Source organism: Prionailurus viverrinus, chromosome B2 (genome assembly GCF_022837055.1).
Source record: "Prionailurus viverrinus isolate Anna chromosome B2, UM_Priviv_1.0, whole genome shotgun sequence".
Classification (NCBI taxonomy): Eukaryota; Metazoa; Chordata; class Mammalia; order Carnivora; family Felidae; genus Prionailurus; species Prionailurus viverrinus.
In genome coordinates this window covers 110,992,693-111,136,871 of record NC_062565.1, presented here as the reverse complement: position 1 = coordinate 111,136,871, position 144,179 = coordinate 110,992,693, and the positions used below count along the sequence as shown (strand labels likewise).

Sequence of the window (144,179 nt, the reverse complement as noted above, 5' to 3'; positions counted from 1 at the left end):
ATTTTTTTTTTTTTGATATATATACCCAGAAATGGGATTTCTGGATAATATGGTAGTGTTTTTAATTTTTTTGAGGAACTTTTACATTGTTTTCCATAATTTACATTTTATGTTCCTACCAAACAGTGCACAAAAGTTCCAATTTCTTCACATAATGACTCATTATTTTATCTTTGTTTATAATGGCCATCCTCATAGATGTGAGGGTTTTGACTTGCATTTCCCTGATGATTAGTGTTAGTGAGCATCTTTTCATATACATTTTGATCATATGTATGTCTTCTGGATAAATGTCTATCCAGGTCCTTAGCACATTTTTTAATTGGTGTCTTTGTTTTTTGGATATTGAGTGTTAGGAGTTCCTTATTTTTTATTGGATATAAACCTTTTATCAGATATGTAGTTTGCAAATATTTTCTCCAGGCTGTCTTGTCTTTCCACTCTGTTGATTGCTTCTGTTGCTGTGCAGAACTTTTGTCCGAAGTAGCCTTACTTGGGTTTTTTAAGGTTTGTTTGTTTTGCTTTTGCTACCTATATTTTTGATGTAATGTCCAAGAAATCATTGCCAAGACTAATATTATGAAGCACAGCCTATATATTTTCTTCTAGGAGTTTTATAATGTCGGGCTGTGTCTTTAAGTTTTTAATTCATTTTGAGTTGCCTTTTATATATGATATAAGGGTCCAATTTCATTCTTTTGCATGTGGATATCACACAAAAGATATGTGGATATCCCAATACCATTTGTTTGAGAGACTGCCTTTTCCCCATTGTGTAGTCTTGGCACCCTTATGTGGACACTTTAACAATATTACTTCTTCCAATCCTTGAAAACAGGATGTCTTTCCATTTGTTTGTCTAACTTCTGTTGCAATTGTTTGAGGTACAAGTATTTCCACCTCCTTGGTTAAGTTTATTTCTCAATTATTTTATTCTTTTAGATGATATTGTAAATGGAATTGTTTTCTTAATTTCCCTTTGGGATTATTCGTTTTATTGTATGGAAACAAATAACTTTTGTGTATTGATTTTGTATCTTTAAGTTTTCCTGAATTTATTTGTTAGGTTTAACAGGTATTTCTTTTTAATTAGTCTTTAGTATTTCCTTTATGTAAGGTAATGTCATCTGTGAGCAGAAGAAATAATATTACTTCTCACTTTCTAACTTTGATAACTTTTATTTATTTTTCTTGGCTAATTGTTCTAACTAGGATTTTTATTTACTATGTTGAATAGAAGTGGTAACAGTGAGCCTCACTGCCTTATTCCTGATGCTAGAAGACAAGTTTCCAGGTTTTGTCATTGATAATGTCAGGTATGAGCTCTTCATATATTATAGCCTTTATTATGTTGACATAAATCCTTCTATTCCTAGTTTTTTGAGGTTTTTTATCACAAAAAATGTGTTGAATTTTGTCAAATGCTTTTCCTGTGTCTATTGATCATGTGATTTTTGTCCTTTGTTCTGTTAATATAGTGTATCACACTGATTCATTTTCATATGTTTATGCTTACTTCACAGGGATAAACATACTTCATATGTTTATGCCTACTTCAGCCACAGGGACCTTCAAAAGGTCATGGTTTATGATCCTTTTAATATGCAGTTGAATTTTATCTCCTACTATTTTGCTAAGGATTTTTGCATCTGTACTCACTGGGGTTACTAGCTTGTAGTTTTATTTTCTTGAGGGTTTTTTTGTCTGGCTTTGATATCAGGGTAATGCTGATCTCATAGAATGAGGAGTGTTGCCTCCTCTTTCATCTTTTGGCAGAGTTTGAGAAGACTTGGTGTTAACTTTTCCTTAAATTTTTGGTAGAATTTGCCAATGAAGCCATCTGCTCTTAGGCTTTTTTTTATTTAAAGTTTCTTCCTTCCTTCCTTCCTCCCTCCCTCCCTCTCTCTCTATTTCTTTTTCTTTCTTTCTTTCTTTCTTTCTTTCTTTCTTTCTTTCCTCTCTCCCTCCCTCTCTTTCTTTCTTTCTTTCTTTCTTTCTTTGAAATTTTGTGATTACTGATTCAATCTCTTTAGTAGTTAAAGATCTGTTCAAGTTTTCTATTTCTTCATGATTCAGCATTGGTATGTCATATTTATCCATTTCTTCTTGGCTATCCAATATGTGGGCACATAATTGTTCATAGAAATTTGTAGAATGCTTTTTATTTCTGTGACATCCACTGTAATGTCTCCTTTTTTATACCTGATTTCATTTATTTGGGTTTTCTCTCAGTCTCTCTCTCTCTCTCTCCCTCTCTCTCTCTCTCTCTCTTTAGCCTAAAAGTTTGTCCATTTTGTTACTCTTTTCAAAATACAAGTCAGTGTCATTGATTTTTTCAATTGATTTTCTATTCTGTATTTCATTTATTTGTTATGATCTTTATTATGTCTTCTGTTCTGCTAACTCCTGGCTTTGATTGTTTCTTGACATATAAATTTAGTTTATTTGAAATCTTTCCTCTTCTTGAACATAAGCATTTACTGCTATAAGCTTTCCTGTTCGTACTGCTTTTGCCACATCCCATAAGTTTTGCTATGTTTTCATTTTCATTTGTCTCAAAATATTTTTTTAATCTCCTTTTAGATTTCTTATTTCATCCATTTGTTGTTCTAGGATATATTATCTAAATTCCACACATTTGTGTGTCTTCCATTTTTTCTTTGGCTATTAATTTCTGGTTACATTCCAGTGTAAGGCAGAAAGTTATTTGGTGTAAGTCTCATCTTCATAAATTTGTCAAGACTCATTTTGTGACCTAATATGTGATCTACCCTGGAGAATATCCATGTGTACTTGAGAAAAATATATTTTCTTCTGCTCTTAGGTGGAACGTTTTGTATATATCTGATTCATTTAGTCTCTAGTGTTTTTCAAGTCCTTTGTTTCCTTATTGATCTGTCTGGATGTTTATCCATTACTGAAAGTGGGGTACTAAAAATCTTCTATTTCTATGTTACTGTTTATTTCTCCCTGTAGTTCTGTCAATGACAGCTTCATATTTTGGTGCTCTGGGGTTGGGTGCATATATGTTTATCACTGTTATATTTCCTGTTGAAGTGACCCATTTATCATTACATAATATTTTACTTCATTTCACGTTGTGATAGATTTTTACTTAATTTTTTTTTTCTAATGAAAATATGGCAGTCCTTACTCTCTTTTGGTGACTATTTACATGGAATGTTTTCCATCCCTTCACTTTCAGCCTATGCATCTCCTTAAATCTAGAGTGTTTTCTAGACAACAACATATGGTGAGATCTGTTTTTTAATCCATTCAGCCACTCTATGTCTTTTGATTGGAGAGTTTAATCTTTTTATGTTCTAAATACTTACAGATAGGGAAGGATTTACTATTGATGTTTTATTGTCTTTCTGTCCTATAGATTTGCTCCTCTTTTTTCCTATTTCCTTCTTTTGTGTTTTGTGATATTTTGTAGTGACATTCTCTGAATTCTTCCTCATTTTTTTTCATGCATCTTCTATAGTCATTTTTTTTTGCATTGTTATGGACCTTACATAAAACATCTTATAGTTATAATAATCCATTTTGAATCACATTCAAAAACTACTCTTTTACTTCACACCCCCTCACACACATTTTATGTTATTGACGTCACAAATTTTATTTTTTATATTTGTATCCATTGACATATTTTATTAATCTATCTATTTATTATTTATGTATTTATTTATTTTTGAGAGAGAGAGAGAGCACATGTATCTGCAGGTGGGGAAGGGGCAGAGGGAGAGGGAGACAGACAATCTTAAGCAGACCCTATGCCCAGCAGAGTCTGATATGGGACATGATCTCATGACTGAGATCAGGACCTGAGCCCCAATCAAGAGTTGTCACTTAACCAACTGAGCCACCTAGGTGCCCCTAATATATTTTTAGAGTTATAGTTATTTTTCATACATTTGTACCTTAAATTCCATACCATGTTTTTAACTCAATGATATAACACTGTGTTTAATGTATCTTAATGAATCTGTCAAGTAGCAGCTTAGATACATTTTGTAAGAAGTGTTCTTCAAGAGTTATGTATAAGCTTTGGAGAATGGCCAGGTGTTGAGTCACATGCTTATACATAACTCTTGAAGAACACTTCTTACAAGATATATTAAGTGAAATGTGTCTTGAAAAACACATTACATGATTTATGTGCCACCATCACAGTATTACTGTATTCTTTTTCTGTATATTTATATTTATCAGCAAGCTTTATACTTTCTTGTTTTTGTTTTTGTTTTGCTTTCTAGATTCCTTTCATTTCAACTTGAAGGACTCTCCTTAGAATTTCTCGTAAGGCAGGTCTAATGGTAATAAACCTCCCCTACTTTTGTGTATCTGGGAAAAACTTAATGTCTCCACTTTTGAAGGACAATTTTAGTGGATATAATATTCTTAGTTGGCAGCTTTTTTCTCTCAGCACTTTCAATATATCATTCTATTCCTTTCTGGCCTATAAGGTTTCTTCTGAGAAATCTCCTGATAAGTCTTATGGGGGCTTACTTGCCCTTGACAAATCCCTTTTATCTTGCTGCCTTTAAAATTACACCTTTGTTTTTGGCATTTGAAAACTTGATTATAAAATGCTTCATTGTAGACATCTTTGAATCGTTCTAATTAGAGTCTGTTCATCTTATTTAATCTAGATGTCCATTTCCTTCTGCAGATTTGGATTTTCAACATTATTTCCTCAAATAAGCTTTCTGCCCTTTCTCTCTCTCTCCTTCTGGGATGCCCATAAAGCATATATTGGTTCATTGGATGATGTCTCATACACTCATAGTCTCATACACTGTCTTCACTCTTTTTTATTTTTTTTGCTTCTCCAACTTGATCATTTTAAATGTTGTCCTCTAATGAATTTTTCAATGCAGTTATTGTATTCTTCAGCTGCAAAATTTCTGTTTTGGTCCTTTGTATATTTTCTTTCTCTTTGTTGATATTCTCATTTGGTGTGGACATCATTATCCTGAGCTTATTTAACAAATTTATGACAGTTATTTTGAATTCTCTGTCAGGTAACTCATATGCCTCCATGCCTTCAGCATGAGTTTTCTTTCTTTTTTTTTTTTAATATGAAATTTATTGTCAAATTGGTTTCCATACAACACGCAGTGCTCATCCCAAAAGGTGCCCTCCTCAATACCCATCACCCACCCCCCCACCCCCCATCAACCCTCAGTTTGTTCTCAGTTTTTAAGAGTCCAGCATGAGTTTTCAAATATTTTTTTTTCCTTTGTATTGGGATCCATACATTTGAAAGAACAGCCAAATCTTTTAGTCTTTACAAACTGACTTCATACAGGAAAAGACTTCCACCAGTCAGCCAGCTGTAGATTATGGGAGCTTCTCAAACCTTTTCTGTTGATGCATTTTCTCTGGACTTGTGTATGTGCATTCCCAATTATAGGGATTTTCCATTTATTTTTTTCAGCAGTTTGTAAACTCTTGTTTCCTATGTTGTCTGTCTGTAGTGCTATAGGTCTTCTGGAGCTGTCACAAGCCATCGTCTTCTGTTCTCAGTGGCTCCTAGGCTTCTAGAGTATGCCAGATCCTATCAGCACTCCCATTCAGGTGAGATAGAAACTAATGCCTTTAACAGCCCCCTGAAAAGCTGGCAGTTTGGATGCATGCTCTATTCTTGTCTTCTTACCCCACCCCAAAGGAGAGTCCACCAGGCTACACCTGCCCTTATTCTCTGGAGGAGCAACAAGCCATACAAATCTCTTTTATTCTCAGCAGCTCTCAGGCGTTGAGTATGCTGGTCCTGTAAGCACTCCAAGACAAGCAAGACAGAAATCTGTCCCTTGGTCAGCCCCCTGAAACATTGGAACATTGCATGTATGCTCTAACTCTTCTCCTCCTCAAGGAAAAGCCAAGAGGTGGGGATTTTCTCCTGCTTATTCACACTGACCTGGGAGTAGGGACTATGGCAAGTGTCTGTGTGCTAGTCCAAACTGTCATGTTTATTCTTAGAAGCCCCCAACCTGATGCCCTTTCCTATCAGTGCTTAGATTCAGGGAAGACAGAAACTAGTCCCTTGGGCAAGCCCCTGAAATATCTGAGTGTTGGAAATATGTCAGTCTTTTTCTTCCTTCCAAGATTTTATTTAAATTCAAAGTAATTAACATATAGTGTAGTATTAGTTTCAAGAGTAGAATTTAGCAATTCATCACTTACATATGACACCCAGTGTTCATCTCAACAAGTGCCCTCCTTAATGCCCATCACTTTAGCCCATCCCCCGACCCCCTCACCTCCATCAACCCTCAGTTCGTTCTCTGTATTTAAGAATATCTTATGGTTTGCTTCTCTCTCTGTTTTTATCTTGTTTTATTTTTCCTTCCCTTCCCCTATATTCATCTGTTTTGTTTCTTAAATTCCACATATGAGTGAAATCATATGGTATTTGTCTTTCTCTGACTTATTTTGCTTAGCAAAATATACTCAAGTTCCATCCACGTCATTGCAAATATATCTTTCTCTCCTTAAGTTGAAGCCAGGAGCTTGCAGTTTTCTCCCAGTCATGCTGCACTGTGCCAGCGGGTTGGGACTATGGTGAGGGAGCACCACAACTTTTCCTCCCAGCTTCCAAGCAGTTGTTCCCACACTTGCTTGGGGCATAAAAGCTTCTTAGTTTCTGGATTTCTCACAAAGGCAATTGGTCCATGTATTGTTATTCAGTGTCTCTGTGGGAGAAGCAAGGTTTGGGGCCTCCTGTTCTACCATCTTGTTCTAACAGAACCCAATTTTATTCATTTATCAATTCTACCCATTCAGTCCCTGACTTTCAAGGGAACTGACTCCACTCCCCATCTTTAGGGGTGGACCTAAGTGCTCTAAGTGTCATCTCGTCTCTTTTGCTAATGATAAGATTAGTTGGGTTTAAGCCAATGAAATTCAAAGAAAGGGCTGCTGCTGTTGGAAGGTTATAGGAAAATCCGCCTTCTTCTGAGAGAGCCTCCTGAAGTGATGTTCTCTCTCACTCTGTCTGCATGTGAATGAGGAAGCATGAACCTCAGGCATATCTTAGGCATATCTTAGCAGGCTTATCTTAGGACCATGAAAAAGTAGGTCTTAGGTTGAAACCCAAACCGTGTATAGCTGCACAGACAGACCAAAGAACCAGAGTCCTTGGCAACATATTTTGTTCATTGAATCCATCAACTCTAAAGCCCATTCTTAGCTTTAGGTTTCATGTGGTGTGGATCCTTATTATGTAAGTTTGAACTATATACGCTGATAGTTGCAGAACAAAGCAAATGGGATGAATTAGAGAATATCAATATCTCTAAAGTTCAGTTCTCTGATCTGTAAGGTTCTTGTCATGACTAAATATGATAATGTTTGTAAAGATTCTATCAGTGTAACACATTCAGTTCTCAGTAAGTATTAGTTCCGTCTGCTTCCTTGTAAAATGAAACCTAGGATTTCTTTCTCCACATACCTTTAGATTTGTCAAGGAAAGTGCTTTCTGTTTCTTGTTTACTAAGATAAAAATGAATCTCATATGGTTCCTAGAAAGAAAGAGTACAATTTCTCCCCCCAGAAAAAAAATGTTTTTTTTTTCTCTTTTGTTCCCAGGAATAAGCTTAGTACAAATCCCTTGTCAATTCTCACCCTTATACCTTAGCCTTATTTTTTTTTTTTTTACAAAATTTTAAATTTGCATGCCGAGAGAACTGTTGTTCATGATGTTATAGACATTGAGGCATAGGAACGTAGGATCCAGGAGTGACAGTTTGTGTTCCAAGTCTAAGACAAGAAAGAATATTCCCCCAGCAAACCCTACAGACCACAGTTAGGCAGCAGTGTTTACATAAGAGCAAAAGAGAAAATGTACTAACATGGTAGGCAATGGACTAGATTCCAGGTTTTACCCAAATATACATAATATACAAAAATGCAAAAGTAAGGGGAGACTTGAGTCCCTGCAGAGTATCATTTGTAGTTTGAGGAATCCATTGGTTCAGTAACTTCCACTCTGTAAGTTGTTATTGAAACTCCCACCTTTTTTCATAAAAACCTTGGAGCATCAATCAGATGGACATTATGCCAGATAATAAGCTAGAACAGATTTACACTGATACAATAAAAGTTTAATATTTCATGTCCCCTCGTGAAAGATTTGTGCATTTATGAACTATATTGTTTATATGGTTTCTGGAGTCATTGGATAAATGGCACTGATACAAACAGTGCCCGTTGTGTAACATAGAGAAGATTCTTAATTTTGTGTGTTGTCAGGCAGTGTTTATGATACTTTAAAACTTCCACACAGCTAGTGACAAATTGTAATGGAAGAGACAGCTAGCTCCAATATAACTCTACTATAGATTTTTGCTCTCAGAACACATTATCAAAGATATTTTTTTTCCAACGTAGCACACATCACTGCCCTGCACTTATGGATGTAGCTTCCTGCAAGTTGTTTTTATTTCTCCTACCTACATTTTCTTTTCAAACAAGAGCTGTGCTACTTTAAGCAGCTTCAGCGTAGCACGCAGTTTGGGACTGCATGGTTTCAAATATTGGTCGTATTACTTTTTAATCCATCTATGTCTATAGCTTTTAAAATGGACTATGGGGCGCCTGGGTGGCGCAGTCGGTTAAGCATCCGACTTCAGCCAGGTCATGATCTCGCGGTCCGTGAGTTCAAGCCCCGCGTCAGGCTCTGGGCTGATGGCTCAGAGCCTGGAGCCTGTTTCCCATTCTGTGTCTCCCTCTCTCTCTGCCCCTCCCCCGTTCATGCTCTGTCTCTCTCTGTCCCAAAAATAAATAAACGTTGAAAAAAAATTAAAAAAAAAAAAATAAAATGGACTAAAAGCTCTGTAGAAAAGAAGCATACAAATCTAACACAGAAAGTTCTGGTATAGCATATCAAACTGTATATTCCCTGTGTATAACTGTTTGTTGCTAATAAGGCGCTTTAAGAAGTTCATTAACTATGAGACTACTTCATCACAATTCACAAAGGACCTTGTACTTTTCATGTACACAAATAGCTGTTTATACCTTTCTTCTAGATCTCTGATATAAGCTTCCAATTTGGAAGCAAAAGATTATAATAAGCCAGTGGGTTACAAATTAATAGAACTTAAACAATTTCATGTCAATTCAAGTATTTATTAAATACTGTAGCATCAGACTAACTTGGGAGTAATAAAGAAATGATAAGACATAGTTCTTACTTTAGAATTTAGTTGAGAGGCACCTGGGTGACTTAGTCGGTTAATGTCTGACTTCGGCTCAGGTCATGATCTCATGGTTCCTGAGTTCGAGCCCTGCGTCAGGCTCTGTGCTAACAGCTCAGAACCTAGAGCCTGCTTCAGGTTCTGTGTCTCCCTCTCTCTCTGCCCCTCCCTGCTCACACTCTGTCTCTCTCTCCCTCAAAAATAAATAAATGTTAAAAAAAAATTTAGTTGAGAAAGGACAATAAATGTGGATATATATGTGTATGTGTATATATTATATAGGGAGAGTTTCATACAACTATAGCTATATATCATCATATAGTTATATATAATTATGTAGTATAGTTACATAATTATATATTGTTTATATATTATATAACATACTTTTAAATGTACCTAATAATATGTAATAAATATCATATTTACATATATGCTTACATGTATATATATACATTGCACATTTACATTTAATGTATAATGTTTATTATGTCATATACATATATTATCCATAATAATATAATTATAAGATAAAGCACCAAAATCTAGTTGTTTTATTCATTCACTCAACAACCATTTGTGGAGTAGAACAGAGATTGGCAAACTTTTTCTGTAGAGGGCCAGATAGTATGTATTTTAAGCTTTGAAGGGGCCATATAGTCTCTGCTGTGCAGTTCTACAATACACAAATGAATGGATGTGGCTGTGTTCCAATAAAACAGCTTTTCCTGTAACCGGCAGGGCTCTATGAACTAGCCTTTTGCTTGCCCACTGTCGTCATTGAATCCTTGTCTGCTCATAGGCACGAGGACTCCTTGTCTGTGGCTACCACCATGTGGCTTAGTATTTGTTTCTACCCAGAATTCTATTTCCCCAGATATCTGTATGACTTGTTTCCATGCCTCCTTCAAATCTCTGCTCATATATCACCTTCTGAATCAGGTGTTTTTTACCATGTTATTTACTACCACAGTATGTGATATTGAGACCTTCCCACAACCTTGTCCAAAACCCTGTATTTTCTCCACGGCACTGATTTAGCCCAGTGGTTAGTGAGAGCATAGATAGACTGAGGCAAAAATATCTGGGTTGAATTCCGGTTCCTTTACTGCTGATGGTATGACTTTAGGCTAATCATTTAATCTCTTTAAAATTCAGTTTCCTTTATACATAAAATGAGCATACTAACAGTATATGACTCATGGAGCTATTTGAAATAATTAGTGGGTATACAGTTAGTATAATATATATATAATGTCAAATGACTATTGAACTGAATTAAATTTCTAAAATAATAGAGGAATAAAAAGAAATAAGCAACAGAAGGCAGGAATGCAGGAAAAAAAAGAAAAAAATATGAAAAGCAGAAAACACAAAATAAGTTGCAAAAAGAAATCGACATAGTTAACCATTAATTATTATCATTAGCTCCAATATCTGTAAATGGTTTAAATTCACCTATTTTTTTTTTTAAGACTGTTGGGTTAGATTTTTGAAAGAAATCCACCTCGGGGCATTCGCGTGGTTCAGCCAGATAAGCGTCTGACCGGCTCAAGTCATGATCTTGCAGTCTGTGAGTCTGAACCCCACATCGCGCTCTGTGCTGACAACTCAGAGACTGGAGCCTACTTCAGATTCTGTGTCTCCCTCTCTCTCAGCGCCTCCCCCACTTGCACCTTGCCTCTGTCTCTCAATAATAAATAAACGTTAAAAAAAACTTAAAAAATTAAAAAAAGAAAAAAATCCACCTCTATGCTACTGACAAGAGAAACATCCATCATACACATACATACATGTATATACATACATGTACACATACAGATTGAACATAAAATTATGGGAGAAGGTATATTTTGCACAAACGAACCAAAAGAAAGACAAAGTAGCATGCAAATTTTTGACAAAACATAAGTTAAGGCAAAAATATCTTAAAAGAGGTAAAAAGATACATAAAAATAGAAGTACAACTCCATCAAAAAATATAACAATGATGAAATTGTATATACCTGTCTCAGTCCGTTCAGCCTGCTAAAACAAAATACTACAGACTAGGCGGCTTATAAACAACAAACATTTATTTCTTACAGTTCTGGAGGATGGAAAGCTGAAATTAGGGGCCCAGCCTGGCTGTATGAGGGCCCTCCTCCAGGCTGTGGGCTTCTTGAGTATTTTCTGATTGCAGATTGAGCTGGGAAGCTCTGTAGGATATTTTTTATACGAATACTCGTCCTATTCATGTGGATCCATGACTAAGCACCTCTCAAAGGTGCCACCTCCTAGTACTCTCACATTGGATGTATTGGATTTCAACGTATAAATTGAGGAGAGGGACACAAACATTCAGACCACAGCAGGACCTAAGGTACACATGTAAGAATTTTTATTATAGCACTATTTATAAAAGGAAAAAAAGCATAGTAACTCATTTTAAAAATCACAAGATAAAAAAATTTTTAATTAAAAATATATTTTATATGCCACATTTGTGGCAAACATCTAATTCAAATATTTACCAGTAGGGGCGCCTGGGTGGCTCAATCAGTTGAAGGTCCGACCTCGGCTCAAGTCATGATCTCACAGTTTGTGGGTTTGAACCCTGCATCAGGCTCTGTGCTGACAGCTCAGAGCCTGGAGCCTGTTTCAGATTCTGTGTTTCATTGTCTCTCTACCCCTCCCCAACTTGTCCTCTGTGTCTCAAAAATAAATAAACTTAAAAAAAATTACTAGTAAACCACAAAAATGTAGATAAGTATGAATCATGACATCAACATTAATTTTTATTTTCTGGAAGGAATTGCTCATTAGATGCTTATAAAATTGCTATTATCAATTGAATATTGTTCACATGCAGATGTTTCTATTTTTTGTTGCTTCTACCCTTAGTTCAGTACAGCAATTTTAGCCATATACCCATAATAGAAATTCTTCACATTTTTATTGAGAACATAAATATTTATTAGCTTGTCTTATTTCCCTCCAGGGTAACCTCAATCTATATCACCACCCACCATTCAAGCTCTCATTTTCCACACTTCAATTTTGCAAGGATGAGGTTATATTATTTATGTTTTTTTCACATATACATTCTACACATTTGGGATGCTATGAAAACCTTCTATTCTCATTATCACTCATTTAAATCATTTTGCTCAATACCACAGGAGAAATGGTTTGAGAAGGAATAAAACAGATTTCAGTTGTTACATTTTAAAGATCTAAGCAAAAATGTGTGGATAACATTTTTTTCAAACTATGTTATAAATGACACTCTATTGTCATACAAAAGGGGAATTTTCTGCATCCATAGGTGGTTCTTTCTTAAACAGTCCCCTCACTTCAGGGGACTTGTGTTTGCCTACGTAGTCTCTCTATCTCTCTCTCATCCTCTTTCCCTTTCTTCTTCTTAAGCCTTGAGTTAAGTTTGAGCTAAGGAAAAGAGACAGCATTAAATTCTAGGTAACATTAAAATTTTGATTTACACTTGATTTTACTTTTTAATATCTGAAAATGACTGAAAAGCTATAGAATCTTTTTAAAACACTGAGAAGGGGTAGGAAAGATTGATCCTGGAGAATGTGTTTGAGTGCATATACTAGAGAAAACCTCTGCTTTCTAGTAGTACCCTACTGAGTTCCATCCATTTACAGAACCAATTAAAATTCATTTCTAAGGTCTGGATTTTCATACCATCCCTATCCAGATTGTGTTCACTGGGCTCCATACAGGTCTTTGTTTCACAAGTGCTTCCAAGTTGACATAATCTCCAAAGGTCTTTCCTGCAGTCTTAAAATATCTAACCTTCACTTTGTCTCCATCAAATGAGCTGAACCACTGTCTTCAAAATATCAAAGTTCCATAGTAATCTAATGTTACTTGGATAAGAATTCACTCTTACTTTAAGCTTTCTTATTAAGCCAATTCTTTCGTGCACCATTTCTTCTTAAGATGAATTACAATTCGTAAGAGAGGACTTCCATATGATTGTCCCACCAGTTCTCCAGAAATGTCCATATACGTTTGATTCTCAGATATGAATACAATTTGAGCTCAAGCTGGAATTCCCACTGTATCAGTCAAAATTGGTACTTCATCAAGTTGTGTCAACTGCTGTTGTTTTGTTTTGTTTTTTTTTAGCAAAGGAGTTACCAGAAAATAGTTCAATGCACACAAAACAGCTAAAATTGGGGCGCCTGGGTGGCACAGTCGGTTAAGCGTCCGACTTCAGCCAGGTCACGATCTCGCGGTCCGTGAGTTCGAGCCCCGCGTCGGGCTCTGGGCTGATGGCTCAGAGCCTGGAGCCTGTTTCCGATTCTGTGTCTCCCTCTCTCTCTGCCCCTCCCCCGTTCATGCTCTGTGCCTCTCTGTTCCAAAAATAAATAAACGTTGAAAAAAAAAATTAAAAAAAAAAAAACAGCTAAAATTATCACTGAAAATAACTGAGCATTAAATATATGTGTCCATGTAAAAGTGTAAATATCCTATACCACTAGACTATATGCCACATATAATTATTACTGTTGGGCTTACATCCTTCTGGAAGTGATGTCAAGACAACCCTTCAAAAAATGAAATCTTCCCATTTGCAATGATGTGGATGGAGCTAGAAAGTATTATGCTAAGTGAAACTAGTCAGAGAAAGACAAATACCATATGATTTTGCTCATATGTAGAATTTAAGAAACAAAACAAATGAACATGGGGGGGCGGGTGGAAAGAGAGGCAAACCAAGGCACAGACTCCTAACTATTGCAAACAAACTGAAGGTTGCTGGAGGGCAGTTGAGCAGAGGGCTGGGTTAAATAGGTGATGGGTACTAAGGAGGCACTTGTGATGAGCATTGGGTATTGTATGTAAGTGATGAGTCACTAAATCCTACACCTGAAACTAATATTACACTGTATGTTAACTAACTGGAATTTAAATAAAAATTTGTAGGAAAAAAAGACAACTATTTCAAAAAGCATCAATAACACTAATACTTTTTCAATAACAACAACATATACTCTATATCTCTTGCTGACACTTCCTAATTATTGAGACTAGCAACCAACAGATTTCTTCACTTTAAAACCTTCCAAGCCATAGTTGTTTTGTTGTTTTGGTACATAGTTGTTTTGGTACAACAGGTACCAAAAAGGCCATTCTAGGGAATGGGTTGTCCTGGTTATGCAGAGATAAACAGAGGCATGATATCAGCATACTAACTACAAATGGGTTAGGTATGGAAATAGATAGAGTGCATGGTTAAAAATAATTCCAAAATGAAAACCTAGATCTATCTTTTCAAAGTACATACCTGGCAACATCTGCTTGTAATGGAAAAGTTTGATTCTTCATTGAATACTCTGACACTTGATTTTACTGATCCTCGCATTTTAAAGAAACTTTTCTTTTTCTCTTTCTACCTATTTGGTTATCATTATTTACAGTCATCAAATCCCTCCAAGAAATCTAAGTGCATATATTTATGTCAGAATGTGCATAATTGGGTATATTTATGTATACAGATGTGTGCAACAGCATAACAGCAATACCAGAAAAGACTGGTTTCCAAGTGTAACCTGTGAGGAATAAAGAGAAAGAGAAAATTTGGCATTTTAGGCATCTACTCTCTGATGAGACTAAAGTACCATCAATAAATTATCTCATTTAATTGCCTTAAGATTTCTAGTACATCCTCTTCTTGCTAATGAAACTGACATTCAGAAAGGTAAGTAGCTTGCTAAAATGTATACACAAGTTAATTACAAAAATGACATTCCAGCCTAAGTCCAATTACAAAGTTCTTATTCTTTAAATTGTATAATAATTCCTCTCTTTTGTGCTTATATTCGAATACAGTAGGGGAGGCATATGTTTTCCTGAATACATTTTTTTTAAGACACCATAAATAGCATATATCTGCACATACACAGCCTGTGTATCAAAAGGACTGAGGACATCATATAGACTGTCCCCAAACATAATTGGGGCACCTAGGTGGCTCAGTAGGTTGAGCATCCAACTCTTGATTTTGGCTTAGGTCATGATGATGAACTCTTGGGGTAATGGGGGAGTTTGTGGGGTCAGAGCCATCGGCCAAGAAAGAATTCTTGAAGATGTCTTTGGTGCAACAAAAAAAAAAGTGATTTTATTAAAGCATGGGGACAGGACCCATGGGCAGGAAATGCTGCACTGGGGTTTTGACAGGTAACTCATTATATACCCTCAGGTTGGGCAGGGGTCAGGGATACAGTAAGCCTCTAAGGTATTTTGGAAGCAAGGTTTCCAGAACCTTGAGGGGCTAGCTGTTGCTAGCCACTTACCACTGTTTAATAAAACCTTGGTCATTAGACCCTTCAGATGTATATCGGGGGCCATAAGCTTGGAGTGTGATTGCCAGCATATATCTTGAAGCAGTTGGGATAAAGGAAGTAGACTTACAGGATCCCCAAGGTTGGGATAATGTTAAGGCTCTTGTGCCCCTCGTAAAGTGTCATCATCGAGGCAGCTGAGCTTCTAGAGGGAGGTCACTCTGCCGGTTTCAAGGACTTGTCAATGGGCTGTAGGCAGTAAGGGAATTTAATTTTTCATTTACCTTAGTTTTCCACATTACCATGGCAAGCAATTAAACCCCTTTTCTTTGTTCTTGGGTAGTCAGGAGTGTCCGAGGAATATCACACATATTCCACCTGTGGGGGGGGGGGGGGGGGAGGGGGAGGGGAGAGGCGTTGTGCCAGCCTGTATTTTGCCCTCAGCTGGCCCCAATGTCCCTCATCAATGATGCCAGAATCGTGGGGTTGAGCCCCTTGTCGGCGTCCTGCTTAAGAATCTCTCTCTGCCCCTCCCCCCAGCTCATGCTCTCACTCTCTCTTACTCTCTCTAAAATAAAATTTTAGAGGCACCTGGGTGGCTCAGTCAGTTAAGCGTCCGACTTTGGCTCAGGTCATGATCTCGCGGTCCATGAGTTAAAGCCTGGCATCAGGCTCTGTGCTGACAGCTCAGAGCCTGGAGCTTGTTTCGGATTCTGTGTCTCCCTCTCTGACCCTCCCCTGTTCATGCTCTGTCTCTCCCTGTCTCAAAAAAATAAATAAATAAATAAATAAAACGTTAAAAAAATAAATAAAATAAAATAAAAATTTAAAAAGACAACAACAACAACAAAAACATAAGTCTTATCCAGGAACCCAGACTTTACTGATGATTAGCAAAAGGCATGACAAGTGAAGTTAGCACCATGTCCAGCATCAATATAATAGAGGCCTCCAACTGTCAGATACAGATTCCTGAGTCTATTTTACCGCACTGGGAAAAGTCGAAGTTTCATGATAATGGGTTAATTGAGGACAAGTTCAACTAAAGAAAATCCTTAGTTTTGGAGTCTGTGCACTTATGTATCATGTTACTCACCTAGCTTTGTTTTGGCTATATAACTATCTTTTATTCTTTGGTGCAGCTGTGGTCCATATATTGCAAGTTGTTTACAATAAACAGACTGAATAAGGTATATGCTTCTAAATGCACTCTTAAGTCAGTAATCAGTACATAACAATTTATCATCTAGCTAATATATTCCTTTAGTCAATATTAGAGAGGACTTGAAGTTGTAGTCAAAATGATGTTAGATGTTTTTGAGAAGGAAAGAAGATGTCAGGTATAACAATTTCTTGTTAACTCATTCTCTCTGCCTACTTTATTGTGTAGAAATTAGCTATAATTTGTTCCTGGGTCTTGAAAAATATGATAAGAGAAATATACTCTTCTGCCTTAAAACAAAGGATGGTTATGATTGTGTATAGATGTATGCATAGATCAACTGAATGCATTTACAAACCATTTGTGATAATATAAGGCTCTTTCAGGATTAAGACATTAAGTTGCTGAGCACTGTTTTAATGTGTCTGGGACAGAGCTTCTGAGAATCTCCCTAGAGAAAACAAGAGGCCCTGGAAAGGCTCTCAAAAATGTTCTTCCTTCTCAGTTATGCCAATTAAAGATTATTAAGTTTTCAAGACCTCTCTTTGGACCATCAATCATTCACATCTAAGCATGAATTAATCAGTTAATTTTGATATGTTTCTTGCTACAGATTGGCAGATTTAATAAAAGAAGATTTATTTTTTTTAACATTTATTTATTTTTGAGACAGAGAGAGACAGAGCATGAATGGGGGAGGGTCAGAGAGAGGGAGACACAGAATCCAAAACAGGCTCCAGGCTCTGAGCTGTCAGCACAGAGCCTGACGCGGGGCTCAAACTCATGCACTGTGAGATCATGACCTGAGCCAAAGTCGGTCGCTTGACCAACTGAGCCACCCAGGCACCCCAAAAGAACATTAGAATAAGTAAACCAGGTGTACTTTGGGGAAAGGAAGGCCTGAGTAGGATATTAGCATAAGCAGTTTGAGAGCAGTAACCAATTTGAGGATGGAGAAAATTGGGGAAATGCCAATACAAAATAAGAAAGAGAAAGAGAACCAGAACACCCAACACAATTCCAGCATCCTAGCAATTTTGACAATGGCAAATCTTGATGATGTCCCCAAGACCACACCATTAAAATCAATATCCTGATCATCATATATTGTTGATCCTTATATACAACACTGTCCACTCTGCCTGAATTAGTCTTGTCAGCTAAGGAGTAATAGCTTTATAAAGTCAATATCTCTGTACGGAAATAGAGCTACTAAAGTTTCCTTTCAATTCTTTTGTCAATTCAGAAATACAGGAAATATATTATCTGTCTATTAGCAGTTAACAATGAGAGAAGTTGACTTTAGTTTAAATGCAGTTTAGGTGGAGGAGATTTTGTGTGTGTAACTAAAACGGAACATTCTGCCATGAGAAAGGAAAAACAATAAATTTAAAAAGATCATGAAACTTAAAAATATGATTACTGAAATAAAAAGTCAATGAGGAATTACCTCATAAGTTGGAGATTATCTCCCAGAAATCAGAACAATTAAAAAGAGGTGAAAATGTATGAGAAAAGGCAAAAAATAAACAAGACCAATTCATAACATCAAACATGTAATTACTAGAAATTCTAGAAAGAAACAATAAAAAAAAAGGGGGGGGGGGGACAAGGTTGTTATTTAAGCAATAAAAAACAAATATCCCAAAGTGGAAGTAAGATAAAAGACTCTAGATTCAAAGGTGGACAGTATTGAAAGAAAAAAACAAAACATAATACCTCATTATGAAACAGTAGTGTAAGAATGAAAAGCACTTCCTAAAAGCTGACAGAGGATTACATTGATGGCTTGCAAAGTTCTCATCACTGGAACATGATAGACACATCAATCCCTTCAAAGTTTTGAGGAAACACTTTCTTGTTCTAGGAGTCCAAAATTAGACAATTGTCAGTCCCTTTGGAGATAAAATTGAGACATTTTCACAATTCAGAAATCCAAAAAATTAACCTCCATACACTTTTCTTTGGAACACTGTTTAAATTTTTTTTTTCAACGTTTATTTATTTTTGGGACAGAGAGAGACAGAGCATGAACGGGGGAGGGGCAGAGAGAGAGGGAGACACAGAATCGGAAACAGGCTCCAGGCTCTGAGCCATCAGCCCAGAGCCCGACGCGGGGCTCCAACTCACAGACCGCAAGATCGTGACCTGGCTGAAGTCGGACGCTTAACCGACTGCGCCACCCAGGCGCCCCTGGAACACTGTTTAAGGCAATATGGTCCAATCAACAAAGATTTCAGCCAAGAAAAAGTGCAGCAGACATGTTTCAAAAGCCAATCTTCTATTCTTCCTGCCTTTTTTGGTTTTTTTTTGGCCGGGGTTGGGGGGGTGGTGGTGGGTGGTGCTAGGGGTGGAAGGGCTCTCTGTTTATCTCTCTTCCAGATGGTCTTGGAATGGTGATCCTAGCTCCTCCCTAGGTAAATTTTGATTATTCAAACCAGCATACCAATTCTGTTTTCCTTGACAGTAATTGGTTTAGGAGTGAGATGAGAGCAGAAGTCTGCACAATGGCTTCTAGGGAAAGTTTTGTTAATCCTGAAATAGAGAAATAAGGAAAATGCCTTGGATATGTCCAAGCCTCATGTGATGCTTAGCATTGTGGCAGCCATGTTGCCACACTGACAGCAGCAAGAGAGTTGGGCAAAGATGACGTGCTGTGGATGGCAGAGCTGAAAGGTGGAAAGTAAATTATGATCTTGTTTTCATTTAGCTGCTGAAGTAAACAACCCTGGAATTACCAAATCTCAGGCTTTCTTCTGTGTGAGGTGATTATTTCTGTAATCACTGAAGTCATCTGTGTGTGGTTTGCTTACTTGTTGAAATGATCATAGTGATACGAGATAAAAGGTATAGGATTCAGGCAATTGTGGAATCAAGGATGGAAAATTAAGAAAGTCTGAAAATAATAGTTAAGCAAAAGGCCTAGGTAGCAAACAAGGACAGCAAGCTTTCAGAAGAGGCCTCTAAGGGAAAAAAAAAGGAAGTTAATAGAATTCTTGATTGGTAGGGAGGTTAAAAAATGAAAATACTAGAAACTGACTCTTAACTATAGAGAACAAACTGATGATTACCAGAGTGGGGGAGGGAGGGAGGATGGGTGAAATGGGTGATGGGGATTAAGAAGTGCACTTGTGATGAGCCCCAGGTATTTTATGGAAGTGTTGAATCACTATATTGTACACCTGAAACTGATACTACACTGCTATATGTTAGTTGACTAGAATTTAAATTTAAAAAAAAAAACCTGAAAACCCTAAAATAGAAGGGGAAAAGATTTGGTAATGAAATAAAAAATTTAAAAATATATATATAAATGAAATAGTACAAGGGGAAAAAAGCAAAAGAAATTTCTGGAAACAAACAAAAAGAAAACTGTACACACAAGAGAAAAAAACTCACAGAAAATCCCTGGTTCAGTAGAGAACAAAATTTTACTATTCACAATAATTTGAGCACTGTTTTTGAATTTTTAGAATTAATTCTTGGAAGAACTGAATGGCTTAATCTTGTCACAGGGCATAATATAGATATTAACATTAACAGTTTAAAAGTTTAGATGACAAACCCTAAAATGTAAAATATGGAAAAGAAATTTGTAAACACTGAAATCCTTACCTTAAATATTGAGAAATGAAGACATGCTATCTAATGTAAATGGTACAAAACCTTTTGTGTAAGTATAGAAATATACTAAAATTTATGTAGTAGGTAATTATATCCTGAGGGTCTATGCCTTTGCTGTCTCTAGAGTCTGTAATGTGCTGCCCAGATTTCTATAAGGGGAATCCTTTTCCACTCAGCTAGTAGCCCAAGACCTCTCTTCCCAAGACAGCCTTCCATGACACGCCTACATAAAGCTATACTGTGGTTTTGACTACTTTTTTTTCCTTAACGTTACCAAACTTAATTGTCTTCATTTCACTCACTAACATTTGAATTTTCTCATTAATTCAGTTATATACTAATCTCTGTCCTCACTGGACCATATGTTTTTTGAGAGTAAGGACCTTATGTGTCTCATTAATTGTTATATCCTGATGACCCGGATCAAAGTATGCCTCAGTGAGTATTTCTGGAATGAATAAATGAGGAAGGGGGATGAGATGGTGTAAATACGCCAGCATAGCAAGAAATCAAAATATGAGACATAAGATTGATAACATAAAATATATCAATATGAGGGTATTCCTTGGAGATATAAAAACAACCAGGGAGAAAACAGTTACAAGATTTACAAATCATTAAGTTGCCTTTGACAAGGCATTTTGGGAGGCATTATTCACAGTCAAATATGGATTTTTTATACATTGTGTTTGAGACTATATTTAGAATTTTCTGTTTTCTTTGTGATGACATTTAATATCCTCAATCCACTGTTTTAACAACTTAAACTTGTCTTCTTAGTCTTCCCATGCTAAGATTAAAGGTCATAAATTGAGGATGACAGTGCAATCGCTTCACTTCTTACACAAATAAATACAATATTTGGATGAATCCTCATCCTGCAGCCAATGCAGGATGGTAATTTTATGCCTTTAAAACTTTTTCCAAGAGCTTAGGAATGCAAGTCTGAAACAGATTCATCTACTGGAATGTTTCACATTGCAAAAGACCTACCCGTTCACAGCCATCTAAGAACTTGATCTTGACTTTAAATTTATTACAGAAAACAGGAAATTTAAAGAAAAAGACATGTATTTGCAAGCATGCCAGTGTCTCTTACCTATCCATAAAGAGTTTGTTTTAGAGATTTCATAATGAATACGATTTTTTTGGATGTTTATTTATTTTGAGAGAGAGAGAGAGCACAAGCTGGGGAGAGGCAGAGAGAGAGAGGGAGAGAATCTCAAGCAGGCACCACACTGTCAGCACAGAGCCATCTGTTGCGGGGCTCAGTCTTAACAAACTGTGAAATCATAAACTGAGCTGAAACCAAGAGTCAGACACTTTAACCGACCGAGCCACCCAGGCACCCCTAGATTTCATAATGAGAAGATGTTTTCATTTGAGCCTAATATTTCTGGGAGAAGTAACAAGGATTCACTTAGTGTTTAAAGATAAGGCCTGAAGGAAATATGTACTTTCAATTAAAAAATACTAATTTTTGAAGGATACTGCAACCAAATTGAAACGCCTGGGGTTCTAATTTAATCATAGGCCTAAAAAATATTTCAGAAAGAATTTCCTTCTAATCCCATAACATAAGCATTTCTCAATATGCCATTGACTGTCTATTTATTCCTGATGTCTTGTATGTTGTATTCCCTGCTGTCATGAGGTCAATTGAATTTTCTGTTGAATTAAACAATAGATTATTCCTAACATTGAAGCGTTTGGCATAAAGTTTTTGGTTTGACTCTGATAAAGTAAATGACTTGTGGAACAAAAATCCTTGATGAACTGTGTATACTCAGATTTGATATGCCTAATAATATATGAGTCAACTTCTTCAGTATAAGACTAAATCAGCTCGGATAGAGAGCAGTGTAAAACATGACAATAAATGAAGGAGAAACAAATGAGATAGTTTCAAGCTGTTAAAAATGACAGCAAAATCTACACACAGACGTTAATTTCTTCTAAAACCTTGTTTCAGGAATTTTCATTTCCAGCCACATGATGGAATACATGCCTATTTCACCCTTATAAGAAACATCTTCTCAAATATATCTATGAGTTGGCATAATTGATGTATGTCAATTGACATATGAATTGGGACAATTTATACATTGATTTCTTCTTCTTCATGAGGACTAGAGAACAGGAGACAAAACTAAGGGCATATGTAGGATGGAGAGACATAAAATTTAAGCCTTAACAGACGCACTCATTTGGTCCATAGTGTTCAAGTCCTCTGTTTGCCAATTGATCTCTCTGGAAGTTCTGCCCATTACTGAAACCTGGGTATTGAAATCTACTAAGATTGTATTGCTGTCTATTTTTTCCCTTCAGCTCTGTCAATGTTTGCTTCATATATTTGGGTGCTTTGGTATTGGGTGCATATATATTTATGTTATATCTTCCTGGTGAATTGACCCTTAATCATTATATGATGACCATCTTTATTCCCTTTGACAGTTTTGAGTCATTTTGTCTGTATATGTATACATATATGTATATATTCCCTTCCTTAACAGACTATATGTGTTCTTAAATCCAATGTGAGTCTCTTATAGGCAGCGTTTAGTTGGATCTTCTTTTTTTCTTTTCTTTTCTTTGCTTTGCTTTTTGCTTTGCTTTTCTTTGCTTTGCTTTGCTTTGCTTTTCTTTGCTTTTCTTTTCTTTTCTTATCTAGTCACCTACTCTATGGCCCTTATTAGGGAGTTTAATCTGTTTACCTTTGACATGATTCAAGACTTACTATTGCATTTTTTTCATTTTTTTTGGTCTGTTTTGTAGTTCTTTTGTTACTCTTTACCTTTTTTGCTGTCTTTGTGATTCATTGATTTTTTTTTTCTTTTTAGTTACATTCTTTGATTCCTTTCTCTTGTTTTTTGTCTGTGTATCTTTGATAGTTTTTTTTTTTTTTTTGGTCATTACCATGAGGTTTACATAATACATCTTGTAGTTATAACAGTCCATTCTAAGCTGATAGCAATTTAACTTCAATTGCAAACAATAACTACACTTTTAATCCTCTCACCCAATACTTTGTTATTGATGTTACAATTTACATCTTTTTATATTGTGTATTTATTCACAAATTTGTGTAGCTATGGTTATTTTTTTCTTTATGTTTATTTATTTTTGATAGAGAGAGACAGGGCACAAGTGGGGGAGGGGCAGAGACAGAAGGAGACACAGAATCCGAAGCAGGCTCCAGGCTCTGAGCTGTCAGCACAGAGCCCGACGCCGGGCTCGAACCCACAAACCACGAGATCATGACCTGAGCTGAAGTCAGATGCCTAACCGATTGAGCCACCCAGGCGCCCTACTATGGTTACTCTTATAATACTTCTGTCTTTTAACTTTTATACCAGGTTAGAAGTAATTTACATACCATCTTTATAGTATTCCAGAATTCTAGTATTTTGTATTTGTCTCTATATTTACCTTTATCACTGAATTTTATACTTCCATATGCATTTATGTTGCTGTTAAGCATCCACTGCTTCAACTTAAAAAGCTCCCTTTAGCATTTCTTATATGACAGGTCTGGTAGTAAAGAACTCTGTCAGCTTTTTTCGTCTGGATAAAACTTATCTTTCTTTTATTTTTGAAGGACAGTTTGTCCAGATATAGTATTCGTGCTTGCCAGGTTTTTGTTTTTCTTATAGTACTTTGAATATAGTATCCCACTCCCTTCTAGTCTGTAAGGTTTCTTCTGAGATTCCACTGACAGTTTTATGGGGGTTCTCTTTAATGTAATAAATCATTTTTCTTTTGCTACTTTCAAAATTCTCTCTTTGTCTTTGATTTTTGACAATTTGATTATAATGTGTATCAAAGGTATATTTATTTAAAGGTATATTTATTTAAAATTATCCTATTCAGGGTTCTTTGGGGCTTCACAAATCTGGATGCCCATTTGCCTCCCAAGATTTGGGAAGTTTTCTGCCATTATTTCTTCAAATGAGTTTTCTGCTCCTTTCTCTCTCTCTCTTCTTTCTGAGACCTCTATGATACATACATTGGTTCTTTGGATGGAATCTCAAAGTCCTGTATGCTCTCTTCACCATTTTTCTTTCTTTTTCTTTTTGCTTCTCTGACTGGATAATTTCAAGTAACTTTTGAGTTTACTAATTCTTTCTTATAATGATCCAGTTTAATACTGAAGCCCTCTAGTTTATTTTTTAGTTCAACTATTATATTTTCTAGTTCCAGAATTTCTGTATGGTTCCTTTCTTACAGTTTTAATATTTGTTGGTATTCTTATTTTGTTCATGTATCATTTTCCTGGTTTCGTTTAGTTGCCTACTTGTTTTCTCTTATAACTCACTGAGCTTCTTTAAGACAATTATTTGTAACTCTTCAGGCAATGAATGGATCTCGATTTTTTTCAGGGTCGCTTACTGGAGATTTATTTTATTCTTTTGATTGTGTTATGTTTTTCTGACTTTCTTCTGTTCCCTGTAGCTTGGCGTTGGTGTCTGCACATTTGAAGAAACAGTCATCTCTCCCAGTTTTTATTAACTAGTTTCTACAGAAAATTACTTTCACCAGTCAGCCTAGCCAGACACTCTGGGATCCTCATAGCTTTTCTATAGATCTGTCTTTTCTACTCTTATGCAGGTAGATTCCTAATCAAAGGGGATATACTGATTTCCTTTCCCCCTCCCCTCAAGCCCATGATCTCTTGCTCCCTCTAGTATCTGACTACTAGGCTGAGCTGGAATGTTGGAAGTGCACTCATTCCATTCCTCTCCCTCCTTCCCTGTGGAGAGAAGTTCTATGCCTTCTCCAAATCTCACAGAGCTCTGCTGGGTGCAAGTCCCTTGGACCTTTTCCCTTGTTCTTGGCTGCCTTCACCAAACTGTGCAGGTTCTGTCCAAGTTCTGAGAGGCAAGACAGAAACCAGCCTTTCAGGCAAAAGCACTGAAAGGTTAGGATAGTAGAGGCATGTTCCATGACCCTTCATCATAGGAAAGAAGCCCCAGGTTCTGTGTCTCCTCTTAATCTCACAGATCTATGCCAGTCACAATAAGCTACCTCCTCTTTTTCCTTTGTTCTTAACTGAACTGAGGCATCTCAACTATGTTAATTCCATCAGTTTTCTGCATGTGAAGTGAGACAGAAACTGGCCCCAGGGCAGTGCACCAAAAGACTTGGTCATTGGAATCATGTTCCATTCTCTCTCCCTGAAATACTGAGATGTGCCATCTTGGGGAGGGGCTGATGGAGGAAAAGTGAGATTGGTCTTCTTACCCATTTTGATGTAGCTGTTCTCAGTTTCATATTCATCTGCACTATGGAAATTTTTTTTAACTGGACTCCAGACTTCTCGTAAAATTATTTGGTCCATACATCATTGTTAATTGGTATTTCTGTCAGGGATGAAGCCTGGATCTTTGTATTCTGCCATCTTTGTGGGACCTTTTATGTCATGAACTCCTTCTATAAGTTTACATTATATACATATATTTTATAATTTTGTTAAGATCTCTAGCTAACAAGATCTCCAGCTAACTTCTTCAACTGTAAAGACAATAGAATTGTTTTAATATACTGTTAAATGTCTAATAACTGTAGTCAAATGCCCTATGATTTGTAGGGCACTCTCCTTTAGCTTCATTTAACTTAAATTTTGAGGCAAAATTTTAAATATTAATATTGCTTAAATGACAGTTTTAATGTTACAATAAAAGCTACTTAAAATTGGGAGGGGACAGTATTAAATTTGTGTTACTTAAATACCTAGCTTTATTTAAGTTTATCAAATATAGTTACTATGACAGTATTTGCTTCTATGAGTTGTGACAATAAAATAGAAAGATTTACTGTTTTAAAGCTTAATTTTCTGAACAGTAAACATCCAGTGAGTGCCACCATCCAAGCAACTTGCTTTGAAGGGCTAAACACATATGCCAATTATGCTGCAATCATTTTCGGAAAACCTCCTTTGAACTGTTCTTCCAAGGAAACTTAGGAGTGCATTCACCATTTTATAGTTTCATATTTTATTTGTAAACCAAAATTCTACATTTCAGTGAACATAAAATGAGACACAGAAAACTACTGTCAGTGTCTTAAAGTGTAGAACAGACAGCACAGATGACATGGACAAATGTACAACTGACAGATGGAGAGCAATAGGTGGCCCCTGTACCTGGACCAGTTCAAGGAACAGATGGTATTTGTCTGTGTTTCTGAACAAGAATGCAGGGACACTTATTGTATTTGAAAGCATGATCCAGAAAGATATGAAAAAACAGAAGATCACCTTAAGAACGACATGGTGAGCAAACAATGAGGGCAAATAAATTCTATGTGATGCAAAAAGAAAGAGGACATTTTCTTTCAATTAAAAATAATGCAGTCTAAAGAAGTTTGAATCAAAGCCCAAGTCAAAAATATAGAAAAAACGTATTTTGAGATGCTATAGGTCCTAATCTTCTTACCACTCAATTACACAACCACACATTTATGTCAAACTTATGGTAGAAGCTATTATATTTCAGAATGTCTTTTGCTTACTATCTGAAAACTCTCTGCCCTCTCATTCTCCTTGGGTTGCCTAAGTAACAGAAATTGATATGATGAATAATATGATGAAATAATTGGCCTAAGTTGGTAATGATGGATAATAGAGTTAAGTTATTTCTTCCTAAAACCCTTCCTGGACTAATGGCAGGATAATACAATACCTTTTTAGAAGCCAAAGAATTTGCACATATAATTGAAAGTTAGCCTTCTGAGTAAACTTCACCTTAGAGAACAACAATATAAATACTCATTCTAGAGAGGCTGTCGGTAGTTGAAATATTTTTGAAATTTCTTTTGCAATTATCAGTAGTCAAGATCTGAGACAACAAAAAAAATTCACTTTACATTCATATTGTGATTATCATGCCTACTGATCTAATGAAATATCTTTCTTGTCACTTTTAGAGCCAAACATGTTTTGGAAGCCTCCATTGAGCGTAATTCTCCACCAGACAGAAAAGTTGGACATCTGACACCATTGAAGATTTCCATAAAAATCTGATGCAGATTCTGAGGATTCAGACCTGAATTTGAATCTTGCCTCTATATTTATAACCATGGGAACTTGGGTAAATATTACTTAAACTCTCCAAGTCTAAATTTCTCATGCATGAAATTATTGTGATAATATTGCTAATGTTTGAGCCAAAAATTGTGATGCTAGAAGATGGAGAATAAAAAGTAAAATTTATGCATTTAGTTTATCCAGAGCCTAACAGCATGCAATACATGGTATATATTCAATAGATGTCTACTGACTATATAAATGATAGATTTATTTTTAAGCTATGGTTATTTGGATAGAAGAGTTTGTACATTTATTAAGAAGATTATAGGAAGGTTTGGGAAAATACAATTTAAGACTCTTAAAAATGGGAGATGCCATTTTAAATAGGGAGTCAAGAAAGAATCTCACTGGAAAGATGGAATGTGAGCAAAGACCCAAAAGAGTTTGGGAGGTGGATCATGAGGCTACGTTAGGGACAAGCATTCCAGTACTAAAGCCCTAAACTAGGAGCACTTAGGACCTGTTCATGGAACAGCAGAGAGGCCAACATGGCAGGAGCAATACAAAGGAAAGCGTAGCAAGAAATGAAGTCAAAGAAATATGTTGAATAGGCTCTCCTAGACCATTGTAAGTACTTTGGAATTTACCCTGCATGAGATGGAACTGTTGGAGTGTTTTCAACTGATTTCAAGGATTTGAAATTCTTTCTAATGAGAACTTCTGGCTGTACTGTGTTGTGTAAAGAAGGGATGGGAAAGAATGAGGCCAGTTAGGAAGTAATTCCACCAATCCAGAGCCAAGATGATGCTGGTTTGTTCCAAGGTTGTAGAAGCAGAAATGATGAGAAATGGATAGATGCTTAGTATATTTTACTGGTGGACTTAGTGTGTATGCATAGACTAAATGTTTGTGTCCTGCCAAATGTATATGTTAAAATCTTAACCCTCAGTGTGATGGCATTTGAAGATGCACTTTGGGAGATGATTAGGTCATAAGGGTAGAACCATTTAATAATGATATTGTTCATGTATGCTGTATTTTCCAATTAAAACTTTAAAAAAATAAAAAAGAAATTTCAAGGATATCTCCTCCCCAATTCAACCATCCCCCCAGTACACACACACACACACACCCATGCACATACACAGGCACACACACACACACACAGGCTTGAGTCCTCAAGGTCTGAGGAATTTTCAGAGATGGGCTGGGAAGTTAGAAGTTGAAGAAATAAGAGAACCAGCCTAGTCTGGTTTTTGTGATAAAGAATATAGGAGAAAGAAGGAAGGGCAAAGAATGAACCCTACCCTACCCTAGTATAAATATTCTTAGGTACTATATTCTTCAATGGTAATTGAATTCATTAGACTTGAGTCACAGAATTCACTAGGCCACCCTGAAGCACCCCTCTCCACCCCCAAAAAAGTGCAAGAGTTATTTACTTTCACTGTATCATTGTCATTGGCTCATTACCTGAGCTAAAATTTTACAAAAACACTATCCAAAGGCCAAGTGTGTAAGATGGGGCTTAGAATGAAAATGAATAAAATAAAAGCCTAACAGAACCCTTCCACATCAGAAATACTAAAATTTTAGGTCCTGGCTGATGCCTGGCTTCCTTGTTCTTATTGTTTCTCAAATCCTACAGTCAATAATGTTCCCAATATCCTCTCAGTAAATTCATTTTCTGCTTAAATCTGTCAGAGTTGCTTTTTGATCCTTGCAACTAATGGACCTTGACCGATACAATTTAGTTTCATGTACTATCGTGTGATTGAATGCATACTCCTCCAACCTATTTCCTCTCACAGCACCTTGGGAATATTTGATGTAGAAACAAATGCTCTTATACTAGAATCATAGGAAGAAGTTACATTAATAGAAAATATACAAAATACTGTGTTAGTATTTATTTCTAGTTCTTCTATAACAAACTACCATTCACTTAGGGATTTAAAACCATTTTAATTTATCTTCTCATAGTTCTGGAGGTCTGAAATCCAAAATAAGTCTTACAAGGCTAGAACCAATGTATTTCAAGGGCTTGTTTCTTCTGGAGGCTCCATGGGAGGATTCATTCCTTGCCTCTTCTGACTTCTAGAGGCTGCCTACATTCCTTGTCTCATGGCCACAACACTTGCATCTCTTTGCTTCCTTCCTCACATTTCCTAGTACTGACTCTGATCTTTTTCATTCCTCTTCTAAGGAATAATTACATTTAGGGTCAACCAGAATGATCCAGAATAATCTCCCAACCTCAAAATTCTTAATCACATTAGCAAAGTCCTTTTTGCCATATTAGGTAACATTTACATGTTCCAGGGATTAGGATATAGATATTTCTCAGGGACTAGTGTTCATTCTGTCATAAACACCTAGACCACCTATTACTAAGTATAGCCTAAATTTAGTAATCCCAGGTCCTCCAGCGACTTCTGATCTTTTTTTAGATTAGAAGTCTTCAGTCTCCTCCAGCCCCCATCCTACTTCTGGGGATTAAGAAGACTTGAGTGGTATAAAGCTACAGGCTGCCAAATTCAAGGAAATGGAAGGTATTCTTGAGACCTTAAGGAGAAAAAAAGTCACACATATTGATGTATAGAGTGGTGTGATGTATGTCATTGCCTGTTTAGCTTGGTTATGACTCAAAGATTGTACATCACCAGAATATGCTTACCTACATGTTCCAGGCAAAGAAGGAAATTCTGCTCAATCTGGTGTCAGGCAGTGTGTGTGTGTGTGTGTGTGTGTGTGTGTGCATTTGACAATCATGAACATCAATATAGGACAATATAATCCTAATACAAATTCATTATCTTTATTTATATAAGGATGCTTTCATATCCCATATACCTTCTTTAAGAAGAAGAAGAAGCACTTCCTGATGGTCTCACTAGACAATCATACAGTTGCCTCTACATGTTGGGAACCATTACGAACACAGAACATCTCTTTCCCTTGGACAAATCTACCTTGCATTGTCAAAGCATCAGCTGGCCCTTTCTATGCTCACTCTACTCTCGTCACTAATCACTTGGTTAATTCTGCTTTCCCTTAGACATCACAGTTAGCTCTGCAGAACTCCACTCAGCTTCATTTACTGAAGGTCAAGTGTCATTCCGTGAATTTAAGGACTCCCACATATTCTTTGGTTCCAGTGCATCAGGTTATCTCATGCTTTTGGTCTTGCTCTGAGTCTCATTCCTTTCCTTTCTTTGGTTCTGTCAATTCATGCCTTTGTTTCCTTCCACCCATTAATACAAGCTACCTCCTTTGCTTTATCTAGAAATGTGAGTTATCTTCAAATATTTGAAGAAAGATCACATATTGATAAATTCAAATTACTAGAAGTGGCTCTAAGGGAAGAATTTGTAGGAATTAATCACTAGAAACTATGATGAAATATATTTAGATTTATGTTAAGAAAGACTTTCAAACAGTGCTCTTTAGAGGTAGAATGAAGTGACTTACAAAATATAATTCATTAGAGATATTCATTTGGGGTAAGGTGGTCATCCATCAGGAAAAATATTATAAGTAGAGTAAATTCTATCATTAAGTAAATGGTTGGGTCAAATAATCCCTCAAGACTTTTTCATGTTTAAGTTCTATTATTCCAAGTCATATGGCATATGTATTAAAATGTATATTTGCCTGTATCTGAAACTTATTCCATATTTATTTATTTATTTGTTCCATACCTCTTTTAAGTTTGTAGTGGCCTTTATCTTGTGTAAAAGTAAAAATAAGTATGAAATAAAAGTATATGTTCAATATGAAAGTAAAACAGTAAGCAGGAAAAAAAGTACTGTTATTTTTACTCAGTGTGAGATTTTTCTGAGGATGCCTATGAAAGTAGAGTTGTGATAGTGAAAAGGATCATGATAAATGTCTAAAGTGTGCTAAGATTTTTAAATTATCAATTATCTTGAGACAATACATGTACTACCAGGACCTGAATAACACACATGTGATACTTTGGTGTTAGCAAGTTTGCCCCTAAGAAAATACAAAGTATAGCAGGTGGAAAAATTACCAGGAAAAAAAAAAGGCAAATGCAACTAGAGAATTGGAGGTTGAAGAAGCTGAAAGAACAAATGGGCAGAAGAGGCAGTGACGTTAGCAACAATTTCTGTAATGGTGAAGTTTCTGCCAGTGATGCCGCCATTAAAGTTTGCCACCCAGAAAGGCACGCCATTAACTTATATTAAGGCTAATTCTTGAGGTTATATCACTTCATCATAATAGACCTAGTTCTACTATCATTCATTTTGCTTGGAATGCTATTCTAGGAAATATGCCTGAATTTAATATAAGAAAATTAAGATTAGGGAACTTTCTAAACTATGTACAAAACTCAGAGAAGTGCTTTATTGAGTGAATTACTCACTTGCCCAGAGTATATACATGTTCCATCTGGGCCTGGTATGAGGCATAAAATTAGATCTTTGCAGGAGGCATTAGAGTTCAAAGTTTCTAGAAGGTAATCTCAATTGGAAAATCTTATTTTAAGAACAGAGCAAAGTTGATGTTAGGTCTGGAGAATGGAATGATCTCCCTAATCATTCTTAAAGAAAGCAGAGAGCTTTCTCTGAGCTGGTGAGGCATCCAGACAGTAACCTGCATTCATTGAAAAATCTCTCTAGTATATTTAAGAGCACCTATATTATTCAGGAATTATTATATTATACAGAACTGCAGTTATGTATTTTTTAATTTTTTTTCTAATTTTTCTGTATTTCCTTGGTAATTTTTAAAAATTAGGGTAGTCATTGAAATATCTACTTTTTACTTAATTCTGACCATCAATAATGTATAACCAAAGGCAATGCAGTTTTACACTTTCGTACCCATAATCCACTTAGTCCACGAAAAGGACAAATGTGTATGTGCTCTGAATATGAGGTGGCATACCTCAAGGACCTCAAGTTTATAATTCAAAGAAATCTCCCTAACAGCTCAAGTCACTGAAGGTAATTTAAAGACAATATATCTTAATTCATGGCAACATTTATTAAAACATTTTGGCCTGTCTTTCCTGGTTTGTAACCCTGAGTCATTCTCCAAAACCTTTGTGCTTAATCTCTATCTGCTACTATCATGAAGCTTGTCACATTCAGGTAGCAAGTGGTTTTTGTCTGTTCTCCTATCTTCCTTTGTTTCCCTAGTCTTCTTTCTGCCCATGTGCCTAATCCTGAATCATAAGATCTCAAAGATAACACTGGGAAAGAGAAAATTCTTATATTTGGGGGAAGGTAAAAAGTGAGTAAATAAAAAAATTATCTTTAGCAATTGGGTAACACTAGATGTGCTAATAAACTTTGTCCATTACCTTTACTAATTTGTTAGACAAATAGTCATTGAGTATCTACATGTTCCAAGTACTAATCTATTGCAATACATCAGTGAAAAAAAAAAAAAAACAGATAATGGTCCATGATTTTGTGCGGTGTATAGTATAGCAGAAGACTGACAATAAAATTCTACAGTGAAAAAGGAAAGATAAAAGCCTTTAAGGAAAATTGGGATTTGGGGTCAGAAGGATAATGCATGGAAGAGGGTGAGCAAATCATGAATGGCCTCATAGATACCTGTAAGTACTTGACAGTTACTGAGTAAAATAGGAATCCCTATCAAAGATTTGAACAGATTTTCCCTCCTGGTCAAGTAGAAAAGGTTGATGAGAGAACTGAGTCACTGCATGAAACATAGTGGGATAGAATTGTCAAACTAAAAGAACTTTCCTCATAGCAGCCCTTTCCCCATTCCCAATAAGAGTAGATATACCATGCAGATTATGTTGTTATAAGTACTAAGTTCTAATAGCCCATTAATATGCCAACTAATAACAGCTCATTGCCACTAAAACAAAATATTTTTCATAGTTTTATTTTGAGATACACTATTAAATTGATTGGCTCTTCAGAAGAATGATTGATGGTAAAAATAAAATAAAATAAAAAATAAAAACAAAAAAACATTAGTTCCTTTTTCAAAAGGAAAACTAATAAAATTATAAGTGACACAATTAATGGTCTCTAATCTTCAAAAATCTAAAGGATTGAGCTAACAACAAGTGAAATTAAAAAATACAACAATAACATCTTTCTACTATTAAACCCAACATCAATTATTTAGTTTTAGCCAAAGATCCTTCATTACATAATACTAATGGTATTTGAATTTTCTGGCTTTGTTTGTATTTGATTTGTAAATGTTTTATGGCTGTAACTTATAGTTGCATTAAAACCAATAAGTATAAAAAATTTATACCTGGTTGTACGTTTATAGATTTTTAAAAATAATACTGTGATAATAATTACCAAGTCGACATGGGGAAAATCCACTTAAAACACTTGTGTACTCCTTATGTGTGAGAAATCTGGATTTCTGCTTGTTATTAATCATATACATTGGCTTGCTTTTGACTGAAAGTAAAAAGAATTGAGAGAATGACACATAGGTCTTTTAGGGAACAGTATTTGTGAGAACTTAGGGCTCCTGTCAGTGTGGCCCCCTAGAGGGATTTCACCCCCTGAGCAGGGGATCCCAGAGGCCCAGCTGAATAAGGAGGAGGCAGAAGGAAGTATAAGGAAACTTGAAATTTCCCATAGGCCCAGCCCCAATATTTCTGCCTTTTTCTACTCCCTCTTCTTAGAACAATAACAAGACTCCTGACTCTAGAAACCAGAAAAAAAAAAAATCACAACATACTTTAAGGGCAGGTAATGCTAAATATGTTCTCATAGAATGGAAATCAGCCAGACAGTTATTTTCTACAGAAAAATGCTCTATTTGTTCCTAAACAACTAATTCATACATAAGCTTTGGGTAAGTAATATATTTACAAGTTGCAGACTATCTATAATGTTTCATTTTTATCCTTACATGTTTCAGTTGGCTTAATACCTACATATATTATGAAATATATAAAAATATAAAATGAATATACACTAAATAATATGTACAATATTCTAGGTGTCATTAGGAGGAAAAAATTCTCAAAAATTTCTGCACAAGTTCATTTTTACATAAAATCGCAGTACTGCCTACCTCTTGCTAATTCACATGTCCCATGAAGGACTAGCAGCCTGTTATTCAGACAGTGGGAAATGATTAAAAATTATTATTCAGACAGATAATTCCTGGGATTAGGAGGAGGCCACCTTTGCTTTACACTGTGAGAACTATCTAGATTATTGCTCCAATTTCGTATTATGCCTTAGTAGTAACGGCTTGGACTCAGAAGCCTCTAAGGCTACAGCACTCTACCTTCAGACCCAGAAACCATGGTAACCGACAGCCACAGTGAAGGCAACTTCCTGTGCTGCTGTGTATTTTCTAGATCTTTACAGCGGAGATTCAAAACACAGCTGTACAATCAGCCAATCCCACAGATTCTGCGGTGAGCTTATTGCCCTTTATTGATAGGACTGGCATCATTAGTTTCTGGATGGATGTGCACATAAGGCAACATTGTGGAAAAAAGAGATTAACTTTGTGCTGTTCTATTCTGCTGTCATCATTACATGACAAACTATGGTAGCTCTCTCTATTTTTATTATTTTAATTAAATTCCCAGGAGGCAAAGAAAAGTGAGGAGATGTAATGTCCTTAACATAAAAACACAGCATAAATATGACATTTATATTTTTCTCATAAAGGAATATCCCAGCGATTATCCGTCTCCTGGGCTATAAAAAGCCTAAGGATACAAAAGCTTCAGGGTACAGTGTGTGTCTATGTGTATGTTAGGAAAGCTGGAAATTTATTAAATCAAATACCATTGAAATGTAGAAAGCAGTCTTATTATTTTGGGATTCTGCAGCGTTATAATGTGTCATTAAATAAAATCCACTAATTATCATGTAAGTCCTCCACTCACAGCACCTAAAAGATATTGAAAGATAGTATGTGACAGTTTGAAGAACAAATTCAGGGGTCAAATTACCTCGCTTAGTCTTCGGGCACATACTGGCTGTGGCATCTTGAACAGGCTACTTACCATCCCCACCATGTTTCACCTTCAACATCTCCAAAATGGGCGTAGTAATAGTTCCTATTTATTTAGACATTTATGAGGATGAAATAATTTAATATAGATAATTAATACATATTCCTAGAATTTAGTGTTTCATAAATGTTATCATCATAATTATTATCATTAAATTTTACTATTATTGAACTATTAGGTATAAAATTAGACTTCAAAACAACATGAGTAACTGAAGACCAAAAAGTTAAATAAATAAATACTAGAGAAAAGGAAATAGATGTACACTTGCTTCAAGTAATAAAAATAAATAAATAAAACCATTGCCTTTTCGACTGGAAAGGGTCTTAGCAATCATTGGATGCCAATGTCACATTGTATACCTGGGGACACCAGAGACAACATAAGCAGTCACTAGCCCAGGGTCCTGGAGCTGGTCTGCACTGTGGGAACAGGTTGGGGGAAATCACTTGAGTTCCTAATTTCTAGTCCGTTTCTACCTCATTACACTAAATCCCTTTTTAATTCTTATTCTACCAGTTGAAGTTGACTATGCTACTCTGAATTTAGGAGTTACTAAGCTAAATTGCAATATTAATAAATCTAGTAATTATGGTCTTCCTATTACCAGGTCTGTTTATGTGTGTATGCATGCCTAAGTGTTGTAAGTGTGCACAAGTGTGTATGTTGTGTTCTTTAATAGCTGGTAATGACAAAATAAACTTCACTTGCTAATGGTGTATTATGTTTCAAAGTTATTGTAGCTGTAATTCGGTGGCTAAGAGCATGAGCTTTATTTTTTTTTAAGTTTATTTACCTATTTTGAGAGAGGGAGTGCAAACAGGAGAAGGGCAGAAAGAAGGAGAGAGAGAGAACCCCAAGCAGGCTCCACACTGTTAGTGCAGAGCCCGATGCGGGGCTTGAACCCATGAACTGTGACACCATGACCTGAGCCGAAATCAAGAGTCAGACACTTACCCAAATGAGCCACCCAGGTGCCCCTAAGAGCATCGCCTTTAAAATCAGACAGACCAGGGGCGCCTGGGTGGCGCAGTCGGTTAAGGGTCCGACTTCAGCCAGGTCACGATCTCTCGGTCCGTGAGTTCGAGCCCCGCGTTGGGCTCTGGGCTGATGGCTCAGAGCCTGGAGCCTGTTTCCGATTCTGTGTCTCCCTCTCTCTCTGCCTCTCCCCCGTTCATGCTCTGTCTCTCTCTGTCCCAAAAAATAAATAAACGTTGAATAAAATCAGACAGACCAGTATTCAACTCTCAAATCCTGACTCTCTGTTTGAATAGGTGTGCCTCAGTTTCCTTATTTGTAAAATCAGGGTAATAATAACTCCTTCGTGGCTTCACTTCCCTGCCAACCTCATAACACTGTGATGAGGGTCAAATAAATCAGCACTTGGATAAGGGCTTGGTAATCATTAATGTTCTAAAGGTAAGTAATCAATTTTTATTAGTTATTAATAATCAAGTAACCAATTATTATTCCTCTTGACCCAAGATATGAGGTGGCTGAGGTGTACAGATGACTGAAAGCAGAGAAAAGGGAGAAAAAAGCTGGTGACTAAAGGTAAACGAAGCCCTCCAACCAAGCCTGATGCCAGAGCCAGCTGCCTGTCTGTTGTGGCGTACCTGGGCAGTGAAGAGCTCTCTCCAGTATTGTGGAGAAGCAAGCCCGTGTTCTTCCCTCAAAGTGGTTGCACTGGTTCGTTTTTCCCTTCCCATTTTCCCTGTACTTCCTTAACCCCAAAACATAGCAACCAAGACCTCCGACTGTCCTTTATAACCCTTCTGGAGACAGCCAACTGAAAACTGAAAACTGACACAAAACAGGAGTTCTGACCTTCCCCTCTTTCTCTCTCACTTTCGATCGATCAGTAAATCCTGTCTATTTCTTCTCCTTAATATTATCCCCTCCCTCTCTACCACAGCCCTCCTCACTTCCCATTTGGAAACGTTCTAATGAATCTTCCAGTCTGCAAACTTCCCCCCAAACCAGCCCATCCCCTCACCTTAGGTGGATATTTTTAAAATATAAATTTGCCAAGTCACTCTACAACTTAAAATCCTTACTTCAAGTTTGTGGAAACAACTTGGTTCCATCCTCTATGCCTTTTTATGCATTTTTCCTCTGTCTCCAGAATGTTCTTCCTATCCCTATCCATGGGACATTTTTGGTAAAGGGAAAACAATTCCTCACTTTAACATTTGTCAGGAATGAAGGCCGATTACTTCTTATGTTTTGAGAATGAAATTGATGGACTGGTTAGTTTATTTCATTCAACAGATTTGCTCTTTATTCAGCATATCATGAAAGCCTTTCAAAAATACTGTAATGTTGCTCTCAGAATTGAGGATGGATTATGGAATAAAAAGCTTCTCAACCAAATATGAATCTTGAATAGGATGTGGTAGACAGAATTTTAAGATGGCCCTAAGATCCCCAGGCCCTGGTGTACACACACTTTCTTCCAATTTTTCAATCAAACATTAATTTAGGTATTGATGTGAAGGGATTTTATAGATAATTAAGATCCCAAGTCAGTCAACCTTAAGATAAGGAGATTATCAAATGGGCCTTATCTAATCACATGAGCCCTTTAAAAACAAAGCATTTTCTTTGACAAGTAGCAAAGGCAGAAATCAAAAATTCAAAGCTCAAGAAATAATTGACCAGCATGGACGCACTGGCTTGAAGATCGAAGGGACCCTGTAGCACGGAATGTAGGTGATATTTTGGAGCTTATTTCAGCCAGCATGAAAATGAGGCTTTCAGTCTTAGAGCTAAAAGGAACTGAGTTTTACCAATGTTTTAGAGCGGCCTTGGAAGATTTTTCCCCAGAACCTTCAGATGAGAACTTTAGTCAACATCTTGCTTTTAGCCTTGCGATACTCTGAGTGGGGAATCCAGCCTGCCTTGCCAGACTTCTGACCTACTAAACTGTGAGCTAATAAATTGGTGAGGTTTTAAGCTACTGAGTTTGGTGATTCATTACACAGCAATAGAAAACTATTCTAAGAAGCTTTTCAATATATTGAAAACAACTGTTCTCTATTAACCCTTCCTTAACTTCTTTCTCTTCCCTTTGTGCACCTGGCTGAAGGAATCCTTGTTTGTATCATAGTAATTAAATAATTTTGTTTATCAGAATTTTTTTTCTAGTAATCTCTACTGCCAATGTGGGGCTCGAACTAATGACCCTGAGACCAAGAGTCGCATGCTCTTCAAAACGAACCAGCCAGGCACCCCAGAAAATTTATTTTAAGGATGCCAGGAGTGACCACTGAGAAAACAATAAGACTTCATGTCCATGCACATATCTCCTTGGCGTCTACCATGCCAGCTCCCACCACTTTGAACTCCAAACCAAGAGTCCAAGTGGTGTGCAGAGTAAATCAGAGAACCATTAAGAAACTTACCCAAGATGACAACACTAAATAATAGAATTTGGTCTTAAATATCAAGCTGAATTTAAATGCAGCTCTGTCCCTAGCTAATAATTTGACCTTGTGTAGATTTCTTTTTCTGGATCTGTAACACTGATTCTCAACTTGACTGCACATTAGAATCACCTGGGAACTTATAAAAAAAATTCTAATAGCCAAAAACACCCAAACTAATTTAATCTGAATATCTGGGTGATATGCCCAGGCATTAGTAATTGTTAAAATTCCCAGGTGATTCCAATGTGCAACCAAGTTGAGAACTACTGGTCTATAAAAGAGAACTCAGACTACATGATATCAAAAGCCTCTACCAGTTGTAACACTTATGAGTTTTGTTTAGTAAACAGAAATGTAATTTAACAAGTAATATTTTAATGATGAGGGGGAAAAGGTGGCCAATTACTATTTAAGGTGACAATTCGTTACAGATGTTTCTGTCCCTATGCTAGCTGGCATAATTTCAGTTCAGAGGACATGGCCACTTTACTATTTTGGCAACACCTATGTGTGTGAATTTGAGGGGATAGAATACAGAACAAAAGAGAGAAGAGGTGTGTGTATTGGTATGGTGGGTATAGAATAAGGGAACAGGAAAAAGCAAAGCAAAGAGAGAGACAATGAAAAGAGGCAAGAGACTAGAAACTGGAGAAATAGACAATGACATATACGAGAATGAACTAAAGGATATTTCAATGTGGATATGTAATAATAGCTGCCCATTTTGCAAAGCCTTCTGTCAATTTGACTGTTACATAAAAAGCATTGTGAGAGGGGCACCTGGGTGGCTCAGTCGGTTAAGCGGCCGACTTCGGCTCAGGTCATGATCTCGCGGTCCGTGAGTTCGAGCCCCACGTCGGGCTCTGTGCTGACAGCTCAGAGCCTGGAGCCTGTTTCAGATTCTGTGTCTCCCTCTCTCTGACCCTCCCCCGTTCATGCTTTGTCTCTCTCTGTCTCAAAAATAAATAAACGTTAAAAAAAAAGAAATTAAAAAAAATTAACATATTATGGAATTCACTTTAAAAAAAAAACCTTGTGAGAATAAGAGTGTTTTACGGACATCAAGAAAAAATAATAGGTGTTTTTCTTAGCTTGGGAGGAACAAGACAGAGAGCAGAAAACAGCTCTGTTAAAGGAAACACTATTGAAATTAAGAGTTTGCAAGAAACATAAAATTGGACCAAAAACTTACCATGAGAATTTGAACTCTTTGGAATTCCTGAAAATCTTGCAGGGACACTGCCATTTCCACTGAATATGGGCTGAAGGATCTAGAATTTATGTCACTCCTCTTGATTCTGCAGTTTCATAATGTATAAAATGGACTCAATAATGGGACCCACTTCATAGGATTATTTGACAAGATGATTTAATAGTTATAAATCACTAAAAAGGTAATTTTGGCACATGGTATTATATGTGTTTATTAATAAGAAATAAACATGCTCAAATGAGTAACAAGGGATAGTTTAAACAGTGTAGTGGTGGCAGGGTACTAGGCAGATAAATCACTGGAACAAATTCAAATCTACACACAGACCTGAATATGTAATCAGTCAGTATGTGATTAAGATCACATTTCACTTCAGTGAGAAAAGAATGGAGTGTTTAGAAAGAGGTGTTGATACAACAGCTCCCTTCTGGGTTTTCTTCCTATTTCTTTCTTGGTGAGCCAAAGCTGTGAAAAAAGGCACTGAGCTCAGATTGACCTCACTTTTTCCTTCTCTCAAGCATTGATCTAGCTAAACAATTAATGCTTACAACTCAATGTATAGACTGTGATCTCTAAGCCCCCAAACTGCATATTGCAACATGATTGAAGTCCTCAGTGCTTTCCACTGTATTTTATGATTGTCTTTCGCTCTGGCTTTAGAATTAGAAAGCTGCTTTAGACATAATTAACATGTGGCTGCATCAAGACACGCAGTTCTATATGATATATTCCTGGTTTAGATGTTGTTAGTATGTTTAATGTTTGGATGTCTTCGTGTGAGCAGTAAACATTCTTCTTTATACAACTTTGCTTTTTCTAGTGTGGGACAGACGAAGCTGGTAATTGAGCAGTTTAAACTGGCCGTACCTTCCTGCAGGGGCCGTACCCCTGCAGGCATTCAGTTAAAGCAGGGGTAGTAGTCCCCTGAGAGCATCTGCCCCAAGCCAAGAGGAACCAACAGGTTTCTCAGCTGTGACAGTTAGTAGTTACATGGGGTGCAGGGGACAGATGGTGGGAGGGAGGTCCAGTTAACATGTTGGTATGTCTATTAGTAATTCTTGAGGCTGCTGCATTGCATTTAGAAAATGACTACACACATTCATTGCCAGAGACACTGTTATAGCCCCCTTTGTTCATAACCAGAGACAACAAGAAAGACAGATTGTGTCAGTTTTGAAATACTATCCTCATCCTTTCCTGAAATGATGAAATAAAGTAAAAATGTGGCCATTTCCAATAGCTCTGGAAAACATCTTACCTAGTATGCAGCAGGTTCATATTATAAAGAATAAAATTACTGTAACTTATTTTAGGAACAAAACCAGTGAGTCTTTGGAGGGTATTTTTCAGTCTACGTACAAAGATTAAATGTTTAAATGGTATCATTTAATAATATTACAGAAATTCCTGAATCTGTGACATTTACCTGGTCGCTCACTCTCACCATTTCCTATCCCAATATTCTCCTGTCCTCATCTGGGTAATTCTGCATTGACTGTCACAATAAACTCAGTTAAATGTACCTTTTACGAATGTACCTTTCACTCAGTGATGGGAGGTTGCGGTTTGTGGTGCAGTCCCTTCCCTGGCCTCCTAGTGCGCCCTACTGGACACGCCTGGAAATGCCACCTGCTCTTAGACAAGTTTCTTACATACACTCACAGATGAAATGTAGTCTCTACGTAAATATTTTCCTCCTTTTCCTTTTACATTCACAGATAAACCCAGCTAATAAAGATTTAGATAACAAGAGTTTTTGCAAAAGACTCTTCTTTCTCAGTTCAATGGACTGAATGTGTGCCCATCCACCCCCCTCACCCCCACCGCCATTCACATGTTGAAGCCCAATCCCTATTGTGATTGTGTTTGGACGTGAGGCCTTTGGGGAATAATTAGGCTATGGGGGTGGAGCCCTCACGAAGGCAGGTTGTGCACTTGTAAGGAAAAAAAAGAGAGAAAGATGATCTCTTTCTTGGCCACATGACACTCAGCGAGAAGGTGCCTGTCTACAAGGTAGGACGTGGGCCCTTCCCAGACCAGATCTGCTGGCACTTTGATCTTGGACTTCTAGCCTCCAGAAGTGTGAGAAATAACAGTTTGTTCTTGAAGCCACCCCTTCTATGATATTTTTGCAACAGCAGCCCAAGCTAAGACACTAGTTAACTTGAATGGGTATCAAGGGACTCAAAGTGATGTTCTGAATGTGAAAGTCATTCTTGTTAATCTTGTAGTGCATAACAGGCATGCTTAATATTGTGTCTGTGAGGTAGCCTCAGAGCTTCAAGACTGCATTAACAAGAATGGCAACCCCACCAGGGAACTCCGTAGTGACCGGTGGTGGTGAGAAACGACTCTTCTCCCTTATATCCTCTAATCTAAGGTGTCTGATACTCCCCCACTTGCTTCTTCTACCTGAAATCCCAAAGTGATCTCTGTCTGATAGTCTGTCTCATACTCCCTCCATTCTTCAGCTGCTGTTAAATTTGCTCTTTTGGTTATTTCTGTCTGTTTCTCTTGCCTCCTCTACCCTTAAACTCCTACCCAGTTTATGGTGACTTCCCTTTAGTTTATTAAATAGCGGCTTAGAGAACTTTTTTCCACGTGGCTTGCTTATGTTAATGCTGCAGGTTGGCTAATTTCCTAAAGATTCTCACTATCACTTAACATTAACATTTGGCATGGAAACAATGAAACATTGTAAGACAAGAGTTTTCTCAGCACAGAGGGTATGTCTTACCCTATGCAAAGTTCTGTCAATACAATTAAACACATGTCTGTAAAGGCCTACTCCATCCTAGGCACTGCAGAGGACTCAAGCAAGTATATTGCAATAGGTTCTCAAGAATGTATAACTCCAGAGAAAGGGCAAAAAAGAAACTAATATTTATTGAGCCCCTAACACATTATCTTCACAATAAGCCAATGGAATAGTTATCATTACTTCCATTTTATAAAAGAAAAGACACCAGAGGTTTAAAAAGATTAGGAAATTTTGCAATATCTCAGAGTGAGAAGAAACATCATAATAATCCCCATATTATACTGGAGGAGTAAGTGAAGTGCCTAATTCACCATAACATGAGGGAAAATAGACACGTAACACGGGATGACAAAATGATTTGTGTATTTAATGGAGGGAGAAATCACATCTGGTAAGGGAAACTGGAAAGGATCCAGAAAGGATTTATTTGTATTTAAGAAAGGTCTTTGAAAAAGATTAAAATTTCAACAGGCCCATCTGGAGAAAAATGAAAAGGTCTGTAAAAACATTCTTAAGACAAGTGACATGATCACAAAATACAGAGTAAGCACAAAAATATCCATGGCATTTCTACATATTAGTGATATATGTTTGAAAACTGATTTTAAAAACAATACCGGGGCGCCTGGGTGGCACAGTCGGTTAAGCGTCCGACTTCAGCCAGGTCACGATCTCGCGGTCCGTGAGTTCGAGCCCCACGTCCCCACGTCAGGCTCTGGGCTGATGGCTCAGAGCCTGGAGCCTGTTTCCGATTCTGTGTCTCCCTCTCTCTCTGCCCCTCCCCCGTTCATGCTCTGTATCTCTCTGTCCCAAAAATAAATAAACGTTGAAAAAAAAAATTTTTTTTTAAATAAAAATAAATAAATAAATAAATAAAAACAATACCATTTACAATAGCTCCCTCCAAAATGAAATAGGTACGAGTCTAACAGAACATTTTCCAGATCTGTATACGAAAAACTACAAAATGCTAATGAAATAAATCGAAGATCTAAACATGTGGAAAGACATGCCATGTTCAAAGATCCGAAGCCTCAGCATAGTAAAGACAGCAACTGTCCTCAAATTTATCTATAGACTTACTGCATTCCAATAAAAATCCCAGCAGGGCTTTTTGTATATAGAGACAAAATAATTCTAAAATGTATATGGACTGACCTCAGCCGTAGCAATTTCTTACCTGACACATCCCCAAAGGCAAGGGAATTAAAAGCAAAAATGAACTATTGGGACCTTATGAAGATAAAAAGCTTCTGCACAGCAAAGAAAACAATCAACAAAACTAAAAGGCAACCAACGGAATGGGAAAAGATATTCGCAAATGACATATCGGACAAAGGGCTAGTATCCAAAATCTATCAAGAGCTCACCAAACTCCACACCCGAAAAACAAATAATCCAGTGAAGAAATGGGCAGAAAACATGAATAGACACTTCTCTAAAGAAGACATCTAGATGGCCAACAGGCACATGAAAAGATGCTCAACGTCACTCCTCATCAGGGAAATACAAATCAAAACCACACTCAGATATCATCTCACGCCAGTCAGAGTGGCCAAAATGAACAAATCAGGAGACTATAGATGCTGGAGAGGATGTGGAGAAACGGGAACCCTCTTGCACTGTTGGTGGGAATGCAAACTGGTGTAGCCACTCTGGAAAACAGTGTGGAGGTTCCTCAAAAAGTTAAAAATAGACCTACCCTATAATCCAGCAGTAGCACTGCTAGGAATTTACCCAAGGGATACAGGAGTGCTGATGCACAGGGGCACTTGTACCCCAATGTTTATAGCAGCACTTTCAACAATAACCAAATTATGGAAAGAGCCTAAATGTCCATCAACTGATGAATGGATAAAGAAATTGTGGTTTATATACACAATGGAGTACTACATGGCAATGAGAAAGAATGAAATATGACCCTTTGTAGCAATGTGGATGGAACTGGAGAGTGTTATACTAAGTGAAATAAGTCATACAGAGAAAGACAGACACCATATGTTTTCACTCTTATGTGGATCCTGAGAAACTTAACAGAAACCCATGGGGGAGGGGAAGGAAAAAAGAAAAAAGGTTAGAGAGCCAAAGCATAAGAGACTCTTAAAAACTGAGAACAAACTGAGGGTTGATGGGGGGTGGGAGGAAAGGGAGGGTGGGTGATGGGTATTGAAGAGAACATCTTTTGGGATGAGCACTGGGTGTTGTATGGAAACCAATTTGACAATAACTTTCATATATTAAAATAAATAAATAAAATATATATGGAAAGGCAAGAATAGCTAAATTTTTTTAAAAGAATGATAAATTTGAAGAAATCACTGTACCAGATATTAAGACTTACTACTGATTACTATATAAGTAATCAAGATAGTGTGGTCTTAGCAGAGAAAGCTAGACACATAGATCAGTGGAACAGAACAGAGAACCCAGAAGTTGACCCAAACAGATATGGCCAATGGATTTTTGACAAAAATGCCAAAGAAATTCAATGAAGGGTGTTCTTTTCAACAAACAGTAAGAGAACTATTGGACGTCAATATGCTAAAGAATATATATAAGAATTTGACCTAAACCTCATATCTTATCCAAGAGTTAACTCAGAATGTATCATATCTAAATTCAATATATAAAAATATAAAACTCTCAGAAGAATATAGAAAATCTCTATAACCTGGAGTTAGGCAAAGAATTCTTAGACATGATACCAAAAACAAGATCTATGAAAGGAATAAATAAATTGGAGTTCATCAAAATTAAAAAAAAAAACTTTTATTCTGCTAAAGACACTGTCAAGAAAATGCAAAAGACAAGCTTCAGACTAGGAGAAAATACTTACAAATCAATTATTCAATAAAGGACTTGTATCCAGAGTACTAAAGACTCTCTAAACTCCACAGTATACTAGAAACAACTCAATTAGAAGATGTAAAGAATTGAACAGATGCTTCACCCAAAGGGATATACAGATGGCAAATAAGCACATAAAAAGATCTTCAACATTATTAACTATTAGAGAGATGCAAATTAAAACCACATTGAGACATCACCAAATAATCCTTGGGATGGCTAAAATAAAAAATACTAACAATTCCAAGCATTGGTGAGGATGCAGAGCAAAAGAAACTCATAAATTGCTAATAGAAATGCAAAATAATATAGCTACTCTGAAAAAATCATTTGCCAGTTTCTTACAAAGTTAAACACTTACCATATGACACAGCAATCCAATTTATGGATTGCTATGGACTTAATGTGTCCCTCCAAAGTCCCCCCAAAATTCATATGTTGACATTTTAATCCCCAATGTGATAGTATGGGGAGGAGGTACCTTTGGGAAATAGGTTATAAGGATAGAGCCCTAATGAATGCAATTAGTGCCCTTATAAAAAAGCTTGTAGAGGGCTTCTTAGCTCTCTTTCTGTCGTGGGAGGATACGGTGAGAGGTCAGAAGTCTGCAGTCCAGAAGACGGTCTTCACCAACAACTTATTTGGAATAGGTTAAGAAAAAGGGAGATGAGATTGAATAATCAAAGATGTCACTTGTGTTATATGCTAGAAACGATATTTTGGGGGAATTGTTGACAAAGGTCAGGAAGGCGCTCTTTCTCCCTGCCAAGTCCCAAACTAATATGTTTATACATCAAGAACAAAAGGTTCATAGTTCCAAGGGACAGATATGAGTCTGAAGCGTTTGCCAACAATGTCTCTTTATTTTCTACTCAGGATAACATTAGGTAATAATCAGAATTACCCAAACTTGTTCCTTAGCCTTCTTCAGATGCAGCCTCCCTCCTTGACCTGTTTTAAAGGCACAGCACCCTGCAAACTCCCACACCTAACTATCACCACACACCATCAAATACTTATTCTCGGTCTCACCTCCTAGAGAGGGGATCTGATTTCCTCATTTATATCTGAAATAACCAACACAGATGACATCTAGTTATACTTTTTCATCTCATTTGAAGTACTACGCAGCCACCATCTTCTACTTTCCAATAAAGATAATTTGGCAAACAAGACACAGAGCCAGATGGAAGGGCTAAAGAATGCTCGGCTCTTTCCTTCCTTCCCCCCGTCAAAATCTGTGGAATAGGAGAGCTTGGGTGGCTCAGTCTGTTAAGTGACCGGCTCTTGATTTTGGCTCAGGTCATGATCTCTAGGTTCCATTCATGATCAAGGCCCACTTTAGACTCTGCACTGACAGCGCAAAGCCTGCTTGGGATTCTCACTCTCTCTCTCTCTCTCTCTCTCTCTCTCAAAATAAATAAATAAACATGAAAACGAATTTAAAAAAGAAAAAAAAAAAGCCTATGGAATAAGCCCAGCCTTGCTGTGCATGTCTCTTTAAAAAAGAGTTCATCAAGACTATCCATTCTCAAATGAAGGAAGCCTTGTCACATAGCAGATTGCTCAAATACATTCCCTCCCTTCCAGGCTGCTTCATTGGGATTGTCAAGGGCACAAAGCGTAGTGGGTGCTTGGTATTTCTGAATCTATCACAATTAGAGCTGCTAAAGGGCTTTATAATTTTTTACCACATTTACATGTCTTATCTCAGTTGAGCAGTTTTATACTAATTTTAAAGATGGGAAAGCTAGTGTTCAGATTGGTTATGAGCCTAGTCTTAGAACTAGAAAATGGCAGAGTTTGGGCTCAAACATTCTGATTCCTAATCTTTTTTTTTTTTTCTTTTTCCTGATATGATCAAGGCACTCTTACTCTTTTTATTTATAGCCTGGTCTTTGCTTTATTTGAAATGAGGTTTAAGATCAATATTTTTTTTTAATTTTTTTTTTTCAACGTTTATTTATTTTTGGGACAGAGAGAGACAGAGCATGAACGGGGGAGGGGCAGAGAGAGAAAGAGACACAGAACCGGAAACAGGCTCCAGGCTCCGAGCCATCAGCCCAGAGCCTGACGCGGGGCTCGAACTCACGGACCGTGAGATCGTGACCTGGCTGAAGTCCGACGCTTAACCGACTGCGCCACCCAGGCGCCCCTAAGATCAATATTTTTAACCAGTACCAAGGAGTTGTTCTGGATTCACAATCTCATTACTCTTTAGCCCAGTAAATGGGCTATTAATTGTTTCCATAGGTTAAATTAGGATACTCTGGGTTTTACTTTTCACATGCAAAATAATATTCATGGATTCTAAACAAGAAGCACTCTCCACAAAGAGATATCCAGTGCATTCTCTGTAGGATTCAGCAACAAACTATCAGATTTATTGACCCCCCTGGGGTTTTTTTCTCTTTAGCTTCTAGAAATTTATAAAATATAATCAATAGGTTTATTTCAGGGACACTATTCTCTACCATATTATTAAGAAATAAATTGCTTTCTGAGGAAAGTTAATAAAAATTTCTCCAGGTGTTTATTTTCACCCAAGAATTTTTAGAAAGGGGATTAGAGAGGAGATAGAAGGCAGACTTAATATGAACTCTAATTGTGACATTTAGAAATTTCATTCTCAACAAATAAAGAAATGTTATGTTAACATAATGTTTTCATATGTATATTTTGGCTACGTGGTTTTCATATTTGGAATTGTGGAAAGGTTTATATTAGCATTATAATCATAATGAATGCATGCCTAAGTGCCTTCCATGCAAACAGACACACTCATTTGCAGAAATCCAATCTAGATCTATAGATGTCATTTACTATCAGGTGGTTTTATTAATTTTATGGGCTGAATCATTCCATCATTTGTCCATCTGGAAGGCCTGGGCATGTGGAGTAGCCAAGCATGCATATTGGGAAGGAGCTGTTATTGGCACTCAGACATCAGTGTTGACCAAGCACCTGCAAGAGCCAGCTCCAGTGCCCATCTTCACCCCTCTGCCCTGCTCCCTTTCCCAATCTGTAGGAACTCCTTGTGAGGGGATTACCAAAATGCAGTCGCAGGCAGCCAGTATCAGGTTTTGTGGTACTCAGTTAAAATGTGAAGCATGTCCCCACCCAAATACACAATGACCCCACCCACACTGGACTTTTCTATCTTCAGCTCAAACAACCTATTATGTAACTTCTGTAGTGAACTGCCATCAGCTGGCTGTAAGATCATAGGACAGGATCTGATAAACTCTTACACAGAAATGTCAATAGATAATACTTGTTATCCTTCCCAGGCCTATATTATGGAATGAAAATACTGTGTGTGTGTGTGTGTGTGTGTGTGTGTGTATACATATATGTGTATATATATATATATATATATATACACTATACACACACATATATACATATATATATACATACATACATACACACACACACACACATATATATATATATCCTAGTATGGAATGAAAATATATACTATATACATATATATGTAATGTTTTGTTCCTAAAGTATTTTTTCAAGTAACAGAAGTAAGCTGGAGGAATAGATATGATCAGCATCTTTCCAGGGTCATGCCTAAGAACTTTCAAATTGTAATACATTTTATAAAAGGGGGGAAATAAAAGCTCTTGCTGCATTTTCAGGGACAGCTGTCCTAACTGAACATAACACAATAAAAGTAATATCAGCAGCAAGGGGGAATATTCAAGTCCCAGAGGCAATAACTAGAAGAAGGTATGTCCAGGCACACACACACACAAAAAAAAAAAAAAAAAAAAAAAAAAAAAAAAAAAAAAATCATGTTCTTCGGGCAATACAAACAAAAGTTTCAGCATATTTTCTAAATTCAAAGATAGCTTTTACACATGAAAATTTAACTATAAATAAAGCATAACTGCTTTTCCGAGTCACCCTAATTTATTAACTTTTCCTTATTTAATAAACAGTTTTATTAAAGTTTAACACACATCAAGGACCAAGATGATAAGTCTATAGCTTGATGAATTTTCATAAAATAAATACATTCATGAAACAGGCCCTGAGATTGAGAAACAGAATATTCCCAGTACCTCAGAAGACCCCTCATACCCTTTTCAAGTGACTAACTCCCTTCCAGGTACAACTGGAGTAGCCATTCTACCTTCTAACACCACAGAATAGCTTTGTCAGTGCACTTGAAGCAGAAACAACTCTGGTATTTTACACTAGTCATATTATTCCTATTTGGTATTAAGTCGAAAACACAATAATTAGAGATATTTGGTGTTCCTAAGGTATTCTTCAGGATATCTGTTTCTCTGAAAGTGTATCATCTTGAATTATCAAGATCTGAAAGTGCCAAGTTTGAAAAGATGACTTTTTACTACCAGGACCTAAGACAGAAGAGTAATGATACTGAAGGAAGTCACTATATCAAGTGAGCAAGAGCATCATTACTGCACCATGAAATACAGCAGGGCTTAGGCCATAAATTCAGAGTAAACTTCCTTTATGTGTAACACTTTATTATTTTATTATTATCAAGGAGAAATATAACTTTGCCTTTAGCCATGTTCAAGTCTTCTGGGGGAGAAATATTAAATATATAAACAAGTGAGGAATGAACTTCAGCATTGTAATACATTATGAATATATTTGAGGCATAAAATCTATAATGAATGGATGGAACCAGTACTGGTACATTTCATATTTAAGAAGTGGCTGGTAATACTTCATTCTGGCGGAGCAATTTATAGATTGGGTCGTTGTTTTCCTTACTCTTCACTCAAACGGTCCATCAATTTTCATGTTTTTAAAAACTTGGATGATGACTTAATCAGGGCCTGAGTTTCAGGTTTTTAGAAAGTTGGATGATGAGTTCATAGATTTCCTTACTACCAATTTTACTTTTTTCAAAGCAAAAGAAAGTAGGAGAAATAAACTGATTTATAAACTCTCATTGTCCCTTGGTACTTTATCCCACACACCATGGACCTTGCTAAGCATAGTATGAGAAAAGGGGGAATAGAAATATTGTTGCATGTTTATTAAGCAATTGGGTGGATATAGTTCTTTATTGGTAACTGGTCATCTAATAAAATGTAGCCCTACTTCCTATGAGCTTAAAGTTAAAAATTAAATTATACCAAGCTTTTCTTCATAGGCAGTCTGTATACACTTCTATAAGAATGAAAGGAAACAGCCACATGGATAGTTCTGAATGGTGGATATTACAAAAGCTTTTGTCATTGAACTTATTCTAGTTATAAGTCACAGAACTTCTATCAAAATAATGAAACAATTTTGTAAAGGCCCAACTCGTCAAGATGGAGAAAGTAACCACCATGTCTATTGGATCCAATCTCAACTTCTCCCTAAATCTCACTTTAAGCTGATGTATGTAATCATGTCTCTGATTGATAAAAAACAAGAACAAAAACAAAAATGTTTCCCTGTCTTTTGCAGCTGTTACTCAAATAAGGAAGACAAAAGTTGTGGCTTCAAATTATTTATTTGATATGGTACAGGAATGGGGTAAATAGATACAGGAGTAAAGCAAAAGGGAAAAAAATATTGATTAAAATAGTTGCTAATTCTTAAAAAGAGCTAGATGCCAAAATGTTAACATATTTCATCTCAGGACAATAAGAAGACTGTCAGGTTTATTTTTTTTTAAGTTTATTTATTTATTTATTTTTGTAATCTCTACACTCAATGTAGCTTGAATTCATGACCCCAAGATCGAGACTCACATGCTTTTCCAACTGAGCCACCCAAGTACCCTGGATTTATTTGAATAAATAAATAAATTAATTAATTAATTAATTTACTATCTCAAAGCCCTGGGAAAAGAGGGAAAACAGAAAAAGAAAGCTCATAGGATGAAAATGGAGTTTCATAAGAGTGATAGTCCAAGCTGAGGTAGAGCCAGAAACTGAAACAATCCCTTGAACTTGTAGCTAAGGTAGTTTTTTGCTTTGATCTAAACATGGGTGTGCCGATGGCTTAAATTTACTACAGAAATCAGTAGTTCTCAAAGTGTTGTCCCCAGATCAGCAGCATCAGCATCACCTGGAAACTTGTAAGAAATGCAAATTTCCAGGCTATATCCCCAAATCTACTGAATTAGAAACTCTGGAGGGTACAGCCCTCTGCTTCCAAAGCCTTCCTGGGGCCTCTGATGCAAGGTGAGCTTTGAGAACTACTGGTCTAAAGCAGAAGTCAGCAAACTTTTTCTGTAAAGGGCCAGAGAGTTTTAGATTTTGCAGTTTGTACTCTGCTTGTCACAGATCCGCAATTCTGCTGAGTAGTGAAAAAGCAGCCACAACGTGTAGACTGATGGGCATGGTAGCGTTCCAATAGAATTTTGTTCACAAAAACTGGTCATGGGCCAAATTTGGGCCCCATGGTCATTGATGACTCTTGTATAGAAACCTTTTGGGAGGAGAGGAAGCAGGCAAGTTTGCTCACCACTTCTCCCTTCCCGCCTTTACCCTTTTGTTGTTCCTGATACCTAGTGATGAGTGAAGATGGTACCAAAGTACATTCCAATGTGTGCACATCCCTGCTTCTACTTGAGAATAGTGTGTAGGAAGTTCTTTAGCCATTTAGCAATTATGGAAGACATAGTAATTATGAAAAGACAGCAGTAGAAAGGGATGAACATAAATCCACTAATTAGTCAGTCAGTAGAACTCCAGAGGAAAGAAAGAAGAGTAGCCTTAAGACTGAAATATAAACTAAAAATAGAACAACCTTATCATCCAGCAATTGCACTGTTAGGTATTTACCCAAAGGATACAAAAATACAGATTCAAAGGGATACAATGGAATAACACTCAACGGTCAAAAAGAATGAAATCTTGCCATTTGCAATGACGTGGATAGAGCTAGAGTATATTATGCTAAACAAAATAAGTCAATCAGAGAAAGACAAATACCATATGATTTCACTCATATGTGGAATTTAAGAAAACAGATGAACATATGGGAAGGGAGGGGGACAAAAAAGAGAAGAGAGGGAAACAAATCACAAGAAACTCTTAACAATAGACAATAAACTAAGGGTTAATGGAGGGAAGTGGGCAGGAGATGGGCTAGATGGATGATTATTATTAAGGAGGGTACTTGTTGTAATGAGCACTAGGTATTTTATGTAAGTGATGAATCACTGAATTCTACTCCTGAAACCAATATTGCACTGTATGTTAACTAAAATTTAAATTAAAAAAAGAGTGAAATATAAACTCCATAACCATCACTTATTCATGTTTTTCTGTCATTTTCTTTTTTTTTAATTTTTTTAACATTTATTCATTTGTTGATAGAGACAGAATGTGAGTGGGGGAGGGGCAGAGAGAGAGGGAGATGCAGAATCCAGAGCAAGCTCCAGGCTCTGAACTTACAGCACAGAGCCCGACGCAGGGATCGAACTCACGGACCGTGAGATCATGACCTGATCTGAAGTCGGACGCCCAACCGGCTAAGCCACCCAGGCACCCCTTGTGTAATTTTCTTAAAGGAAATGTTCCCTATGACCTATCTTCTCTCCTGAGGAAAGAGAGAGGGGAAAAAAGGCATCCTGACATCTTCATTCACCACTCCCCCCTCTCCCCCCCCAAATACATGCATATGGCTAACCACAGTGAGATTGATAGTAGACTTGCCACTTGGCATGTATCCACATGAATGTCCTTCTGGAACACTCAAAAAATCTGAGATGGAAATGATTACCTTATCTCAGAGGCTCTCCAACTCTATCAAGCATCACAATCACCTGGATATCTTATTAAAACACATTGCTGTGCCCTACCCCCAGAGTCCCTGATTCAATAGGTTGGGTTAGGGTATCAGAATTTATATCTCTAACAAGTTTCCAGGTGATGCTGATGATGCCCATCTGGAAAACACACGGTGAGAACACTAACCACACTCTTCCTTTGCTGTTTCCAGTCTTAATTGGCAAAATCACCATTTTATATGAGTAACCAAATACATGAGTCATTCTTGACTCATCACTGTCTCTTACCACCACGTTAAGTAACCATCCAGTAAAATCAAGCTTGCCCTTCAGTATTTTGAAAATCCAGCCCATCTGTACTGTCCTTATTGTCAATGAATTAGTTTAGGCCAGTGTTCCCATATGTTTCTTATAAAAAATAAGTATATCCATAGACTGTAGAGGTAAACAAATCTAATTGTTATTGGGGACAACAGGCTGGGGATTCCTCTAAACATCCTCAGGGATGAGGGGATCAATCTCCCTGCACAGCTCTTCCCCATTCATCATGGAGAAACCTTATTTGAGGTATTTTTAATCACGTATCTTGAATATTTTTGTAGCTGTCTAAACATTCTACCTAATTCCAGATTTAGCACTTCAAATACACATTCTACTAGGCAAAGGGATTTTTTTAAATTATAAGTTAACCAAATACTATAAGACCAAATACTTATCTCTCCTTGTACCTTACACAATGAACATTGATTTCGTTTAGCTTTGCACACACTGTGCATCAGCCATAATTCTAACAGAATACAGATGTCATACTTAAAATAGAATCATTCAAGGAGGGTTTATTTACAAAGGTGAGAGTGTAGAGTAACAATTCTCAAGCATGCAAACATATCAAAGCAGTGATTTTACTCCTGGGGGCATTGGACAATGTCTGCAAACATTATCAAGACTGATGGGATGGTTTGGGTGGGCAGAGGCCCAGGATGCTGCTAAACACCCTACAATGCACAGGATGGTGTTGCGCAACAAAGAAATAGACAATCCAAATGTCAATAGTGCCAAGGTTAAGAAACCATGCCACAGAGTAAGTTCTTTTTTTTTTTTAGTTTATTTATTCATTTTGAGACACAGAAAGAGAGCAGTGGAAGGGCAGAGAGAATCCCAAGCAGGCTCTTTGCTGTCAACACAGAACCAAATGTGGGGCTCGAACCCAGGAACCATGAGATCATAACCTGAGCCGAAACCAAAAGTTGGACACTCAATTACTGAGCCACCCAGGCTCCTCCAGAGTAAGTTCTAATTAAAAATGTTTGTCAAGCTGAGCTAAGCCTGATGTGCAAACACAATTCCCTCATGCAACTAATTCTGCTTGAGTTAACTGAAGAGGAATTATGAGAGGTGATCTGTGCAGAATGATGGACCCTCCATGTTATATTGGCTCTGATATCTAGTTTCAGTTTACCTTTTTGAAGAAAACTGACCTGCTCCACATAGTAGCTTTTATGTGGCTGAGGGGGTTCCAACTGTCCTGAGAAGAGCCCAGTGTGTCAACATTTTGCTCCAATGAAAATAGGCTGCTGAAGTATCCCATTAATGGAAATAGGCTGTGAAAAAGTCGCATTAATGCATTCATGAAATACTCATTGACAGCTTACTATATCCAAACACTATTCAAAACAAGCTTGAATGTATAACTTAAGGTAATCTAAAGAAGGTTTGGCTCTAATGTTATAGGTAAATCTTTTTTTTTAATTTTTTTGATGTCTATTTATTTTTGAGGGAAAGAGAGAGAGAGACGCAGACTGCAAGCAGGGGAGGGGCAGAGAGACAGAATCTGAAACAGGCTCCAAACTCTGAGTTATCAGCACAGAGCCCCAGATGCATGGCTGAAACCCACGAACCATGAGGTCATAACCTGAGCTGAAGTCAGATGCTTAACTGACCAAACCACCCAGGCACCCCGCTACAGGTAAATCTTAACTCATAGGTTACAGAATGACATTTGTCCTTCTAGATTGCCCCTGCTGAAGGAAAGACAGTGAGGTCCCCATGATGAGTCCAACAAGACAGAAGGGAGTCAGAAGAGGTTTCCTTAGCCTGTTGGCACCACTCTGCATGATATCAAATGAAACCACCTATGGTCTGAATAAGAAAATGTTCTATTTCCCAACCACTAGAGAAAATAAAACCAGCATTTGTGTTCTTGATGAATTTGGGGGTGGGGGGTATATACTTATCAGTTACACCTCAGAAATAATTAATATCTCTCTCAAAGCAGAAGAGTATATATTGTGTCATTTGTGTGTCACATGCCCCAAATACATCCATTTATTATTTTATGCTCAGACAGGTGAAGTAAACACATGGTATAGTTCCCTCTATTCTCTCTCCTTCTGCCACAACAGAAATTAGTAATCAATCATGGCACTCTCTCCTCCTGAGCCTGGGCATGGCCTCAGATTCCTTCTGTATATAACACTTCAGGAGGCTACTATTAATACACAGGAATTGGCACTTCAGGTAAAATCTACCTGTGCTTTCTTGGCAAAGATATTGACGCTGAGTGGGCCTCAGTATCATATAAATATGTACCAGGAAAGAGTAACTCAATGACATTATATCATCTTATTTTGTTTAGTTTGTCTCTTCCTTGGTTCAGACCTGATAAGAGAGAATGTGGAATAATTTAGTTCTGATAAGGGGGCTGGAGCCAAAGTTTGGAGGAAATTATCCAAGGCAATAGGTGATAAATTTATATTATAAATGTTTATCTCCACTCTGGATCTCCTAAATTCCAAATTCGTATGTCTAACCACCTACTTGACATCTTGTCTTGCATGTTCAACAGACACATCTCAAAATTAAAACACCCTAGGGACTTCTGCTTTGTGCCAGATGAAACAATAGGGATTGGATTTAACCTCCACCAGCAGCAGCCCAACATAATACAACTAGCAAAACAGACATAATATATGACACAGAGTTTTTAGACATTGGGTAACAGGGAGTGTGGACAGTGGTTCCCCAAGAAAAGGGCAACGAACAAGGTGAGCCCCACGCTTGCCCCTATTAACTGCCTGAAGAGAGTTTCCAGGCTGTAAAACAATGAGAAGGAACCTAGACAGAGCCCAATAGAGATGAAAAGACAAGAGATTTGAGTTCAGAGAGTCTAAGGCAGCTAAAATTTGTGAAACAGATCCCAGAGAAGAGGGAGCTACATGGAGAGAATTTAAGTCTTATTGGAGCACTGATGTGAGCATGGATGAAAGGAAACTAAAACTGGAGAAGGAATCTCCCAAAAGCAATAGGCAGAACAATTCTAATAGAAAAGGGCACACTGAGTTGAGAACAATTAATACTTCTACGAGCCAAAGGAGAAAGATCTTGTAATATATGGAGCATTGGGTAATATCCTCAGAAGAGTATCACCTTAATGTTGGGGACAAATTAGACCCGGACTAAAGGGTGCTCTGGACTCATCCTAACAAAGCTTAAGGCAGACCTCAAAACATATCCTAAGTAACCTAACTGCATGCCAAAACAATGTCCAGCACTATTTATGAGTTACAACAAAATCTAGCACCCCACAACATAAAATTCAAAATGTTTGCCTTCAATTTTTTTTAAATAAGCATCAAAGAAGCAGGATATATGATCTATCACCAGAAGGAAAGTCCATCAGTAGCAACAGATCCAGAATTTACAGAGATGGTGAAATTAGCAAACAATAAATTCCAAACACTGTTACACTTCATATACTTCTAGAAGGTGGAAGAAAACATGAATATTATAAGGGAAGAATCAAATGTAATTTGTAGAGCTAGAAGTGTACGTCAGAAATGAAAAATGTGGAAGAAATTAACCACAGGTTATACCTTACAAAAGAAAAGATTAGTCAACTTAAAGGTGTTGAAGTGAACTTAAGGCAATAGGAAATACCCACAATGAAGCACAGAGACAAAGTCTTCAAAAAAAAAAAAAAGAACAATGCATCAATGACCTGTGAGGCAATATAAAACAATCTAACACAGTTTAATTGGAGACCCTGAAAGGAGAAGTGATAGAAAAAGTACTTGAAGAAATTATAACCAAAAATGTTCTAAATTTGATGAAAAATATAGCTCCAAGAAGCTCAAAGAACTCCACAGAAAAAGAAACATAAAGGAAACCACACATCAAAACAACACAAACTGCACATCAAAAACAAATTGCTGCGAACTGGCAATAAAGAAGATTTAAAAGAAGGTGGGCAAAAAAAATGTATAATAAATTCAGAGGACAAAGACCAGGATGACAACAGAATTGTCAGAAACTGTGAAACCCAGGGGACAATGGAGGGACTGAATATATTGGAAGGAAAGGTGAGGACTGTCAACCTAGAATTCTATATCCAGTGAAAATAACTTTCAAAAATGGAACTGAAATAAAGATTGTTTCAGACCAAAAAAAAAAAGTTAGGGCATTAATCACCAACAGGAGTGCACTAAAAGAAATAATAAAGGAAGTTTTTCTGATAGAAGGAAAAGTATACCAGAAAGATGCTAACTTGGCTCTATATAAGGGAATGAAGACCATAAGTGGTAGAAATGTAGATAAATATAAAAGTTAAAATATCCCAAAGTGAGCTCCTGAATTGTTCCTCAAAATCTGCCTCTTGCTCAGCCTTTCCTTACCACATTTTAATGGCAACTCCATCCTTCCAACCTCAGGTCAAAAATTTTATAATCAACATCTACTTGTCTTTTTTTTTGTATTCATGACTTGTATCAAATCATGGCTCTAACTTCAGAACATGTCCAGAATCTTCCCTCCGTAGCTATCTCCTTGGTGCTCACCTCCATCACTTTGCCTCAGCCTTCTAATTGGTTCCTCTACTTCGAGCACTACAGTGTATTCACAACTCAGAGGTCACAGGAATCCTGTAAAAACATAAGACACTTCATGTCACACAAAGCTCAAGTGGTTTCCCATCTCACCCAGAGACAAGCCAAACTCTTGCTACAGTCCACAAGCCCCATCAGGCCTTCCCTTCTCCATCTTTGCATGGCTCTGTCCTGTTCCCTATGCCCTCCCTGTCACTCAGCTCAGGGTGCACTGGCCTTCTCAGACCCAGGAAGTACTCTCTCCTCTTGACATTTTTGCATTTCCTCTTCCTACGTCATTTTTCCCCAGACGCTGTCATGGTTTATTCCCTCGTTTCCTTCAAATCTTTTCTCAGATGTCATATTCACCGAGGCCTTCCCTGAATATCTATTTAAAGTTGCAACTTTCTGCCCACACACTCCTACCTGCTTCCCTGATTTATTGATCTTCACAGTCCTCATGTTTTATATATTGTGTCTACTGTCTTTCTCTCCACACTAGGACATAAGTTCCATGAGGGAAGGAATATTGTATTTTATTTTTACTTCTGAAACTCCAGTGCAATGGCAGGCAGTTAGTAGTAGCCCTCAATACATGTCTGTTGAATGAAAGAATAGAGAAATGTGCTTGGCCTGTCCTGCAGCTGTAGTACATGCTGTTTGTCAGCAGAGGGCAGCACAAGAGCATTAAGGTTTTAATGACTGAAGCCGGAGGAAACCAAAACCCAGCTCCATACACAGGAGATGAGGAGAGGTTTTACCAAATCTTTTACCAAAGAGTAATCAGGGGAGTTGAATCCACTTCTGTTTTTCAGTGTGTGACTTGGAGCTTCACTTCACTTTCTGGGCCTCAGTTTCCTCATATTTTAATTCAAGACCTACACTGGATTTAACTCTGTTTTGCTTTTGGCCCTAATATCCTAAGATTCTAAATTAAACTGGACCCCTGCTCAACCAATCTACCGTTTTAAATTCATTTGCAGGTTAGAAAATAGAGCAATGCATTTCTCATAAAGTTGTATTCAAGCTACTGGGATTTCATTAACTATCCACAAGTTCTATAGAAAGACCCTTTTGTATGAAGACTGTATGAAGGAGTGAGCTTGACTCAATTTATTTATTCCCACCTCTATTCTTTTAATGAGACAGAGCAATACTTCCGGAAAGGGAAGAAAGTTTGTGCCAATCTGGAGATCCCAGAGCTGTGAAATAGTGTTAATTAAATGCTGTCATTTCTTTCCTTGTTATTAATTTTGGGAAGAAGTTAATATGTACAGCCTCCCAGAAAAAGAGGCCTCCCAGAAAAGAAGCCATTTAAATTTATCCATCAGAGGAAATGACTAAATTATTTTCCTCATGATGGAAGAGTTTGATTTTCTCTGAAAGAAGCAACATTTCTAAAATTGATCAGGGGAGGGCAGTAAAGAGTTACATACAGTTACTAGTTAATAAAGTATCCATACAAGAGAGAATTCTATTTTAAGCTAATTCATTATTGTATGTTTCCCTGCCCCCTAATAAAATTCACTCACCATTTTGTTGGTTTGAAGAAATTAAAGTGTCATCAAAGGGCTTGTAGGTATTAGTTCAGTCATTGAGTTAGCATAGCACTTCAGAATAAAAACTCCTGAATTTCATGTTACCTTTGAAAACTGAAATCATTTTTTCATGATCAGATATTTAAGTGACTTTAATAAAATCCCCTTTACGGAACTAAATGCATTAATTTCTATTTTACAGTAATTTTTTCTTAGTCCTGGCATTTGACTTATTTCAGAATGTCTAGCTCACATTCGTATCTCAGAATTTTATTTTCTCATTGGAAAAGGGGGACATGAACAGACACACAGGTTGGCTTCTTAGTCCTGGCTATTATCTTAAAACAAAATCAACCTAGAGGCTGAGGGGTTTTGCCTACCTCCATTGATGTATGTGGGTGTCTTTGGTTGAAAATATATGGGGCTGCTTATGAAACAAGGAAGAAAAAAGTGTTGATGCCATTTATCCAAAGAGCACTAAATACACACATCTGATTTTGAGTATCAGGTAAGGGTACCTGGAATGAATCAAATCATCCACGCTCAATCCTGCTATGTTCTCATAATACCTGATTATTTCCTTTGTACCACTTACCAAGCTGTAGTTATCTAATGACTTATGTTTTTTATTCTCTATCTTCATCACCTAGAACTGTACTACCTACTACCCTTGCCAAATCTCTCCTCATTCAGGGTTGTATCCCCGGCAATGTGCACAATGCCTGTTCATGTATCAGGGGCTCAACAAATATTTGTGATGGGATAAATAAATTCTTCTCGTTTATCAGCCCCAAGGGTAAGAATGGTCCCACAGTTGTCTTCAAATTCCTAGTATTTAGCACATAACATGGTAGAGCATGCAAATTCAATAAATGTTACTCGGATAAAGCATTGTCTAACTTATCTATTCTCTCTACCGGATGCCACAGTGAACAAAACGAGTTTCAGGTTCTCATAAAAACATTCTAGTAAAAGCTGGAAGAACAGAGGTAACAGACACATATGTGTGAATAATTAAATAAAATACCCAACAGTGATAAATGTACGTAAGCTCATATAGTATATCAAGAAAGCCTGCTTGGGGTAACTGGCAATCAAGCTCACAGCTGACAGCACCATCCTCTCAGGATGCACAGAAGGGTCTCCCAGGCAAAGGAATAGTTTGTGCAAAGGCCCTGTGCAGGAGTTTGGCAGATTTGCAAAATCAGTGAGGCCAGAAGGATTTGCTGAATCGAGGCCTGGCCATCCATCCATACTATTCTTGGCAATGGAGACCAAAGAAAAGCATTTCAAAAGGAATGACACAAGGAATGCGGTAACAGGACAATCGTCTAATAACAAAGACAAAGGAATCCTGTACTAAGCACTCCAAATCATAATGTTCAATACCCTTAGCATTGGATTTCACAGCATTATATAAAGAATACCCCATAAAAGCTTAGGGAAATATTATGTTTATAATGCTGTTTTAAACACCAGGATGCAAATTTGCTTAGACAGGTAAATTCAACGAGGCAAAGACTATTCAAAGAAATAAAACAATATTCATACTCATTTATTAAAGTATTACTCGACTTAGTGAGTGCCTTCTAATATCAGACATCATTCTTGGTTCTAGGAATACAACAATGAACAAAACAGAAAAAGCACCTATCCTCATGGAGCTTATACATATTAGTGAGGGAGAGATAGTCCCTCCCCCCAAAAATTACACAAAAGAATGAAATTATTTCATCTGTGACAAGCGCCACAAAGGAAAATTGCCAGGATCAACTTGGAAGGTTGGATGCCTTCCCAGGTCTGCTTCACAAATAATCTATCAACCAACCAGTAAGACAATCAGTAAGAAAGGTTTCCTTTAAGTAGTGGAATGATGAGATAGTTTTCTCCTTTGTGTTTTCTGCATTTTCTGAAGTTTTTGCAATGAGAATGTTATTTGACTTATGTGATCAAATTAACAGAATGTATTAAATAATACATAGCAATATTCTCATTAACATTTCAGATGTTAACCATAAAGTTAGGAGACTCCCCTGCCCAGGGAGAGGAGACACACATAAAAGAATATTATAAATGAGCTGTATTAAAAGTGACAAAAAGATTTGAGCTCCGTGATTTGGTGCCTCTGCTTTATAACTGTAACAAGTGTTCTCTGAAAGAGTAATCTCTCTCCTCAGAAGTATAAGAAAGCATACTTTATTATTTTTAATACAGATGCTTTCTTCTTTAATTTATGAAGAGCATTATCAGCAGGGACACCATGGTTAGCCTCATGTGATCAAAAAGAGATTTCTGCAATTCTGTCTTAGTTAAGCAGTAAGAAGTACTTTCAGGAGATTGGTCTACAGGTTATGGAGATGTCAGTGGACCTCGGCAGAACGAAACTCCTTATTTTAAAAACCTTCTTAATCAAATGTTCAAACCCAGAATCAAAATACTGTTGATTGCCACAAAACCAACTGTGGAAATGGGTCATCAGGATCGACTATAATTGTTTCAGTAGGACATGGGGCATATTATTGTTCCATGTATCTGGGAAAGAACTTCAGTGTGATAGTCCTCAAGGGGCAGCATCGGGAAAACCAGTGTGTCACATACATCACACCTCCCTGCACCAGTTAGTGCTATTGATGAAGAATGACACGGGTGCGGGAACAGGACCAGCTCACCTTTTACTTAAATCAGGCAATCTACTGTAAGCAATGTAATTTGAGATCTGAAGAGAGATTATACAGAACGTTAAGTAAAGAGGAAGAAACATTCTACTTCATTTGATCAAAACCAAAGCAAACAGAAGTATTATTTTCTTTGTCTCTGCCCTGCTAATGCACAAACACATTTCTAGATAAAAGTTAATATAACCACCAGAAAAATGGGGAGGGAGTCATATGGGGGAGGGGTCAATAAAGTACCAAATCAGACAAAGCTGATATAATGGACCCATATTTCACTAGACCATAAATTGTGTTTTTTCTTAATCTTCTGTCTCCCTTTACTTCCCCCTCCCATTTTAGAACCTCTATGAAAAATATGCATCTATATTGTCACTGTTATAGTGACTAGTATTCAGTGATTCTCAATGAAAGGCAGGCAAGTCTTGCTCTTTTTCCCAGGCTTTCTTGTCTTTCCTTAAAAGACAAAAAAAAAAAAAAAAAAAAAAAGAAAGAAAGAAAGAAAGAAAGAAAGAAAGAAAGAAAAAAGGCAAAGCAACAAGGAGAGACTGTTTGGTGCTGCCCAGTTCCCCATCATGCGATGCTGATGTAACGGGCTGGGGGCGCACTGACTGGCTGCCTGCGAACTGGTCATGCTCTTTTCACACATGGGGAGCAGCAATCAGCTTACAACTAAATCGCATCTGAGCACAAGCTGTCTCCACAAAGGCAACCAAAAAGGCAGCATTCAAAACCTGACAAAGCATCTCAAAAGCAGGAAAGAAAAGGAGACCCTAAAGCTACTGAAGGGAAAGGCTTCCAACACTAATACCCACTCGGTTTGGGCATTGTGCAGACTACAGAGAGGGAATGATGGATGGAATACCATCTGAAGTTCACACATGGAAAACCCTGCGTGTTTAACACCAGGAGTTAGAGGAAAGTGCCAAGATACAGAAGAAACAAATAAATAAGAAGAAGAAAAAGAATAAGAAGGGAAATGCAATGTTGCATGGTGACACCGGGACTGATGGTGTTTGTTGTATCTTGGGCTCCCAGTGAACTCAGTTCATTATTCACAAGCAGGAATTTTGTAAATTGCATATACTTTGCATGTCATTTATTTTCTAATGTAAGCATTAGGAAGAGAGTCTTTTCCTGAAAGTTCAAATACTTTTTGTTGGAAACACTTTAAGAAATTATACACTGACCAAAGATAATCAAATGATATCTAAAATATCATATCTGCTCTTCCTGGGCAGGGATTGTTAGTTCATGCCCTATAAATTATTTACAGTCAGATCATTAGCCATCTCAGAAATGGCTTATACCAGAAGAAATGTACCAGCTCTGACTTAATCTGGCCCTGAGATCGGAACCAATTCTCCTCACAGGATAGTGCAGGATATCTTACAAGATATCTATCTGCCTTTGTTATCTGCACACTTGTCTGCCTATTCTTACCTATGCATCCTTCTATGTGTCTAACACTCACCAAATAGCTCACATATTGCTTGGCTCTTTGTCACCACCTTCCTCTTTTGAAAGTCTTCAGCATTACAAAGTTACATGCTTTTATCATAGACTCTATTTCTTTTATTTCCTTTTATTTTATATATTTATTTATTTGAGAGTGAGAGAGAGAGAGCAAGAGCACGCACCCACAATAATTAGAGGAGGGGTAGAGGAAGAGGGAGAGAGAAAGAGAATCCCAGGCAGGCTCCACACTGTCAGTGCAGATCTCAATGCAGGGCTGGAACTCTCCAACCTCAAGATCATGACCTAAACCAAAGTGGGACACTTAACCAACTGAGCTACCCAGGTACCCCCAATCAGACTCTTTCAAAGAGACATTTGGTAAGATCCATATACAGAAACTTGCTTAATTCCAGGTTGATAACATGCAAATGTCAATTTCTTTCTAATTGAGCTAAACAGAATAATCAAGACAAAACACTGAGCCTACTAAAAGAATATGAAAAAAATTGGATGTGTGATATATAAAATTTTGGAATTAGATGTGGAGCAAAAGAGGAAACTAAGAGATTAGTTTATATGTATGCATAAATTACCTCATATATTTAATAATACTAACTTATACAAAATAATGACACTAACTTATAGTTATGTAGTGCTTACCTTTTGTTAAGTGTTTTTCCAAACACTCAATAAATAATATTCCTTTGATACATACAGAAATTTTGTGATATAAATTCTATTGCTAATCATATTTTATTAATAGCTAGCATGAAAAACCAAAGCTCAGAAATTTGCTAAGGTCATACAGCTAATAAGTAGCAGAGATGAGATTGGAACCCCAGCAGTTCAGATCTAGAAGCTGAACTCTTAAATTCTCTGCCACACATCCTTTGTGTTAAAGAATGTATAAGATTTTTTTAATCAGCCCTTTCAAGGAACTTTGACACCTATTTTTTTTTAATTAAAAGTAAATGTAATTTGATTAACTTGCAAAAATAAACGTGGGCATTAAGCAGATCAAACTAGTTATCTGCTTAGCCAGCATGAATTCCAGCTACCTGGGAAGTCAAACCATAAGAAGCATACTGGATAAGAAAGGATTAGAACAAGAGGAATTTGCTATGTGTCTTAGTTCAGACTGCCATAACAACAACAAAAAACATAGACTGTGTGGTTTAAACAACAATTCATTTCCCATAGTTCTGGAGGCTAAGAACTCCAAGATCAAAGTGCCAGCAGATCCAGGGTGAGGGGAAATCTCTCTTCTTGGTTTGCAGATGGCAATCTTCTCATTGTATCCTCACATAGGGAATGAGAGAGAAAACTCTCCTGTCTCTTCCTATAAAGGCACTAATCCCATTCGAGAGGGCTCTACCCTCATGACCTAATTATCTCCCACAGTACCTACCTCCTAATACCATCACATGGGGAGTTAGGATTCCAACATAGGAATTTTGAGGAGACACAAACATTCAATCCATAATGCTAGTGATTTAAATTTAGAACAGTATCAGATCCTATCAGATCTCCACCAAACATGGGACCAAGCCTTGTATTGAACTGATTTCAGAGCCTTTCTAAAAGTTGGCCATGAAGAGTCAAAATTATCCTTTGGTTTGGGATTGGGATATTTCACATACCACCCTTTTTGAAAAGATGCACACATCTTCACATGTGCCACATTCTCAGTTGGAGGCCATGATCCAACCAAGAAGGCAGGATACACATTTCGGTCTGAGCATGTCAAAAATGAAGATTTTGAGGGGAGAAAAATTAAGAACATACCAGAGTACAGTTTCAAGCAATATGGACTAGAATTTTAAATGTTGTGAAAGTGTAAGAGTAATTTCAGAATTGATTCTGTATTAATTGAGACTAGGTTAAGTTATTTTAAAAGACTGTGGTTTTTATTGAAACACCAAGAAAAGTAACAATAGTCAAAATAATGTTACTCCTGATACATAGAAGCTGAAGTTACATGGTGATCAACCCTGTGGCAGAGAGTGCCTACAGTTCTGCATTTGGACTGAATGTGTAACCATGAGGACTGCATTTGAGGAAGGGGGTGGGGGGTGGAGGAAGAGGGTGGCTCAGGATTTAGAATCTACAATCCTTTTATCCATAATCATCAAGTGTGGCCAGTTTTTTAGGTTGTGTATGTAACTGAGATTGAGAGACACTTGGAAAAACATACTCTAGTTCAATCCAGATGAATCCTGCTTAATTTTTTTCAGAAGTTACTACTCAATACCAAAAGTGATTCATTCAAAGAAATGCATAATAAAATAACACTGTCAGGGCACCTGGGTGGCTCGGTCAGTTAAGCGTCTGACTCTTGATTTCAGCTCAGGTCATGACCTCACAATCATGAGATGAAGCCCCATGGGGCTCTGCACTATGAGTGCTTGGGATTCTCTCTCTCCCTCTCTCTCTTCCCCTCCTCAGCTCATGGGCATATGCTCTTTCTCCCTCCCTGTCTGTCTCTCTTTCTCAAAATAAATGAACATTAAAAAAAAATAATAACAGTGTCATCACATAGTTGAAAGTCTTTTGAAATGATAATAATCATTCTTTCATAAAGTATACACTCTGCTTTACTAGTGAGGGTATAAATTAGAATATAAAATCTTATATGGAGAGAAATTGATATCAACAAAATTTTTCATATCATTTGATCCAGTAATTCCATTTCTAGAAACTGATGCTAGGAAAATAATAAAAAAATCTACTTGAAGATTGATGTAGAAGAATATCCTCTATAGCATTATTTGTTATGACAAAACATTGGAAACAAGCTAGATCTCTAATATTAAGTAAATGGTTATATTATTGGTTGTGTTATTTGTTTTAACTGCTGTGTCAACAATTACCCATGTTTTAAAGAGCATTAACTACTGTTAAAAACTGAGAACAAACTGAGGGTTGATGGGGGATGGGAGGGAGGGGAGGGAGGGTGATGGGTATTGAGGAGGGCACCTGTTGGGATGAGCACTGGGTGTTGTATGGAAACCAATTTGACAATAAATTTCATATATTGAAAAATAAATAAATAAAATAAAGAGCATTAACTACCAAACTCCCTCAAGAGACTGTGGCAAGAGGTTATGTCCCCCGGTTCCGTGATAAGTGGGCTGCTTTTAGCTTTGTGATCTGGCTTCATACCCTGTGTGCTGTCTCAGGCTGCTGCCTATTATTCCCCTTTCATGCTATAAAGTCTGGTTCCAATCCCTAAACTCTCAGCTGCTTTCCCCTCCTCCAAACACCTCAAGAGAAAGCAAGGAAGCAAATTTCTCAGTCCTGAATCAGGAAGTTATTGCTACCTAGGAACCCAGTTAAGGAGGAAGGCCATGCCATTAGGAATCTATGCCGTATTTGGCTACCCAGAGTCAGACACACTACAGCGGCTGACTTTCTGGGAAATCTCTTTGCTTGGGGCAGAACCCACACTAAGGAACTGAGTAGAAAGGCTGGTTCCAGAGGGATTCAAAGCAGCTGCTTAGAGCTCTGTTTATTTTAGTAATATATCTGTGTTATTTTTAATAATCTATCAGTATATAGAAAGCAACCACCTGACTTACAAAAGGATTTTTTATCCAGTTGTTAAAGGTATTCACTTTTTAAACATTGTACTATTTCTAAGTGATCTTTTATTTTGGATCTGGAAATTTTTGACGCAGTGGTGTCATGAACCATAGAAAGATCCTGGATAGATGAGAACAATACCTTTCTTTGTAAAATGGGAGGAAAGAGGTTCTAAACAAGGCAATGAAAAAGTGCTGGCTTGCTGCTATCGTCATAGGTGCTTCCTTAAGTAGATAAATTTTAGAAAGAGTGACCCTGGAAAATGCTTGTCAGCATTATCTGGTATTAACTGTACTCTCTTCAAGCTCTAATGTTGCTATGATCACATAATTCTAGACATAGAATAGGTACTGGGAATTTCAAGTCCTTCCATCTATATTCAGACAAACGAAAGGTAATGCTAAACATACAAAAAAAAAAGTAGAACCATTGCTTGGGCTTTTGGGCAAAGCCCCAACTTCTTATTAGAAATTACAAAGAGATCTGTTCATAATTAGCCCCATAGCTAAAGCTTCTTCATTTGCAACAAAAGCCAGATTTTCAAACCTTTCCTCCTGCAAATATAATAGTGCAAACCACTATTTAAGTATAAATTCAAGATGCTTCAAAGAGAAATATAATGAAGGGAAACATGTTTGCAGCTACTTTGATAGTAAAAAAGACACAGTAAGGCTGATTAAGTCTGTCTTAAAACTCTGCACTGGAAAACAGGTACAACAAAAATCCCCCGTTGTTAAATCACTGTTGTTCTGTCAGTGATAATGACTTAATAGCAGCAGGAAGTATCAAGAAATAAGGAAGATCCCAGGTCACCAATATTATGAAAATACTCTTTACCATAGGGCTGGATAAGTTCTTTCACTATAACTTGCCAGTTTTTGTCATGAAAACCTTACAGGTTTGAAAATATAAATTAGTGTATTTGATTGATTTTGCATAAGACATTAGGTAATCACAGCCCCAGACACAGAAGAAAGTCTTATATTTTCCTTCTCTAACCTTCAAAGGAAAGCATGAGAGAAGCAGTCCCTTTCCCCAGGAAACTGTAGCTCAAGGGCTTATAGCTTCTGGCTACTCATTGCTGAATTAATATATGAGAGACAGAATAATTTTTTCAGGATCATTTTTTAAAAAATTTTTTTAATGTTTATTTTATATTGGAGAGAAAGAGAGAGCACAAGCAGAGGAGGGGCAGAGAGCAAGGGAGAGACAGAATCTGAAGCAGCTCCAGGCTCCGAGCTGTCAGCACAGAGCCCAACAGGGGCCTGGAACTCATGAACCTCAAGATCAGGACCTGAGCCAAGGTCAGACACTTAACCCTTAACTGACTGAGCCACCCAGGCACCCCTAAGGATCATTTAAATAGGGGGATGAAAATGCCTTAAAGAGATGTTGAAAATGGAAAGAAGACACACCAGGAAGGTTATCCATTTTAAAGGCTCAGAAAGAAGCTAAAAATGGCTGTGGGAAAGTAAGAAGCGTGGTTTCTACAGATCTTGAACTTGGCCTTTTGGGAAAACAGATAGATTCCACCCTGTGCTTACAGCATCTAATCCTTATCACCTCCCAGAGAAGAAAGCCTATAATGAAAGCCGATTACCTCACAACATGCCCCTGGAAAGAATGATCCATCTACTTTCTATCGCTTACTGAGTTACAGGGGTTACCATGGTTCAGGCAGCCTCATTACAAGCAATGCTAAACATGCAGTGTGTGAATGGAGATGACATAAAGGCACTGGGAATGCTGCTGTGTGAAATCCAATGGTTCCTTGTTTTGTATCAACAAAGCCATGGGCCTGAATGGTGAGTATAGCAAGAGAGAAAGAAGTTCAAAACAACACAATTAGGTTGCATTCTATGCAAAATTTCATAAGCTACCTAAAGCTAAATAGTTTATGACAGTGAAAAAAATGAACATTTTAGAGAGTAAGAAGAAATGTAAGTAAAACAAACCTCACAATTTTGTCCCTAATCTTTATCACCTGGTTAAAGCATTCTATAATTTCAGTAAGTTTCACTTTTGTTTTGCTTTGGTTTTCAGCTTGGAAGTCTTTCTTGGATTAACGTTTTCATATTTTATTTTACTTTTTAACATTTTATTCTATGCATACATACTTTAGTGTGTGCTAGTATTTTTTTCCCTGACTTATTTGACATTTAGTGCAAACATCATGCCCTTTAAAATACTTCAGTGTGCGTTCCAAGAACAAGGACATTTTCTTACATAACTACACATAAATTATCATATTCTGGAGGCTTTACATTAATGCAATATTATACAAAATGCATCTTATTTTCAGTATTCACCAATGATCCCAATAATATTCTTTTTGGAATTTTTGGTCCCAATCCAAGACTTTACATTGCATTTACTTATCAGATCTCTTTAGTCTCTTTTCATCTAAAATAATTCCTTAGTCTTTTGTTTTCTTTCATGTTTTTTGAAAACTACAGACCAGCTGTCTCATAGAATGTCTGTCAGTGTGGATTCATCTGATGTTTCCTTGTGTGTACATTCGTCTCTGTGTCTCAGTTGGGAGTATTGTATCATTAGCGCATCGCAACAGGAGACTCAGCTGTTTATTCGTGACTTTAGCTATGAAGACTTAGTTAAGGTGACATCTGCCAGGTTTCTATACTAGAATGTTACTTTTTTAATTTTTATAACTAACCTGTAATCTGTCAGGAGACACTTTGAGATAATGTGATATACATTCAAACTTTCACCTGATAGTTTTAGCATTTTAGCATCCATCAATGATGTTTGCTGGAAATAATTATTATGTGATGGCTAAAAAACAATTTAATCACCTTTTGAAAAAAACTGTATTAGTAGAAACTAAACAAAAAAGAGATTTGGATTTTGTCATATCTTTATGTCTCTAGATGTACAAAGAGATGCCTGTGCAATTTAATCAAACATGCAACTCAACCGACTTCCTAAAACAAATAGAAATATTTCTTTCCTGCTCACATTATCTTTGAGTGGAAAGCCTTTTCTCTCATGAAGGTACCTTAATGTGTGTGTAAGTGCATGTGTGTGTGGCAGTTATATTATTTATTGCTTCCTAAGATAGTCCTGTGGCATAATATATATTGATCTATATCTATATCTATAGACATATATGTTTTCCAATACAATTCCTATTTTTTTCATGTAGTTGTAGGACTTTCTCCCTATGAACAAAGGTATTGGTGGATGGATGTCCAAATGATGAATCTTTTTTTAATACCAGATGCTCTGGGGGGCCCAGAAGCAGGGCAGAAACTTGAAAATCATTCCATAAACTGGAATAATCAGGTATATAGAAATCAATTTTTTAGCTTGCATAAAATGGATGCTCAATAGACTATGTTAAATGGGTAATTGACTGAGCCCCATTAAATATATAATGAGTTATTAAAAAAAGATAAAAGAAAGTTTTCTAGCAATGTATTAAAAGTAACGATGCATTTAATATGTAAAAACCAAGATTGAAAAAAATCTCATATTTGAAAGGTTACATTTTACCTACTCTGAAGCAATAGAGAAAGGGTAAACTCTTGCACGATTTCTAAATTATGTTTCAGTCAGGAGAAAAAGGAAGCCAAGATATAAAATAGAGGGTTTAATTTAATAGAAATAGGTCAAGACTATATCATGCAGTGTTCGTGTTGGTTGTGTTTTCAACTCATCAATAAGCATCGAGTGTTTCTTTATAGAGAGTCATATAGCATCTGAACAGTCAGTGCTGATTCTGAGTTCCCAGAACAGGCAGAATCTAACAGAGGCAAGAGGCTTACTGAATAAACACATTTTGAAATACCGATGGGCAATTTTGGAAAAAAAAATCCACTGTCTGACTCAGTTGTGAAACATATAACTAAAATTATTTTAGTAGAAGAGTTTGTTTTCTGTTGTCCTGTGAACTTGATGAATCATGCATCAATGTGGAAAGTCCTGGAAACTACAAACTTGACTAATATAAAGGAAATAGTACTTAACTTGGAAGTCAGAAGGCTTGGGTTTGAGTTTCAGTTTCTTTACTTAATTAGGTATATCCCTTGGGTAGGTTATTCAATCTTTCTGAGTCAACTCTGCCTATAAATAATGTAGAAATGCTTTTGAAATATTAAAGTACTAAGTGAATCATTATTTTGAAGATCCAGGGAGGAAATATGTGCAAATGCCATACAGTTTTATTTAAAATTTTTAATTTCATTAATGGGTAATTTATGGATATTAAACTAGATGAAACTATTCTATATATGACCCTAAAATTGAAGCTCACTAGATATGCCTGAAGTATGTTAGATTGGACTTCTGTGGGAAATGACATCTGTCTAGCAGTTTATCATACTGCTGCTCCATAAATTCTTATCCAGAATAAAATCAAAAGGCACAACAACAATAATTTAAGCTCCATAATGGTAGGGATATTTTCTCCTATATCCCTAGTGCCTAAAACCACACCTGGCATGAAGGAGGGATTCCATACATATTTGATGAAAGAATAAATTAATTAAGCAGAACTAGGAGTCATCCTATTGCTAGAATCTGGAAAACATTTGCATTGATAACTACATGGGAAGAACAGTTACTGATCTCTGTGCAATATACCATTAAGCAATGCAAATCTACTGGCTTGAGAGAAGAAAAGAAACTTTTTTCCTTACTCCATTGTCTGCCACTGAATCAGAAGCACAGGTATTAACCAACCAGAAATCAAAGCATATACCTCTCTCTAGCCAGAGTGCAGAAACCTGCATATTGGTTTCCCTCATCCTCAATCAAACTATCTTTTTCTATGAAAAATTAGCCTAAGACCTTCAGAAAATAAGTAGGCAAGAAATAGGGCAGAGAAATATTGTAGAACCCTGGGAGTTGTAGTCCTCATAAAAAAATTATACATACGTGTATGGAAGTAGGATGACCAACATTACTGAAAAATTACTAGTCGTCCCATAATAATGTGCTTTAGCATCTCAGACAGCTAAATAATAGACAAAAAATAAGATATCAGTTTAAGTCAAACAGAACTCTATTCTCTATATGCCTGGCATATATTTAAATTAACTTAGGAGGTAAGCAGTAATATGCTATCCAACTTCAGATTAAATAATATATTGACTAAAACTCAATGTTGCGCTGTGACTCCTGTTAAATACCCCATCAGACATACTGTGTATATATGTGTAACTTAGCTTAAAGTTAGGCTCCAGGCGCAGTCCATTGCTGTAATTGAAAAGTTCATGTGCTTAAGTGACCAACTTTCCATCAAGAATACAAGGCCTGGAAATGGTGTGAGTCTTAATCAGGAAGCTGTTACTCTGCTAATTTTCATACAATTGCAGAACTGGGTTTTTATTGGTGGAAACAATGGCCTGTAAACTGGCATGGTGAATGTTGGAAATGAACTTTCAAAGGTTAAATTAAAGATACTCAAAGTATGTCAATTAGCTAATATGGCATGGCTAGATAGATGGATAGAGAGATGATGATGATGATAGATAGGTAGATAATAGATAGATAAGATAGATAGGCATAGACATAGACATATATGCATGTAGTTTTTAAAAAGACACCCATTCTTTGTAACATGCATAAGCAAGGTAGAAGAGCCCAGAAAAGCAGGCCTTACCTTTAGGGATGATGCTTTAGACTAAAATTCTACCCTCTCTGCCCCCAAGAATGAACTCTTGAGGGCTTTGAATGGTGTCCTGTCCAGCCATATTGGAACCTGAGATCACTGCCATTTTATACACTTACCAAAATGTCCCTCTCATATTTTGAACCAAATGGAAAAAGTTACTAGAATCTTTATAATCAAAAACATGACCATATATAAAATCTTGCATTGGCCTAATGGGATTGGATGCCATTGTTAGCCTTCATAAATTGTTATGGAAGGTCCTTGGAAATGACTTGTTTTGTTCCAGAGTAATGCAGACACATAAAACAAACAACAGTCTGTATTTTAAATTTTGACATTTTCTTCATAATGAATTATTTCGCATTCATTTTTACCTTTTAAAATATTGACTTAAAATATTATTTCTCTGATTACTAAGTTTTTTGGCACCTCCTCAAATTTTGCAGCAGATGCTAGTGCCTCACAGCCCTGATTCTGAGTGTCTGAGGATGTCACAAACTGAAATGTTTTGTGTATAGAATTTTGGCACTTGGCTCCAACACCTCAAAGAACCTCAATGAAGAGTGAACTATATTTTCTAGAGATTATAAAAAGAGTAGTGTAAAATATTTGTTTTGCCTTATTTTTATTATTTATATGTTATCTTACTAATAAATACTTAGTTTATAAGTATCTCTCTGTGTGGTATAATTTAGCTCAAACTTGCTTTCATTTTTAATCTGACACCCAACAATTTCAGGATGGTAGCCATTATCTGCCAAAAAGAAGCCAAGAGTAATCGACTTAGGTTAGTTCATACCACTCAAGGGTACAATGAATGAAATCAGGGGTAACATATATTCAATTTTATTTATCTACATTTTTGTAGCACTTATGTGTCAGACATTATTTTACATGCTTTACAAAAATTGACTCAAAACAATGTTCTATATGAAGTACTATTAACGTCTCTGTTTTATAGATGAGAAAACTTTCTTCTCTCTCAATAAAATCCAGAACCATGTCCTCTGTGAAAAGTGAAAGTTTGACTTCTTCTTTGCCAATTTTGATGCCTTTTATTTCATTTTGTTGTCTGACTGCTGATGCTAGGACTTCTAACACTACGTTAAAAAACAGTGGTGAGAGTGGACATCCCTGTCGTGTTCCTGATCTCAAGGGGAAAGCTCTCAGTTTTTCCTCATTGAGGATGATATTAGCTGTGGGCTTTTCATATATGGCTTTTATGATGTTCAAGTATGTTCCTTCTATCCCAACTAGAAGACATCCAGATGGCCAACAGACACAAGAAAAGATGCTCAACTTCACTCATCATCAGGGAAATACAAATCAAAGCTGCACTGAGATACTGCCTCACACTGGTCAGAGTGGCTAAAATTAACAACTGAGGCAACAACAGATGTTCGTAAGGATGTGGAGAAATGGGAACCCTCTTGCACTGTTGGTGGGAATGAAAACTGGTGCAGCTGCTCTGGAAAACAGTGTGGAGGCTCCTCAAAAAATTAAAAATAGAACTACTCTATGACCCAGCAATAGCACTACTAGGAATTTACCCAAGGGATACAGGAGTGCTGATGCATAGGGACACTTGTACCCCAATGTTTATAGCAGTGTTTTCAATAATAGCCAAATTATGGAAAGAGCCTAAATGTCCATCAACTGATGAATGGATAAAGAAGATGTGGTTTATGTATACAATGCAGTACTACTTGGCAATGAGAAACAATGAAATCATGCCATTTGCAGCAATGTGAATGGAACTGGAAGGTATTATGCTGAGTGAAATAAGTCAATCAGAAAAGGACAGATATCATATGTTTTCACTCATATGTGGATCTTGAGAAACTTAACAGAAGATCATGGGGGAAGGGAAGGGGAAAAAGTAGTTACAAACAGAGAGGGAGGGAGGCAGAGCATGAGACTCTTAAATACAGAGAACAAACTGAGGGTGGATGGAGGGGTGGGGGAGAGGGGAAAATGGGTGATGGGCATTGAGGAGGGCACTTGCTGGGATGAGCACTGGGTGTTGTATGAAAGCCAATTTGACAAATTATTTTAAAAAATTAAAAATAAATCAATGAATAAATAAATAAAATAGTAAAAAAAATTTAATAAAAAAAATCCAGAATCAGCTTTACCTCACTTGAAACTGAATGACAGAAAAAGTCCACATGGATATTATATAAAACTAACAGAGCAAAACAAAACAAAACAAAACCACAAAACACACTAAATCTTAGGACTCACAGAGGGACTATATTTGTAAACAGTTCATCAAAAGAACAAAAAAATTTAGAACCCTTGTTAAAATCCTCAGTTGAATGCAAAAATGACAATTCCTAATCATGAAAAATCAGGCAAAATGAAAGAGCAATCAATAAGATTTACCTGCTATAACAATTTTTTGGAGCATGGAGAAAGTTGTATTAGGTTGAATGTAAATCTTAAAGCCTTCATTAAAAATGTTTCTGTTACACTCTTGGTTCAAATATACTTAAAACTCAGGGCACCTGGGTGGCTCAGTCAGTTAAGCATCTGCTAAAGTCATGATCTTAGCCCCATGTCAGGCTCTGTGCTGACAGCTCAGAGCCTGGAGCCTGCTTTGGATTCTGTGTCTACCTCTCTGTCTCTGCCCCTCCCCCACTCACCCTCTGTCTCTCTCTCTCTCTCTCTCTCAAAAATAAATAGACATTAAAAAATTTTTTTAAATATATGCTTAAAAGTCAATTGTAGTGCTGATAGACACAAAAATATCATGGTTTAGAAACATGTCTCCAAAGATTGGCATTTAATTCCATCCATTCTCAGATTGCATCATATGAATTCTAAAGGTGGATATAATTTCTGGATTTAGATCCTCTTAGCCTAATAGCCTTTTCCCCTCAACTTTATCGAGATGTAATTGACATGCAACATAGTGTAAGTTTAATGTGTACAACATGTTAATTTGATACATTTATATATTGCGATAGGATTACCACCTTAGCGTTAGCTAACACCTCCATCACTTCACATAATTACCATTTCCTATTTGTGGCGGGTGTGATAATTTTTAATTATTCATTTGTGTGTGTGTCTTTGTTTCATGAATCAATTACCTTTTTCACCCCCATACCTAGCATAGGCCCACACAATAGGCATTAAAAAATGTTTGATGAAAAAATGTGTAGCAAAAATGAACTACTGGGACCTCATCAAAATAAAAAGCTTCTGCACAGCAAAGGAAACAATCAGCAAAACTAAAAGGCAACCGACAGAATGGGAGAAGATATTTGCAAATGACATATCAGATAAAGGGTTAGTATCCAAAATCTATAAAGAACTGATCAAACTCAACACCCAAAAAATAAATAACCCAGTGAAGAAATGGGCAAACGACATGAATAGACACTTCTCCAAGGAAGACATCCAGATGGCCAACTGACACATGAAAAAATGCTCCACATCACTCATCATCAGGGAAATACAAATCAAAACCACAATGAGATATCACCTCACACCTGTCAGAATGCCTAACATTAACAACTCAGGCAACAACAGATGTTGGCAAGGATACAGAGAAAGAGGATCTCTTTTGCATTGTTGGTGGGAATGCAAGCTGGTGCGACCACTCTGGAAAACAGTATGGAGGTTCCTCAAAAAACTAAAAATAGAACTATCCTACAACCTTGCAATTGCACTACTAGGCATTTATCCATGGGATACAGGTTTGCTGTTTCTAAGGGACACATGCACCCCCATGTTTATAGCAGCACTATCAACAATAGCCCAAGTATGGAAAGAGCCCAAATGTCCATCAATGGATGAGTGGATAAAGAAGATGTATATATATATATATATATATATATACACACACACACACAATGGAGTATTACTCAGCAATCAAAAAGAATGAAATCTTGCCATTTGCAACTACGTGGATGGAACTGGAGGGTATTATGCTAAGTGAAATTAGAGAAAGACAAAAATCATATGACTTCACTCATATGAGGACTTTAAGAGATAAAACAGATGAACATAAGGGAAGGGAAACAAAAATAATATAAAAACAGGGAGGGGGACAAAACAGAAGAGACTCATAAATATGGAGAACAAACTGAGGGTTGCTGGAAGGGGTGTGGGAGGGGGGATGGGCTAAATGGGTAAGGGGCACTAAGGAGTCTACTGAAATCATTGTTGCACTTTATGCTAAATAATTTGGATGTAAATTTTAAAAAATAAAAAATTAAATTAAAAAAATAAATAAATGTATAAATCCACTCCTCCCTTTTCCATAAAATGTGTTGAACATATGAATACTTAAATAAACACATTACAAATGAGCTCCCAATTTAATATTCTGTGGCCTATCATTCTCAACCGAAGAAAATGAATAGCATCTTTAAAGTACTCTTATTGAAAAGATCCTCTTTTGTTTCTAAAGTATAGATTCCAAATGAAAGACACTGGCTCCCTCTGGTGTAGCAAACATATCCATTAAAATATATCATTTAGTGGATGGTATTTTAAAGTTTTTAAGTGACTTTTTTTTCTCTTCAAAGGATTTTAAGATCCATATATCCTAAAATCAGTACTACCAATCCTTCCCAAACAAATACAGGATTATAAGAAACCACACATATTGTAGCTAAAGATTCCAGCTTGATTTTAAGGGGAAGATGATTAATGAATGTTCAGGTGGGTAGACACTACCTTGGCTGCTGCGATGGTGTTCTGATACCACTTGGCAGCAATCTGCAGGCTTAACAGGAAAGGACACTGACAAATGCCGGAGAAGAATACTCTGTGTACGTCTTCTCATTGTTCCAAGCATAATTCCATTGCTATCTGAGTGATCTGAGAATAGATGCTTTTCAGACACATACATAAAAAGGGACTGTGTAACTATCTGACAGACACCTCAGTACTGATTGTCAAAATAATAAAATTTACCTGACGGACTAATCAGAAAATTCTGTACTGTGGTAACCATTTCCGTGTTTAGGTAATTACACCGTTTTAGGCAAAGTAATCATTTTGGTAACTTTTCGTTATTGTTCTCAAACATTGAAGACTTCAGCGGACATCTTTGTAGTGTAATTGTCAATATTTGACACTTGCGCTTTGTTACCTGATCATCACAGCCCCACACTAATTAGTTCTCTGAGAATGAAGTCCATTGTTAAAAATATTTTTGTTAAATCAGTTTTTTAATTTTTTTTACTGTTTAATTTTGAGAGAGACAGAGTGCAAACAGGGGAGGAGCAGAGAAAGGGGGAGACACAGAATCTGAAGCAGGCTCTAGGCTCAGAGCTGTCAGCACAAAGCCTGACATGGGGCTCAAACCTGTGAACCGCGAGATCATGACCTAAGCCAAAGTCAGATGCTTAACCGACTGAGCCACCCAGCCACCCCTAAATCAGTTTTAATTATGCATGATATAGTTCAAAGGTAATCAATGTTCTCAGTAAGTTGTACACACACATATGTCACACTAACGTGCATGCTAGCATAAGCTCCACAAAGGCAGAAATCTTTGTTCTATTCACTGCCGTATCTCTAGCACCTACATAGTGCCTAAAACATTAAAGGAAACCCATACATAATTGTGGAGAGAACTGTGCCATGCAAAACACAATGGCCGTGGTTTTATTTGCATATAAACTGAATGTTCCCCAGAGCAACTTTGAAAAGTGTGAGGTTCTATTTTCCCTTAACTTCATTCTCCATTCTCTGTATTACTCCTCCGCGTCCCTGTCAAATTCACTGTTTCCTTTGAGCACCTAATAATGTTAAAAATAGTGCTGATATTTATAATTTTACATAATATAATGCTTCCTATGTCCAGAAACTGAGCTGTGCACTTTACATTTTCATTCAATTCCTACAATAGCTTTACAAACCATGTTATGTTATATAATTCTCCTTTAATAGAGGGATTCAGTCGAGTTACAGAGAGGTTAAGTACTTTGATCACACTTGAAGAGAGGAGGAGCTGGGATCAGATCTCAAATACCTCTAACTAGAAGCCCTAACCTCATCACCTTATCGTAGCACCTCCCCCTGACCTCCTACTCACTACACCGCCTCAGTACCATAACGTGAGAGGACATGCCATCCTTCTTTTCTTATGTATCAAAATCCTCACCTCTCTTCTCAGTTCCCTTTCCTCAACTTGCCAATGCCAGAAGCCATCCTCTCTGCCTCAAGAAGAATGAGGATGCTCTCGGGTATGTAGGATGACTGACTAATCAACTCATTACCCTTTAGCATAAATAAGTTTTAGTCAATATATTGCCTAAGCCAAACATTTTCATCTTAAACCTTGAATCTCAGCTCCTCAATGGTAAGTTTCATCTCTTCATCGAGGAATTCAAGCACTAGTAAGAAATTGAGAAAAACATCTCCAAAGGTAGATACAATTTCATTTGTTCCACACTCTTTACTAGGAAATTTATTTGCCTATTTGTCAAGTACGGTGTTAGGCAATGAGGACATAAAGTTGAGTAAAGCAGAGCCCTTATCCTCTCAGAACTAATGGAAGAGAGAAAAGAAAAGAAAAGGAGGCATGATAATAGTATTGTTTTTAAATAAGGTGCAATGGTTGCCCCAAGGGGGAAAGATTCATTCTACCTGAAGAGGTTAGATATGTTTTGACAACAAAAGCAATTTTTATGTTGGCTCTTTTAGAAAAAAAAAAATATTGGAAAGAGAAACAAATAGAGGGGGGAGTAGACCGGGGAAAAGGAACAATGTGAGCAAAGGTGAAGAAAATGGGTAATTGCATTCGTGTTTAGAAACTGATAGTTTACTTTAATTAGAATACGTTCATAGGCATCTTTCTAAATCACCAGTTTGAGGATACAGAATTTTCAAAAAGGAATGTATTATGCATAGTAGAATGCAAAGAGCTGAATTTTTACAACAAAAGAGAAGGAACTTTTATACTGATTTAATTTTTAAAATCAAAGAACAAATAAATATTGTAGAAAGAGATTCATCTTATTAAAAGGTAAGGATGCTGAGTCCTGATAAAATTTAATGAGGATAATTTTGCAGAACAGGAACTTTAGTTATGTCTTGAAAAACTAAAGTTATAAAATAAATATGATCCATATCTTTTCATTATTTCTTTCAATGTTTCATGGAATGATTGTCTACATTATGCATATGTATATAATTGTTCCAAGAAGGGGATTCTGTAGGATGAGGAAATCTATTCTCTAGCAGAAGAATAGATGGCTCATCAAAAATTGAATTAATACTATTTTTCCTTTCCATAACTGTCCTCAACATTTGTCTAGAATGGTTTAGGCAATACCACTAGGGAGGCAGACAGATGATACACTTTTATAAGTCAGTCATATTTATTCCTAACTCATTTAAATATTGCAGAAACAATCATACTAGTAGTGTCTAAGTTGGTTTAGCTTCTTTCTTAGGATACTAATTTATTTTTTTTTAATTTTTTTTTTCAACGTTTATTTTTGGGACAGAGAGAGACAGAGCATGAACGGGGGAGGGGCAGAGAGAGAGGGAGACACAGAATCGGAAGCAGGCTCCAGGCTCTGAGCTGTCAGCCCAGAGCCCGACGCGGGGCTCGAACTCACGGACCGTGAGATCGTGACCTGAGCTGAAGTCGGACGCTCAACCGACTGAGCCACCCAGGCGCCCCTAATTTATTTTTAAAAAGAAACCCTAAAATCCTAAAGAAATGATTGAATAGCAAAACGTCTAATGAATTAAATGAGTTCTTCGGTAGCCTGCATTAGCTGTAACACACAATATTCTCAGTCTGTCGTTCTATCCCCCACACTGTCCCGACCAGCCCTCTCATCTCCTAGAAATCCCAGCTCCCTCACGACACCACTTGAAAGGGCGGGCCTACGCCAGCCGGCTCCATCTTGTTCTGTGTCCTTCACCTTGACCACACCTCCTCCCCTTGAGTAAACCCTCCCTCACCTGCCGGACCCTTCCCCAGGACCCCTCCCCAGCCAATCGGCTGAGGCCATAGCCATTACCTCACTAACTGCCCCCAGGCCCCAATAAAACCTTTGTCCTTTTGAAACTCGCTCTCTTTCCCTGGTATCTCACCGCTGCGTCGGTGCAGGTAGGGGATTGAGCTCGAGCTAGCTCGAATAAAGGCTCTTTGCTTTTGCATCGGACTCCGCTCCCTAGTGGTCTTTGGGGATCACGAATTCTGGGCATAACATTTGGGGGCTCGGCCCGGGATCCCCAAGACCCCCAAGGGACCCCCGACCCGGAGAGCCTGACTGGCCACGGTTAGTGTCTGTTTGTTCTGTCTTTTCTGTGTGAGCTCATTTCTGGAATTCTGGTAGTGCCCGACGCGGTCTAAGTGGACGCACTGGAGGACCACGGGCCGGGAGTTTCGGAAGACGTTCCGATTCTCCCTTCTGGAGGGACGTGGAATCCCCTCATCTGTTTCGGAGAGACGTGGAATCCCCTCAAAGGTCTGAGACGAGGCGGGTCGCTCCCGCTGGTCGGCGTGAGGCCGTCGTCTTTGGAGGGACGTGGAATCCCCTCATCGGTTTTGGAGGGACATGGAATCCCCTCAAAAGCTAGCTTTCAGTTTTGCTTCCATGGAGTTGGAAGACTTTCTAGGGGCCCTCTGTTTTTGTGTTTCTCTGTTTTGCTCTGTGGACTTACTGGACGGACGTTATGGGACAGACTCAGACTACGCCTCTACCCACCCTCTTGGCTTAAGCCCTTCCTAACCCTGCTCCCTCCGGAGCCAAAACCCATTCTTGCTTTGCAGGAGACAGAGAAGAGGAAAAGTCTTACCCAGCCTTCAGCACCCCTCTACCCTGTCCTGCAGGGGGGTACTGAAGAAGAATTAATTTTTCCTCCCCCGTATAACCCCTCTAGGATGCCGGAAGAACACCATCCTCCCCCTCCGGGGGAGGCAGACGCTGTTCCGAGAGCGGGAGGCGGAAACGCTCCAGGGGGAAGCCCGCCCTTTACCCGACAAAGGGCTCAGAGGGAGCAATCCGCCTCTGCCGCCGACTCCACTATTCTGCCCCTGCGAGCCACCGGACCCCCAGACGCGGAGGGGAATCAGCCCCATCACTATTGGCCTTTCGCCACTAGTGACCTCTACAATTGGAAAGCTCAGAATCCTAAGTTTTCCGAGAAACCGGCAGGGCTTATTGATTTATTAGACTCTGTTCTTTTTACCCATCAGCCCACGTGGGACGATTGCCAGCAGCTTTTGCAGGTCCTGTTCACGACTGAAGAAAGAGAAAGAATCCTCAATGGGGCCCGAAAACTAGTTCCGGGCGCAGATGGGAATCCCACCACCAACCAGGCTCGGATAGATGCCTCCTTCCCTTTAACTCGGCCCCAGTGGGATTTCAACACGGCAGAAGGTAAGGAGAGGCTCCGGGTCTACCGCCAGACTCTAATGGGGGGTCTCCGAATGGCTGCTAGAAAGCCAACCAATCTGGCCAAGGTAGGAAATGTACAACAGGGAAAAGATGAATCTCTGGCTGCCTTTTTAGAAAGGATCATGGAGGCATTCCGTACCTATACCCCCATGGATCCAGAGGCTCCGGAAAGCAAGGCAGCTGTTATCATGGCCTTTGTAAACCAATCGGCCGTAGACATTAGGAGAAAATTACAGAAAATAGATAGACTAGGAGAAAAAAAGTCTGCAGGACTTACTGGTGGTAGCCGAAAAGGTATATAATAACCGGGAGCCTCCTGAGGACAAGCAGGCTTGCGCCATGGCGGCTGCCAGCAGTAAGCAGACTCGAGACCTGGCCAGAATACTGCTAGCTACCACTGCTGACTTCCCCGAGGAACGAGACCGCCGTCTCCGGCAGCTGGCAGACGTCGCAAGAAAAGGTAAAGGAACCACCAAGGGGGGGAAGCAGAGGCTGCAGAAGGATCAGTGCGCATACTGCAAGGAGATAGGGCATTGGGCCCGAGATTGTCCGAAAAGGGCCGGCGGGAAGGGAAGCAAGACTGATTGAGTAAAAGTCCTATCCTAGATCTGGATGAACTAAGTGATTAGGGGAGTCAGGGTTTGGACCCTCTCCCCGAACCCAGGGTAACTCTTAAAGTGGAGGGGACCCCTATTGACTTCCTTGTCGACACCGGAGCACAACATTCGGTCCTCCGCACCCCACAAGGAAAACTAGCTAGCAAGAAGTCCTGGGTACAAGGGGCAACTGGTATGAGCCAGTATTCATGGACTACCCGAAGAACAGTAGATTTGGGAACGGGCCAGGTATCCCACTCCTTTATGGTAATACCAGAATGCCCCTACCCGCTGTTAGGACGGGACTTACTGACCAAGATTGGAGCTCAGATAACTTTCAGACAAGGGGGGTCTCAGGTCACCGATGGCAAGGGCCACCCCATCCAGGTCCTGACCATGAAACTGGAGGATGAATACCTCCTCCTCCAGGAGGCGCTCCCGAGAGAGGATAATATAGACAGATGGCTACAAGAATTCCCCTCGGTTTGGGCAGAGACGGGGGATGGGACTAGCCGCTCATAGGACCCCAGTCCTGGTAGAGCTCAAGCCAGGAGAGAGTCCGGTAAGGATCAAACAATACCCCATGTCTCAGGAGGCCTGGAAGGGGATCCAGCCACACATCCGGAGACTACGAAGCCTAGGGGTACTAGTTCCTTGCCAGTCTGCCTGGAACACCCCCTTACTGCCGGTCAAAAAGCCTCACACAAATGACTACCGACCGGTACAAGACCTCCGGGAAGTAAATAAGAGGGTCGTGGACATACACCCAACTGTTCCCAACCCATATACTCTCTTGAGCTCCTTAGCGCCCTCCAGGGTCTGGTATACTGTACTAGATTTAAAGGACCCCTTCTTCAGTCTGCCGCTGGCACCCCAGAGCCAACCCTTGTTCGCCTTCGAGTGGCATGATCCGGAGGAGGGCTACAGTGGACAACTCACCTGGACACGGCTACCTCAGGGATTCAAAAATTCACCCACCATCTTCGACGAGGCACTACACGAGGACCTGGGTGAGTACAGAAGGGAGCACCCTGGCCTCACCCTTCTACAGTATGTAGATGACATCCTGATTGCTGCTGACACTGCCAAAGACTGAGCGAGGGACCCAGGACCTGCTGGCTACCCTGGGGCCTTAGGATACCGCGCATCCGCGAAGAAGGCTCAGATATGCAGGGAGAGGGTAAGTTACCTGGGATATATCCTGGAGGGTGGACAGCGGCGGTTATCAGAAGCCAGAAAAGAAACTGTCCTAAAGATCCCTACTCCCACCTCCCGAAGAGAAGTGAGGGAATTCCTAGGATCAGCCGGCTACTGCCGCCTCTGGGTTCCAGGTTTTGCTGAGATCGCCAGGACCCTATATGAAGCTACCAAAGAGGGGAAAACATTTAAATGGGCTGAAAAAGAAGAAACTGCCTTTAATCAGTTAAAAAGGGCCCTCCTAAGTGCCCCAGCCCTGGGCCTACCGGACATTACGAAGCCCTTCCACCTCTTAGTAGACGAGCATAAGGGAATAGCAAAAGGAGTTCTAACTCAAGCCTTAGGCCCCTGGAACCGTCCAGTGGCTTACCTGTCTAAGAAACTAGACCCAGTGGCTGCCGGCTGGCCGCCATGCCTAAGAATTATTGTGGCGACAGCACTCCTAGTCAAGGATGCAGACAAACTGACCCTAGGACAGGAGATCTGGATCACGACCCCACACGCCATTGAAGGGGTCCTGAAACAGCCTCCGGATAGATGGATGAGCAATATACGTATGACTCATTACCAGAGCCTCCTACTCAACCCTCCACGAGTGCGGTTCCACCCCAGTGCAGCCCTCAATCCTGCAACCCTGCTGCCTGACCCTGACCTAGGTGCTCCATTACATGACTGTGCGGGAATCCTGGAACAAGTACATGGATTCCGGACGGACCTGACCGACCAGCCCCTCCCCGATGCTGAGGCTACTTGGTTCACTGATGGCAGCAGCTTTGTGCGAGACGGACACAGGTATGCGGGTGCAGCGGTGGTCACCGAAACCGACACCGTATGGGCGGAGGCTCTACCCTCTGGAACGTCAGCCCAGCGAGCAGAGCTCATAGCCCTCACCAAGGCGCTGATGCTGGGAGCTGGAAAACGGCTCAACATCTACACAGACAGCCGTTATGCATTTGCCACAGCTCATATTCATGGGGCAATTTATCAGGAGAGGGGGTTACTGACGGCAGAAGGACGGACTATAAAAAATAAGCAGGAGATACTTGACCTGCTTACGGCCTATGGCTTCCTGCCAAGCTAGCCATTATCCACTGCCAAGGGCACCAAAAAGCTGATAACCCAGTAGCTAGAGGTAATCGAAAGGCTGACCAGGCAGCCAAGGCAGTAGCCCCCTTACTCCAGTCCCCACCATGACCATACAACTACCAGACCCGGGAGACCCAGTTTTACCAGACCAGCCCAAGTACTCCCAGGAGGAGTTACAGCGGATCAAGAAACTCCCCATGGCCCAGGAGATAAAGGGATGGTGGTATACACCTAACAAGGAACTCGTGTTGCCAGACCAGCTCGGAGTCTCAATATTAGAGCACATGCATCGGTCTACTCACATGGGGGCCCGAAAATTAAAAGACTTAATCCGACATGCCGGAATTAAGATTCACCAACAGGACACCAAAATAGAGCAAGTTGTATCTGCCTGCAAGACCTGCCAACTCAACAACGCGAGGGCCACATCAAATAAAAAAGGAACCAGGCTCAGAGACACCAGACCGGGAGCCCAATGGGAAGTCGACTTCACTGAAGTCAAACCAGGAAAGTATGGTTTTAAATATCTTTTAGTATTTACAGACACCTTCTCTGGCTGGGTGGAGGCATACCCAACCAAGCATGAAACGGCTCAGACGGTGGCTAAGAAGCTACTAGAAGACATCTTACCCAGGTATGGTTTTCCTGCCCTGGTAGGATCAGACAATGGACCAGCTTTTATCTCGCAAGTAACACAGGCAGTAGCCAAGGTGGTGGGGGCAAACTGGAAATTACATTGTGCTTATAGGCCCCAGAGCTCAGGACAGGTAGAAAGAATGAATAGAACCCTAAAAGAGACCCTTACCAAATTAACCATGGAGACTGGCGGGGACTGGGTGACTCTCCTACCGTACGCCCTTTACCGGGTTAGAAACACTCCTTACACTCTGGGTTTTACTCCCTACGAGATCATGTTTGGCAGGCCACCCCCTGTTATTCCCAGCCTTCGAGCTGAACTTATTGCTGAGTTTAAAGATCAAGAACTTTTTCTTTCCTTGAGAGGGCTCCAGAGGGCGCATGAGGACATTTGGCCGCGCCTCCGTGCCATCTACGAGGCTGGCCCGACCCCGACACCTCATCAGTACAGGCCGGGAGACTGGGTCTACGTCAAGAGGCACCACCGAGAGACTCTCGAGCCGCGCTGGAAGGGACCCTACATCGTGGTGTTGACAACCCCCACCGCTCTCAAGGTAGACGGCATCGCGACCTGGGTCCATCACACCCACGCTCAGCCAGCGGACCCCTCCTCGATCCGGAAGGACTTCGTCACGCGATGGGCCATCAGTCGGGACCAACACAACCCGCTCAAGCTCAAGCTACAGCGCATTCGACCTACCTAATATTGGTAACTCTGTTAACTCTGCTTGTCATTGCTCATGCTGCGGGGAGTCCCCACGCCCCCCAAAACATCACCTGGCAGATCATAGACACCAGCTCGGGGACAATACTTAATCAGACCTCCCAGAGCCACCCCAGGGACACTTGGTTCCCAGAACTTTGCGTAAACCTCCAGACTCTGCTCTCCTTGTCACCATAAATGCAGCCGGTCCCATGATTGGGTCCGTAAGCTACATGACAAGGGGGGAATGAAAGGGCGGGCCTACGCCGGCCGACTCCATCTTGTTCTGTGTCCTTCACCTTGACCACACCTCCTCCCCTTGAGTAAACCCCTCCCTCACCTGCCGGACCCTTCCCCAGGACCCCTCCCCAGCCAATCGGCTGAGGCCATAGCCATTACCTCACCAACTGCCCCCAGGCCCCAATAAAACCTTTGTCCTTTTGAAACTCGCTCTCTTTCCCTGGTATCTCACCGCTGCGTCGGTGCAGGTAGGGGATTGAGCTCGAGCTAGCTCGAATAAAGGCTCTTTGCTTTTGCATCGGACTCGGCTCCCTAGTGGTCTTTGGGGATCACGAGTTCTGGGCATAACACACTAACTACCAGTTTCTTCAGCCACAAATCTAGGAATCATCCTTTATTCCTCTCTGTACTTCATCTCTTACACCCAAGTCATCAACAAAGGCTGCTACATCTACTTCTGAAATAGATTACAAAATGGGCTGCTTTTCTCCACAGCCACCACTTCTGCCCACCTTCAGTCCCCCTCTCTAGGAGACTACATCAAACCTTCCCAAAGTCTCCACACTTTCACTATGGATCATTCTCTAAGAAGAGCCAAAATAAACCAGTTTTAAAGGCTAGATTTCTAACCCCCCCTTAGAAAAAGTGAGTATACAGCATATAGTATTTAGCATGTTAAAAAAATACAGAGGTATAGAGAAAAAGAGCAAACATCAGGCTAGCCGCTGACTGCATTAAGAGATAAAACTTTACCAGTACATTTAAGTCCTCTTACTTATCTCTCCTAAATCAACTTTTCCATTCACTAACCTCCAACACTCCTGTATTTTGATGTTTATTTTACCAGCGTACCTCTTTTTGGTCTACTGCATATATCTCTAAGCAATACTATTTCTTTACTTTTAGAGTTAGGTATAAATGGTATTATGCTGTATGTATCCTTTGGCAACTTGTTTTTTCACTCATTGTTATGCCTGTGACGTTTATGAATGTTAATTTTCACTTCTGTATAACATTCTACATTCTGAATAAATAATATTTCATTTATCCATTCTCTTGTTGATATATATGTAAGTGGTTTTCAGGGTTTTTACTGTTACTACAAAAATGCTTCCATAGATATTTTTATACTCTTACTGTATGTTTTTGAGAGTTTATTCTTAGGTATAATCCTACGACTAAATTGCTAAGCAATAGAGAATTTCATTTTCAGCTTTACATTGTAGAACCAACCTGATGTAGTTATTTTCAAAGATTCAGTTATTTTGGAAGATAAAATAGCTCCAATACTAAGAGGAAGGTGAATACTATGTTTACCTGCCAAGAGTCTAGAGTAACGGAATTCTCTCAGGAGTCTGAATGCAAGATCAGATGATGTCCTAGGACTAAGCAATACAGGGAGCTCTGCCGAATCCGTTAAGCAGATTCTTCTACTGCATTGATACAAGATGGGGGATGCTTGTTAAGTTTAGCTAACCCATTCATAATATGTGAGGGTATTACTATTACAAATGGGAAGAATTCGTTCAAATAGGTCTTTCTAGTATTGTATATTTAAGCAGATACATTTTGCCCTTATGTCTCTCTACCCACCGTGGGGTGCCTAGGTGGCTCAGTAAGTTAAGCAGCTGATTCTTGGTTTTGGCTCAGGTGATGATCTCATAGTTTTGTGAGTTAGAGCCCCACATGGGGCTCTGTGCACTGGGCTCTGCGTTTGCAGTCCAGAGCCTGCTTGGGATTCTTTCTCTCTCCCTCGCTCACCGCTCCTCCCCCACTTGGGCTGTCTCTGTCTCTCTCAAAATAAATAAACGTAAAAGAAAATCTCTCTACCCACCTAAATCCATGGTTTTTATTAACCACTCTTGGGGCGCCTGGGTGGCGCAGTCGGTTAAGCGTCCGGCTTCAGCCAGGTCACGATCTTGCGGTCCGTGAGTTCGAGCCCCGCGTCAGGCTCTGGGCTGATGGCTCAGAGCCTGGAGGCTGTTTCCAATTCTGTGTCTCCCTCTCTCTCTGCCCCTCCCCCATTCATGCTCTGTCTCTCTCTGTCCCAAAAATAAATAAACGTTAAAAAAAAAAAAAAAATTTATTAACCACTCTCAGGGCACCTGGGTGGCTCAGTGGGTCAAGCATCTGACTTCAGCTGAGGTCATGATCTCAAGGTTTGTGAGTTCAAGCCCACGTCAGACTCTGTTGACAGCTCAGAGTCTGGAGACTGCTTCGGAATCAGTGACCCCCTCTCTCTCTGCCCCTCCCCCACTCACGCTCTGTCCCTTCTCTCAAAAAATAAATAAATGTTAAAAATAAATTTTAAAAAAGAACTCTCTGCCACTTTCCTCACTTTCATACTCCTCCTTCCTATCAACAAAACTGGTTTCAAAGTAGCAACTTTAAAAATCTAAACAGGATATAGTTTATGAATTTGTCAAAGCACTACCAATAAACAGACAAATTGGGGCGCCTGGGTGGCGCAGTCGGTTAAGCATCCGACTTCAGCCAGGTCACGATCTCGCGGTCAGTGAGTTCGAGCCCCACATTGGGCTCTGGGCTGATGGCTCAGAGCCTGGAGCCTGTTTCCGATTCTGTGTCTCCCTCTCTCTCTGCCCCTCCCCCGTTCATGCTCTGTCTCTCTCTGTCCCAAAAATAAATAAACGTTGAAAAAAAAAATTTTTTTTTAATTAAAAATAAAAAAAAATAAACAGACAAATCAAGACATTATCATGGGCATTATATATTTATCATATATATTTGCTATTTATTTGAACATGCTCTTGAATCCCAACTTTGGCTACCCATTGCTCTAAATGTCAATACTCAAGAGACAAGTGTTGACTGGAAAGGAATATGAACTTTATTCAAGAGACAGACCACCTAGGGAAAAGACTCTTGTCCAAAAGCCAACCCCCAGGGGGCCAGTCTCCTGAATAAAGCTCATAATCTTTTCCAGTCAACACTTGTCTCTTGAGTATTGGCCTTTCGAGGGACAAGTCGCAGAACTATGGATTCAGTAACAAATGTTGGCAAGCCTGTGGTCAGTTCCCCCGGGGAAACCCAAGAAGAAGCAGTAGGCAGTGGCAGTGCACCAGAGCTTCCTCATTCATTTCCAAGGCTAATAATTTGGAGGAGCGAGGGAGGTTAGCAGCTCAGGGCTAGGTAGGCTCAGGGAGGGAACCTGAGAGACCTGTCCCTGCAGATGCCAAGGCTTCTTTTGTTTAGGGGAAATTCTCTGCTGACTCCCAACCAACACTAACTTCCAGTTTTGCTTTTAACTTGAATGGAAAGGAAAAGAACGTATGGAGCAAAGTGAGGAGTTTCTGGACCTGGTAGGTTTGTCAGAAGTGCACACATAGTTTCTTTTTTGTGAAGTGCCAGGTGCCTTTGTTTCTATTGTTTGTGCTCTTCTTTTCTGGCAGAGGCACAACATTTGAGAGAAACTAAGAACTTGACTAACTTGAATAACAGTTAATTCCTTCAGGATTTGGGGCAGATCTGTCTTTGGTATGTGTGTGTGTGTTTGTGTTTATCATCTTTTGTGAAATGGGAGATTCTATCTTTATCTTGCCAACTACGCTGTTGGGTTGGATTTTAATAAATGGAAAGAGGATAGCTAGGAATCCATGACAAAGAAAAAAGATGATTTTCTATAATAATCCTGCCTGGCTGATGTACCATCTAGAATCAGATGAGAGGGTCTCTAAATATTACACCATTTTGCAATTAGAGTTTTTTTGTCAAAGGGCAGGAAAAAATGATGAGATACCCCATGTTCAGGCCTTCATGTCTTTACATCGTAAAGATGCTGCCCAGGAAAACAGTAACTTAATGGCACAGGGACAAAGAGAGGGACCAACTGTGTGTCTTGATGTAAGTGAAAAACAAAGAGAGAATGAAGAATATATGACAAATCTGGCTCTTACTGTGCCCTCAGCCAGAGTTCTTACCTCCACCTTCTCCTCTTCTGTTTAGGGCTTCGATCCCACCATCCTATAGGATGGGGGCAAGGAAATCCTGGAACAAGATTCTTAACAGATCTTAAAGTCTTTCCCTTTCAGACAGGGCACCCAGTTTGGACAGTGACCATTCCCTTGGGTCCTGGGAAATATCCTTTAAGACAATACTATTAAGGGGCATTAATGCTCAAGGATAGCCTCTCAAGTATTATTGGACATACACTCCTTTTCAAACTTCAGACTTAATGAATTGAAAAAATGCCAATTGCTCTTATAGAGATGACCTTCGAAAGATGGTGGAACTCTTTTTGAGCATTTTTGCAACCCAGCAGCTGAGTTGGGCAGATATAAAAGCTATAATGAATATGATGTTAACCACAAGTGAAAGATATCTAATATTGGCCAAAGCAGATGAGAAAGTCCAGCACGTCTATCATGAGGACCCAGCCCAGGCCCCAGTCCCAGGAACTGCTGTCCCATTGGTTGAGCCCATTTGGGACCCAAATTGAGGAGGTTTATCACAACTTGAGCATTATCAGTAGTGCATCTTGGCACATTTAAGTAAAGGGGTTCCCAAGCAGCATAGTTCGAGCAAGATTCATGAAGTGAAAGAAATAACTGAAAATGCAGCAGCCTGTTTAGAAAGAAATTGTCAAGCCTATTGGAAATATACAGATATCAACCCAGAGGCCCCAGAAAATATCTACATAGTAAACATGACATTTATTGCACAGAGCACCCCTGATATAAAGAGAAAGCTCCAAAAGGAAGAAAGAGCAACAGGAATGAATGAAGAAGCCCTGGAGCTCCCTACCATCCCATTGATCATTTCCCCACAGGAGCCCCAGGTGCAACTGACAGTGAGAAACCAACTGATGGGCTTTCTAGTAGATACAGGGGATGCGTACAGTATCTTTAAAATTAAATTGACATGGATTGCCCAGAAGATAGTCTCTGTGGTTGGGGTCTCAGGTCAAGCACAGCAAAAAAGGGGCTGTATCTATAGAAAATGGCCCATACAATCACCCAGAGTTGCCCTATATGTGCAAAGAATAATCCAAAACACAAGAGGCACCCACCAAGCCAAGGGATACAATACAAAGGGGAATTTCCTTTTGAGGACTGGCAAATACACTTTACCCAAATGCCTAGGACTACTAGGAATTTTAAATATTTACTAGTGTTTGTAGACATCTTTCTGGGATGGGTTGAAGCTTTCCCTCTCCAAACAGAAAAATCTTCCAACATTGTGAGTCTCTTGCTAAAGGAAATTGTTCCTAGGTTTGGTTTACCCTACACAATTGAGAATGATAATGGATCTGCCCTTGTATCCAATGTGGTGCAGAAGGTAAGTGCTGCTTTATAGATCATATATGGACATCATATGCTTCATATAGTGAAAAAGACTATGGCCAAAATCTGTCAAGAAACCAACCTGAGCTAGGATAAGTTTCTACCTTTGCCCTGCTCTGTGGTAGGGCTGCCCCCAGAAACAGGCTAAAATTAAGCTCTTTTGAGATTATATATGGGAGACCCTTTCAGACCTTGGCTCTGGGGACATCACCTTTAGACTAAGAAAATGAAAATGGTAGTAAACAATATGTACAACAATTGAGTCAAATACTGATTGTTTTGCACAGGTTTATCCTCTCTTGTCCTCTTTAGGTCATGAGATGAGCCACTGTATCCTGTCCGGCCTGGAGAAAGAGTACCATTAAAGACCTAGAAAATTAGGGGCGCCTGGGTGGCGCAGTCGGTTAAGCGTCCGACTTCAGCCAGGTCACGATCTCGCGGTCCGTGAGTTCGAGCCCCACGTCGGGCTCTGGGCTGATGGCTCGGAGCCTGGAACCTGTTTCCGATTCTGTGTCTCCCTCTCTCTCTGCCCCTCCCCCGTTCATGCTCTGTCTCTCTCTGTCCCAAAAATAAATAAACGTTGAAAAAAAAAATTAAAAAAAAAAAAAAGACCTAGAAAATTAAGGACCCAATTAGCAGTTGGCTGAGAAATGGGTGAAGACTTATGAAATCTTATTAACCACTCCTACTTCTCTAAAACTTGCAGGGGTAACACCATGCATGCACCACACCAGAGTGAAGAGGGCCCCACCTACTGACAACAAAGAAGGCATTGAAACCCCCTGCTGAGAAAGCCATAGTATTCAGGATTTAAAATACCTTTTTAGGAAAGGAAATCTATGACAACTATGTCCACTCTGTGATCCATATTGACCATGTCTTCTCTCTCCCTGGATTGGAAAGACTAGTATAGGTAATTCAGACCTTGGTTACAGCTACATGTGCTACTGATTGTTGGATATGTCATCCAAAAGCCCAATCCATGCTGGACAGTGGAGACTCCTTGGTCCATCCCATTCATAACACCTCAGAAATCCCCTAAGGCAATTGGCTTACAATCACTAAGGCCCAAATAAAAATGTATAGGGTTAGGGGATGCTTGGCTAGCTCAGTCAGTGGTGCATGCGACTCTTGACCTCAGTCAGGGTCATGAGTTCAAGCCCCACGTTGGGTGCAGAGCTTACTTAATTTTTCAAAAAGACTCTTTAAAAATGTATAGGGTGAAAATAGCTAGATTCCCTCAGAATGATCATGAGGCACCCGCATGTCTCATAAGCCCTGCAATTACTGTACTAAAAGAGGTTATTTTCAAAGGACAGAAAATAAGCATGTATTCCCCCCATTAGACATCACATGAAACCATTTCCCAACAGGGACCAGCTCTCTATGTGTAAACAGCAGTCTTTTTTCCTTCCTGGCTATGGACGACATCCAGAGCCAGGTTCAGGCAAGCCAAGATTGGATGGAATGGGTTGCCCTGTTGGTGAGCCGATTCTCACTAAGACCTGAGGAGGACTCCACTTTTCATCTTAAGTGCTCCGGCTGGGTTTGTCTTTATTTGCAGCTTAGATGGAATCCCCTGGCCCACAGACTGTATTACAAATTCTTCTACCCCTTCCGGCCACCCTAGGGATCCCCTTCTCCCTTGACCCTGCTAATGAAACTAAACATTAGGCTAGCTCCCTGAAATTATTTACTAGACTGACTCGTGACTTCCCCAGCAATATCCCTGATGGGGATGAATATTTCTTTGTTTATAAGTTGTTGCCATCACGGGGGGCTGCTGCCTATCAACATGTGCTTTGCAACTGTCCCAAACTCTAACCATCCTAGTTAATGAAACCACCAAATCTCAGGCTAACTTGGAAAAGTCATTAGATTCCCTTGCTAAAGTTGTCCTGGAGAACCATATGGCCCTAGACTATACCCTAGCTGAGCAAAGGGGAATTTCTGTTATTGCTAAGTTGTCTTGCTGCACATGTATCAATACTTCCTCAGAAACTGGTATTGATAAAATCAGACAAGCCACTTGGTTGCAGCAGACCCTAGACTGCCACACACCCCTGTTCCAGAGAGGATGGAATTGGTTCACAAATGTCTTCTCCTGGTTACCGTCAGGACTTAGGTCTGTATTAAAAGTCATTCTAAAATTAGGACTCACATTCATGCTATTAGCACTATGTATAGGAATTAAGCTTATTACAATGTGTGTAACAAAACCATGCAAACAAGTCACATCAGTTGTGTATAAAGAGATGCTTCAAACCCACATTAACATATTCCATTCCATGGTCCCAACTACGCCCTATATCAGCATGAAGAAGCTACAGACAATGGACCCTGGTCCTTAATCCCATAGATAAGGAATGGTAAAATTGACAGTGGGGTAATCGAGGCCACCTTGATCTTCATAACTAGCATGATGATGTTTAATGGTGTTCTTAAGTTGATATGATTGATTTAATAACCCTCCTTGTGCATCTATAAATCTTACATTCCTTTTTAGAAGAAGAGAAAGCCCACGCCCACCACAGAACAGGAATTAGACCTCTTGCACAACCCTCAGGCAGTGAAAGCTGTAAACAGGTACCATCAAATCTACACAGAATCAGGAAATGTTACATGCCACTGCACCCCTTACTGATTAACCACCCTTGCCCTTGTAAAACCCTCTTGGCTAGGGAGAAACCTCAGAGTTGGCTTTTGGATAAGTGCCTGCCTTCTCTCCAGGTGGCCAGCCTTCTGAATAAAGCTCATATTCCTTTCCAATCAACATGTGTCTCTTGAGTATTGACCTTTCAAGCAATGGGCAGCTGAATTTGGGATTCAGTAATAGTAATTGGAAATAACCCACAATAAATAGTGGTAAAATGCTCTGATTTTAGAATGGTAAAATTCATTTAATTACTGATAATATCCCTAAATATTACTTGAAACGTCAGATCATTTATTTCTATTTTAAGGTAAAAGTAACCTGAACACAAAAAGGTATCCTTAAAAAGTGTAGGCTGTAGAATAACGTAGAAAGAGTCCTAAATGTTCACTGCCCCAAATCCCAGCAGGTGCAGGAATTTTCTGTCCTGTAATCCTGCAAGTCCAGGCTTGTCCTCTTGCAGGGCTGGGACTCACTGAGTCAGCGCACACCATCTTTGGTTTTCGCCACTTAAAGTTTTTTTTTTTTTTCTCATATGGCACAAACCTGTTCTCTTAAAACTTCTGTCCATAAGTATATGAATATAAAAATATAGAATGTACCCATTTGACAATACCAAATTAAATATAACTGAGGGGAGGGTGATTTCTAAATAATGTGATTATAGGGGTGCCTGGGTGGCTCAGTCGGTTAAGCGTCCGACTTCAGCCAGGTCACGATCTCGCGGTCCGTGAGTTCGAGCCCCGCGTCAGGCTCTGGGCTGATGGCTCAGAGCCTGGAGCCTGTTTCCGATTCTGTGTCTCCCTCTCTCTCTGCCCCTCCCCCGTTCATGCTGTCTCTCTCTCTCTCTCAAAAATAAACAAACGTTTAAAAATAAATAAATAAATAAATAAATAAATAATGTGATTATAACAATGAAGCTTTGCTTTATTTCCACATTCTCACTTCTAAAAAACAAACTAATTTATCTTTTAAATTTTTTTTAATGCTTATTTATTTTTGAGAGAGAGAGAAAGAGAGAGAGAGAGCGTGCAAGCAGGGGAGGGGCAGAGAGAGAGGGAGACACAGAATCCGAAGCAGGCTCCAGGCTCTGAGCTGTCAGCACAGAGCCCGATGTGGGGCTCAAACCCATAAACTGCAATATCATGACTTGAGCCAAAGTCAGACACTCAACTGACTGGGCCACCCAGGCACCCTACCAATTTATTTTTTTAACTTAAAAATTAAGGAAATATTTACCTAATGAATATCGATAGTTTCTTAGATGTTATATTTTTATTTTGTAATGTTTGTGTTCTCAGGCCTTTGAAAATCAGAATAACTTAGTTTCATTATGATGAGATCTTACACGTGTAAGTCATTATTTATTTATTTATTTATTTATTTTGAGAGGGAGAGAGAGTGCACACAAATGGAGGAGGAGCAGAGAGAGAGAGAGAGAGAGAGAGAGAGAGAGGAGAATCCCAAGTAGGCTCTGCACGTTAGCACAGAGCCCAAGGCAGGGCTCGATCTCACCACCGTGAGATCATGACCTGAGCCGAAATCAAGAGTCAGACACTTAACTGAATAAATCACCCAGGCACCCCTCTTTTTCTTTTTTAAGTGAAGTCCAACCAGTCACAGGATAATGAGTTTCACTCTCCTTTTTGATTGACCTAAGGTTGGTGATTGCATATCTTCTTCAGCAAGCCAAAGTATTGAGGTTTCCTAAATCCCTAGGCCTCCTCCTCTTCTCTTCTACTTGAATTCTCCCACTTAGCCTGGAAGCAAACAACAGCTTGAGAGAAGCTGTTGAGAGACAGGCAACCATGGGAGAACTCTACACAGAATCCCAAAAATAAAAGCTCCTTTTTTATCTTCCCTCAGAATATCGTGGCAAAGAAAATGCCACTGCTGCATCCTAGTGCATTTCTTTGAGAAATATTCATACCTTTCAATTCACTTCAACAATTATTTACTAAGTGCCCATCACCAGGGGAGGATCCAGGCCTTATGCTAGTACTGCAGTTACAATAAGCACAACTTGTGACACTCTGTTCCTTAAAAGTTAGCAGTACTCAAGAGGCCTCTCCTTCACTCATAGAACAAAGACAGCTTTGCCCCATTATAGGCAACTCATGTCCTAGGATGTTTCATAAGCCCCAAGTTGGTCTCAATCAGTCCTTGGTGTTTTCCCAACAGTAGATAGTGCACGGAAACAGTGTGGGCCTCAGTTTATACATGAGATTTAAACAGTTTCAGCCTCAGTTTGCACATGAGTTTTTAACAAAAGTGAATTAAAAGACAGAAAATCATCCTATTAAAAATAATTCATCATGCGTGAGAAGTCATTTGCTTTATTTATATAAATGACAGTTGCAACAAGGGTGAAAATTAGATATAATTCTATAAACTGGAAGACAGGATACTGACATCCAGACATCATTCTTGTAATGGGCAGTTATATATTCAATATAATAAAAATGTAGAATGTTACAAATATCCACATTTGAGGATTATAAAAAAGAAAGCAAAGATAAGAATTCTGCTGGCCCACTCAGTAACCCACAAGATTTATGTAACAGTTCCCACAAACCGATCTCAGAAACAGAACAATGTTACATTTTCTATGAACACAAACAGTTAAGTACTAGGGATAGTCCTTTATATAATATTGTTTGAGGCAATCTTCATAGGAAATATGATCAAGACTCATAATGGCACAAACGTGATAGGACTTACATTCCCCATTGCAAATTGCACTGCTGTCATAACTCACAAAGAAGTAATTGTAGTATTTTATAAACTGCTCACTGTTCAGGACTGAAAATTGCTTAGCTAATGCATACAAACTTTTTGGCTGCAAATCTTCAATGTCATAGGTCTGAGTCAGCATATATTCCAGCTTCCAGTCGGATTCTCCCTTTAGATTTGCATCTGTCAGGTTCAAATAATACTGCAACATATCCTATAGCAAAAACAGTCACAAACCCTGGTTCATTCTCTGCCATAGAAAGTACTGCACAGGAAGAAGCGTCCTTATTAGGATTTATGTGACATTCTTAATTTAAAGTTGTAGTCATTTAGAAAAAAGTGAGAACTGTTTTGGTTTGCTTTTTTTTTTTTAAGGAATTCCATAGACAAATCTGTACTACTTTTTTTCATTTTAAAAACAATGAAGGAACATATTCTAAACTACACAGAGAGATGTACAAAATACAAAGCTTTGGATTCACACACCTCAGAAGTAATCACTGCTAATAGTTACATATAAATCAGTGGTGTGCTGGAGGTGGCTGGTACCAGCTCACAGAGCCAATTATCAAATTTTTAGGAATCTCGACACTATAATTAAAGTGTTGCTTTTTTTCCCCCCAGTGAACAACTTGTTAAACATTTATCATCACTGCAGTGTATGTCAAGACATAAGTTGTTCTAGACATTATGTACAAAACAAATATAATTATTTAGAATATGTATACCCTATTTACTATCTCTTGGCTTTTTCAAAAAATTAAGCTATACTACGTATGCACTGTTTTGCACTTTTAAAAATAATTGGTGCTATATCAGGGCATCTTTCCATGTCAGTATGTGTATATACATACACACATACATACATATACACATACACACGTATATGTACATGTATACATATATAATATATATGTGTGTGTGTGTGTGTATGATGCTCAGATCCAAAAATAGGCAACTAATAGTTGTAAAAAGAATTCAGTCAATTGTTTTATTTCCTCATTTAATCTAATGTTTACAAATTAAATCTGATTTCCCTTGCCTTATTTTCTTCATAAAAACATGCTCTAAGGGGGGGCGCCTGGGTGGCTCAGTCGGTTAAGCGGCCGATTTCAGCTCAGGTCATGATCTCGCGGTCCGTGAGTTCGAGCCCCGCATCGGGCTCTGTGCTGACAGCTCAGAACCTGGAGCCTGTTTCAGATTCTGTGTCTCCCTCTCTCTGACCCTCCCCCATTCATGCTCTGTCTCTCTCTGTCTCAAAAATAAATAAACGTTAAAAAAAAATTAAAAAAAAACATGCCCTAAGGGACATCAATAGAGACTTTAATTGAAAATTCTTTTCAAATGATATTAATTAAAAGGGGCAGTACTCATAAGCAAAAAGCCCAGCCTTTCAATGTTAAATTGGTCTAAAACCTAGTCGTGTACGAGCTCCAGAGAACTTTTGTCTCAAAGATAAATGTCCAACTCATTTTTCTTTACAAAAAAAAAATGCTGCCAACATGTATTGAGTTCTTACTATAAGCCAAGTATTTTTCTAAGTGCTTTACACATATTTGTTCATGTAATCCTCACAGCAATTCTGTGAAGTCAGTAATACTTAGTTTAATCCTCATTTTACAGAGGAATAGACTGGGAATACACAAGGAAATTTGATAAAAGAATGCTTGGGGGAGTATGGTTTCAGAATCTACAGTCACCTTCACAGCTATGTTCTAGAGAAGAGTAATTAATAAATATGGCTTAGTGAAAAGTTTCAGTATGTGTACAAGTCCCCAAATCAGGCCCTGCCCAATGTGCCAAACAAATGTCAAGTCCTTAGAAGGACAGAAACAACCTCCCAAAGGCTGATCTCATAATGCCCATACTGAGAAAGTGCTGACCAGCCAAATATAAAAAGAAGACAGACATCATGAGATTTCAACATAGAAACAACGTACATAGTTAAGCTGAAAACATTCAACTAAACTATTGAAAACTATAAAGACATGCATAAATGTGGGGGCAATTCCAAAATTGTGCCAACTTACCAATAGTTTATAATCATGAGGATCATACTGAAATAGTCTGACGCCAGGATTGTTGGTCAGTTTTTCTGCAACACTCTTCACTGGGGTAACAGCAGGAGCCACAAACAAAGAATTTACCGGTCTTCCTGGACAAAACATATGTACATAAACATATTTTTTAATTGAGTTTATCTTTATTAAAAATATAAACAAATTCGAGATTAAGAGATTAACAGACATAACAGCCAAATGATGTATGATCCTCGATGAATCCTGACTTGAAACAACTATAAAGGGACACTTTTGAGAAAATGGAGGAATTTTTATTATGGATTGGTACTAGATGATACTGAAAAATTACTGTTGCTCTTGTTAGGTAGGTAAGTGAATCGTATTAGTATGTAAATTATATAATTAGCCATGTAGTTAATGACAACTGACCAAATGACAATTAGGTTATGTGAATTAGCCATATATTTTAGCAATGTAGACAGTAGCATGTAGGCTAAAATGGATCTAATGTTTGAGATTTACTTTCAAATACTTGAGAAAAAGAAAAAAGAATAAAGAAGTGAATAGGTAAAGCAAATGTGGCAAAATCCTGATAGATGTTAAATATAAGTGATGGTATGTGGGCGGGGGGGGGCGTTGTTTAATTATTCTCTTTTAGGTGTATTTGAAAATTTTCATAATAACAAAATCTAAGTTATCACAGGTATATACACACACATACACACAAATACAAAACTAGTTTGTTCTGTACATCTACCTAAAACAATATGCCAATAGTTACATAATAAGAACCTGATTGGGGTCACCATGCTTTTATACATATCTATTACAGGAATGAATTTCTGAGTAAAAAAGCTATCAGATGCTGAAAAATGGTCATTTTTTACCAAGCCTACTTTTTGTAGGTGAAAGAGGTAAAGCATTTTGAAAATTTTCCCCAATTGCTGAAAAAAATACATACTGATTTTTTTTTTCCTGGCTGACTATTCTAAAATAAGAACCCTTATTTGGTTAACTCCCAGTTTCCTGTCCTCGTGAGGAGGTCATCTTTAAAAATAGGTAATCATTGTTTTGTTTGATGCTGAGATTCTCCTATTCTTATCTTTTAATTCTGAGTAGATGACAATGTTGATTATCCCTTAAAATTAAGTGTTTGATCTTTTTTAAACCAGTGGTGAATTCTGCTTTTCTCTTCAAATTCTGAGAAGTAAAACAAGTCATATAAAAAGACACTTGAGTCTAGGAAGTAAACAATGAACAGCAGTATTTCTCTAAACTTGAGAATCTAAAAGCAAAGCTGAGTGAGCTAAGGGTTTCCGAGCCTTTTTTGTTGATAGCTATCAAATGCTGGTGGCCCCATGGAGCAAATAGGGAGACACCCAACTGCAGGCCTAAATAGGAATTCGACACTTGCCTTACAAACACACAAGATATTCAGAAAAATCAGGTGCTGGCAGGTTGATTTAATGAAACTTGTAATTTACTGGTTCAGTAAAAATTACTGGATATTCACTGCTTTGCTCTAGCATCTTGGATTGGGAAGATGCAAACAGAACAGCATATTACCTTTTTTATCAGAAAGCACCATAATAGTATCTCTGTGAATGTGTCCATAAAATTGTCCTGCAATGACATTGCTGTATCTTCTAAAAATATCTATCAATTTCTCATTATACAATTCTCTCATTGCTGTGACGTTCCTTGAATGGGGCACATATCCTACTGGGATATGTGCTATGATGTACACCTGGAGAGAGAAACATAATGAGGACTGATGAGAATCTTTTTGCACGTGTATCATAACCAAATGACATTTAGATATCCAAGATTAAAAGTACTGTATATTAATTAAAATTTAGAAAGCAAATATACCATCTCTCCTATTACCAAAAAAAAAAAAAAAACACGATGAAATTATAAAACTATTAGTATCATTCTACTTGCATTTGACTCACTTAAATTACACTGTTGATGATATATAGTAACTGTGATCTTGGTCACAATTTTTTTTTAATCAACAGATGTCAATCAGTCATCAAAGCGTTAAAAGCAAAGCAAAATAAAACAAACACAGCAGATTTAATTAAACCGTAAGGTGTTTCATGTGAAAACACCTTCAAATTTTAATATCTTTATTAATAGCTGACCCCACTTGAGTTAATAAATACACAAATTTAGCCCCTGTTTATCCCCAGATGATTTTAGTCTCTGGGATCTACCTTCTCCTTATTTTGCTGAGAGGTGTTCAGTGTCTTTTCTAGCCATTCAAACTGATTTGCTGGGTCAGTCTTATTCAGAGTCATGATATTTGGGCCGTAGTACAAGTTTGTGTTTAGACTGATGATCCTAAGGTTCAGATTAGGTGAAACTTTCTGTGAGTAAAAGCCACCTACAAAAACAAATTTAAGACACACTCTAGAAAAACACGTACACAGATTCACAGTGACTATGAAAGCAAACTCTTAATTATGGTTTACAAGCCAGTCAGGGAGGTGATACTTATTTCTCATTATTTAGTTCGTACATACATAGGTTGTCATTAAATAAGAATCACTTACTGAAAACCTACTGTGTGCCAGATCCAGTGGTGGGACTTCCACATACTGACCTACCAACAGTTGTATCCGATATTCAGATGAAAATGATATTGGCACTAGGTCATGAGGTGTCAAATTTTAGAAAAGAAACATTAATGCATCAACTCCTACTTTTGCATGTTTGGGGAGTTAAGATGAGAGATATAGTGAAGTACAAAATGCAGAAGTAGGAACACACGTGGACCGTGCCAAAGACTACTATGGGAGAGATGTCAGATAAACCAGACCTGCTACAGTCTTAGTAGGAATGAGACTTAAAGGCAAAATCGCCCTCACACCTGTGAGCCAGTGGTGGTAACACCCAAGGGTCTGCTGCAGTGGTACTTTTGGAGCTAGCACCTGATCTTGGACCTGCTCTCTTTGCCCTGGGCCCACTCACCATCCATGTCTCTCCACAGCTTTCAAACATGACTTACAGCCTCCAAAGAAACGGGCACATCCAGAATGAACACACCCAAGCAAACATTAAAGATCTTAGTCTGAACAACATGAATAAAAATAGATACAAAATAAGGATGAATAAATCTTTCACTTACCTTTCCTTAAAGTATGAATAGCTTCTTCGTCCAACCAGGGCTCCCAGAGATTTGCTACTGCATTGTACACCTTGCTGGTGACTACAGGCAGTTGATCCTGGCCACAAACAATACAATCCACCATTGAAACTTTAAAGATACATAGATTAACTAATTTAAACATTACTTGAGCATTTACTACTATATGAGACATCTGGAGAGGCAAGGATGAGTACTAGATAGGCTTCATCTTCAAGGAATGTATAACTTCGTTAAAGAGACAAAAAAAAAATATAATCAGTCCCCTGTCAGACAATGTGTCAGGTGCCATCACAGAGGTTCTAGCAGGGTAGAAGCATGAACAATCAAGTCCGGCCCAGAGAGTCAGAGGGGGAAAGTGAAGAAAGCACATCAACCTGCCCTTGAATAATGATTTCATCATGTTGGCAAGAAAGGGCATCAAGGTAAAGACAATGGCCCAGACACCAACACTCACAGTGCTATACACAGAAAAAAAGCACTTGTGCCACGTGACCAGGATATAGGACGGATATGGGAGTGTGCTCATTAAAGAGAAACAGAGGCAGGTGTGAGCCTGAACACACAGGGCCTGGAACAGCACACTGAGAGAATGGAGAAAATTTCATGATTTTAGAAAGAAACAAAGTCTTCTGAAATGTTCACACCAGTATAAAGCTTTTGAACTTTCTGAATGAAGACTGACAACCACATGCTTTTGATTTGGAGAAGTCTCTTTATATGAACATGTTTTGATTTTTTGTAAGCAATGTATACATAAAACATTTTTATCATCATAAAGTATTTTTATCATCCTATTTTATCACATTATAATAAAGGATATTAGCTCTGCGGGGCACCTGGGTGGCTCAGTCGGTTAAACGTCCAACTTCAGCTCAGGTCATGATCTCACGGTTCGTGAGTTCGAACCCGGTGTCCGGCTCTGTGCTGACAGCCAAGAGCCTGAAGCCTGCTTCCCATTCTGTCTCCCTCTCTCTGTGCCCCTCCCCCTGCTCATGCTCGCAATCTGTCTCTGTCAAAAATAAATAAACTTAAGAAAAAATTTTTTTTAAGGATCTTTAAGGAAGAAAAAAATACCCCAAACTTTAAGAAAGTATATACTGAGGGACACCTAGGTGTCTCAGTCAGTTGCGTGAACAAGCCCTGACTTTGATTCAGGTCATGATCTCATGGTTGTGAGACTGAGTCCCGTGTCAGGCTCCATGCCCAGCATGGAGCCTGCTTGGGATTTTCTCTCCCTCTCTCTGCCTCTCTCTCTTTCTCTCTCTCGATATCTCTAATAATAAAAATAAAATAATAATAATTTTAAATTTAAAAAAAGAAAGTGCATACTGAATAAAAATCCAAAAATCACTTGTGAAATTAAATAATTATTCCTATTTTCTTGTTTTAAAAATTATATTCATAAACAGAAGCCATTTCCTTCACACTCCTCCTTTTCTTCTGTATATTAGTGACATAGATCTATTTCTTAAAGTAATTTTCCCATCAGCACTAGTTAAAATGCTTAGTTATTTTCCAAGATGACACCCAAGTCACATTAGTTCCTAATACATATGCCTAATACACGATGAAAACAGAAATACATTCAGGGAAAGTAATAACTAAATGACTTGTTCTAACTAGAACTATTAGTATATTTTTAATTTGTGTTAGATATCAGACTCCTCTGTCTGAAAAGTATACTGAATACTAAAAATTATGACTTATAGGCCAACCCAGATTCTGATTAAAACTTGGTCACATGATCATCATCAAAAATCTGAAAGTGTTAGCCATGTGTATCCCAAAGTATTGGGATAGATGCCAAAATACTGGAATGGTCATACGAAATCTTAAAATTATATAAAATTACTGTAGAGTTTTCACTCAATTTTAGTTATGAGAAATGTGAGCATCAGAGAAGTTAGATGATTCATTCAGGGACAGCTGGTCAGTTCCAGGGTTGGTCCAAATTCCAGGTCTTTCCAGTGTCACTCCTATGTCCAATTATTAATTGTACCATGCCATCATCTCAATACTCTTTGGCTGTGACACGCACAGTGCCGAGAAATGAGGTATAATGGGAAGTGACCCACCCATAAGTTTGGTGGCGCCAGTCTTGCCAGTGTAGGAGTAAATGAGGACCCTGGCCCAGACTGCCTCCTTGGGCGGCAACTGGAAGGAGTCCCTAGGCTGCCCACACTAATATCTACTTCTGATGTAATGGGTGGGGACATGCATCTACATATGCATGTTCAGGTAGCTATGTTTATGTGTATGTTTATGAGATTTTAATGGAGAAATAATACTTATTAAAGTATCTGCTTGATTTGTTACTAACAGTTTTGTTACTAACATTCTCCAGAATTCCATCTCGGCTAACAGTCTGTAGGAGAGTTTGTTGTAGGGCTTTCATGTTACATTGACATTCCTGAAACTGGCGTGGAAGGGTGGAAGCAGAATAATAGAAAGAAGATTTTCAGATATAAAGTCACAAGCTAGAAAGACAAAAAAATTAACTCTTTAAGGTATACGGGCTGCCCAATTTACCCTAGTTATACATACGATAGGATATATTTTAGAATTTGTATATTATCTATATCTGTGAATCACTATAAGATTTGACTTCACAAAGACAGAAATAAAAGTAAAATAAAACAAATCCCCAAAGGAGTTAGGGAAAACGTATCCCACATGTTGCTGCTTACTGCTCCAATAACTACCATTCCACTTATTGAGGGCATAATATGTACCAGGTAGAAAGCTATGCCCTATTCATGTAATATCACTAATTCTCACGGAAACTTCTGAGGGTGGGTGTTATTGCTCCTATTTACAAATGAGTGACTTATGGGTCAAGGACATTAAGCGAATTATCCAAGTTGGCCAAGCTATCAGGAGCAGGGCAGGATGAGGCTTTACATTCTAGTAAATATGACTCTAAACCCCACATGTTCTCCACTATGTCAATCTGTCTGTCACCTAAAGCATATAAAAAACAATGTGGGTAGCTCCTGGTTTCTAGAGATTGTTCATCCCCAAGCATCTTCCCTGTGTGGTCTCACATCTCAATAGTAACAAAGTTGACCACTGGTTTAGAGGATGACTCACAAAGACTAACACATTGTTCATCTCAAGCCCAGAGGCCAGTGCCAAAAAGTTACTTGAAACAAGTTCATCCTAGAGTACAACGTCTCAAAATCCCTGTATTTAGGTGATCAAAATGCTCACTAAGCATTCTTGTGGCCTGAGATGGAAAAGATATTCTAAGCAAGAAGATAAATCTAGACAGAGAGGCATGAAAGTAAATATTGTGTTCAGGAATACTGAGTATGTTAATCTGGCAAGAACAAGGGATGTATGAAAGAATGTTAGTCTAATTGAACACAAAAGATCCAGGATGTGGGCTCTATCACTATGCGATTGTGAGCACTTGAACAAGCAACTTGACATTTTGGGGACTCAGTTTTCTCATCCATAAAATGAAGAGTTGATCTAGACTAAGGGTCACCAAACTTTTCCTATACAGGGCCAAATAATAAATATTTTAAACTTATGGGCCATATGGTCTCTCTTGCCACAATTCTACTCTGCTGTTCTAGTGCAAAATCGGAAATCAGCCACAGGCAATACAGAAAGAATAGCCATGGCTCTGTTCTAATAAAACTTTATTAACAAAAGCAAGTGGTAGGCCAAATTTGGACCACAGGTCGTAGTGTGTCAAGTCCTGGACTAAAACACTAAAACTCTGAGATATCTTGAATCTGTCCAAATCTAAGATTCTACACCCACTATAACAGGACCCTCCAGCCAGGGCTAGTATCCGACTGTTATGCACAGGCTATTTAACAAACCGCCACACTGATAGGTTAAGGCCTGGGCTTATTGGTCATCAAATATTCTAAACACAATCTCTGTCTTGAGTTGTATCTTAATCAGATAAACTGGACCCAAACAGGAACTTCCCTCTTTGGTTCTTATGACAATTTGCTATGATCAGAGTGTGGAGAGCTTTGTCTGCCTAAGAGAAGTTCTGAAAAATGTAAACATTTGTCAATATCAACCTTCCTTGCCAACCTTTATCATAAAATGTGAATGAACAACACTGTTATTCAAAAGAAAGTAGAAACTGAGGAAGATTATGAGGGAAAACAAGAATCAATAATCTACAAACTAGGCAATTTGCTTCCAAAACTCACTATGGACATGTCTTTTTATGGATTAGGGAGAATCACTTTCAAGTCTCCAAAGCACTTGTCTTACCTTCTTCAGTGGTTATTAACAGTGCACTCTACCTCCGTGAGCCCCACTCCCACGTCTTATCCTCAGCTAGTTATTGTCAGAATTTTGACAGTACTAATGGGAAAATTCCTTGAAACACTTTTGGAGTTTACATCAAATTTACCTGTGGCCAATAGTCATGATTACCCAGTGCAGGGAAAACCTGGAGATTTGGAAAGACACTCTGGATGGTGGTTGTCATATTAGCAATCACATTTATGACTGAGTCTGTTGAGAGTTCATGCACAGGAACGTGAGGTGGGCTATCCCTGCAAAGGAGACAGAATCATAGCAAAATCAACTTCTATAAAAAGTCACTAGACATGCATGATGCCTGGTTGTATTATCATTGCACACTTCCACGATAAAACAACAGATGATTATTAAAAGAGCTGATAAACGACTCTTCATTTATCTTTCTCCCACAGAGTATCCCATTTTAAAAACTGTGTGATACAACAGATAAGCAGGAAATCTCAGCCTATGACACTGCTTGACTGAAGATTTGTGAGAGGCAAATAGTTGAGCAATTAAAAGCACAGATTCCAGAGCTAAAATGCCTGGATTCAAATTCCAGCTTTGCCATTTACTAGCTGTGTACACTTGAACAAGTTACTTAGATGCCCAGCCTTCATTTCTCCATCTGTAAAATGGGGATAATAATATCAAATGCAAATGTTAAATGAGGTATAATTTAAACATTAGTTAAATAGCACCGGTCATTACTGCAGGCATAGGGAATACAAACCTTATCACTCTGTCATGACAGATAGAATTAATTAGTTATGCCACCAGAAGATAATGTTTACAAAATTGCTATTCTCTATCTCTGCACTTTGCCCACTTGTGCCCTCTCTCTCTCAAAAAAAAAAAAAATAGAAACAAAAACAAAACAAAACCTAATTAATTAATATTCGTGGGAATTCAGCATTCTAATGAAGCTTAGGTCACTGTAGATAAATATTGAGCAACTAACAGTATTTATATACTCACTTACCCTGTCCATATCATGAAAGATGCTTCTTGTCCTGAATTTTTAATGAAATCAAATGCTGACAAAATAAGGTAATAGGGAGAATCACACAGAACATCTCCAAAAGGACCAGGATTGGAGGCATTTGCGCCTTTAGATGAAGCACACACTTTGCTGTGGTCATCTGTGATGTGGTAAGTAGGATCTAAGTGTAAATCAGTCACATGCCAAAACTGTCCTGTTGATTAGAAAAGAAATGGTGTTAAATCTACTTCCCTTTAGGTATTCCCATACACATATTTACAGTAAGACTGGAGACAGTTACTCCTCCCTGTGATGGAGTAAAACCCTAGTAATTTAAATGTTAATTTGCCCTGAAAGTAAATACAATACTTTCCTGTCGGTAGATGAGGGTCCCAAAGATAGTGGGAAGAATTTACTAAAATTTACTATTTACATGGGTCAGAACCGATGAGCTCACTGACGGCGTGCCTACATAAAAAAGACTATGTAACAAACGTAAATTGCATAATGAAATACAGGGAGACATACTTCAGATGGGTCAATAATAATATTGTGTATTAACAGTATGTTTCCTTCCTTGCAGAATTTATGGTTTTAGAATTTATTTATGTGCTTCTTGTGGAAAAACTGACATAGAAACATGATGTGGTCTGTTTGGGTTACAGAGTGGATAGATTGCAAAACCAGAAACTAAATCTCACTCCTAATTTCTTGTAAAACCTGGCCTCTCAACATTAATGGAAAAAGAGTATAAATGTTTAATACTAGCTTTAAACCAAAAGTAGGAATTTCCAGAGGCTCTTAAAAGCTACTAAATATAGGAACATCTTCTAGCATACACTTGTATCAAATGTTAATAATGTTAAGGAAAGCATTTGTTAAAGAGGATGCTTCCATTCGGTTTTCAGTGAGAAACCTGGAACCCATTTGATACCATGGGAAAGATTCTTTAATTGAAGGAAATAGTAGTACTAATATTCAGAGTAGTGTCTCTCTTTATTAAGCATTTGTGCCAGGCATTATAATAAAGAAACTAAATATACTATGCCATTTTATTCTCGAAACCACTCTCTTGAAGTAGGAATCACTGTTCTCATTTTAGAGGGGAGAAATGCAAGCTGGGTCCATTAGGAAATCTGCTCAGGTATACACAGCTAATAAACAGCACAGTCAGAATCTGAGCCCCACTTCGAAAGGCCCTCCAGCTTGCATATACATAAGTTACATATATCTTCTATGATTTTGCTGCCTTCTCATATGCAATTAATAAATTATTTTAGTACTGAGGCTTTTTCACACTTTGAATTTGGAGTTTACTCTGATTATGACTAATTTATATCAGAAATGACATAGCAGCACATACTACACCAGAAACATGGAGCAAACAAGTAGAATGCAAACTTTTATCTATACAAAGATGATAAAAGCTAAGTATGTATATGAGCAAACACCTGAATAGGACCCAAAGCTGGGATAAGAAAGTAAGAAACTGAAAATTGTTAATCTGTTAGGGTGGAAACGTTAAGTTGTATTTGGGTTGTTTTTTCTCCACAACATTATTATGATTTTATAACATATTTAAGTTCACAGCTAAGACATGGTAGACAAAAGATCCAGAAGAAAGCAGACATAAAACAGTCTTTATGATCAATTACTTTGTATCCTATCCCCATTTGAAAATACATGCCAAGAGTAATTTATTTTCTTCTTTAATGCAGAAAATACTCCAGCTTCCATTTCTAGCCCAGACTTACTGTATCCAACACACAAAGTGAGGTTGACAAATAGCTCAGAATCATCCTGGAGGCTGTCCTTCCTTGAGGTATAAATATATAGTGCATCTCAATTTTATTTAAACATGTTTTTAATGATTTGTAGAATATTAAGGTATAATAAGCTATACACAGAACAGTATAGTGTTATGGTTAAGATGGGGAACTCCAGAGTCAGACTACCTGACTTCAAATCCAAGCTCTATTTATTAATCTAGCTGTGTGATCCTGGCTTGTTTTATCTGCAAAATGGGAAGAATATTACTGCCTTCTGTATGAGGGTTAAGTGACTTGGTAGAAGTAAAGCTCTTAGAACATACCTGGCATCTAGTAACCTCAGTGTTAGTTATACTGTTAATATTTTGACGGGGCACCTGGGTGGCTCAGTCAGTTAAGTGTCTGACTTCAGCTCAGGTCATGATCTCATGGTTCGTGAGTTCAAGCCCCACGTTGGGCTCAGAGCCTGAAGCCTGCTTCAGATTCTGTCTCTCTCTCTCTCTCTCTCTCTCTCTCTCTCTCTCTCTGTCCCTCCCCTGCTCACGCTCTCTCTCTCTCTCACAAAAATAAACATTAAAAAAAAGTTATACTGTTTTTATTTTGTAACCCTAAGCTTGAATTTGAGATGGAACTTCTTCATTTCCAAGTAATACTTAAAATTTATCAGGTACTTACTGTAAGTTTAGTACCTTTTTTATGTTTTACATGTATTAACTCATCATTATTTTCATTTTAAAGACAAGGACACAGAGATTAAGTCCAAGTCACATGTGTCATACACAACAGAGTCAAGATAGAGATTCAGGAAGTCTGATTCCAGATTCCATGTTGCTCTTAACCACTGTATCACTTGCCTCTATGTGTGCTCACATTCAACTGTCCTTCCGTGTCACTCGCCTCACGTAAAATACATAACGCCTACATGAGATACTGTGACAATTAAGGGACATGAGATAATAAGTATACTAAAATTTTATAAACCAAAACTGGAAACACATTAAGAATACATCTCCAGTACCTCGATTTGTATGTCCTCAGCATCTAGAACATGACCTATAGTAGGCCCTCAGTAAACATTCCTTAATGAGGCACAGGCAGATTTCAGGATTTCCTCAAGATCACATGGTGACTCATTAATGAGAGCTGAACTAGAACCAGTCCCTCCAGACTCCCAGTCTAGCACTCTTTCCACTACACTGCACCACCAGACAGATAAGTGAGGAGGTAATTATTTAGATGCACTGAAGAAAGTCTTTAAATAGAAGCCAAGAGGACTTCTGACAGGTTCTTAACCTGGGATTTATGAATAATGAACCTCTGGAGGCCTCACCTTCCACTTCTAATGAAATTATATATAAAGTGCTGTGTATGTGTGTGTGTGTGTGTGTGTGTGTGTATGTGTGTGTGTGTGTGTGTCTAAGGCCACAGACCTGGCCTTTGGCCAAGCCCTACTCCACTACAGATTCTTTGATTTGTGGCCCAAAGTTCATTTCACCACACAATGATTTCTTTCTTGTTCTGCAGATAACCTTTAAGAAGATTTCCACAAATGTATGTGTGTATACATGTGTGTGTTGTTAATATACCTAGATAAATGCTCAACATTATATACCAAAAAATTTATGGTTTAGCTAAAAAAATTGTAATTTATCCTAAAAAAAACCTAGTAAACAATAATTCAGATGTTTGGACACATCTGAATTGTTTAAAATAGGTATTTTTGGTTTTTTGTTTATAATGTCAGTTCCTACCAAATACCTCAGCAGGCCTTGACCTACTAACTCTAATCAGAGATGTGGACAAACACACCCAGGTGAAGTCTCCTGGGTTGTTGTCCTCTGACCACTGAGACTTGACAGAACAGAAAGTTGAGACTGGGAATTTACACACACACACACACACACACACACACACCAATTAAGCACAGGCCAGTCATGGTGAGTGTTATAAAGGAAGCATTTCCGGATGGGGTCAGGTGAAGAGAGTGTCACATCAAGTAGAAAACATGTAAAATAATATAGCCAATGTGAAACTGCTGAGTCAACACTTCAGCAAGTCTCTGAACCCCATCCCTTCCTCCTCCCTAAGTGACTCAGCCTTCTAGTTTCCATATGAAAACGGGGAGGTGTAAGTGGAGCTGCCCTAGACACCACAAAGTTGTTGCTGAGGACTTAAGCAATCAGATCCTTAAAACCAAACAGTAAATTTGCCAATGGGTATTCCCAATGGGTAGCAACCTGGGACATTTTATTTCAAAATCCTAAACAGTCACCTAACTAAAGAAAAACAACACAAGCTTCAATAAAAGCAGAAACCAACACACATAAGTATTTGGGGATAATTTCTCGTTATGACTGACAGTTAAGAAACCAGATTCACAGTTCTTGCTTTCAACCTGACAGCTGAGTCACGAGAACTTGGCTCTCACGCAAAGAGGAGGTATTTTTTTCAGAGCATTTCCAGAGCCTTGTGAGAAAGCAAGAGCTCAGAGAACAGCACCAAGCACTGTGCTAAGTTTCAGAGGCGCCTAAGTCCCCAGACACAGAACAGAATTCCACCTATCAAAATTTCCCCCCTCTAAAGAACAGAACAATTCTTTTCAAAGGGTGTCAGGCAGGTGGGGTTACCTTGACCTTTGAAAGGGAAGGCTCAAAAGGCACCCTAAAATCTAAAATTTGTTTAACAGGTTGTTGGGTCCCAATTCTGAGTTTCATATTCCATAGGTCTGGAGTGGGCTGAAAACCTGCATTTCTAAGGAGTTTGGGTGACGCTGATGCTGCTGGTCCCAGGCGGACCACAAAAGGGATTGCATTAAACTTGTTAAGTATGATTAAAATTGATCCCGCCCACAGAGAGTCCGGTAACATCCAGGTAAAGTGAAATAAAGGCCCCACAAGTTCTAACGTAGACTAAGGTGAGTAGCACGGAGACTCTGGCAGGAGGAGTAAGAAGAAAAGGCCAACAAACCCGGCGGGCAGGACAGAAGATACTAGAAGTCCCACTGAAATGTACACCCCTATGTGGAAGAGGAAGCTCCGTACTCGCTGTGCTCTGGGAAGATTCGGGGCCCGTGGGAATGAGGGACATCCAACTTCTAGCTTCGGTTGTGCTTGAGACGTGCACATTTCCTTCCTCCCGCCCCCGGAACAAACGCGCAGAGGAACCTAGTCTCCCGCAGCTCCTTGCAGCGCCCCCACTGGCCAAGGGTACTTTCTCCAGCCACCTGGACCTCCCGCTGGTCGCCTGGCGCTCTCCTCCCGCAGTCGCCCTCGCCCTCCCCGCGCCCGGCGCGTCTGGCTCCACTCCCCTCCACTCCCTGGAGCCTCGGCCGCGGCGCACTGCTGCCCCCACGCACTTTTCCAGACTTCGCGCGGGCGCTTTGGCCGGTTGTTCTCGGGCAGCTCCCGGGAGGGAAGGGGTCGCGGACTCACCCACAGCCGGAGCTGAACTCTCAGGCGCCAGGGGCAGCCCGAACCCGGGACTGCCACGCCAGGCGAGCAACAGGCAGCAGACAAGCGCGCCCAGCAGAGCCATCACGGGTCAAAGCCACGGGCCTGGGAGACTGAGGCTGTCTGGCTTGGGGGTGGAGAGAAGGCAGAAGAAGGGTGAGGGTGTAGACGCCCTGCAGTCACGTGCGAGGGTAGATTCCGCAAAAGGTCAGTTCGTTTGACCTTCAGCAACTGTCTAGCGATGATCTGCCCTCTTATGCCTTCCGTCAATGACTGGCCAGGGAAGGAATGTGCTTGGGCAAACTTCAAGCAGATCATCTTCCCTAAATGCTGCCTGGCCTTAAACAGATGGGGCTCCGCTGCAAAAGACATGCAGAGAACCTTGAAGTATGAGAATTTGGAGGAGGGCAGCAGAAGTTTTGGATAGCACAGCTATCTCAAAGGGCGGTCCCTGGACTAGAAGCATCAGCACTACCTGGGAATTTTAGTAAGAAATGAAAATTGTTAGGTCCTATCCCAGACCAATTATATCAAAAACTCAGGAAGGAGTGTAAAAATGGTCCAGTAATTTGTGTTTTTAATAGCCCTCCAGGTGATGCTAAAGTGATGGGGATGTTTGAGAACCACTGCTCAAAGACAGGATTTTAGGGGCTTTTGGGTGGCTCATTCGGTTGAGTGTCTGACTTCCACTCAGGTCATGATCTCAGGGTTGGTGGGTTTGAGCTGGCAGAGGGCTCTGTGCTGACAGCTCAGAGCCTGGAGCCTGTTGTGGATTCTGTGGCTCCCTCTCTCTCTGCCCCTCCCCTGCTCACACTCTGCCCCTCTCTCCCTCTCTCTCAAAAATAAAAAAACATTTAAAAAAAATTTTTAAAAAGACACAGGGTGTTAGTTTTTAGTTTGTTTAGGGGGGTTGTTTGTTTACACCTGAGTTAGAACGTCTCAGAACTGTGATTTATGCAGTCCAGAGACACATAACAAGCATAAGTAGAGCCAGTCGCTTTTACTCTCCTAAAGAATTTTTAAAGATACTTAGTCTGACAATGGGGCCAAGATCCCCAAAGTGTTTTGGGTTCTGTGTTTCTTCTCTAACTATTTATGACGGTGCTGGTCTCTTTAAGATAAAGATGTGGAATTCCTTGGGAGAAAAAAGTGTCCTGCAGGATGACTAACTTCATAAAAGAGATCATAAAATGTATTTGTTTCCCATCAGAGGAAACCTTATATTGTATCCTGTGTAATTTAATGGGAAAGTGCCACATGAAAGAGGCTTTGAAATAGTAATCAAGGTGCCTCCATTTTGTTTCATGTACTGCCAGAGTGGTTAAGTCCTGCCTCAGTTTTAGGATAATTGAAAAGCCTTTCTAGAACCAAAATGTTTTCCAATGGTGGACATTGGAATTTCTCAGTCCACAACTTCAAAAGTATGGAGGAAAATGGGCAGGGGGAAAAATGACAGATGAGAGAGAATAACTTTAAGGACAACAAAATAACTTGTGTGTTTCTAACCCAAACATTTTGAATACTAGGAAAATGATTTTTTAAAGTGTAAAAATAGCAATTTTAGCTCTTCTCCCCCAATTTCCAATAAGCTTTACTGGAAGTGAATTGATTGTGAAACAGTCCTTCAGTAAGTAAGCATAAACTACCTCCAGCACCTTTTGAAACCTAAAAAATGCTTGAATTCCTTAAAAGACAATGGATAGGAACATCATTCTCCCTTCTACTCCCTCTGCTTTGTTTTCCTTTATACCTACTCTCTCTAGTGCAAAGCTATAGTGCCTCAACATCTCTGGGTTTTCATCTTAACATTGGACATGAATTTATAGGTCCTCATGGTCCAGATGGAGGAGTCATTTGTTGTGAGGGTGTGTATCTGGGTGAGAGAACACATATGACAGGATGGAAACTGCTCCTTACTCATCATCAGGGGTGCAAGTGTGGATTTCACAAGACCACTTTTAGTCAAGTTTGCAACTTTAAGACCTTGGGATTTCACAAACATTTCTCCAGGGCCTATTGGTCAAATTGCCTTTGGGCTTGGGAATTTTCCCTTTTCTATTAACTATGTTAAAAACAAAAACAAAAAGGACAAACCAGAAAAGTTAGTACTATTGGTAGGTCAGTATATGAGCTAGAATACTGCTCGAAGAAAAATGATTTGCAACTACCTTGTAAAGATTTAGGAAGCAAAAAATATTTGTTAATTATCTTCCCAGAAAAATATATTTGGTACACCACTGCAACCTTTGATCTTTGTGATTGTCATTGTAATTGTAATTGTTTCTCATTTAGGCCACCCAAAACCCTTCCCATTCTTCACTTGGAGGGCAGTTGTTATGGCAATAAATGCCAGCAGGATGTTATTTGGCCTAAAAATAGTCAACTGAAGCTGAATCCCCATCCATGGCCTTGTATTCTTAAGAGCAGAGAGGCCAGAACCCTTGCTTCTACTGGAGCAGAGGCTGGAATCATCAAGAGAAAGCATTCTTCCAACAGAAGCAAAGATGAAGTCTGCCTGAACAATTGGGAGCAAACACTCTCAGTGTTCTGTTTCATGCTTTTAAAGACAAAGGTAGACTGTCTAGTTTTAGGAATGGTCATCTCAGCCAACCTTATCCTGGCATTCAGTACTAATTGTATTCAAATGTTAAATCCTGTAGCTGCACTGTAGATTCCTCTACTCTTCATTATAGTAATAAAGTAATCCTAAATCCAATAGTCAGATAATAGTTTCATTATGATGAATTTTGTAAGTTAAAGTAAGTTCCCTCATGCTTATACCTGTAAGTTAATTGGGCCTTGAATTATAGAAATTAACTGAAATCACCTGGTTGATTAAAAATGAATACTACCGGGGCGCCTGGGCAGCTCAGTGGTTAAGCGTCCGACTTCAGCTCAGGTCATGATCTCGCGGTCTGTGGATTCGAGCCCCGTGTCAGGCTCGGTGCTGACAGCTCGGAGCCTGGAGCCTGTTTCGGATTCTGTGTCTCCCTCCCCCCCCCACCCCCCGTTCATGCTCTGTCTCTCTCTGTCTCAAAAATAAATAAACGTTAAAAAAATGAATACTACCTATTTTTTCCTGAGAAAATATTTACACTATTTGCCTCGCAGAGGCTAACAGAGGAACGATTTCCTAAGTAGTGATCAGGGAAACTAAAATCTTGTGCTTTTTTGACAATAAATGAAAGGGAAAACCACAAGGTTTGCAGTTCTCAGTATTATTCACTAATCATGAGACAGGTAAATATTCACTTACATGGACAGGTAAATCTGATATTCAATTTCCTCATCAGTAAAGTAAAAATAACAGTATCTGCCTTCCCTGCTTCACATTGTTGGTTTGGGAAAATGGATAAAATGCATTTAATAAATGAGGAAATATAAAATAACATTTGTTTGTTTCTACTTACAAAGTCAAACCCTAGCCAGTTACAAATAGGTATTTACTTTCCCTTGGGTAACTCAGTTTCAACAACTGCAGCACACACACACACACACACACACACACACACACACCCAAAAAAGGGAATTCGGGGGCACCTGGGTGGCTCAGTCAGTTGGGCAGCTGACTTTGGCTCAGGTCATGATCTCACAGCTTGTGAGTTCGAGCCCCACAGGCCGCACGTAGGGCTCTGTGCTGATTTAGAGCCTGGATCCTGCTTCGGATTCTGTCTCCCTCTCTCTCTGCCCCTTCCCATTCACACTCTTTCTCTCTCTCTCTCTCTGTCTCAAAAATAAATAAATATTAAAACAAAAATTAACATCCAGATGGCCAACTGATGATGATAAAATGCTCAACATCACTCATCATCAGGGAAATACAAATCAAAACCACAATGAGATACCACCTTACACCTGTCAGAATGGCTAACAGTAACAACTCAGGCAACAACAGATGTTGGCAAGGATGCAGAGAAAGAGGATCTGTTTTGCATTGTTGGTGGGAATGCAAGCTGGTGCAGCCACTCTGGAAGCAAAGTATAGAGGTTCCTCAAAAAACTAAAAATGGAACTATCCTACAACCCAGCAATTGTACTACTAGGCATTTATCCAAGGGATACAGGTGTGCTGTTTCGAAGAGATACATGCACACTCATGTTTATAGCAGCACTATCAACAATAGCCAAAGTATGGAAAGAGCCCAAATGTCCACCGATGGATGAATGGATAAAGAAGGTGTGGTATGTATATACAATGGAGTATTACTCAGCAGTCAAAAAGAATGAAATCTTGCCATTTACAACTATGTGGATGGAACTGGAGGGTATTATGCTAAGTGAAATTAGTCAGAGAAAGACAAAAATTATATGACTTCACTCATATGAGGACTTTAAGAGATAAAACAGATGAACATAAGGGAAGGGGAACAAAAATAATATAAAAACAGGGAGGGGGACAAAACAGAAGAGACTCATAAATATAGAGAACAAACTGAGGGTTGCTGGAGGGGTTGTGGGAGGGGGGATGGGCTAAATGGGTAAGGGGCACTAAGGAGTCTACTCCTGAAATCATTGTTGCCCTATATGCTAACTAATTTGGATGTAAATTTTAAAAAGTAAAAAATAAAACAAGTTAGAAAAATAAAGTTAGTTTTCTCTACTAAAAAAAAATTTTTTTTAAAGGGAATTTGGAAGCCTTAATGCACATTCTATGCACTCCATTTTAGCACTTCTGTTGACTTAGTTCAGCTCAAAGTATTTGTCTGGAAACACATCTTTATAATCCAGGGTAAAATTCCTTTTATTTTCCTGTTTACTTTTCAATAAGAAACTTGAATATATGACATTTTGATTGTGTGATATTTTGACTATTTTTTAATAAGACATTTTTGTGTATATCATTTTGCTTCATCAGCCTGCCTGTTTCTGATTGCCACAGGTTCTCTATGGAAGTCTCAACCAAAACTGTGGCATTTCCACTTTTCCCCAGGCTTCTGCTGATTTCTTTTTAATTAATACTTTAAACAAAGTTAGCACTTTGTTAGTAATATTTTTAAAAAGTTAGCACTTTTCCAGCTTTATTTTATACAATAAGAAAGGCTATTTTGTCTAAAACCTCCTGATTAGTGACATTAATCAGATTAATATCTAATATTAAATATTTAATATCTAATATCTAATATTAAAACCACCAGATTAGTGACATTAAAAACAACAACAAAATTTCTCATGGGTATACAATTTTTATTTGAATCTGATTTACTTTTCAATGGAAATTATAAAATGCATTTACTTCTTTATTTTAAAAATGTGACTTAACATCTTAATGTGAATTATAAAACATGATAAATCTGCAGATCAAAATTGGGCTATTTGCAGTAAAAAGTCTTAAAACAAGTTTTTAAAGCACCATTTTCCACCTCCACAACAAAGATAACCTTTTAATTCGTGATCACCCATGCTGTAATAGCAGGATAACACTGAGACTTGAGTAAATAGAAAAATTGTAGAGCTTTTCGAACCCCAGATCAGGAACCTTTCTATGCCTTCTCATAGTGGCGAACAGCAACCACATCACCAAAAGTGAGAGTCTGAAAGATGCAAAAAGAATCAAGTCTTTTTATACAAGAATATCAGTAGCTGAACTTTCTAAAGATGATCATATATAATTTACATATTATGCAAACGAATAATGTCATTGACAAACATTAAATGCTGCATAAGCTCTTCCTTTCTTAAAATAAAAAGAAAAAAAACTTTATTTACTGAGTGAATAATAACATGTATATATAGTTTATGTCTCTAAAAGGAAAATGAAGCAAAAAAACTGACATTAACTAAGTAGATTCAGGTCAAAAGAATTCCTTTTCCCTTAAATTATCAGGGTAATCAAATTAGCTGTCTGCTTTGAAAGTGAATGGAATTTATAATAGGTTTTCATCACATAAATTGTGAAGAATTTTTAGAAAATCCAAATCATTTGGGGAAATTGTATTTGGAATGACTTGTGTCAAAGTCATCAGGAAAAGTAAATGTACAAATGTTCTCATTGCTTTGGTTGTCATATTTCAGCTGATGTGAACCTACGTGCCTGGGTGGGTGTAATGTGGAACATGGACTCTTACGTCAAATTGGACTGAAAGAATTTCTATAAAATCTCTTTACAAAATCTAGGAGTTTTTTTAGGGTTTGTTATTTACATGGATTGACATGATTTTCAAGAGCATAGCATGCCCTTATTATTCATAGCTTTAATCTCCTTTTTTTGAACTCAGTCTTGCCTGATCAGTCAGTTATAAGCTATCCACTTTTCCGTCTTCGGGGTGGGGGGGGGGTGCGAAATGGAGATAAAAGCATAAAGGAGAAGCTCAGACTGAATCTTTTATAAACAAATCCTTTCTTTTGATGATCACTGCAGAAATATGTGGGCAAATATTCATTACCATAAGAGGAACACTGCCCCTCTCTTCCCATCCCATGGAAAGAAGTATGAATAATGTAAGCCCTGTGTCTCAATCTAGAACAGCCCTGATTGCAACAGTTAAAGGGAAGAGAAAAAACAGCAGTCAATTTCCTTAAATCACAAAAACAAAAAGCCCTTTCTTCTATTATCTTAGAAGGAATAGGTAAAGCAATACCCACCCACCCTCAAAAAACCCCAAAATGATATATTGACTATTTCAATGTCATCAAAATACCATTACTCAGTTCACAAAAATGTGTCTAGAATGTTAGATTAATGCATAACATTTTCCCCAGTTTATGATGCTACTACATCATTAGAGATTTTTTTTTAATTTTATATTTTTATAGTTTTTACATGACTACTGGTATTGAATGGAAATATTTACAGGGCACGATGCATCAAAAGAAAGACTAGAAGGAAGTAACATCAAAATGGTTCCCTCTAAGGAGGAACTACACTTTTCTGTTATATTCTAAATTACCTGCACTGAGCTTATGGAACCTGCATAAACTAAAATATAAAAAGTGTCAAGATCTCTTATTTATTACAGTAGCTGTAAAGTAATTTTTTGGATATTCAGTCAACTTGATACTCATAGTAATTTATCAGTCTTATTCATATGTTTTCATGAATATTTTTATATTTAGATTTCATTTGAGGTTTAGACATTCACAGTAATACTACACAAATTCTTTCTTTGACAGTTTTAGCTAAATCGATGGAAACTTCTGAAAACCACGCTTGCATAGAATTTTTCTTTTTTTTCTATAATTAAAGAAGCAGAGCTGATGATACAATTCACCAGGACATTTTTTATGTCTTCTGTTTTACACATGATCAAAGAAGCTTGCTGGAGACTTACTGTTATTAAAGAAGGGTGGGAGAGAGAGAAGGGGATGGGAACTAGGAGAGGAGTGAAAAGCAAGAAGAAACAAAGGGAGAACTGCCTTTACTTACCATAACCATTTTGCCATCCTTAATTTCTCTTACGAAATTTGTTTCTTTGCCATCCCATTTCTGTACATGAACAAGTTTGTCTCCATCCAGGCTAACAACAGACTGAGACCAACAACAAAATGCAGAACATAGCAAAAGGTACAGATTAAATTTCTGAGATGAAAGTCAAGTGAAGTGGTTTTTGAAGGAATTATAGAATTGAATGAATGGTGATCAACTAATTATCCTATTAGTACCATATCTTCTGTGGCTTCTAGAGTCATTATGATAGTAAACTAATAATTCATAATTTCACTGAAGTGTGTACATCTAGATGTAAAAATTCCATATGTTAGAAATAAAAGTCCTGAACAAGTACTCTCAGACTAGTCACTCTACTCTTGTAAACAAAGCCTTCAGATGAGGCAAACAGTTTCGTTAATCTGAGGCAATCAGCGACATTAAACAAAATACAATCTTTATTTTAAATGAACACTCTTACTTTCTGAAATACAAATATGAAAAGAAAAATGTAGAGTAAGAGACAGATAGATTTGAGATTTGAGCTATAGCCAGTACCCACATATGTGCACTAGAATGCAGAATTAATCCTGGTGGTGTCCTCTCTGAACTGAAATACTGAGAACTTTCTCTACTCCCATCATCTAGACACGAGAAACATCAGGGATCTCTTTTTATTCCCTCCTCCCCATCCCCACCCCAGAGAAGGAGCGGTCCTTACCTTACAGTTTCTGTCATCTGCAGTGGTTTCATCAAACTCTTCTCCCAGATGGAAACTAATCTCTGTGTTTTTGAATGTGCTTTGTGTCCTGATCACCACTTTGTCCCCCTCCTGACTGACGATCACTGTTGGTTTAGTCACATTTCCCACCTGCCTAGTGGCAAAGCCCACACCTAAAAAAGCAATGCAGTTAGCAGCGACTTCCAAAATAACTCACATAGCAGGAATCTGCTTTCCTATCCTGGAATCCAGGCCCTCGAGTGTAAGTTTCATCAGGACACGTTTAGTCCGTTAATTATGCAGTATGACTACTGATGAGCTATAATACGCGGATGCTTAATTGGATGCACAAATGATAAGTGGATGCTGAAAACAAAAAGGCACAGAAGCTTCACATCCTCCCCCAGACTACCAAATGCACTGTTATTTAGCCCTGGGCAAGAAAGCAGGCAAACGCCACATTAAAAATCCCTTCAGTGGGAAATGCATAGCCTAGGATTCAGTTATGACAACATGATCTTTCTTTGTCGCTTGGCAATCTAATAGGAGAAAAAAAGGAATTGGCACTACTGAAGCTTCAGGTTAAGAAGAGAACAGCACATCTTATTTTTACCTACCTAGCGCCTTCATGTACTCATCAAAGTTCTGGCTGTCCGTCAGCTTCCAGGTAGCACAGAAAGCCTCCACCATCCTTGCCCTTTCCTTTTGCTTTGAAGACAGATAAAAGAGACAGGAGGGAGGATCTCTGGATCTTATTGCCACTGCAATTCTGAAGACCCCTTTGCACCTCACAGCAGCTCCTGCCTTCTTATTTGGAAAAGATGCAGGCAGAAAGCCAAGGATTTGAATTGCAAACACACCCTTCCACTGTCCCCCTTTACTGGAGGCTGTTGCCAGGGGGAGGGGGTGGGAAGGGGGGCTCAAATGAGGTTCCAATCCGCTTTGTGATTGGCTCAGGCCACTGGGTTAGCGGAGTAGGTCGAGTTCCTCCTTATCCACACTCTGCAGCCCTTCTCCCTGAGAAAGCTGTGCTAGGAGTCAATGGGGCTGGAGGCAGGGAACGGGGAAAATGAGAGAGGGTCTTTCAGGTTCAGCTCGAAAACTTGGCAAAGACAAGTTCAGACTGTGAGGAAAGAAAAAAGATGCACAATAGGACATTCAGATTGATTTCCGTTAATGGCAAAGCTGGTTACAAATGAGGGCCCCCTTTAAAGAAAACCACTGAACTGCCAGACTTTTCAGACAAAGGAGGCTGAATAGTGTCTTTTGTTTTCTCTCATATTTACAGGGAGAGCAAAACACAAGCCAGAATGTTCCAAACTAGGAAAAGAAGAGGAGGAGGAGGTGTGAATGCCTTCCCTAGATTGTACAACTAGAAGGCTACTCCAACTGAGTATCAATGGGACGCTAACTAATTTTGGCCTCTTCCCAGCACAAACTGAGTGAATTTAAAGATCCATTGTCCTTTCTAAGAATCTGAGAACCAGACTGAGATGGAAAAGGGGTCTAAGGCAGAGTATGGTTAGGATTCACTAATGAGGTATAAAAATAAAGAAAAGAATGCTCTTTTCCCCCTTCTTCAACAGATTATAGAATCCATGAGGAAAAACGGAACATAAGGTCATTTAGTAAGATTTGGAATGACCCGCACTGTAGGACCTTTTGATTTCCTGAGGCCACATCCACTATACAATCTGTGTATAAATTGGGGATCAGCAATGGGAGTAGGATAGGAATTGGAGGAACCATAGAAATCAGACGATCTTTAGCTTACTTGTTCCAATTCAGGGTACCCCCCAAATAGCAAAATACCTCAAGAGTTCTGAGTATTTAAAGAAGGTCTCCGAAACTCCCCTTCCTCCAGAAGTTCTTCCTGCTTTCCTTAGTGTAGACCACCTATGACAGTCTCCCTCCCTTTCATGGGGACAGAACAGGGGAATCTGATTTAGCAATCCCTGCTCTTCTCTTTCTCCCTGCATTTAAACCTCAGCCCACTGCCATTGAGCTTCTGCCCACACCAAACACAAGAGACAAGGCTTAGGACACATTTTGCTCCACTGCCAGCTCCCAGAGTCTACTTTGAGGTCTCAGAAATACCTCAAAAGTGCTCATTTAACATATATTTAATCTTTACCCATACCTGGTCTTTCTCCAGTTTTCACCACGTTTGTGAATGGCACCACTGGCCACCCTACTGCACAAGCCAGAAAATCTGGAATCATTTCTAACACTTGATGCTCTAAAATCAAAACCAGTGTCAAGGCCTATCTATTTTGCTCCCTGAATATTTGTCCAATTGTCATCCACTCCCTGTCTCTACAACTACCATCTTAATTCAAGTAGCTGCTTTTACTAGTCCTATAGCAACAACCTCTTAACTGTTCTTCCTGCCAACCTGATCTCCAGTTCTTTCCCTACTGGAGCCTGAGTGACATTTTAAAATATAAATCTGCATCTTCCTAGTGACAAATGATGTTGAGACCCTTTTCCTGTGCTTCTCTGCTATTTGTATATCTTCTTTTGTGCAGTGACTGTTCAAATCTTTTGTCCCATTTTTTTTCTTAATCATTTTATTTTTTTTAAATGTAATTTATTTTCAAATCGGCTAACCTATAGTGTGTACAGTGTGCTCTTGGTTTTGGGGGGTCTTTTGTCCCATTTTTAATTTGGTTGTTTGTCTTGTAGTTACTGAATTGTAGAGTCCTGTATATTCCAAGTAAAAGTCATTTGTGGGTTTTTTTCATTTTCTTTGTTTTTTTTTTTAATTGTGATTTCATTGGCATGTCAAATGGATCAGGTGTATACATTAAATATGTGCAGTTGATTCTATGCTGCTTATAGCACGGTAATGCCATTTTTAAAAAAAATCTAAATCCTGGGGCGTCTGGGTGGCTCAGTCAGTTAAGCAGCCGACTTCGGCTCAGGTCATGATCTCTCGGTCTGTGAGTTCGAGCCCCGCGTTGGGCTCTGTGCTGACAGCTCAGAGCCTGGAGCCTGTTTCAATTCTGTGTCTCCCTCTCTCTAACCCTCCCCCGTTCATGCTCTGTCTCTCTCTGTGTCAAAAATAAATAAACGTTAAAAAAAATTTATTTTTTAAATCTAAATCCTATCTTGTTCCTTTCCTGCCTAAATTCCTTCAAATGACTTCCTCCTGCTCTCAGGTTGAAGAACAAAATTTCCAACATTGCCTATACCTGGCCTGCCCCTAACATTTGAAGGACTCAGAGTAAGAACTCAAAGGGAGGCTGATATGCCATTATGTCTAAACAATAAAAGTTATGGATTTAACAATGCACATAGCCTGACCAGCATCCCAGACAGGACTCAAAGCCTGGCCTTCCGCCCTTTCCCAATAGGTCACTCTGTGGCTTTCTGCAGAGCTGGTGGGGTGGGTGGGCAGGAGCTGGTCTGGAATTCCCTAAATCTGGGATGGAGACTAACTTGGATTTGGTGTTGTGCTGACATGACTAAAGATGCCAGAGACCACCATGAAAAGCCTGAAATGAAACCAACCCAGAGAAAGCAAAGTGTACTCAGTTAGACCCTTCTGACATCAATTGAGCCTTTGAACCAAGTCCCTAAACTAGCCCCATCTATGATCTTTTCATAAATTCTCTTTCTTAGACGAATATCATATGACTTCACTCATAGGAGGAATTTAAGATACAAAACAGATGAACATAAGGGAAGGGAAGCAAAAATAATATAAAAACAGAGAGGGGAGCAAAACATAAGAGACTCTTAAATACAGAAAACAAACTGAGGGTTGCTGGAGGGGTTGTGGGTGGGGGATGGGCTAAAAGGGTAAGGGGCATTAGGGAGGACACTCGTTGGGATGAACACTGGGTGTTATACATACAGGATGAAACACTGGAATCAACTCCTAGAATCATTATAGCACTACATGCCAACTAACTTGGATATAAATTAAAAAATAAATAAATAAATAATTTTAAAAAGTAAATAGTAAAATAAATAAATAAATAAATAAATAAATAAATAAATAAATCTCCACATGGACCATCCCCTGAGAGCAACAACAACAGCAACAACAAAAATTCTGTTTTCTTGCTTAATCTAGATGATTAATTAATCCATCATGGAAAGCATCCTCTATGGTAGAAGTTCTTAAACCAATTTATTTTGCAACATCAAAATATTCTTATGTGTTGCATCTAATAAAACATGTTAAAACTGATAAAATGTTTTTTATTCTAAAATTTAGTAAATTATCTTTTTTTGTAGTCTAAGATTGTAAGATCATTGAAAGCCGGGCCCATGTATTCTTTAGATTCCCTTAGCTCCCTATAGATTATGGTGCTGACATTATTTGTCCATTTTTATTAATTTCTTCCACTTTTTACATAAGGATATAAGTTAAAGATCTATAAATTCTAACTTAAAGGATATATTTTGTAATTCTTATGATTTCATCTTATATAAAACATAAAAGCCCAGCAATTTAGAGATCATTTTTTGATTGTATATTAATTTAGTGCTAAGCAGAAGAGAATATTGTTATACACATGTCTATAGCAGAAATTTAAGGAAAAGCCACTCGACAATTTTATAATTCTCTAAACTGACACATGTAACCCTACTATTTTTAATTATTTTTTTAAATATTTCTTTCTTTTTTTAAATTTTTTTTTAACGTTTTATTTATTTTTGAGACAGAGAGAGACAGAGCATGAACGGGGGAGGGGCAGAGAGAGAGGGAGACACAGAATCGGAAACAGGCTCCAGGCTCTGAGCCATCAGCCCAGAGCCCGACGTGGGGCTCGAACTCACGGATCGCGAGATCGTGACCTGAGCTGAAGTCGGACGCTTAACCGACTGAGCCACCCAGGCGCCCCTTAATTATTTAAGATATAATAGATTTATACATAAGAATGTTTGCTTTCAGATAATAGGTTATTTGCTCTTATTTCTGCGGATTTTAATAGAAGAGAAAGTAGAAGAACAGAGAAGAGACTTTGTTGTGATAAGCATAATGCAACTAATAGATATTTTTTCCAATTTTTCTAAACCTGAGAGCAATTTGTGACTTTGCTATGGCTTTTATAATGCAAATGCATCCACAGGTTTTGAAAAGGACATACTGTGAGAGATTGAACACTCTTTCAGTGTTTATGAATTAACTAATGACCATAAGGACTCTAAAGAATCTATGACAAAGGTTTTTTTAGGAGCACCTGGGTGGCTCAGCCAGTTCAGCATCTGACTTTGGCACAGGTCATGATCTCAGGGTTTGAGTTCAAGCCCTGAATGGTGTTCTCTGCTGTCAGCACAGAGCTGGCTTCGGATCCTCTGTCCTCCTCTATCTGCCCCTCCCCACTCATGCTTTCTCTCTTTCAAAAATAAATAAAATTTTTTTCAAAAGAGTTTTTAGTAGTGAAATAAAAGGAACAAAGAAAAAAAGTTGCTTTGGGAGACTTTTTTTATGTTTATTTGAAAGAGAGACAGAGAGAGAGAGAGACAGAGCATGAGTTGGGGAGGGGCAAAGAGAGGAGACACAGAATCTGAAGCAGGCTCCAGGCTGTCAGCACAGAGCCTGACATGGGGCTCAAACCCACAAACCATGAGATCGTGACATGACCGAAGTTGGGCGCTCAACCAACTGAGCCACCCAGGAGCCCCTGCTTTAGGAGATCTTGGCAAAATTTCCACATGGAGTCAAATCTCCTGGTGCCTGCTTTATGGCAATTTTTTCTTCTTAAGGAAACAGAGAGTTATTAGTACATTTTTAACACTGTTCTTGAGCAAAGTAACCATACATAGTTTGAATTGAAATTGCTGTGCCATAGATTAACCTTCCAGTTTGGATGATAATGCCAAAATGTTTTTCAAAATGGATTCCCCAGTTTAGGCCCCCACAGGAGGACTCACATCTTCCTCAACACTTTAAAAACTTCAAAAAGCTGGTCTACCAGATGCACATAAAATGACAATTTTGTCTTGATGTGTGTTTTCCTAATCCTCACGAGGTAAACATTTCTTCATGTGTTTATTGGTGTATGGTTTCTTTCTCTATGAAATATCTGTTCATCTTCTGCCCAATACCTTGTAGGTTATTTGTGTTTTTCTTATTGCATATTCTTGATCCTAATTGTTTTAGAGTGTGGGTGTCATAAATATTTTCTACAAATTTGTAACTTTTACTTTCTTTAATGTAGCTTTTGATAGCCAACGTTCTTACTTTTAATATTGTCAGATTTATTAATATTTTATTTTATGGTCAACATGTTTTGTCTTGTTTAAGGAAAGAGCCTACCCAAGATCCAAAAGATAGTCATCTGCATTTTCTACCGAGAGTTATAAAGTTTTAACATTTGAGTTTTTAACTATCTTGACTATATTTTTACGTGTCATGAGAAGTGAGGACCCAAAATATACTCCACCTCTATAATTTTCAAAGTTCCATACATGTGTTGATCTCTGCATCCTATTTAATGCCACTAATCAGTTTTATAATCTCTCTAACATTGCTAAGCTATCTTAATTTGTATAACTTTGTAACAATCCAGTATCTGGAAGAGCAAGTCTCCCCAACTCATTATTCTTCTTCAGAAATATCCGAACTATTCATGGCCCTTATCTTTTTACACATGTTAATAAGATTTTATTAACATGTGTAAAAAATTGTTTTTTTTTTAATGGGAATTGCATCTATGTTATATCAATTTGGAAGAATTGACACCTTTATGATATTGTCTTCCTATTTATGAAAATGATATATCTATTTATATAGTCTTTAATATTGCATAATAATGTTTAATAATTTTCCCTCTAAGATTTTTATACATATTATATAGATTTATTCTTAGACAACTGGATTCCCTGAGACTACTGAAAATACTCTCTTCTTAATTATATTTTCTAGTGGTTTCCTGCCATTATATAGAAATATAACTGACTTTAGGAAACATTTGATTTGTAGCCTGCTTACTACACTATCTTATTATTTTTAATAACCCATAGATTAGTTTTCTATGTAAATAATCGTAACATATACAATTAATGCTATTTTAGCTAACTCTTCTCTGATATAATTTTTCTTATAATATTGTACTAAGAATTTCAACTCAAGGTCAAATGTAAGGTAAAAAGTTTTGGTGTTTCATTCCTGATTTTTAAAGCAATGTTTCTAATGTTATTTTATAAATAGTCTTTTTTATAGATGTTCCCTTAAATTCCTGGTTTCCTAATTATTTTTATTATGGATGGGGTTACTGGTGGGTAATATGCTTTTTTGCCATCTAATATCATGTGGCCTTTAAGACCTAAAATAAAGCAATAAAGTCTTTGATCTATCCCACCATCTGCCTCCTGGCTATGTGATGTTAGGTCTTTGTGCCAGCCAGAAACCTAGCCATATTACTTTGGATATTGCAAACAGGAACATTACATTTTAGATTATAATTCTGTTCTTTCTTTCCCGCACTTTCCTTCTCCTTCCTTGAATTAGAGAAGGGCTGGGAGTAGCTAGCATATTGCACCCTTAGAAGTATGGTTTCTAGGGGTGCCTGGGTGGCTCAGTTGGTTAAGCATCTGACTCTTGACTTTGATTCAGGTCATGATCTCACAGTTTGTGAGTTCAAGCCCTGAGTTGGGCTCTGCACACACAGTGTGAAGGCTTCCTGGGATTCTTTCTCTCCCTCTCTCCCTGCCCCTCCCCTTCTCTCTCTCTCTCTCTCTCTCTCTCTCTCTCTTAAACTAAATAAAATAAACATTAAAAAAAATTAAAAAGAAGTGCAGTTTCTTTACACAAGGTGTTATTATCTTGAACAAATACTTTACACCACTTAAATAATAAATGATTAATGTGATAGTTTTTCTGCATGTAATATCCCAAAAGTATCAGAGAATTAGGCAGTAAGGGCAGAAGAATATTCCAACTCATTGCACACTTGTTTTACAACTGGTAGCAGATCCCATCAAACCTATCCTCCAGCTAAGATAGCTAGTTCAGATAGTTCCTCTACCTGAGAGCAGGTTTCTATCATTTACCATCTGCACAGCAAGTTTAGTTTAAAAAACAAGCAAAAAACACTACTCAATGTTTGTAACAAATGCCAAATCTGGATGCTTATTTCTTTCTATTTAAAGAGGAAAGACAGAAAATAATAACCAGATGAAGCATGAAATCTATGGGAATATCTACAAAAAAGTAGAGGTCACAATATGCTGAAGACAGAGAACAAGAGTATACCCTTGAAATATGATTTATCAAAATAAACGGAAGAAATAAACAAAAATATCTCTTGTATATCAATAAGTGCAAGTGGCTTCTATAAAACAGGAGCAAGAACCCATAAGAAGAGAAAAGATTGAAATAAAAAGGATAAGCCTAATGAAAACAAGAACAGCAGAAAGACTGAGACTCAAAAATAAGTTGAATGTGATCAAAAGACTCAAAGAAATTAATAACTAAATAGAAGGTATTATATCAACCAAAGAGAAAGTAATAAATAGAATGACATTGTTTGAAAATAATCTCCAGAATGCAGGGAGACATTGTGAATAGTGAAAGTGAAAATGTTAGATATGAAAAGAATGAAAATACAGTGTAATAATTATAAGATATTACTAAAATAAACATCAAAACAAATGGAATATACAAAATCATAATGGAGGAAAATCTTCCATAGTTGGAAATAGGTATCAGTATATAGATCAAAATGCCACACCATTTGACACCATAAATGAAAATAGAACCTAAACTTCCTAATTCTAGCAATGTTTTTGAATCAAATATAATTCAAATAAGTAAATATAAAAATAATGGAGAAAACAGTAGACATTCAATCAGGAGGAAAGATGCATAAAATGTTGTAAGTATGGCTGACCATAGTCTTTCCACTGTAGGATTTAGATACCAAATAAATATAGAGTGATGTTACAGAGTGTTTGAAAACAACGGTGGTTTGGGGCGCCTGGGTGGCGCAGTCAGTTAAGCGTTTGACTTCAGCCAGGTCACCATCTCGCGGCCCGTGAGTTCGAGCCCCGCGTTGGGCTCTGGGCTGATGACTCAGAGCCTGGAGCCTGTTTCGGATTCTGTGTCTCCCTCTCTCTCTCTGCCCCTCCCCCGCTCATGCTCTGTCTCTCTCTGTCCCAAAAATAAATAAATGTTGAAAAAAAAAATTAAAAAAAAAAAAAAGAAAACAACGGTGGTTCAAATCTGTTTTAATTATATGTGAATGTAGAAGACATTTTCTCTTGGAAAATCAATCAACTTCCTTTATACCATTTTCATGTGCTGTGTGCCTGTAGGAAGAGACTATATAATAGGCTATGGACTTGAGAACCCAATTTATGATTTTATTTCTCCTACAAATTAGTAAATTTTGATCAGGTACATCCATCCTGACAATATAGTAGTTGACTTGTGCCTGCCCCTGGGATAAGATCAAGTCCAGATTTGGAACAATGACAAAACACTTTAAGGCAATGGCTTGCAGCTTACAGGAGAGATACAAACATTCATCCCTTCTCTAAAAGGAGGATTTGGGTGTGGAAAGGGAGGATGTGCACAGTTTTTATCTAAGAGGCAATGGGTCATATAAGATTGAAGTAATGCTGCGGGTCAGGGTTTCTTGGGGATCCTTTTGGAGAGGACAGTTTTTTGTCTCTTCAAACTTCTTGCCAAAATTTTAATGGATTAGAATTGAGTTAAAATTGATAAATCTTTTCAGAAAGGGTTGAATCAATATTATATGTAGTCTTTCCACTTAAAGACCTTAGATTCTAGCTCCATTTATTCAAAAGTGTGATACTTCTTTCAGTAATATGTTGATTTTCTACACAAAGTCTGTGTCCTTAATCTATTTACTCTCTTCAAACAGCTTTCAGTGGAACAAATAATTAAAACAAAAACAAAATGAAGCAAAACTCCATAGCTTAGGGATTAGCACTTTTAATCTTAAATCTATTCAAAGTCAGTACTTAAATAAATTAATATAATAATCTTTGGCTGCCCTATATTAAAATCCTATTATGAGAAGATTTTCTTGTTTTGACTTTGAAAGATTACTGTCTGGGTTCAAAACACAGGCTTTCTTCCACTGACTATCTGTACATTTATCCTTAGAAAAATTAATTACCTAACCACTTTACCATCTGAATCCTGGTCTAGAAATGATGATGTTACACCAAATCATCTCCTAGCCTTCTTTCTTAAATGTCTTAGGATTCTTTGGTACTTCTAAATTATGCTGACCTATTTTCAAATTAATTTCATGGAAGCCCTGTCAGAGAAATTAAGGGATCTTGGGCCTATTTATGTTAACCGTCACCTTGTATGAGCCTCAGATGCTCACCAAGATAGAATTGAAAGGAAGAAAGAACTAAATAGCTAAGTTTGAGTTTCTATGGTAAATAAAGCTAACTTTCACCTGAAAATTTCATAATTTCATTTCAAAACAAGTTTTATTAAAATTTTGATTATTTATTTAATGAGGAATTATATACTAATCACCTCAAAAAGGCAAAAACACTCATTTTAAGTTGTTATAGTGATATATGCTCAACCTACTATTATCTGTCAAGTATTTATGGCTAAGCAAATAACTCTAGTTAACAGCAAAGAAAACGCTCAACAAAGACGCATTTTATTGTTCACATCAATTTTAAAACAAGTAGTGCACTGAAGAAACCACATTTATAGATTCATCTCTCAAAAACCTGTTTTCTCATGTCTTGAATTTTATAGTTTTCATTTTGTCCATTTTGGATATACCAACATAGATTAATGACATATAAAATATATATAACTATCTATATAACATATAATAGCATTATATATTATACAAATAATATATGATATAATAATATATAACAATACATAATATAGCAATGTAACAATAGAGCAACTTCATTTAAATAAAATCAGAATGTTATAACAAATGAAGATATTTATTGTTTTCAAAAAGAGCTATTTTAAAAATACTTGCTATTCAACTGACTAATTTAATAATTAATGTAAAACTGCTCCTCAGCCGTATTTTCACAGTGAAAAAATAGAATGAAAAGAATTATACCTAATGAGCTCAGAGTGGTTACAAAAATTAAATGCTATAAAAGTCAATTAACCCAAAAGAAGGCAAGTACAAAAGAAAAAAGAGGAGCTAAGCCCAAACTGGATCGGACAAATAGAAAACAAAGGGCAATATGGTAGACTTAAATATATATATGCATGTTTTTCTACAAGAAATTCTAGTTTAAATATGAAGTCACATATGTTATAAGTAATAGAAAAAATACCATGCAAGTGTTAATCATTAGAAAACTGAAGTGGTTGTGTAATTAGGAGACAAAAATAGAACAGGAAAAGGAAACTTACTAGGGATAAAGAGGGACATTTTATAATGATGGAAGTGTCAATTACTCAATTACTATTCCTTGCAAAGGGTCATGAGGAAGTAATGCAATATAGAGTGATGAAAATATTCTCCATCTTGATTAGTCTGTTGGATACTTGGGTGTGTACATTTGTCAAAATTATCAAACTGTATACTTTAAATGGTTACATTGTTGCATTTAAATTATATTTTAACAAAGTTAAAAAATGAAAAAGAATAAAATTGACTTCTGCCAAATGAACCATAAGTGGGCTAGAGTAGCATTATAGCATAGTGATTCAGAGCATACACACTTTGGCCAGACTGCCAGAAGCGAAGTCCTGTCTCTGTTCCTTACCATAAATAAAATTAACTGAATCCTTTCATTTCTCTGTGCTTCAGTTCCTCTTTAAAATGAGCAGACTCATAAATGGTCATTGTAAGGATTAAATGAATAAATACAAATAAAGTGCTTAGTAAGTACTCAATAGATGTTAGTGATTATCTAATACAGATTATATTCTGTATTTCCTGCTTAACCTTGATTAACAGTGGACACTTCTGACGATCTGTAACATTATTTTAACACACTAAAGGGAGAAAAATAGGAGAAGAAGAAGGAGGAAGAAAAATAGTCCTTTGCTGGAAATCATTTTTTAACCCAGGGATTAATAAGAATTAATTTGTGTGTCTAGATTTTTAGCTTGAGTGACGACAAATATCTTCCTACAATTTGACTTGCATAGTTGGCAGATGCCCTATGGGGAAAGATGGCAGCCAAACACAATTTAGAATTGTTGCCAAGAATTCTTGTTACTCGACTTGAAGACTTTTAGGAAGAACTTCTGGACTGTGTGCTGTTACACTACGCAAATAGGATGTGCTTAATTAATATGTTTGAATAAATGATTGAATGTGGGTGGGGGAGGGTGGAAGACTCATTCTGAGTATGTGATGCTTGGCCCTGCCTTATAACTTTATAAAGGAAAAATCCAAGAAGAAAACAAAATATGACGTTGGTCCCAAGGGAACTTGTTTCTTTAAGAAACTTCTCAAAGCATCATGTAGCTCTACCATTTTTCACTGTAAGAGTTAGAAGCAGTCTTGCTAATTGATGTCCTATTGAGCAATGGTCTCTAATTATTTTTTATTTTGCACCCCATCAATAAAAAATGTTGTGTCCTTCATATATATAACTTATTCATAAGTTATATGTATATATAACCATATTAACATAGTGTGAATATTATGAATAGTATGAATTTTATTACACAAAAATATAAACTGAAGAGAATGAGATGAAGATGAAATAAATAATATTTTTTATATTGTCTTGTTAATTGCAGACAGCTTCATATTACCATTAGCTACTATTTTGAGGTCAAACAAGCTTAAGGGTGAGGGTTATCTTCAGTAATAATGTCCATAAATTTTCACATTTCAAGTGATCTTCTTGTAATTGTGAAATTCTAAGCCAACTCTTTTTTTGTTAAAACTATTTATATGCTCCCAATTTATATCTTATGATGTGACTTAGAAAAACTCACACTAGGAATAGAAACATATAAGCAGTCATTTTTTGTTCTAAGGTTGTATGTTATTAGCACTGTCTTAACTCTTCAGTATTTCTGTAGACATTTTCCCAGTCTTTTCATCTCATTTTATAATGCTTCATTTAACTAAAACTCAGTAACATTATTTGAGAATTCACTTACATGTGTCCCCACTCAATGCCAGTAATTCACAGTAAGCTGAAAGGGGATGAAAACTGGGACTACCTCTAGACTACCACATGCACTCTTTCCTCAAGACATTTCATGACAAGTGACTGATAGTATGCCTGTGTAAAGGGACAATGTCAATCCACATATAAAGATACTAAAGATTAATTTAAATCTCATTTTATATAAAATTAAATATATGTAGGAGTACTAATAGTTTCTTCTGGAATCTTTTTTGAAGTAGGCTACACGTGGAGCCCAAAGGGATCTTGAACTCAAAAGACCCTGAGGTCAAGAGTCAGAGGCTTAACCTAATGAGCCACCCAGGCACCCCATCTTCTGGGGCCAATATTGCAGAATCACTGAGATTCATGTACCCTCCTTGAGAGATCAATCAGGAAAGAAAGTCCACAAGCCACATGAAGAGGAGAGAACTCTCAAGGATAGCAGGTATGTATTTGTAGTCTAGACATACATATAATAATGTAGGTCTTTCTTTTCCTATAACTGTATTTGATTCCTAACTCAACTTCCCATTTTTATCTAAGTGCAGAAAACTTGATATAGTCAATTTTCTTCAAATTCAGTAAAATTTGTGGTTACCGAGGCATTTTAGGTTTCCTATTTTTTGTTTATTTATTTGGGGAGAGAGAGACAGCGTGAGTGGGGGAGAGGCAGAGACAGACAAACTGAGAATCCCAAGCAGGCTCTGCATTATCGGCACAGAGACTGATGTGAGCCTGACGTGGGGCTCGAACTCACGAACCATGAGATCATGACCTGAGCCAAAATCTAGATTGGGTCCCTTAACCAACTGAGCCACCCAGGTGCCCCATGGTATTTTAAGTTTTCACTAAGGCAATTCAAGAATTCCTTCTTCTTCCTTCTCTATGAGGTTTCACCCAAGATATGAAGACAGGGGGATGAGATGGAAGTGACAGAGGCCAAGGGCCAGGAAGGAAGAGAATTATGGTGGTATCACAATATCTAGTTCTCAGTCTTCTTTGGACATTGGCACTCATCCCCAGTGCATCTGATGCTGATGGTCCCTGTCCCACACAAGAGAAAGGGCACTGTGGAGAAAGATTACAAGATGTTTGGCTGGAGCCACTGCTTGAAGCTAGACTTTGAGGCACCTATTGTCACCACTGATGAACAGGGAAGGAGAAAGCCAAAAAAAAAAAAAAAAAGAAAGAAAGAAAGAAAGAGAAAAAAAGAACTTGTAAAAGCCAACACTTTTGAGTTGAAAAAGGCTGAACTTTTGAGTTACTTGAAAGTCTCAGGGTCAATTAAGAAAAAGGGTATAATCCTTGAAGAGATGTCCTTGAGAGGGTAGACGTGTCTGAGAACTACAGCGCAGTGAAGGAGTTGCCATAGGAGGGGGGGCATTCTGTCATCTAAACAGAAGGAATGGCGGAGCACATGGGCACTGAAGCAGGGAATCTAGCGGATTTGATGGGAGAAAATGAGAAAATACTTGCCTGATTTTCCTCTGTGAAATATGATACATTCATCAGCTGAAAATAAACCTTAAATGAATGAAGATTATCTAGGTTTGATGGAGACTAAGTAGAATCTACTTTGTGCAATTCCTATTTGAACCTAAGTTTGAATTTAGAAAGATAAAGTTACGTGTCTTATACAACTGAGTCTTGCGGGCCCATGGTGGTACCCAGATACGTTGAAGCCTGTCTGTAACAAATACATGCACTACAGAGCGAAATTATCTTGAGGTGACAGATGGAGAATATTGGTGGGTGGGAATGAGGCAGACTCTAAAGTTATAGTACTTTCAGATAAACCTCTTGGTGTGAGCAAATTACTGAATGCTTTAAATTTTCTAGGTAGGTATATGGGAATCAGTGTAAGGAAAAAAACAAGAGTCAACAGAGCCTTATGAATTGCCACAGAAATTCAATCTTCTAAATCCCTAGACAATACCCAGGAAAGAATGAAAGTTATATTAGAACCCATTCCTTAGGTTCTGAATTTCTTTAAAACACTGTCTACAAAAGCACAGCAAGACAAAGAGCTCTAGTTACCTTGCAGATTAGCCATCAAGCAGTGGCAGGCGTGTGCGTGCCAGGAGACAGACCTTGCTTGTTCAGGAGAGGAGTTTGGACTCCTGGTAAAGCCAGAGAGAACCACTTAGTCACAAATAAAGAACCGTATCAGATAGCTGCTAAGCATTTAGTCTGGAGGAAGCACACTTCCTTTTCTTTGCTTTTATGAAGACGGCATTTTGTTCTTGGCTTAAACTCTTAAAAGAAACCATAACTAAAACCAACTAACACCATGCAGGCCTAGGAAAGCTCAACAAATTAGACAGGGGCCACTTACCCAAAGTAGCCTAAGCTCAACCAACATTTTCTCAAACTGAACAATTATAGCAAAGACTAGCCAATCACCACGTGGAGGGTGTGGACATGGCTAGGACTTTGGTGGGGAACCTGGCTACATTGACTGTAACCTCTGAGTGCCATAAGGCTTGGTTTGCTAGAAGGGAAAGTGATTATCCTAGTTCAGACCTATTGTCCTGGCATAATTAGAAATGGCTTCCCCTTTTACTTTCAAAAGTTTCTGAAGCTTAGACAAAGTGCACAAAGCACCCTATCTATAAGCAAAGCCAATTCTTCTCCCCTTATGTAAAAGCTTTCATCAGGGCTTATTCACGAAGAACAGCTTCAGCCTGCATTCTGGTCAATGTCCTCAGAGGAGGGCAAGGAGGGATGTGAGTGGCTTAGGCCAGCACTGAAGGAGGGAAACCCCTTTAAAATGACTGGCAGTTCTATTCAAGAGGGTTGCATATGGAAGCCACTATTTAGGCTTAACCCTGGAGGCAGAGCAGGAAAGTACCCAGAGTACCATGGGATACATTGCGTGATGAGGAAGTTACTAGTCTTGTGAAATAGATTTTGGATGGAAAAACTAGGTCTCAGTATTTTTGGACATTGCAGACAGGGACAAACACACTTAAACGAGAAGTCAGTTTTCTTTCTCAGAACACAAAGCTACTAGAACAAAATAATATTTCAAAAAGTAAATCATTGATTCTTTATTTTTGATCCTTAGCCTTTTTCTCAGTCAAACTAGTAAATCACCTAGCTAGTCAGCTAAGTCACCAGGGAAGGAGATTTTTTCCACAGAGGAAAGCAGAAAATATGGGTCTGGTGGAAAGCTGGGGTAGGGCAGTAGATTTTCAGTTATAGAAATCTAGGCATTTGGATTTGGGGACTCAGGCTTAAACAAGAGCCAGTCCCCTTGCGCCCCCCCCCCCAAAACACACACACAGATTCTATAAGGTCCATAGGAAGTAAAGATTACTTTGGGCAGCGGTAGACGCGTGAGAGAAAAAGAAGGGAGTGGAGCAGGGAAGCCAGAGAGCTTGGGAGCTAGTGAGTCCCTGATGAGGGACTAACTCCTTTTCCACAGGCTGTGAGGTGTAGTATGGAACAGAAATCCTGTATATGTTTGGAAGGATCTGAGAGACAGATTGTGCCTCGGTTTTCAGGTGGAGGGAGAGGAAGTGGCAAGCTTAATGAAGTTCCCTTCTTCCCAGAACCATAGCAGAGTGTTATACTAGAGGTTGCCATTTGCATTATCTAAGTAGGTGTGTCTGACACAGAATTTCCCGGAGCTAAATGTGCTGAAAAGAGGTGTGAAAATAGCTAAGTGTGGCATGAAACCAGAAAGGACTGTAGACAAGATGCGGTAGTTACCTGAGTGCAAACCTTGGAGGAATGGAACTTCTCAGCAAGGGTACTGGCATGCATAGATGATGAAAATCGAAGACAAGTTGTATCCTACCACACCTTACTCCCTCAAGGACCCACCATCATCATCTGGAATGTATGCCTAACAGCAAAATGAAGGTGAAGGTAATAATACTAGTAGCAAAAATATAGGACTTTCTACAGACCGGCCACTATTCTATGTAGTTTACATGTATATTAACACATTTAACCCTCACAATAATTCTATGATGTAGGTACCATTATGAAACTCATTTTGCAGATAAAGAAACATGAATACAGAGGTTAAGAATAAAAATCCTGAATTAATTTAGATAAAGTAGACTTGACTGATATCAGTTTCATGATACCTTGACTGGTCAAAAAAGTTATATTTATATATGCATAAATTTATGATACATTGAATTTTCACACAAATATCTAAACCCACTGAAAAGATGCTTTGTGTGAATTTTTAATTATGAGGTATTAAATATAACAGATAATGGCAAACCAAAGCATATTTGGTATCAAAGAAAACCACAAAATAAACCCTCCCCCCAAAAAAATCCTAAACCAGAAAAAGTCAGAGTAACTGATGCAATCCAAAAGAACAGGGTAAATGCTACAATCTTTCTTTTTCTCTTCAGTATAAACCTAGTCTTTCAGTGTTTCCTTATTTTCTCTATCAACTACCTCCTGACTTCATTTTTCTCTCTTCATGGGACTTTCCCTGAAGTAAATCATCTCAATGATGCTTTTATCAACACCTTAAATTCTGTCACAACATCCAGGTTTAGACCACATTTCTTATCTCTGTCCATCCTGTAGATCCCACAGTAAGAGTACAAATGGAGGCTGTTAAATGTACGTTCTATGATTTCACAAGGCTGAAAATTAGCAAAATATCAAAGACAGAAGAATTCAATTTGCACTGTTAATGAACTACCAATGTATGATTGAGTAACATTGACAAGCATATTTTATGAATTATCATACAATTATTCCATAAAATATATTTTCTTGCCTTCATTTAAGCAAAATAACTATGTATTAATCGTCAAGATTTTTTTAGTTTTTTTTTGTTTAATGTTTATTTATTTTTGACAGAGAGATAGACCACAAGTGGGGGAGGGGCAGAGAGAGAAGGAGACACCGAATCTGAAACAGGCTCCAGGCCCTGAGCTGTCAGCACACAGCCTGATGCGGGGCTCAAACCCAACTGTAAGATCATAACCTGAGCCAAAGTCAGAAGCTCAACCAACTGAGCCACCCAGGTACCCCAATAAGAAGGATTTTTCACCATTTTTTTTTATTTTATTAGAAGCAATTATTCTAAAGGATTAAAAGAAAATATGTAATTCAATATGTATAAAGCATGAACAGTTTCATTAAAAAGTAGATTAAAATTAATGTAAAAATCTAAAAGTTAAAATTATTTTTATGTGTTTTCAAAGTACTTTTCTTCTGAAATATCCAACATGATCTATTAAAATTGTAAAGCCCATACAAAAAAAACTAATGAATATTAAACATTTAAATTAATAAATAGTATTTAATTTTTAAAATTCACATACATCTTATTATGTCTGTCAATAAAGTTTAAACTACTCAGTAGAATTCCAACATTCAGTTTTCATCAGTTGAATTGGACTCACAATGTATGTTATATTCGAAAAGTAATATAAATTACATAATACTGTCAACCTTGAAAATAAAATAGCCAGCTACTTTGCCAGCAAAATGAGTTTATTTGAGAATAGCAGAGGAAGTGCAATTTGGGATAGGCAAGACACGGTGAACTATAGGCAAGTTCAGGGAACAAGGTAGAGTGGTGCTCTTTTACCAAGGAAAGAAGGAAGTTAGGAGGGGCTGTTTGGAATGAAAAGATGAGTGTTTGAGGCTGCGCAAATTCTCATTGGCTGAAATGTAGCAGTTTCTCATTGGCTGGGTTGTTGCCGGGCCAGGAGCAAAATCTTCCTTCCTCCTCCCCTGGTAGTAAACTAAGCTTCTTCTTGTTTGGTAAAATAAACTGCAACAAGTGGCACATGGGTGAGGGCTCCCCATCCAGAGCTTTCCAACCCAACCCCATTTTTGACGAGGTTTTCCTTCACACATTTTCACAATGCTATAAAATGTTCCTCCATCACATGCAAGTATCTTGAACGCTGTTACAAGTTATGGTTAATACTGTAACCACAAATTGCAACACAAAAAGAAGCTAGAATGTCTGGGATTCTGGGAAATTATATTCCATAATACAAAACTCTACTGCATCTTGCTGCCTGTGAGAAAAATTTGACAAGTCAATTTGTTTTTTATCTTGGCTAGACGAGTCTCCTACTCAAATCTTCCCTGCCCTTGAAGCATTGTTTCTGACGATGGCAAACAAACAGCCCACAAACATTCATGGCAGTTAGGCATAGTTGCTTCTCATTTCATATAGGCTACAGGGAATGATACGCAAGAAAGTGGCTCTCTGGGGCCTGTATGGTGTTAGTCATGAGAGAGGATATATAGGATTATAAATCATGCTACCCCATTTAGAAGCACCACATTCCTAAAAACAGAGATGCACTTATTTTCCCTAACTAACATGGAAATGCTCACATATACACAAAAATAGGGAGAATACTAATCACCTCTTAGCTTCCACTGTTATCACCTGGGTCATATGTTCCTTAATAAATTTGTGCAGGGGCATCTGGGTGGCTCAGCGAGTTGAGCACTCAACTCGTGATTTTGGCTTCGGTCTTGATCTCACTGTGAGATAGAGATGGCAGTGCAGAGCCTGCTTGGCATTCTGTATCTCTCTCCCTCTCTCTCTGCCCCCCCCCCCAGTTCACACTGTGTCTCTCTTCCTCTCATAAATAAATAAATATTAATTTTTTAAAAATTCTTCTCCTTCTATGGAATTCCATTGGGTTCATATGGGGCTGACCCTCCAGTTCCTTGCCACAGTGGGAAGAAAGTCATTGCCCATCCAAGTGCCTTCTTTCTAGAGTGAGATGGTTCAGTACAGGAGCATATCTCCAGTCGGACTGACCAAAGTATTCCAGAAATTATTTCCTGGATCTGTTGGGGAGCAACAGTCTCTTCCCCCAGTGGGATGTTTAAACTGGGAGTTAGAAGTCTGTGGTTGTTGGTGGCTGTCTTGTTAGTCACATATGTAGACCCAGTGTGAAAAATCAAGCCTGACAGAGACAAGCAGAACCAAGGGAGAGAGGCAGAACCCCTGCACACAGCCATTAAGGCACCAGACATAGAGGACAGAAAACAACAGCATTATTGAAGGCCCTCGGCCCCTTTTTTCAGAAGTTACACCTCTGGACTACAGTTACGTGGATCAATAAATCTTTTTGTTTAAATTCAGATTGAGTGGAGGCGCCTGGCTAACTCAATCAGTTAAGCATCCAACTCTTGATTTCGGCTCAGGTCATGATGTCACAGTTTGTGGGTTTGAGCCCTGCATCGGGCTCTGTGCTGACAGCATGGAGTCTGCTTGGGATTCTCTCTCTCCCGCTCTGTCTGCCCCTCTCCTGCTTGTGCTCTGTCTCTCCCTCTCAAAATAAATAAATAAAACATGCAAAAATATAAAAAAAATAAATTCAGATCGAGTGCCTGCATCCTACAATCAAAGAGTATTATGATAAATTTAAGTTAATCTACAATAACTTGATTAAGATGATTACATATAGGTTCATATAACAGATACAACCTAGCATGACAAGCAGGGAGGGGCTGGAGGAAGGCAGAGAGGAGACAGTCGCCACTTAGCCGTGCTAAAGAGACACAAATTGCCCCATCAAAAAAAGTGTGCACTGAAGACTGGTTCCCTGTGCAGCAAAGATCAATTGGTGTAGTGTCCTCAGATAACAGACGTTTAGAGTTTGAAAATAGTAGACAAGGTGTGAAGACCTTGAGTGACATGAAGAAAGTCACCATTTCCGTACCTCCAGCTCTGCTGCCGTGCCTTCTTGTGGGTTCACATCTTCCAGAGAACTGAAAATCCTGAACTTGTGGGACAAGCTGTAGTATTTCAATTACTTTAGTTTGAGATATGGAGATTTTTAAAAATCATAATAAGAAACTTGAGAAATTAATCATCTTTATGAAAAAAAAAGAAAAATGCACACTAATTTACCAATTTCTGTGAGCATTAGCATATGTGTAAGAAACAGGAAATTGTTAAAATAGAGCTTTTCTTCTCTTTTCACAAAATGTACTTGACTAGAAATAGCAAATTTAGAACAACAAACATTAAGTTTTTAAATCCTGATGATTAACTTGACTAAGAAGCCATGTAATCCCAACAATAAAGTTGAAGTAGTTTGTTACCAAAGAGCCATAGGGAAAAAAAAACCTAATTTGATTAAAGTGTTTTGTGACAGTTTATCAGGAATCAAGATTTAAAACGTTTCACTGCTTTAAAGGAATTAAGAACCACTATAAGAAAAGTTTGACATTTAAGAGCACTATCATAGGCATTTTTGTTAAAGCTGTAATTCTCACCAGATATTAAAAACTATAGTCAAGCTTAAGCTTGGTGTATCATAATTACTGGGAATCTTTTATTCTAAATATATTCTCAAAAACTGTAAGATACTGGGGCACCTGGATGGCTTAGTCCTTTGAGCATCTGACTTCAGCTCAGGTCATGATTTCACAGTTCATGAGCTCGAGCCCCTCACCAGGCTTGCCATTGTTAGAGCACAGAGCCTGCTTGGGATTCTCTGTCCCTTTCTCTCTCTGCCCCTTCCCCACTTGCACTCTCTCTTTCAAAAATAAATAAACATTAAAAAACCTGTAAGATACTAAGAAATATATAGCTATTATAACATATATTTTATTATTAAATGACAGTTTTGTTTCATTATGCATGATTCAACAAGGGGAAAAGGTATTTGCTTAGTTAAAAAACATGTTATTATGCTTAATACACCATACTTCTTGGAGATTAAGTACTCTAACTACATGTTGTTACAGATTTATTGTAAACGTATTAAACTAGAAGAATATCTGAAGAATGTTTTATGAAAGAATTCAGCAGGTACGTGCCAATGAGAGGTGAACTTGGGGAGTGAGGAGGTGCAGGAATGGAGATGCTTTTGCGAGTGGAGACAGGGCAGAGACTGGGGGCGGGGGGAGAATACGGGAAAAGCACCCTTCCCCAAAAGACTGGAGACAAAGTGGAAAATTGGAAACAGTTGCAGAAACTAAACTAAAAAGGGACAAGGGAGAAAGGAGAAAGGAGAGGGTTTAACTTCCACTAAGACTGTAAACAAGGGGAGCACAAAGGCTGCAACTCCGCAGCTCAATACCTGGTGGTGCTCTGGTGGGAAGGGCGAATCCCCAGGAATAGAGGGCGTCTGGGAGGTCCTCAGGCCACACAGGGAAAAGCGGTTCCACTGCTGGAAGGACATTTGGTAGAGACTGTTGAAGCCACCTGGTCCCAGCAGACCTCAGAGGCAGCCACATTCGCTGGTGCTGGGGCAAGATCGTTGAGGGTGAAGCCTGGTGCCAGATGTGTTTTGTGATTTTCCATAATCCCTGAGATGCTGCTGCTGCACTGTTTTGCGAACATTTTCTGGGACGGGCTGGCACGTGGCCTCAGTCTCGGGGCACTGGCAGCAGCAGGGTCCAGCAGGAGTTCCTGGGTGCAGCTGATATTCGGCCATTGCTCATTCGGCCATTGCTCAGTGAGACCCTCCCGCAGAGGGGCGGAACGGGTCAAAGACGCAGCCCTTCCGAAGTAAGGGGCCAGGGAAAACAGCCGCATCTGAGACAAAACTCGGGAGAGAGGTACTGCCTGGGGCCTGGTCACAGAGAGTGAAAAAGCGGGGAGTGGACGAAGGCCGAAGACAGAGAATAGGTGCGCGATTGCTGATCTAGGAGAACAAACTGGGTAGCTGGGTGGTGCCATTTTTCCCATTCTTGCACATGCGCATACACACCTACGAGCACTGCAACAATCCACTCCAGTAGGCTAGCAGCGCCTCTAGTGGAGAGAGGAGCCATTACACTGAGCCCCGTCCAACTGGGCCAACTTCAGTCTTCAAGAACACAAGTCTCACTGCCAGCTTAGTTTA

At 38.3% G+C, this 144,179-nt stretch overlaps 2 protein-coding genes across 7 annotated transcripts; both read right to left on the bottom strand.

Moving 5' to 3' along the window:
* Nucleotides 1-97,142: 97,142 nt before the first annotated feature.
* Nucleotides 97,143-113,441, bottom strand: SMPDL3A (sphingomyelin phosphodiesterase acid like 3A). Of its 3 annotated transcripts, none has more exons than XM_047860715.1 (8): nucleotides 113,199-113,441; nucleotides 107,999-108,212; nucleotides 107,126-107,270; nucleotides 102,721-102,817; nucleotides 101,807-101,976; nucleotides 101,154-101,334; nucleotides 99,597-99,721; nucleotides 97,143-97,780 (listed from the first exon to the last, which is right to left on the bottom strand). In XM_047860715.1, the coding sequence occupies exons 1-8, from the start codon at nucleotides 113,299-113,301 to the stop codon at nucleotides 97,463-97,465; spliced, it is 1,353 nt and encodes a 450-aa protein (XP_047716671.1). In that variant the 5' UTR covers nucleotides 113,302-113,441; the 3' UTR covers nucleotides 97,143-97,462. The 3 variants fall into 3 exon arrangements, with proteins under 3 accessions (XP_047716671.1, XP_047716672.1, XP_047716673.1); XM_047860716.1 differs by lacking the exon at nucleotides 113,199-113,441 and adding an exon at nucleotides 112,809-112,918; XM_047860717.1 differs by lacking the exon at nucleotides 113,199-113,441 and adding an exon at nucleotides 112,735-112,872.
* Nucleotides 113,442-118,453: 5,012 nt separating this feature from the next.
* FABP7 (fatty acid binding protein 7) lies at nucleotides 118,454-143,461 on the bottom strand. 4 transcript variants are annotated; one of them, XM_047860199.1, is made up of 5 exons: nucleotides 138,079-139,168; nucleotides 121,917-122,007; nucleotides 121,300-121,472; nucleotides 120,579-120,680; nucleotides 118,454-118,746 (listed from the first exon to the last, which is right to left on the bottom strand). In XM_047860199.1, the coding sequence occupies exons 1-5, from the start codon at nucleotides 138,130-138,132 to the stop codon at nucleotides 118,696-118,698; spliced, it is 471 nt and encodes a 156-aa protein (XP_047716155.1). In that variant the 5' UTR covers nucleotides 138,133-139,168; the 3' UTR covers nucleotides 118,454-118,695. The 4 variants fall into 4 exon arrangements, with proteins under 4 accessions (XP_047716155.1, XP_047716154.1, XP_047716157.1 ...); XM_047860198.1 differs by lacking the exon at nucleotides 118,454-118,746 and adding an exon at nucleotides 143,412-143,461 and having other exon boundaries at nucleotides 119,837-120,680; nucleotides 138,079-138,214; XM_047860201.1 differs by lacking the exon at nucleotides 118,454-118,746 and adding an exon at nucleotides 136,402-136,484 and having other exon boundaries at nucleotides 119,837-120,680.
* Between the last annotated feature and the right edge of the window lie 718 nt (nucleotides 143,462-144,179).

What these genes read in the sequence shown, in the direction of transcription:
- FABP7 (XM_047860198.1), bottom strand. Translation starts at nt 138,132, where the DNA reads ATGCATGCCAGTACCCTTGCTGAGAAGTTCCATTCCTCCAAGGTTTGC. An exon ending in CCTCCAAGGTTTGCACTCAG is followed by an intron (nt 122,008 to 138,078) that starts GTAACTACCGCA and finishes CTGTCTTCAAAG; the next exon opens with CAAAAGGAAAGGGCAAGGAT. An exon ending in TGAGTACATGAAGGCGCTAG is followed by an intron (nt 121,473 to 121,916) that starts GTAGGTAAAAAT and finishes TTGCTTTTTTAG; the next exon opens with GTGTGGGCTTTGCCACTAGG.
- SMPDL3A (XM_047860715.1), bottom strand. Translation starts at nt 113,301, where the DNA reads ATGGCTCTGCTGGGCGCGCTTGTCTGCTGCCTGTTGCTCGCCTGGCGT. An exon ending in CTCAGCAAAATAAGGAGAAG is followed by an intron (nt 101,335 to 101,806) that starts GTAGATCCCAGA and finishes TTCTCTCTCCAG; the next exon opens with GTGTACATCATAGCACATAT. An exon ending in CTCATGATTATAAACTATTG is followed by an intron (nt 97,781 to 99,596) that starts GTAAGTTGGCAC and finishes TTTTTGCTATAG; the next exon opens with GATATGTTGCAGTATTATTT.